General features: G+C 45.3%; 2 protein-coding genes and 1 long non-coding RNA gene across 11 annotated transcripts; 2 read left to right on the top strand and 1 right to left on the bottom strand.

The window, feature by feature from the left end:
* Positions 1-5,855: 5,855 nt before the first annotated feature.
* LOC141944871 (uncharacterized) lies at positions 5,856-8,161 on the bottom strand. Its single transcript, XR_012629349.1, has 2 exons — positions 8,070-8,161; positions 5,856-6,572 (listed from the first exon to the last, which is right to left on the bottom strand). It is a non-coding gene; the product is annotated as an uncharacterized LOC141944871 (long non-coding RNA).
* Positions 7,946-75,668, top strand: PARVB (parvin beta). 6 transcript variants are annotated; one of them, XM_074872155.1, is made up of 13 exons: positions 7,946-8,196; positions 33,137-33,226; positions 36,033-36,103; positions 45,783-45,885; positions 49,269-49,409; positions 50,294-50,409; positions 55,718-55,776; positions 57,480-57,499; positions 59,217-59,278; positions 61,644-61,712; positions 63,937-64,038; positions 66,802-66,874; positions 72,052-75,668. In XM_074872155.1, exons 1-13 carry the CDS (start codon positions 8,082-8,084, stop codon positions 72,126-72,128), a joined length of 1,098 nt encoding a protein of 365 aa, XP_074728256.1. In that variant the 5' UTR covers positions 7,946-8,081; the 3' UTR covers positions 72,129-75,668. The 6 variants fall into 6 exon arrangements, with proteins under 6 accessions (XP_074728256.1, XP_074728261.1, XP_074728258.1 ...); XM_074872160.1 differs by lacking the exon at positions 7,946-8,196 and adding an exon at positions 9,949-9,967; XM_074872157.1 differs by lacking the exon at positions 7,946-8,196 and adding an exon at positions 22,685-22,793.
* Positions 75,669-77,404: 1,736 nt separating this feature from the next.
* Positions 77,405-105,548, top strand: PARVG (parvin gamma). Of its 4 annotated transcripts, XM_074872149.1 has the most exons (13): positions 77,440-77,805; positions 84,183-84,284; positions 84,793-84,857; positions 87,807-87,909; positions 88,983-89,123; positions 89,535-89,650; positions 92,175-92,230; positions 93,128-93,150; positions 95,108-95,169; positions 95,283-95,351; positions 96,503-96,604; positions 100,319-100,391; positions 102,320-105,548. In XM_074872149.1, exons 2-13 carry the CDS (start codon positions 84,206-84,208, stop codon positions 102,397-102,399), a joined length of 969 nt encoding a protein of 322 aa, XP_074728250.1. In that variant the 5' UTR covers positions 77,440-77,805; positions 84,183-84,205; the 3' UTR covers positions 102,400-105,548. The 4 variants fall into 4 exon arrangements, with proteins under 4 accessions (XP_074728254.1, XP_074728252.1, XP_074728250.1 ...); XM_074872153.1 differs by lacking the exon at positions 88,983-89,123 and having other exon boundaries at positions 77,405-77,805; XM_074872151.1 differs by lacking the exons at positions 100,319-100,391; positions 102,320-105,548 and adding an exon at positions 98,949-100,290 and having other exon boundaries at positions 77,438-77,805.
* Positions 105,549-119,695: the final 14,147 nt, after the last annotated feature.

The following is a 119,695-nucleotide window of genomic DNA, read 5'->3' as shown; positions in this document are numbered from 1 at the left end:
GTTGGGATGACCAAGCGTGAGTATGGCTGGAGTGGAAATTAAGGGGAAACAGTTTTTCTCCATCATCAACTTCTGTGAGCAAATGAACCTGAAAAAATTCCGTTGTGCATCAAAAATGGTTTTATACAACCAACGGTTGTCAGTGAACCACAATGCTCTGATTTGAGTGTTTCACTGTTGTAAATCCCCTGTATTTAAATGCCCCCTACAATCTGAATTGCACACTGCAAAAATTAGTCAGCTGTCTAGCACAGTAAATACTGGAATTCAAAAATAACTTTGGAAGGTTCAGGGTCCTCAACTCTGAGGCAGTTTTGAGTGTTTTAACGCCCTCAGCGAAGCCGTTGATTGTGGTCTTGCAGACACAGCTTTTTGGAGCAGTTGCCAAAAGGGACGGCTCGGCACCTGATCACGTGCTGCTGCCTTGTTTGCCTCCGTGTGCTGACTTTAGGTGCTAATTTCACTTAAAAGTGACTTCCTGCTTTATCACTTGGCGTATATTCCAGTTTTTGTTAAGGTTGGGCTAATTCACTAGTTTAGTCCTAGCAACTTCATCTTTGAAGATAGTTACACTTTAATTTTTTTTTATATGTATCAATCCTGAGTTGTCATCCTAAGAGAATCTGAACTTGGAATCCACTTCCCCTGCATCTAAATTTATGTGGGGTTTTTTTTGTCATTAAGTGTTGGCAAATTTAAAATCATAATACAAAGACGACTCTGGGAGAGTAGATCAGAAATACAGAAGCTGTTTTACTCCTGAGTAGTTCTGCTCTGGTAAGAACCCCGGTTTGGCCATGCTGGTGCAGTGCCTGACTGCTGAGCACTGCCAGGGCTGCCATCAAATCTCGTTCCCAGCCAAGTCGGCGCTGAGACTCCGCTCTCCAGAGAGCGCGGTTTGAGCCCTTGCTGTAGCGCTGGTAGACATGATAGCTGTTGCTGTAAGACAGTAACTACATCTGTTTATGTCGATAACTCACTTTCCAAAATATGAAGGCTAGAAACTGGTCTGCCTAGTTTTGCAGAGCTCCACTTGACTAAACATCCTTCCCTTCTTAGAGACTTGCAGCAACAGGCTCACAGATGTTCAAAATAGAAAACTCTGTGATGACAGAAGTCGGGTCTACTTCAAATACCAAAATTCAATACAGAAAGACTTTTCCAGTGTGTATCTAACAGCTACTGTAGCAAATACATTTTCAGCAAAGCATTTCTGATTATTTTTTTTGTTGTTATGAGATAAAATATGACACTATGTTAAGAATGTCAACAGATGTTACTAGTTTTTCTCCAGCACTATCTACGTTTTGATATATAAAAATATTTTTAATGGGAATGTTTAGATACCAAAATACTGTTAGGATTTTTTCCAATGAGTTCAAAGTTTAGTTGGGTCCTTTTGATAAAATCAGATGTATTCTGTTGCCCGAAGAACTCTCTTTTTTGCGTGTGTGGTTTGTTGCTAAAGGCTGCTCAGGTGTAGCACTTTAATCTTATGTGGGAGAGCCCTCAGCGAGTATCAGTTGGCCATTTTAGAGGGTGTAACATCTTCCTGAGTTGTGCAGGCCGACAGAAACAGCCTCAACCTCAGTTTTCACACTAAGCAGCACCTGGCCCACTGAGGAGTTTTGAGAGATCTGTGATCTACCTGAGGAATAAGGGATGAATGGGGGCAACTGCTGGTGGCTGAAGAGGCCTTTCAGGCCCATCTGCTGCCGGAGCCCGCCGCACCACCCGTACGGCCCTGTCCTGTGAGAACACCTTGGAAAGGCTGTTGAAATAGCATCATTGAATGTATGTTTTATGACAGCAGTGCTAAATTGCTGTTGGCAACTGCAGGGCTCTTGGATGATTTTAACGTAATTGAGGTGAGACTTTATGCTGAGTGTATTCTGTGCGAGTCGGAGCAGTTGGCTTTCTTCTGTCAAGCGAAAAATGCAACCCAGTCTGCAGCTGATAGAGCTATTGTCTGTGTGGAATCGGTGGTCTTTTTAAAAGTCTTCCAGTTAGATAGAACAGGTAATAGAAATTATTGTGAGGTAAATCAGTAGCATCAGTTAAGTGGTACATTTCCACCTCAATATTAAATAAGTAATGTTATTAAAAACAACCAACAACCAAAACAAAATACCCCAAAACTCACATTTGCATTCATTTGGTAGACCAGGAAGAAAAACTATAACTTTCTTGTCTATAAGGTATTTATCATAGAAAAATCAGTAAAGGTGTTGCTATAGTAGAAGACAATACATAGTGGAGAACTATGAGAGACCATATAGTCAATGTCAGCATTACTTTGTGACACATCTACTTACATAATCTCTTGTAGTCTGAAATTTTGAATAGAGTGTAAAATATTGCAAAGCTACAGTAGAGAAAACAGAAAACCTCTATAAAAAAGGAGGTGAGCAATGTTAAAATAAGCAAACGTGAATTCAGACTTTGAATGTTCCGCTGAATATTAAAGCTAACAGTTCAGGGCTGAAATTAAAACCAGAATTCAAACTAGGTTTAGTCTTTCCAGTGTAATTCTCTATTTGTGAAAGACATGTTTATGCTCGGACAGATTTGTTAATGAATACACGCTCACAGGAGTCTCATCCCTGACAAGAGGTAGGGTGGGTACCAGAGGGGATCTTCTGGGATGTCACGTGCTGGTACCTCATCCGCTGTGAAAGGTGCAAATGAGTAATGAAGACAGAACGTGCACTTGGAACTGACGGCCCTTGAGCCCGTGCAGCAGCTGCCGGTCGCTTTGCAAGGCCATCAGCCAGTCAGGTTATTAAAGACTGACCCACCCTTGATGAGAAGCACCGATGGAAGCTCTTCATCTCCTGTTGAGAAGAGCCCGGTTTGTTTGAACCACTGTAATGGGACTCAGAATTACCTGAGGTTTTGGGTTGCATTTCCTGAAGTGTAATTTTACTTTCTTCTGCCACAGGCTCTCTCTTGTCTCAAACAACCTGGCCTCCTTTTACTTTGCAATAGGATGACGTACTTTTTCTACTTAACCTACAAATTTAAGCCTTTCTTTATAAATACATAGGATGTCAAAGTTGGAGGTGAATGGATCTCTCTGTTCGGTTTTATTTCAATTATTGAAAGATAACTTGCTTGTAAGTGGTTACATTTTGAGTGCTGCACATGAATCAGTGAAGTTTCATATGCTGTTTGGGCTGTGTGTATAGCTTGTGAACCAACTCGTGTGCCTTCTTGCTTGAAGTTTGTACTGACAGATTTTTCTGATGACAATTCATAAAAACATTCAGGTATGGGAACTGATTGATTTTTACTTTTTTTCCTCAGAGGTTGGGTAAAATGCTTTTTTCATGCTGCCTTAAAGCTAAATGTAACCTAAGACTTCAGTATGAATTTGCTGAAATGAAACATCCACTCTGCCAGTTCTGCTGCAGATCAACATTTCTGTGTGCTTTAGTGCTACTAGTGCTTGTCAGATGGATTCTGGTTATTTTTGAAGCGTTGGAGGTGAAGCTTGCATTTGTAAAGTGTCTCCTTTGCCTGTACTGGGAGAACGCAGTTGACTTCCTTGCTAATTTTGCAAAAATGTAACATAACCTTAAATGAAAAGGGCAGTTTAAGCAATGAATGTCTTTCGATGTACATCTTCAGCATAATTAAGGCTACTCCAGTTTTCATAATTAACTTGTTTTCCCCCTCCTGTTTTCCTGCAGTATTGATTATAACATTAACTTACAACGTGAGGGCTTTGTGCTGCACAGGGGTGAACGTGACCACCAGTGCTTGTGTTACTGCAAGTCTCGTAGGTCATGTAAGTTCTGCTCTCTGGAGATTTTGAAAGCGTTCCTCCCCAAAGCTGAAAGAGCTGTATTTGATGGAATTAAATTATTTAAGAAGCGATCCCAGTACTGGCGCTGCTGCTGTTAAATGCCGCACCACCGCCCTCGACTGGCAAACCGGGTGCTGGAGGAGCGTGGCTGCTGCTTTGGGGTACGAGACAGGACTGTGGCCGAGCTGCTACTGCGAGGGTTGAAATGTCCACTAGCAAAGTGTGTAACAGCTGAAGCGCAGCGATTTGAACGCAGCAGAATAGCTGAAGCTTTTGGAATGCTGATGTACTTCTTCCGCTAGCAAGAGCGCAGGGAAGAGCTCCCTCCTCCACAGAAAACCCACGTGAAACATTCATTGGGTATAGCCTGAAACCTCAAAACCATTTAAGTGAGATGCAGGTTTGTAACTGGTATCGATCCCAGCCTCAGCAACTTCTCACGTACAGTCTAAAAGCCTTTGCTATGGGGAACACGCTCTCGTTTCGGGAAACAGAATTTATAATTTATTTGTTCTTCCAAAGAAGCACTATCGATAAAAAATAATCATCATCATTGCCTTTATGAGCAAACACAAGACAGGCTTATCTTGCTGTGAGGTTTAAAGATCAAGTATTTGCAGGGAGGAGGTTATTTGACTAAAGCTGGGGCAGTGGGCTGTCTAATTAGTAACAAACTGCTCCATTTTAAGTTTTAGGCTTACTACACACTCCAAACTCAGCATAGCATAACGTTCACAGCTTTTTAAAGGCATTTATCTGTGAGTGAAGGCAAACATTTCTGTCACAAAGCAAAACCCGAGTGTCCTGGTGCAGCAGTAACCTTTAATGAAAATCTGAGCTGGTTAGGGAGGAGGTGAGCGCGAGATGATCCCAGTGCTCGGTACGTGGGAACACGGAGCCAGGAGATGCAGAACAAGACTCTGTGGTCCCTGCAACTTGCATCAGCTGCGTATTACGCATTCAGTGCAGACAGACCCTTAGGAAATCCTTTCTGTATGCTCTCTGCAGCAGAGATCACAGGATGCAATAAAACCAGATCAGAATTGAAAGCCACTGGCAGGTTTGGAACTTGCCAAGGAAACAGGAAGAGAAGTTGAGGTAATAACCAATGTCTTAAGCAGGATTTCCACTTATTGAAGTTGATTTCTGAAGTCAGAAGAAAAAAGATTTGGGGAAGGAATGAGAAAATAGATTTCGTTTAAGTTTCAGGATACCTTATTGACGAGTAGTTAAAGCAAGAAATTGTGCTTAAAAAAAAAAAATTAGACTGCAAATACAGGGCGTATTTACCTGGACACCAATTTAACACGAGCCCTTACAGATCTCTGGCATCATTTTCTGGCTGTGCGGCTCCTGAGCTTGACAGAGTGGTTCTTTTCACTCCGGGCAGTGCCGGAGAGCTGGAGAATGTGCAGAATGCACTGTGGACGCGAGGGTGCCAGGGTGTGCCTCGTCTGTATGTTCTTTATAATATTTCCCGCTGTTCTTTATGCAAACAAAATAGTGAAGTTTTATAATTGCTTCCGTGATAGATTCTGTGATCAATTAGTGACTGCACTTGTCGCACTCGGGTTTGGGCCAGATGTGAGGGACTGCCCTCATTCACCCTGGGGCTGGCTGTGTTCCCCGAACTTCTCAAGCGTAGCGTGGTTACAATTTTGTTTTTGCCTCGCTTGTTTTCAGAGAAGTCATCCTTTCTGCAGAGGGGCTTTGGAGAGGATTTCCCGAGGTTTCTGTCTGTCACCAATCCATTCTCCAGCTCAGTGTTCCCAGGGCTCCTGGACGGAGGAGCTGGGCTGGGCAGGATCACGGCTCAGCTGCGGGGCTGGTGGAGCAGGGCACGAGAAGAAACGTGGCTTGTAGGACCGGCCAGCGAGGGTGACCGTTACCTTAAAACCCACAGCACCTATTATTGTGTGAGACATTTAAATGATTTGCCACTGGCCTGTTGATTTGCAGAACACAACAGAAATGGAGCCTGTAAGGCAAAAACCTGTGGTTCAAATGCGGAAGGAAATCCTGTTAGAGAAACAGGTGAGCAGGGATTGTTCTCCTGAATCTTTCATTAGCTATTGCATTAAATATTGCTGTCAACAGGGAAAAGCAAAATATTTTTATACAAGAACTTACAGATTTTATACAAATATACAAATTTTAAAATGCAACATAGGTAAATTAGCAGCATCTCTGCCTTTAGAAACTGCTCCACGTTCTGCTAACAGCAGTTATGACAGAAATGCAAAATGCTCAGTCTCTTACACGTTCAGGCAAAATCAAACTGCATCCTGCGCTGTGTTCCTTTCTGGACAAAAAGCCACGTTCCAGTTCAAACACCCTCCTGTTTTGGGTTTGTATTCTGAGGGATCCTCCATGGCTGCCATCTCACTTAATGAAACGGCATTTTCATGAAGTGCCAAGTGTTGTGCAGCTTTGCTTTTCTTGCAGTTTAGGGCAGCCCTGCCATGTTTTGACTAGTACCATATTCTCAGCAGACTCGGTGGGAGAGTTTTTGGGTAGAGCGGGTCCCTTTGGCCTGGGACCGCAAGGATTGCTGGCTCTTGATTCGAGTTCCCTGCCGTGCCTCTCCTGAAAGGCGTAGTTCTTCTTAAAAAGCGTCTGAGCTTCCTGTATCCGCTGTTCTGGCACTGACGGCAGCGATACCCCTCCTGTTCTTTGGTAATGTCTTTATAATTGCAAAGCTGGATTAAAATGCGTCGGTCCAGTCTGGCACCCTCCTCTGAAAGCATCATCTTAAAAAAGGAAACTGTAATTTAAAAAAAGTTAGTGTTCACTCTTGAATTTGTGTTTATGGAGTCGGATCCCCAAAGAATTGCTGTCTACTTGAAATAAGTCATCATTCCATCGTATATCAGGCTGCTAATCCATGATAATCTTCAATTCGTGAGAGTCTGCACTGCCATTCCAAAGGGTCTTCCCAGCCCTAGTCACGTCTTCCCTCCCCTGCCCTTCTGCGGGCACTTGCCCTTGGGTGACTTTATGCTCTGTCACATCAGAAAACTGGGCAGGCTGACTTTGGTTTTGGTTTGTTGGGGGTTTTTTTGATTATTTGCCTAAATGCCTGTAGAAAAGCAACAAGCATCAGGAGGTGAGGGACGAGAGTGGGTCTTTGTGACAGAGGGGATTACCTTGGGTTAAATCTCACAAAACTACACACTCAGGAAAGTGCCTCTGCTCAGATGTGTTGTGTAGCGTTACTTCTGCATCAGGCCAAGCATGAAAATCTGTCCCGTGAGCTGGGGGTGCGGATCCTGCGCCAAGTCACATCGATTTGAATTAGGTTCTTTGTTGGGGTGAGGGCTGGTGACTGGCAACCGCTTGCAGGAGCATGGCCAAAGGCGTGTGCGTGGCTTTAGGTACCCCGTAGTCTCATTAAAATCAATGGGACCACTTCAGAGGCTTAAAGTTAAGGATGTGTGCCAGACTTCGCAGGATCAGAGCCTAACGCTATAAACTCTTCAGGATCTGTTTTTAATGCGTATTCCACAAAGCCCTTATCGTGCTCCCGGGTACTGTAAAATGATAAGTAATGAGCAATTCTCTCTGTGGGATCCGGGTTCCGCTGTTGGTGCGTGCGGACCCGACGCTTAGGGCGGTGCTGGGAGACCTGGGAGGTGCTGGTGCCCCCCTCGGAGGTGCCTGTGGGCCTCGGTACACGTGAACTTGGCAAACGCGGAGCCCCCCGGCCCCTTCTCCTCAGCCCCGCGGCGCGGGAGATGCCAAACCTGTCGGGCAGTGCCAGGAGAAGGTGTTTGGCTGCAAAATTAGGCGGCAAAGCTGAGTGCGGCCAGCTGGAAGCCGCTAAGCAGAGCCCTGACCAGGCTCATTACCTCAGCTTCGCCTGCCGCGCCGGGGCGGGGGGTTTGCGTTTCTGCGATGTGTTTTACCCACTTTTTCACGGCTCTCGTGGTCTGCCCCCCCCCCCCCCCCGCCCCGGTCCCTGCCGACACCCCCCGGCCAGGGTGCAGCCAAACAGGGCCCGGCTCGCCCGCCCCAGGCCGGAGGTTGCCCGCGGGCCGGGGGGCGGCCTCGGGCCCGGCGGGGGGGTGGCGGGGCGGCCCGCCCCCGCCTCCCGCGGACTTCCAGGCCGTGGCAGGGCGCTGTGGCCGCCGGCAGCGGCTCCCAGACCGCCCCTGCCCTCCCCGCGGCTCCGGCCCGCGCAGCCCCCCGCCTCCCGCCCGCCCCGCTCCCGGGCTTTGTTCGCTTCACCCCCCCCACCCCGCCGGGGACGCCCCCCCCTCACCCGGCCAAGCCGATGTCCGCCGCGCCCGTCCGCTCCCCGACGCTGCGGCCCCACAGGATGAAGAAAGACGAGTCGTTCCTGGGCAAGCTCGGCGGGACGCTGGCGAGGAAGAAGAAAGCCAAGGAAGGTGAGTTCGCCCGCGCGGAGGGGCGGAAGGCGAGCGCACCCGGCCGGGCTCGCGGCACCTCCGCGGTCCCGTTCTCCCCGCGGGGAGGCTGCGGTGGGGGCTGAACGCCGTGTGCCCGCTCCCCCGCCGCCCCCGGAGCGGGGCCTCAGCCCGCCGGGGGGGTCCCCGCGCCCGCCGCTTCCCGCCGCTTCGCTTCCCGCCGCTTCCCGCCACGCGCCGGCCCGGCCGCGCCTCAGGGCTCGGCCGCTCCCACCACCCCTCCCCGGCTCCCCGTTTTCAGCGTCCCCCCCCCCCCCCCCTTTTTCAGCGGGGAAAGGAACCCCCGAACCCGCTTTCTGCTGTAAAATAAACTTCTGGTGACTAAGGAGTCCGCGGGCGTCGTTTCCTCTAGCCTGAGAGTTGAAGAAGCCACGAGGGAACGATTTAAATCCACCCGTGTTTCCTTCCAGGCCGCTTCACGTTAGGATGGGCGCTTGGCCCACAGTGTTTTTCATAACCAAATATATTTGGCAAAACCACCCAGCCCTCGAGCACCAGGATGGGGACCCTTACACCCCAGTGTTGTCACCGCCGGCACCACGGGCAGGGAGGGGTTGGCCTCCCCCTTGGCTGTGGGGAGCCCGGAGGAGGCTGCGCCGAGATAGCGATGTCTACCCTCGCGCAACACAGCTTTATTGTTGTTGTTGTAGATAGGGAGGCGGCGGCGGGCTGCGAGGCTTGATAAAGGTGGTCCAGCCCTGTCTACACGAAGCGTGCCTTCCTCCCGAGCGCTGGCTCCTCGGGGGATGGCGTACTCCCTCCTCCTCAGCCTCCCCGACTGACCAAATACTGGCTTCTGCGGAGAAACTCTTCCTCCGTCTGATCCCCAGACTGCTGCCGCCTTCTAGCAGGAAATCTGAGTGTCCTTGCCTTATGTTTTGATGCAGTTTTGACTTTCTGTCTGGTTAAAACTGGCCTTAGTTTCGTTCTAGTGTCTGATGGGCGTCGGGTAGGGGCATAATTCGAGTTTAAGCCTCCTTTCAGATGGCTGTGGAGCGAGCACATGTTTTACCCATGTTGAGTCTACTAATTGCCAGCAACACTTAGAAGGCAGCTTTTTAATATTTAAAAATAAACTATTTGGCCTCAAAGCCTGGCTCAGGGAAATTGCTTCCCTTTCCTTCTGCTGGCTGTTTTGGTGTGGCTTACTGGTATTTCCTTTATTATCTATTCTGAATCAAGTTTCTCCGACGTGGTTCTGCTGAGGAGCAGCAGAAGTGGCCGTGCCTTCCTGATGATCTCATTTGCTTCTGAAGGAAGATGGTGGAGAAAACTCATCTCCAGCAGGGGATGTCAACCACACGCTCCAAAAGAGTGTATTTCATTCAAAGGTGGCTTCTAAGCTTAACCAGCTTGTCAGCGTCCCTTCTTAAACGAGAAATTTCTGTATCTCTAGGTGATGTTTTTGAGGCATCCGCTTCCAGCAGGGGCCACCCACCCGTTTTGCTGTTTGCCCGTTATTTTGCCTAGTGTCGTGGCTGCAGCCCCTCTTGGCGACAGAAGGGCCTGTTTAGGTTACTGCCCTCGGTCCATGGAGGGGAACTAGTTAAGCGTCATGGTCACGTTTCTGTCAGTGCGGTGGGGAGGAAGCTGGAACATGTGACAGAGCTTTTAGTTTGAGTATTCCTTCCAGTCTGAAAATGTGAAGGGAGAGAAGCCCGTCTGCAAGCTGGTGGGGCCACCCGTTGGGTACAACACACTGTGGTGCTGCAGGCGGCCGAGGCCCTTCATTGTAAGGGGCTTATTACCTTTTTACTGTTTTTACTTTCTTTGTGGGGTAGCTCTCAAGTGCAGGCTGTCTAGACCATGGCTGGGAAACTGGAGGGGGCCAAGGGCTAAGCAGTGATGTGGTGGTGGGCTGGGGTCTGCATCAGGGGTAGAGAGGCTGGTCCATGGCTTGTGGTAGGACCTGGGCAGCCCTAGGAGCAAATTTCAGGGCTAGAAACAAAATTTTTGTACACGAGTGTGAAGCAGAAGTAAATTGGAAGCTCATCCGGGTGGCGTTCCTTGAATGAGTTGTTAGACCATGCAGGAGCCCTGTGGCCAACTTTTCCTGTGTGCTTGGGAACCGCTCTGCCCTTGGGGGATTCCCTCCCTCCCTCCCCACAGGTGGTTTCTGGTGGGTTTCTCTGAGGGGACCAGCTGAGGTCAGAGTGATCTTCCCAGAGTAAATATTGCCCTCTCTGCCAAGACCCTCCACAATAGCAAATGGCAATGCTGGCTGCTGATTTGCCACAGCCCGAAGTCATTCTTGCCTCCACTGCCTCTAACAGCACCAAAAGCAAGCAAGCCGGAGGACTCTTTATACATCTTGCTTTCACTGCCTGTCTTTTGTATTGTAGCGTAAATACGGGCCTGCTATCGCCATCCCAGCTGTATTCACAGAATGACCTTTAACGTGGTCCGTGCAGAACTCTAATCCAGTCATGTTAAACCTTTCCGTCTTTGTGCACGACTTCTGAGCCACGCAGCTCAAAGATCCTTATAATGATACTGAAAAAGTTTTTGTTTATTACTTACGTGGTTTGCTTCTTTTAATCGTGAGTGGCAGCCGTGTCATAAATAACCACAATGTGTGGCTACCAACCCATAAGCAACTAAATTTAAATATGTTTTTGGCTAACTACTTGATAACATGCTGACATCTATTTTTAGAGGGGCTATATTGGGAGAGGAGGGTTCATCAGGCTTATCAAGGCGGCCCATGTAAGCTCATATCCTTGCTTTATGACAGGAGGATAAATAAGGTTCCTAGGTATGCTGGTGATAGTCACTGTGGCAGTATTCGAGGTATTTACTGTAGCACAGAAACAACTTTGCTGCTGCTTTTGCTTCAGCAGTACGGCGTGACACGGTGCTGTGTGAGTAGGTGCCAGGAGGTGAGGTGGGGTTAAGACCTCAGGTCAAATTTGTCGACGTTTTGAGTCAGATTCTATAGGTTGCTTAACTGAGGGAGCCTTTGAATTTCTGCTTTGAACCTCTGCTTTACACTATTGCACCTTATATTTACATTTCTGAGTTTTTATGGCTGAACTGACTTCTTAGGCGGCCCTGACTTAAAAGCAGCAGCAGCCACAGTTGTTCATGGGGAAGCTGGTTTTGCCCTGGTTTCCTATGGAAGGACAGGGCGGGTAATCTCAGTGTCTGTTTGGCTCCTCCCTTCCTCTTCCTTCCCAGGAATATTTTTAACCCATAGTTTGTCTAAAAATTCCCTGTGAGAAAATTAGTGGTCTTAAGGGTTATTAAATGACTGCAGGTTGTGTCCAAATGGGTCACCAATGAGCACAGAAAGACTGCAGTGGAGTCCCACAGCAGAAAAAACCCTTACACACTCCTAGAGAGCCCACGTGGGAGGGACAGGGCTGGAGAGAGGACCTGTCTGTTGGGAGAGCACTGCGTGGAGACACGTGTTCTTAATCTTACAGTCATGACACACATCCTTAGAAAAGCAGGATGTGTTAGTTCCAGTGTGCGTGCGACCACTTGGTTTTTACTTCCCCCTTCCTCCCTTAACCGTGTGGAAATCTGCAGAAATCTGTTTGCCTGATGTTAGCGTGACGTGGCTCTGTCTTGGTGTATCTCGGGCTTTTGAGATGTGCCACATCTGTAATGTGATTAATAAACTTATCACACCTGTTCAGGAGCTCCAAAATACGCTTTAAATACGTTAGGAAACTATTGGGGTGCTGGCAGGGCCCACGGCAGGGCACGGTTTGTGAGCTAGGTGATCCCTTCGCTTCTTTTCAGACCCTATAAAAGATACTGTTTCAGGCAGTGCTGTGTTTCATCTCCATCTGTAAAAGGAACTTAAATCTCTCCTTTCCTCTCGGTCAGAGTGATGTCTTTGTACTGAGATAAAGGGGATGGTTTGCTGCAAGCTTCGCTCCAAGCCTACTTGCAAAGCTTTGTTTTCTTTTCCTCATAACACACTGTATGAAAGATCTGGACAGCAGGTGTTTGGCTAAATAAACCTCCTGTTACTGTATCTGTGTGTGTGTGTATAGCCTATGTGGAGGAGTCACGAGAGAAATGCAACAGACTTAATTGCTGAGTGCTGTTTCCCAGTGACACAGTCCAGGGTGGGCACAGGGGTGAGGAAAACGCTCCAGAAAAGAGCAATTTATGGTGCCTGATGAAGTCAGTAGGAGAGGGGGAAAGGAGGAAAGGGATGACAGTGCTGCAGAGGGCAGGATTGCTGCAACAGCAGCTGGATCATGTGAAGGTTTTACGTGTGTTAAGGGAGGTTAAAGTATTGCTCTTGGGGCCTGTGGCTCAGCGTAACAGTGAGTGTGGCTGTGGAAAGTTTGCTGCTGCATTTACCTGTGGGCACACCAGTTTGGTAAATAGATTGGTGAGTGAGTATTTCACTAGATGGCAAGGGTTTTCTCCCAGAGGAAGGTGGGAGTTGTTGCCTCTGTTTTGCAGGAAGAAAAGGTGGAGGGTGAAGAAATGACTTGTTCCAGATCATCTGGCAAGCCCATGACAAAGCCAGGGAAAGAAACTTTTATCTCCTGAGTCGTCTCTGGTGGCATGATCCTTAGGCAAAGGTGTTGCACAATCTGCCTGATTCCCACAGCTCTACACATCCCAAAACCCACCTCCAAATTGTTCCGGGGAGACTGCTCGTACTGCCAGTCCACTTGGGCTTTCTGGAGGGAAGAACATGGGGAAATAAGCTCAACAGCAGGGTTAAATCAGAGGAAACAGCTTCTTTATCATTCTTTTGAAACTGATAGGGCTGCTCGTGCAGGTGATTGCTCTCTAGAGAGAAAAGAGGTTCAAAACCAGCTCTACTTCGTTGCCTTTGTATCGATGAGCACATCTGGAGTCTGTAAGGCGTTCCCGTGAACGCAACAGGATAGGAGAACGGCACTTGCTTGGAAAGTGGATCTCATCTTTCATTTGAATATGGTATACTGAAAAGAGTTAAAATCTTTTTTTAATGCTGTCTGTTATGCTGTCTCCAGAGGTGTATCTGTGTAAACAGACTGCACAAAATTGAACTTCTTTGCACATTTGCTTTAGCCACTGCCTAGTGGCTGCTTGGCACTCCTAACAAATGTCTTTAGCTTTAAAATGGTGCTGAAAGATGCCTGTTCAGTAGATCCTAAAAAGACGTAAAGCTGTAAGGCATCCTTAACGTAATTTTCATTCATGTTGCAGGTGTCACTCATAGTGGTGGTATTACTCGTGCCCAGGATTTGTCCTGGTCACAACCATTCCTGGCCATTGCAGGTTACGTTTCACGCTGGTGGTGCCCGTGTATCCTACTTTATGAACTGGTGCTGGCGGAGTGATCGCTCTGACCTCTCTGATGTGGAAAAACTGGGACTTTGGCATCACCTGGTCCCTAGAAAGCTCAGGATGGACGTGTGCTACTCATGTGGTGCCTGTACCCCAGCTTTTGTCCTGAGGCGTGTCCGCATTTCTGACTAGCGGTGAGGTGCCAGGGGACTTGCAGGGTGCTGGCTACTCTTGTGGTAATTCTCACCCAACAGGAAGCTTCATGAGCAGATCTGCCTCTCGCAGATCCTTGAGGTGCAATCTGAGATAAGCTTCAACTGGTTGCGTCCTGCTGTCTTCTGACCTGGTACTCCATGTATTTTTAAGGCTTTTCCTTTCAATAGACTGGTGTTGGAGCTCACCCCCATCTTAACCTACTCACCATGCTCGTGGTATGTGGCAGTGAGTTCTTAGTCAGATGGTGAGACAAATACAAAGAATGTAAGGTCTGATTCTGTGGCCCTGGTTCACACAAGTGCATTTGCTGCAGTCTGAGAGGATACTTGGCTGGGGAAGCGTGCTTGTGCATTGTAATGGGCTACTGCTGCTGAAATATCCAAGCAGAAGATGAGACAGGTGCTGGTTAGGCCAAATTACTTGCTGTTTAAGAGAGGAGTTTGCATATAATTATATTGAAGCTATATACCGTTCCAGATGTGTGTATATATCCATAGAAAGACTGTGCAGACCTATGCAAATTCAGGTTCAATTTATTATCCTTTCAACTACTCATTTAAACAGAGAGACCTAAATTTCCAGTTGGAACCTGCGTCGCCTCGTTGCTGGGTTTCTCCTGTGGGGCTCAGGTGTACCTCTGAGCGGGCCTGCTTTCAGTCTGGCTAGAGCAGTGCCAGTTTGGGGGCTGACACTGTCTTCTATTCTGGCAAAAGCTGTCCTGTGGATATAGTTTGCGTCAGTGTCTCAACCAAAATGAACTTTACATGCACATGAATCATCCTCTTAATAGTGTCATAAATCCCCTATTTTTCTCCTGTAGCCGCAGCTAGGCTAGGATGGTTCACACAACGCAGCTTTAGGCACAGCCTCTTGGTGAGACAATAGAGTTTTGAATTACAGCTGCAAGTTTTCTTCCAGACAGGATGCAGCAAGTTATACGTATAGCTCTTCAGCCGTGAGTTGAAGAAGGTGACTTGCTTTTATTTAAGAAAAACAGATATTTTAAAGTTGTTTTATTTTCAGAGTTGCAATCATTAAAATAAGATTCATTGTAAGAAGACTGTTATGTTTCATTGTAAAACCTTATCAAGGTGGTTATCAATGCTTCTGATTTTCCAAAACCAGATTTCAAATTTCTTAAAAATACTAACACAAGGATTTGGAAAGGGACCCTTTTCTCCTTAAAGTTTACCCTTATTTAAAAGCCATTGTTCAGTGATATCTGTTTTCATTTCTTCTAAAGGATTTACTAACACTTACATCCTGGAGAGACTGCGAGAAGCTGGCATCTGGCAGTCTGTTTAGAGGAGTGTGTGGGTGAGCCCTGTGAGACTTTGGTGTGTGGAGGGCTGCACGCGGACCTGGTGTGAGCAGGGGGAGCTGCAAAGTTCACGCCTTCACGCGAAGCCTTTGCAGATGCTTTCTGCTGGACAGTGTGAAGGGGCGATTCTTGGTCCCACTGGTGGATCTGTGCGGGGAGATCAGGCTGTGTTCTGCCCTGTGTTCTTATAAAGGCACTCATCATATTGACTTAAGTGCTTATGTTTTTAAGAGTTGTGATATTTTGATCTCTTTATTAATATAAATGCATCCTACTGATTTGCATGTCAGCAATACAGGAACCCAGAAGATTTAGTATAGTTATGTGTAACAGTGCTAAATGTCGTTTTACGTACTTCAAGAACTGTTACAGGCCAGCTGATCGGAAAACAGATGAAGCTGGTGGAGTTTTCCAATGCAGTGCTTTGAGCTTTGGAGCATGCTTTGATGTTAGGAGATTGGGAGATTAGCTGGCAAGCTCTTTCCATTGCAAAAGCATGTCAGAACAACTTGTTGCTAAGGGATCCAGGGTTATGTGGTCTGTGGCAAGACTGGTGCGAGGCAGAGACTGGCAGTAGCAGGAATTGGTGTTTCAGCAGTTACAGCTTTGCTGTGCAACTGGGAAGGAAATTTAGTGTGTGTTCCTTACGCATACAAGTGTCACGGACACAGCTGAGGAGATTCAAGTTTGTAAATGTGGAAGTGCCAGGTAGCTGGTACTTCCGAGCTGCCCATGAGGGATTTGGATGCCAAATTGCTGTTAGTTTTCAAAGGGAGCCGAGTGTACAAATCTCTTGGGCACCACTAAAAATCTTGGCCTACAAATACGCACCTGAGAGGTTGTCTGTGTCAGGTTTGGTGGGACATGAGGTCTCGGTGGGGACGTAGGACTGTACAGGGACACTGACTAGGAGGAGAATTCCTCCTAAGGAGGAGGAATTTTCTGCCTCACCTATAACATCGTCTGTTTGTGATCCCTGTTGCCCCTGCTGCTGCTGGTAATGCAGGAGGCTCTGTGTGTGCCTTCCTAACCCTGGAGTCTTGGTCCCTTTTCAGCACTTTCAGTCTGTCCGTGTTCTCACGCCGGCGGGGCAGGGTCTTCGCTGCAGCAGCAGGCTAAGGGCCAGCCCTCAAACTCCCCACAGTTGTTTCAGGAGACCTGGAGGCCAGCAGGAAAGAAGGAAGGGGAAGCCTTGTTTCACAAAGGCTTCTTCTTGTGCTGACCTCTGCTCATTATGGCAATCGTGACTTCAGCAGATCTCCAGGTTCTCTGAACTAACGGGATCTGGGTATTCTTCTGCAGAAGCCGGCTCCTTGAAAGTCAACCAGGTGACTGCAGGGAAAGGTCTGATCTGTGGCAGTGTCTGGACGTGACTGATGGCGCGGCCTCTGTTCTGGTCAGCTGCCGTGGTGTCCACATGCCTTACTCTGCACAGCCCTCTAACTGAGCTCTTCTACTTTGGTAGTTGCTTGTCCTCTGCCGCGTATGTCCTCTGCCTGCTCTGTGAAATGTGTTATATACGTGCAGCGTCACAGGTGAAGCTTAGGTTTTTTCCTTAGGGCACAGCAAAATTAACTGACGTGGTTGTCAGAGTTGTTTAGCTTGCAAAGTATGTGCGTCTGCGGCGCGTCTTCCCCGGGCTCTCGATGGCATCCATGGCCTGGCCCTTCCTTTACGTCAGGTGGGCTGTACCTGCCTCTGGTTGTTGTCCCAGGCTGCATCAGCATTTCTCGCCCTGGGCTGAGGGCTGGGGGTGGAGGGAAGCACGGCTCGAGGAGGGAGGTGGAAGGGACGGAGGGGCAGGGTGAGCAGCAGGAGAGCCCCGCTTTTCAGGGCCTCTTCCAGGCTGCCCTCAGGAGGAGCGCTGGGTCCTGGGGCCTCTGCTGCAGGCCAGGCTGCTCGTGGTGGTTCGTGCTGTCCCTGGCTGGGTGCGAGGGATCTAAACGAGCAGTTCTTGGTGGGTGACAGGGAGCTCTGCTTGTCTTTGGGGGTGGGCTGAGCACGGAGGGGAAGTGGGAACAGGAACCTCTGTGCTGCACAACTAATAGGTCAGTGGCCAAGCGATCTCTCCAGGGTGAGGCATATTCTGCTCAGGTATAGATTTCCTAATTTGTACTCTTCTGTTGGCCAAGTAGAAAGCTGCAACCCAAAATTCACTGTTGTGTATGTCTAGTTTAGCTGGAAAAATAATTATGGCTAACATATGTGGTTTCAGGATTTTGTAATTTGAATCCAGTTAAGTCTTGCTCTGAAAACCAGATGTGGAGAGAACATGCACACCTGGCAGCGTGTACTGGCCGAGAGCAGTGGCTCCGTACTCTTTGGGCCCTTAAATCACTGTCACTTCCTCAGAGGAACATATATCCACACAACGAATCTCCTCATTATAAATCCTGTACAGAGGATTTGTTTCCATGCCCCCGCTGCAGACCCCTCTCCAGAGCCCTTAGGCTGAGAGGAGAGGCTGCGGGATGGGATTCTGGTTTTGGCTTTGCTGGTTGTGGCGAGCGACAGGATCTTTGAGAATTCGGTTTTGCCTCTCAGTGATTGCTTCTCCAAGTTAAAAAGGGCTTCTTTATAATCCCCGAGACCTGTCTGGTGAGCAGATAAAAACTCTTATAAAATCTCTTTTCAATGTATGCTGCATTTTGGTCATAAAACAAGCCAGCTGTTCTGGCTCCTGGAATTTCAGTTCCTTCTTCAGTACCTCTTTTGTTACATGGCTGAACCATAATGAAATCCACTGAAAAAAGGAATAGTGTATTTTCCATTGTAGCTGCCATATGGCCTTATTGCTAATTTTTAATTAGCTGAGATGGTTGTATAGGCAATTTATTTGGAGTAAGGAAGGAGACTGAGGGCTGGATGAGGAGTGGAGCTATTCTGATGTCTATATAGAGGCACAGTGCCTTTTTTTACTGTCTTTAAATAGAAAAATGTGTAATCCTCAGAAAGTGTCTTTCCACTAGGTCTGTTTGGCAGATGTATGCATGTGTGTTATTAAACAGATGCAGACACTTCTGTCATTTTAAAATAGAATAGTGTTGCTTGCTCTCTGACTTGCCGAGTCCAGCAGATGGATTTAGAGGCTTTGTAAAACTCACAGGATTTTATTCAGAAACAGTAGAATGGGAGAAAGTACCAGGGCATCCAGGCTTGCACTTTCTGCTTAATATTCCTCGTCGGGAATAGGGTTATTAAATTGTCCCTTGAGATTACTGTTTGCCTTCTCCCCTGTGCATCGCTCCCAGTGTGTTACAGTGAATTGGTTCCACTGGAAAATGAGGCAGGCAGCAAGAATGCCAACACTAGAGATGTGTCTTGGATCTGCACTGAATTTGGTCTGACAGGGATCTTGACTCTCTGACTGGGTAATTAAGTAAGGGTGTGTAATGGAGCCCTATCACTGGGAAACTGGATTTTAATTGGGTGCAGGATGTCATGCTCCAAGTGGTCCTGCTGTGCCAGGAGCAAGCCAGATCTGCTGCCTGAACGGCAGATCTGATCCTGTCTGCCGCACAATCTGATGGGGTTTCCTTTGCATGTGAAGGGGAGAAGCTGTCGTGACTGACCTCATCTAATGTGGCAACAGTCCAGCTTCAAGCTGGACCTTGGCAGGTCCTTCCAAGCAACATCCCTCTGATTCCGTGGAGCTGGGTTTTTTGGGGGTCCCTCGTCAGGAAGAGAGACAGATGGTCATGGGAAGGGAAGAGGGACTGGCCACTCTCTGCTGTATGGTTGAAGGAGAAAGGTAGATATTTGTTTCCGTGACGTGTCTGGGATAACTGGGTGCTTGTGGGTTTTTCCTCTGACTGCTCACATAGATTCAGACTAATAGTTTCTCTCTCTGACACTTACGATGTGCTTAATTAGACAGCTGTCTTGAAAATGCCCACTTTTACTGCAGCTCTGCAGCTGTAGCTGCATTAACACAGTGAGGGGCCATAGTTTAAATCAGCACCCCGGATCCTCAGCATCATTTAGCTTCGTATCATTTAGTTTAAAAAAGTAAACTGTGGTGGCTGTTGCTCTGCTGACATCAGTAGTATGAGCAATAGGAAGGTTAGGGAGCTGTGCTTGACCAAGCTGTGACTCAGACATTTAAGGTGTTTGTTTATTTTATACTCTCCTTCCAACCGTGTATTTCTGATCCCTTAATTCCTGTCATTTACACATTAACAAACAGATCAAAGGTACCAATATTTACCAAGCTAGTTCAGCACCTGCTAAAAAGCTTTTCTCCCTCAGCTCTTCAACCAGCAGAGAACACATGTGGATTTTCTTTTCTGTGGACAAACTGGTAAAACAAATTGTAATTTTTAGTGAGTGACTTTTCTTCCCGTGAATGTCATTACATGCAGATGCCCAGAATCTTGGTGGAAGGCATCCCTGCTGGGTTCCCTCATTTGCTAAATCAATGTGCTGCTGATCCCGTGGTTGGTGAGAGGTTTCTCCAAGAACGCAAACACACTTTGAAACTGTCCGAACTGGGGAATTCTGCTTTTGTGCTGAATGCACGGGAGATGGGCACTGTTTTTCAGGGAGGCTAAGTAGTTTGGTGTGTCGCAGCACAGTCGGCCAGAGGATTCCGTGGAGCTGTAGTGGCAGTGTGAATGATTTCCCAGCAATTACATTGGAAGAGTGAAAACAGAGCAACTAATCCCCATGCGAGTAAAGGGGGAAAAGACCCTCATGGCTGCCTGTGGCACTGCCCCTGTGTTGTGTGATCTGTCTGTCTCGTGGTCTGTCCTGGGTTGTGTCCCGTTTAACCTCTTCATCAGTGACCTGGAGGAGGTGATGGGGTTGAAACAAAGAAATTGCCTCAACAGTAAAGTTTTTTTACTGTTAAGCAGGAATTCTTTATTAGCAGCGCTGAGGTCTCCCTGGGGATTCTCCACCTTAAGGGCTCCCAAGAATTAGCAAGGGACATCAGTTTCCATACGCACAAATCATACATATTCATTAGATTTCCTGGAAAGGGCTGTCTTATGATAATGAGTTCCCAGAATTCATTTACATAGTCCAAGCAGGCGTAGTGAAAATAGCGTGAGGGTCTTTGGTGGTCGAGGGAAGAAGTAAGCAGTCTTCCTCACGGTGGTCGCTAGCTGACCTTCTCTCCAGAGCAGGCGCTGTGCAGTGAAGTCCAGGCGCCTCCTTCCTAAATCAGCAGAATCACCCTCCCTATAACAGGGTCTCTGTGTCCTTTTGTTCGAGTCCCCCTTATCTTAGTTTGCCCATTCTAGGAGTTGCCCAAGCGCCCACTGAAGGCCTTGAGTCTGCTGTCGGTGATTTCTGTCGGGAGCCTAACAAGTGTTTTAATCTTTCCTAAACAGACAAAGGGACCTAAGGAAACAGTTGAGGAGTCCTTGAGAAACAAATGAAGTAAACCACAAGCAAAACTACTCACAGTTTAGTCTTAATAATTGTCAGAAATTCATTTGTTTGAGCCCTTTCATTCCCTTTCAGGGTGCACGCTCGTACAGTTCACTGATGATGCCAAACGGCGTGACCAGCTGATACACTTGAGGGCAGGGCTGCTGTTCAGGGAGACGTAGACAGGCAGGAGAAACGGGCTGAGAGGGACTTTCTGAAACCCAACAAGAACAAATGAAAAGTCCTGCACTCGGAAAAGAAGAGCCCCCTGCCATGAGCGGGGCTGGAGACAGCCTGCCTGGGGGGCAGCTGTGCTGGAAAGGCCCTGGGGGCCCTGGTGGGCCACGAGCTGACCCTGGGCCAGCAGTGTGCCGCTGCTGCGAAGGTCAACAGTATCCTGGGCCAGTGGATTGAGCAAAGTGACTATCCCCCTCTACTCAGCACTCCTTAGATCCCAGCTGATGCACTGCACCCAGTTTGGGGCTCCTCAGTACAGGGAAGACGTGGCCAAACTAGAGCACCTTCAGCAGTGGGCAACCCCTCTCTGTGAGGAGAGCTGAGGGAGCTGGGCTTGTCCAGCCTGTGGAAGAGACTGCTTCAGGGAGATCTTTCTGTCTGCTAGTACCTGCGAGGAGATCACTGAGAAGCTGGAGCCAGGTTCTTCACCGTTGTGCATAGCAGAGGAGACAGACAACGGGTATAAACCGAAACGAATGAGGTTCAGTCTGGACAAAGGGAGAAAGCTTTTCATGCTGGTGACTATGAAGCAGTGGGACAGGATGCCTAGGAGTTTGTGCAGCCTCTGTTCTTGGTGGTTTTAAAACATGACATGGTAAAGCCCTCAGCAACCTGGCTGGATCTCAGCTGACCCTGCTTTGAGGAGGAGGTTCAGCTAGAAACCTCCTGAGGTCCTTTCCACTCTGAATTATCCAGTGATCTTATGCGTCTCCCTGGCAGCTTAGGCCCTTCAAAGGCTGGAGTAGGGACATGTCTTAAACAGCATGAAGTCTGTGGATTAGTGATTTATGAGCATGTGAATACAAGGGTGTGCAGTGGAAGTCTGCTTCTCATCAGGGTCCTTTTACTGGTTTTGGACTGAGGTACTAGTAAGAGTACAATCTTTTTTGTCTTTTTGCCTGTCAAACCTTTCAGTGAGGAGGAAAGCACAGATTCCCCTGGGCTGCTGTGCTGGCTGCTTCTGTAGTGAGGGTGAGTTGGAGAGGCTGTGTAGTTAGAAAACTTTTGGGACTGAGCAGTAGCTGAGCTTGAAAGTCTTTAAGATATCTAGCCCCACTGAAACACCACCTTGTCCAGCTCATAGGACCTGCTATTGTCAGTGTGAAGGCTTTAAAAGAGACCACAGAAAGCTAGAACTGTAAACTGTGTAGAACTGGTGTGCTGACTAAGTAAACAAACAACAACAACTTCGGGTCTTTTTGATATTTGGTGAAATGTGACATTGGCTTGTGCTTTGGACTTGATTTGGTTTGATTCTTGGACTGGCTGTTGTTTCATGATTGCATTTTGTTATCCCTTGAGGGCTGCGTTTGGGAGACTGGACTGGACTCCACTCTTTCTACATGATCTTTAGCGTCTTCATTTGAACCTGGTGGTGTCTATTTGTTACTTAAATGTGGCAGAGTAAGCATCTGAATGCTTTTATGGCAGCTGCTGTCTTCACTGTACCTTCCCCTTGGACTGGCTTTTATCTGACCGTGGGCTCTGAGTTCCAGACTTTCTTTTACTGTGAGGTCTGTAGTGCTTATCACTGAAGTGTTTCTCTTGGCAGGCTCCTCTGGTGCTCAGAGCAACAACTAAAATAATTTTCCACATATGACTTGTCTGGAAACCATTGAGAAAATTTCTTTGTATTTTGCAGTGTCTGCTTCCATAGTGCCATTTTCAGTACTCTGCTCTACTGCCCTGGATGCGGGTAGGACACAGGAAAGGTAGAGCTGGGCCTGAGCAACCCTCGGTATTTTGTACTCTAAAAACTGTGTGTTGAGTGTTTAGGTTAAAGCTACTAGTCTGGAGCACTGCCTGTCCCTCCGTTGAACTGAAAACTAGCATTTACTAGCAAACCCTCAACATGTGTCTTGCAAATATAGTTGCTAAAAATGAGTGTTTTTCAGGGTTTTACTTGTCTTTCTGGGTGATATTTGGGCAATTCCAGTGATTAGGCATATGGACTTCTTGTGGTTTGCAGGGTCATTTATCTCAGCTTATTCTTCCTGTAGAATCATGTTGCACAAGCAAAAAAGTTGCTTTTTTTGAATTGCAAGTCATAGCTGTAGCCTCCCTTCCATCTGAGTGAGGTTTGTTTGTTGAGCTCTGTACTATCAGCTGGAGAAGACGGTGCCTTTCTGTTACTTCTTGTGCTCACCTGCCATCGCTGCCTTCAGAAGTGAGTCTGTTACTCTCTACTTCTCTTGACGTGTTCAGAAGAACAAACAACATCAAATGTTTTCATGTTTGCACAGGGGACTGCTTTTGGTGGTGGTTGTTAACCTCTTCGTGCCTTTGGGAAGGGGGGCAAAGGATATAGGGAAAGCAGGAAGCTGAATTGGGTAATGCTGCTTGGGCAGTTAACTAAGGGGGTTTCATTCGGGTACCAACAAATGAAGTGTCAAACCATGAGAGGGAGGTGGAAAGAAGTTGGGGAAGGATGGAAACCAGCTCGGTTGTAAAACGTGTTACTATGAGCCGCAGTAGAGACTTTTTCGATGCAGAGTGTTCTGCTTGATAAAGTTTGCACAGTTAGATTTGGATGTGGGATCAGAGACAGAGCTTGTAGAAGGCAGTAAACTGAAGTGCTGTTTTCTCCCAGATTTCTTTATGGTGCAGAAGACAAGAATTGAACGAATGGACTAGGCACCTCTATTCCAGAGTACGCTGTTAGCGCTGCTTCTGACAGCTTCTGCTCTCTCCCCTTAGTGATTTGCTTTGGCTGGACCCATCAGACACGGATACCTTAAGTAGTGAGTTGATTGTTGTTTCTGGAGTTGCTTTTTGGTTAAAAAAGTCTTGTTGGTGCTTGGCACCTTGCAGAAATCAACCTGCTTCGTTGGGGATCTCAGATGGAAATCCCAGACTGTGAACGTGCTGTTCCCTACCTGCTTGTGCCCATCTGCTTTGGTTGCAGGAGCACACGGAAGCCTTGGAGAGTACTAAGCACTATATGGTAAAATATGGTATTTCATGGAGAATTGATGGCAGTAAACTTAAAATGCCTTGTAGGTTCTCTACTGGGGGCGCATACAGGCCAGATGTCTCCTTCAGTCCTTTCCTCTTGATATCAGACTTTTTCTTTTCCTCTGTTCTCATCAGGCTAATTTGACTCCGCATCCTCCTTTCAGGTGGAAGTTGTCCTGGTGCTCATGAGTTATGCTTGGGAGAATGTAATCCTCCACCACTACTTCGGGGGAAGAAATGACCTTTTGAATGTTCTGATGGAATTGGTACTGGGGGGGCGCTGAGAAAGTACCCTTTCCCCATTTTCAAGTAGAACTTGTGTGCAGGGGGAGGAGCGTAGCTTTCCCTCGTTGCTTTTACTATCCTCTCAAGCTGCAGATACTGCCTGTGATGTTTGAGGCAGCAGCCTGGCTTTTCCCTGTCAAAAATCTCTGGGATTTAAGCAATCTGTTTACAAGTTCAGGGCAGAGCAAGCGCCAAAGGTATGGCCAGTTCATGTCCTGGAGTATAAAAGCTGTATAGTTTCGGTGTGTTAGTTCTTAGGATTGCTGGGGAAGGGGTAGATACTTTAGAGAGTATTTTATTTTTGCCTTAGAAATAAAATACATGCTTGAGGTCTTGGGACCCTCTCCTTACCCCAAACATTTTCCCATTTATTAACAAGGCCGTGCAAAAGCTCTTTCAAGAGGCAGGAAATGGGGGAGAAAAATCTCACGTCCATGAAATGAATGGATATACGCTGTTAAGTTGTGGGGTCCTGCTCTCAGCCAGGTGCTGGTTCCAGGCCTCAGAGAGCTGCTTAAAAATACACTTACACCTCTCCGGCATGAGGAAAGGTGATTTAAAAAATGTGCCATTTTCAAAACTGTGGGATTTCTGTTGTAAGGTCGATGCAGGGAGGCTGAAGCAGAGCTGGCTAGGTCAGTATCTACTGGGTGGCTTTTTCTATACTTGAAAACCTCACCTTTTTAGGTGTAACTTTATAAATACTTTAACTTTAAAACATCATTCTTTCCACACTCTTATTTCTGCTGGTTGGGGATTCTTTTTGTTTGGGTTGTTTGTTTGGTTTTTTTGGCCATCATTAGAGTTTGTGTGTCTATACCATGAAAATGAACTTTATATTTTTTTTCCTTTCTTATCTGGTTACTTTTCAGGCTTACTGCACACTATGTCCCCACTCTGTGCCTTAATGTGGCTTCTGCCACCACTAGTGCCAGCAGAAGGGAAGGGTGGGTGGCAGCTGGGGGTGGAGATGGTGTCTGGGGTGCCCCTTTGCTGACAGCATGATGAAGACAGCTACACAACTGTGACTTAAGGCAATAACGGAAGGAATGAGAAACAGGGATTTACAGCAAAATGACGAATCCCAAGTTTGACTTGTTTAGTTCCATAGCTCTCTGTATGCTTTGGCCAGTCTGCATCTTGCTGTTCTGCCTTGCAGAACCTATTTCAAAGGATTCCTAGTTAAGTATTTGTACTAAGTGGGTGTTAGACCTGTTTCATGAGCTGAACAGAAGGAGACCACAGCAGCTGGGGAGCCAAATGCTGACGTGAATTCTGGTCTGGTCCTTCGGTAGGTGTGAGGCTTGAATGGGAATGGTAGGACTGCTGGAAAGAAGAGCCCGATGTTAATAACAACGGCTCTGTGTCAGTACTGAGGGCTTACCTTGTTTTTTACCACTGTCTGTTTGTGCCCAGGCAGCCGTGGGGCAGCTCTGGCTCTGGGAGTTGCTACCAGAGGCAGATAAATACCGGAGGGGGGATCTGTTCGGTTATTCCCGCAGTGTGGGACAGTCAGTCCTGAGGTAGTCAGTCCTGCTTTGCTGGCTGTTGTGTTGTCCATGGCTGACACTGAGGAGAGGCTGCGCAGCGTGGCAGCGGCTGGCTGAGGACAGGACCCTCCTTCCTCCTCCTCGGCAGCCCCAGCGCAGTGTTCGCAGGGCCCTGCGGCCAGCGGGAGCAGAAAACTGGCTCAGTGCGCAGCAGCTCGCTTTTTGCAGGGTTCAGTTTTCTTGCTGAAGTAAAAGGGGCCACATAACTGGCTAAAGATCTGTGTGCTTAGTAATTACAGAGTCTCATTTTGTCTGGTTTGGTGCTCAGTCGCCAGTGCTGGTGAAGTTGAATGCCGCTGGTGGCCGCTGCGGTCTGTTCAGCGCTCTTCTCTCTCAAGTGGCTCCATCTCTGCCTGTTCCTATTCTGCCTCAGTGCAGCCTTCCTCTTCTCTTTTTCACACGTGCAGGGCTTGGCCAGGACAGCTGTACCCATCTTAATATTGCCTATCTCAACACAGGTGTCACCCATGGAAAAATGCAAATTCTTTTTTCACCCTCCCCCCACCCTCAACAACTCGATAGAAAAATAAGAATTGTCATGGGTGAAAATCTGAAAGCTGTATTTCACCCTCACAAGCAAAACAAAGCCGCAGCTTCTCATAAGCGTTTCCAACTGGCTGAAGAATTGAATACACTGCTACCCTGCTAGATGTGTGTTTTACCCCTGGCAAAAATAAGGGGGAGGTCTTTGTTCCGGCAGTCACAGAACAGGCGAGTTTAACACATCCATATGAGCAAGCATGGCCTGCTCTTTGCAACTAAACCAAAAGCATTATTACAGCCCTTTCCTAAAAGTTGCCTTTAGCTTTACTTTTCCCTTTTCGTCAGTCTTTCTGTTTCTTTCAGCAAAAGAGCCTGGCTGTTGAGTGCCTTGTCTGCCTGCTGAGGCATATAAATAATTTCCTTTATTACCACAGTTCTGCTTTGAATGCAGTCCCTTGATACAGTGCCTTTATGTGGATTTGATCAAGTCTTTGCCTTTGATCTGCCTGGGATTATTAATTCTCTATTATAATTAATGGAGGCTTTGTCTTTCTCCTGCAGTCTCTATCAAAAGATCTCAGAGCCTTTTGTAAATGTTAAGCAATTAGTAATGCAGTAGCAGACTGGTGAGTTGTGTCTGTGGTTTGTCTCTAGAAAAGAGACAAAGACCCTTAGTGTATCAGCATGCACAATGTTTGGGGCTGGTTTTGAAATCTTTCAGTACAACAGTTTTCCTTGGAAAATGCCAGTTTTTGTAAAACAATTTTTTTTTAAATGCTCCCAGAAGGCTTACACTTCTGAAGACAACTTTTCGTGAAGGCGTTTTAGGCATCGGGTGGAAATTCTGTGTGTGCAGGGCTGCGTGTGTTGGTCTGTGACAGGCAAACAGAGGAGCAGCTTAAGAGAGACACTGCAGGGTCTTTACTGAAACAAAGAAATTGCCTCAACCGTAAAGTTTTTTTACTGTTAAGCAGGAATTCTTTATTAGCAGTGCTGAGGTCTCCCTGGGGATTCTCCACCTTAAGGGCTCCCAAGAATTAGCAAGGGACATCAGTTTCCATACGCACAAATCATACATATTCATTAGATTTCCTGGAAAGGGGTATCTTATGATAATGAGTTCCCAGAATTCATTTACATAGTCCAAGCAGGCGTAGTGAAAATAGCGTGAGGGTCTTTGGTGGTCGAGGGAAGAAGTAAGCAGTCTTCCTCACGGTGGTCGCTAGCTGACCTTCTCTCCAGAGCAGGCGCTGTGCAGTGAAGTCCAGGCGCCTCCTTCCTAAATCAGCAGAATCACCCTCCCTATAACAGGGTCTCTGTGTCCTTTTGTTCGAGTCCCCCTTATCTTAGTTTGCCCATTCTAGGAGTTGCCCAAGTGCCCACTGAAGGCCTTGAGTCTGCTATTGGTGATTTACGTAGGGAGTGTTGTCTAATCTTGTCTAAACGGACGAAGAGGCCTGGGGAAACAGTTAAGGAGTCCTTGAGAAACAAACAAAGCAAAACACAAGCAAAGCTTTCAGACATCACAGTTTAGTCTTAATTGTCAGAAATTTATTTGTTTGAGCCCTTTCATTACCCACCAGGGACCTGTTGCCTTTTGGTCTGACACTTCCCGAGGGAAGCGGGAGCTCCAGCGGATGGTTGATCTTTTCTGCCAGGGTGGGCTGTTTCCTCAGGAGCTGTCCTGTGGCCACGTCTCACCTGAGATGTGAGTGAATGAGGGTCGTGTCACTGGTCTGAGTGGGTAGAAATAGTCTGGAATATGGACTTTTGATTTTGCATGCAATTATCTGAACTCTTAAGATATGAGTTGCAGGCAGGCGAGTCACAAAAGTGCAGCTGGTCGTGGTTTTGCCTCTGGGAAGAGCAAGGAAGCCGGGGAAGCAGCCAGACATCGGGCGCAGGAAGAGCTTCCGTGCAGTTCGTGTTACCTGGTCGTTGGACGTTTCCCGGCTGTGTGCTGCTCTGGGCGAAGAGGGTGACAAAGGTACTTGAACAAACCATCTGTAGTGGAGCCAAGGGTAACAAAGCAGTCTGATAGCTGCCAAAGTTCGGGTTTAATCGCGACATGGAAGTACCTGCTGTAAAAGTTGTGCTCGGGCAGCGCTGCGGAGCCAGCTCAGCGCCGGCGAACGCGAAGGAAAGCGCCGTACCCAGAAACCCGTGATCAGCGTCACAACAGCTGCTGCTTTCTGCAGGGTGGGATTCAGCCTTGCAGTCGGAAATAACTAGAGCTAAAATTAAGTAGCATTTACCATCTGTTTTTGTAAAAGGCAGAAGCTTGTGGTCGATTTTTTAATAACAAGGTGGTGAATGGTAAAGACTCAAGAGGTGAACTATGCAGTTGTTGATATCTTTTAAAATTACACTAAAATTATTAAGAGTGAAAGCAGAAAGGATCAAATTGTTGACATCAGCTTGCTCTTTCTTACAAAAAGGAGAAAGCGGGGACATCTTTTTATAGCGCTCCTGCTGACTTTAAAGGCCATTTCATGACTTGTGAGAAATCCTTGAGAGCTCTGGTGGCACTTCCAGCTTTCTGCAGCTAATTGCTCCTGTTCTGTGCAGCTTGCGTGTAATCCCATGCACCGAGACAGCCTGCCTGGCTTACAGATGTAGTGCTCTGGAGCATGTGTGTGTCCGATCCGCTCATTATATTAATTTGTTTGAAAGGCCAGCACAGCTTCCAGCGTGACTAAATCATGTTGACTGCTGACACTGCCAGGAGATTGTTAAAACACCGGAGGACTGCCAGGAACCCTTGCTGCTTTCCTGGGGACTGGTAGAGAGGTGACCTTTTATTCGTGAATTTAAATTTCTGATTTAGGGAAACATTCAAGGTTTTTGCTGAATGCCTTGGCCACTTGCCCGTCCCTTGTTACATTTGGACTTGGCTAGTGCTGGCTGATGGGGTACTGAAGTGGTTCAGAGGACTAGTGCTGCCTGTTAATTGAGGATCTGCTCGGAGAGGAGATATCCAGCTGGAAGGGAGGGAGGCTATAGCAGACATCTGGGAGAAATCATAACTCATTCTGCCAGACATCATCTTTCTGTGCCTGTAGTTACACCTGACTTGTCCTGAGTAAGTTCACAGCTGAATCATGTAGACCATCAGCAAGTTTTATGTTAAGGCTGTAACCGTTTAGCAGAGTCTGCGTTGTGGGTCAGGGTGGGGGCAAACTCTTTTTGTGGCCAGGAGAGCATTCCCTGGATGCTGGGGCTGCCCATACGAATTCTGCTGGCACGGCTGAGGCACACCTCTGGTGTGGTTTGGTGTGGTGTGGTGTGCTGGCAGGAGCAAACCAACCATCCCGGGCCAACAGATACAGGCAAAGTTCTGCTGGGAACCAGCCTGGACCAGGTGATGCTACTCCAGCCTGTACTCAATTTCCTACCCTTCCTGTCTTCCCCTACTGCAGGTTTCCTCTGACTGGTCTATGAAATTAAATGATCTGGCTTTAGAGAAAGGTGCTTTACACAGATCTCATTTAGAGAGCAAAGAACTATGCCAACACAACCCAGGAAGGTGTTTGCTGTGGGGAAGGGAAGGGGACAAGAAGAGGACCTGTGGATGGGCAGGTGGAGAGCAGGCAGGGAGCAGTAATTCCTCGTGTGGGACCTACCATGACTGGAACCTGTTGTGTAAGCGCAGCTCTGCTCTACCAGTAAAATACCCTCCTGCGTGGGTGACTCTGATGTAAGGAGCTGCTAGAAATCTTACAGCAAAGCCACTGTTGCTGATACAAAGTCGAGGAGGTTGGCGTTTGCCAATCAATTAATATCCATCATCTTTTACAGTACCTTTGGGTTTGGGAAGGCATGGGCTGAAAGCCAGCCTTTGTTGTAAATTTATCAGGTTCTTTTCAGAAATGTAGCTGTTGCTCCATCCTGACTATTATTTAAACTGTCTCCACTTGCTGCTTTGTGGATTCTCTGTTTTTTTTCCAGCGTTGTGGCGCAGTTTCCTTTTCCTGCTTCTGTTTCTTTGCCCAACAGTGATAAGTGAATACTGGGGGCAACAAGCAGGGAAAAAGTCCTCGGCGTTTTTTCAAGCGCAGCATGGAGTGCAGCAGGTGTTGGGAAAAGGTGTCCCTGTCCCTGGCGGGAGGGCTGGAATTAGATGATCTTTCCGGTCCCTTCCAACCCAACCCATTCTGTGATTCTGTGAAATTTGTGTTCCTGAGCGCAGTTGCTTCTCTGTGTCCTGGCTGTTGCTCTGTGAACCTGTGTGTTCCTGGGGCAAGCTGTCGTGGTGGGGAACGCAGCTGCGCTTTGGCCAGAGGGCGGAGGTGACCTTCTGTGGAAGCTCCTTGCAGAGGAAACACCATCTTTGAGGCGCTGCTCTCAGGCAGCCCGCAGCAGGCCTCGGCAGGCGCTTGGCTCCCTGCAGAAGCGGCAAGGACAGGGAGGAATTTCTGGCTGGGAGTCCATGGCCAAGCGCTGTGTCCTCCCTCCCCGCCCCCCCAGCAGCTGGGAGGCTATCTTAGGGCCTGCTCCAGTGTCACTGTGCCCGAATTAACACAGGTTTGGCAGCCCCGAGGTGGCAGCCCCGTACCCAGTTGCTGCCGCTCCTTCAGCGTTCAGCCGGCCCGTGCGGTTCGTCTGCGACCTGTCAGTGCTGCTGGGCCGGGATGGCAGCGCTCCTGTGTAAGAGGCGCAAAAAAGGAGGTAGGAAACGTGTCTGTAGCAAGAATCCCTTCCTAAGCTCTCTGCCTGGGGCCTGGGGACGGGCTCTCTAAGCAGGGCTCTCCCTGGGCTGCGGGCTTTGGGAGGCTTTCTGCTGCCCCAGCCGTGCTTGGCCGGTAGCGGTAGGAAGGGGCTTTGGTCCTGTGGGATCTGGCCCAGCCACCCTGGGTCTGAAGGCAAGTGTAAGGGTTTTATGTGGCTTTTTGTGTTGTGAGGGATGGGGGTGTAATACACAAATTCATATTAATGTTTTCTTTCAGTTTAGCAAAGTGCTCAGAAACAAGGTATTTTTGTTAGGAAGAGTGGGATCGTTTTTATATTAAAAAAAAAAAGAGCATGTGTATCATCTTAATTAAATTTCTGGGAATAAAACTAGTTTAGCTGCATTTAAAAGTATTCTGGCTTGACATGTATGCAGCATTTTGTTTATATATCATACACTGAAGACGGTACCATGTGTTCAGTACCCAGAGGAACTTGGCAGCACTCTCAGAGCGTTAGGAACAGCGATGCCCTGACCTTGTTGAACACTTGGCACTCCCAGAATGACAGCAATGCTGCGGTGATGGAGAGTTACATCCCGGAGCAAGGCTGGTACTTCCAAAAGGAGTCTGCTTTAAGTGGAATTGGGGCATTTATAATCCTAGCAGGGTTTTAAAAATCTTCCTTGTAATGTCCAGTTTCCCCAGGATTTTTCTTGTGCCTCCTGGTGGCTGTACCCCTCTTGGCATCCCAGCGCAGGAGCTGCCGGGTGAGGAGGCTCTAGCTGGGTGCAGATGCAGGCGGGGCAGGGTCAGGCAGGCTGTTAGAGCTGGCATGAGGTCTCTTCACTCCCTGGCTTTTGTTTGGAGAGTTTTCCAAGTGCATAAGAATGAGTGCAGAAAAGGGGTAATTGCGAGTTTCTTTACTAGTGACATTTATTCAGAAGGTTAAATCTCAGCCTGCAGACAGTGTATTCTGTTTGCTGTGTCAGTGCTGTTCTCTTCCCTTCCCGTTGCAGAAGGTCCACAACCCAGAACTGAGTTTACTGTTGGCAGCCCCCCCTTCCCCCAGGCTTTGTGCCGCCTTAGCTCTAAGCAGCTGCTCTATCATGGTTCATAAGCCATAAAGTCTCAAAATAGGAGACCGGTGTTGGTTGCTCGCAGAACATAAGAACAGCATTTCTTACGAAATTATGTCCAACGTCTTGGAACTGCAATTAAGAAATGTGGTGACTTGTTTTAAGCACCTGTTTCAAGTATCCATGGGAGAAGGTAGTGTCGTCTTCTTTCCTGTCCTCCTCTGGGGCAGCAGGATCTCTGTATTTCCCCCTTCCTTCAAGCAGGAAAAAGGCAAGTACTGATGTAGGGTTTTGTAACCTTTGCAGACTGCATGCAAATGATTAGCCTGTGGTTTGATTTTCCAGTGGGAAAGGGGAGTAGTGACTGTCCTTGAAGGAAGTGCTTGTTGGGATGCTGTGACTGTTAGTTAACCGTTTCTCCTTTTCCTTCCTCAGAAAAATTTGTCTAGCAGACCTTTTTTATTTTAAAGTCCTTGCTTTTCCCTGGAAAGACTATGGGACTTGGACCTCTCCCAGGTCCAAGGAGACTGTAGTACCACAAATGCTGCCACAAATTATCTTAGTCCGTGCTAACACAGAACTGTCACTGGATGGATGGGACTGTTACTGTGTCTTTGTTCTCCTCTCTCAAATGCATGTCTTTCAAATGCATGTATTTCAATAGCTTGGCTTATAATAAATAAAATCTGAGTTTAGGGGGAAATGTGCTTTGTAGAGTGTAAAAGTGTTAGAGCATTGCTAGTGCTTTTCTTTCTGTCGGGCTCTGTGAAGATAGTAAAGGATTATTCAATACTTGTCCTCAAGTTCAGTTCCTCCCATATGGCAGGACATAGGGAAGTATTTTAATATCCATTTTATTGATGAAGGGTACTTTACTGACTTTCCCAACTGAGAGTTGGAGGCTTAGGACAAGAGCTTGAAATCTCAGATTCCAGATTTGTGTTCACCAGGTCGTGCTACATCTATTTTTAGCCAGCAGCAATGCTAGAATTAAATACATTTTCATCTTTATTTGGTAGGTCTCCCCGGGCTTCTCTGCGACTTTTAATAAGGCCAGTAGCAGGCTGCAGTTCCTCGTGTTCTGCAGCTAGGAAAGGTGGTGATGAGTGGTGGTCGTGCTGTCAGAAAAGGAGCTTGATTTTACAGTTTTCTGTCTGCTCTAGATCTGGGCCATCCTGCAGACAAAGCTCACACCCCTTCCTTCTGGAGAAACAAGCACTCTGAGGTTGCTCTGACCACAGAATGGGGTTTCTTGCAAAATATTTTCAGCCAGTTGTGTGGTGGCTCAGTTTAATAAGAAGCTATAAAAGGATGTTACTTTGATTTTATTTTCCACTGCGGCTGCAGTTCTTAATTCCATAAACTGTGGGCCCATTTTGAAATGGATCTACCAGATGTTTTCTCTTACTCTGAATACCCTCTGCAACCCCTACATAGCTGGAAACTTTGCATTTATTACAGTCTTTTTTTCTGTTTTTTACCTCTATTCAGTGAGTGACCTCCAAGAAGAAGGTAAAAATGCTATCAACGCACCAATGAACCCAAGCACCGTGGACATCCATCCAGAAGACACACTATTAGGTAAAGTATTCACACTACAGACCTCCACTAAGTGATTGTTAATGAAGGTGGCCACTGTGACCCCCATATCCATTGCTTTACTGCTGAACGTAGATGGCTCAGTTGCAACTGAGAGAACTGTGCATGAGAATTGAGAGCTGTTGCATGTCACATGTAGACTAGAAATGAGGAGGGCTAAAATGGAATTTAAAGAGCAGTGCCCACTATGCAGATACACTTAAACTAGGTAGTTTATGGGAAAACGGACTTGTTCAGTGAATTGGCAGAGAACTTGAGTTTTTCTGTCATCATCCTGAAGGTAGAAAGTTGAGGTGTGCAAAGAATTAGATGGAAAATACTGCTTAAGATTTATTTCCGTTCCCTTAACCGATTGGCCGAGTGCATGACAGACATCCTTCTTTGGTAAGGGAGTGGTATCTTCTCTCTCTGTATACACAGAGGGGAACTGAAGTGCAAGAGGACCAGCCCACAGCAAGCCTGTAGCAGAAGCACGTGTCATGGTTCCTGTGGAACCCTTAGACTGCCTTGTCTCAACCTACACACTACGCTGCTGTTCACTGGTGGATGCCGTGTTCCTCCTCGGGTTCCTGCTGCCACTTTCCAAGTGACAGTACAGCAAAATGGGACCCGGTACTGAATGAACAGATGAGCATTTAGGCAGCTGAAAATAGTAATTAAATGTGATTAGGATAGAAGCATGTAAAACAAGCAATGCTTTGTAGAAAGAAGGTAAATATTCAAATTCCCGTTCTCTCCATTCCCTCCCCTCTCCGAGTCCCTACAAGAGCAACAGCGTAATGTGATAGCAAAAAGTATTTAAAACTTGTTGGAATAAAACACTTTTTTCTTTCCTGCCCATATGTTTCTTAATCTACAGAATTAGCTGAAGCAAGCTGTTACAGAGACAAATAATAAACCATAAATGAAAAACAAAACAGTGTTAGTCATTTAGATTTTTTGATTAGAAGAGCAGTAGGAAATGCAAAGTACTGTTCTTCTGAGACGTGGGCAAAGTGTTGATTGCTCTGTGAATATGTATGGACCAGGAGTGTCTCCAACAATTTCTCCTAGGTACCACTTGTGTAAGACTTGAGAAGGTGCAGGACCACTCCTGCAGGCCTGTCATGCAAAGCCATGACACTGGTGAGCCTTCAGCAAAGTTCTGTGGTGAATCGTGTACCATTATGGCTCAAATCTTGTTCAGGGTTTCAGTTAGCAGTGTTTTGGGTGTGTAGGGGGTGTCACTTCGTTACAACCAGACTGCCTGACTCATCCTAGGCGGTAATGAGGAAGAAAAGGAACACAGGGAAGAAAAAGCAGCAAAAGGATTCATGGTTTTTCATAGGTTTGTGGAAATTTGTCAAGTATGTTCAGATAGCAGGGTCTTATTTTTTCCATAAAGATGAGGGCCCCTGGGAAATACTGACCCCAAATGCCTGGGTGAGTAAGGTAACGAGTTTGCTGGTGTAGTGTCTTGTGCCTGGGATGTGCAAGTGTGGTGTTTCCACCCGAGAGCAGGGAAGGCTGGTGCTGCAAGAGGAACCCCCTCTCGGCTGGTCATTGTCGGGTTTTAACGGGTTCCCCTGGGCAGCGTGGCACTGCCTGACCAGTGATCATACCAAAACCCCTCCTTTGTTGTCATGCTGGAAGGAATTCAGAAATCAGTAGGGAAATGGGATTCCATACGGCCTGTCTAGACTCAGCTAAAGATAAATCCATGGTCACCCATGTGACACCGTCACCCATTGTTGCGTTTCTGTTGTGTAGTAGCCAGGGTTTGCTCTCTGCTGACAGGATCTGGGTCACAGCTACCACCTGGCTACTAAAGGAGCTAAAATGAAGGGTGCAGGGAGAGGTCAGCTACTTGAAAGCAAGCACCAGAGTTTAAAATAGGAGACTTGCTCAAGCTGCTTCCGAAATACCGGTATCCATATCTACGGCAGCATATAAACATGTGCGTGATGCGCGTGTCCATATGTGCTGTTGTGAAGATAATTCTGCCAAAGGTTGTTTGATTGTTAGCCTTACTGAGCTCAAGCTGATTTTGCTACCAGTATTTCCGTATCAAATTATCCCTTCTGAAAATTAATCTTTATATTCATGCCTCGTGGTTGTTCTGCTGGCCATTGGAGAGCATTTCTCCCATCTCTCCATCTCCCAGCAACAGAAGAAATAGAAGACTTTGCACCCGAGAAATCTATTTTATGTTCTTCCCCCACGCTCAAGTACAACTGATATAAATTGGGGTAATTTTCCTTCTCCAGCTTAACCAGAGGTCGAGGAGTTCATGCACGCAGCGCCACGTGTGTGACCAAGTTTCAGGGAACCAGAGAGCGGAGGCACAAACCGTCAGCCCAGGTCTCAGCAGCTGCACTGAGTGTAGCGCCGTAAGCTTGCTGTGCTCTTCAAGATGGTGTAATTTGGGACAGGTGTTTTCAAACAGAAATTAAATACAAATTGAGGAGAGGGAGAAAAGTAGTTGCACTTTTGGGTGTGTTAATATGCCCGACAGGGTAGAGAGGACGGTGATTTCCCTGAAGGATTCTGCATACAGCAAGGTTTGAGCTGGGGAAGGTCAGTGGAAACAACCTTATTTTAGGGAAGTTAGGGCTGCGTTATCTTTCTGTGTGTCTCTAGAAATGACTAACACTTTGACCCTTGGGTGTTCCCTTGCTAAGATGACAAGTAGGCACTGTCATTTCTTGATCAGCTGACAGGCCACTTCGTGATTAGGAATTGTTGCCAGTATTTCAGCAGTGTACATTTGAAGTGGATCTCACTGAACTTTCCCATTTTACTTGGACAGAGGAGAATGAGGAACGCACTATGATTGATCCTAACTCAAAAGAAGACCCCAAGTTCAAAGAACTGATAAAGGTAGGAAATCGCTATTTTGTCCTTCTTCAAATCTTTAACTAGCAAGCTGGAATCATTCACAAGCTGGTTACCAAGAACACAGTTGAGGAATAACAACTTGTTACTGAAGTGTATCTGTGAAAAGTGAGGTCATCAACAAGGTAAAGCTAAAAGCAACTGTCAGAGAAACAAGAAAAGGCTGGATGTCAAGGTGCTGGTGGTAGTTACGGAGTAAAGCTCCATTGTCCGTTTCCATCCGTGTGATTATCCCAGCGAGGATCAGTGCTTAGCTTGAATCTACCTGCAGTCGCTGCACGTAAACCTAGGAGCTTTGGGAAGCACCAGTCAGGTTTCAGGAGAAGGAGGAGTAGGGCTGAAGTGAGCAAAGGCATGGCAGGGAGCAGTGAGGAGACCTCTAGTGTTACAAGAAAGTTGGAACTGACATTCTTTGTGCCCTATATTCTGTTGGTTTTTTTTAAAGAAAAGTTCTCAGTTTACCTGTGTGCTGGGGTGGGGCTCAGATTGTCCTGAATCTGTGTTGTCACTGGAGACACCTGCCCGAGGTGTTGGTAACGGTGTTCCCAGCTGTGCTGGTGCGAAGTGGGGCTTCCTGCCTCAGCAGCGCTCATAGTTTCTGCCAGGTATGGTGGAGGATTTGATCCTGAAGGACTAGTGTTCAGGAGAGCCTTCGCTATGCGGTTAAGTCGTTGAGGTTAACGTAGTGAAAGCTTGAGCAGGAACAGAAGGGATGATGGTTCTGAACAAATGTGATCTCTTTCCAAAAAGAATTTCTACTTGTGTTACACTTCTCACTACACTTCCTCTTTATTATTTTCAAATTATATTTAGAAATTATTTTTGTTAGAAACAGCAATGCAGGTGTAGCTGGGCGAGTATGAAAACTCTGGATAGTGTATACCATCTCCAGATGGGGGACTGAGCTGTGGCGCGTTCCTGCCAGGAAACCTGTGCCCCTTGGCTGCACACATAAGCTTCACAGAGTGCCTCAGCAAACTGCTCACCCGGTACGTCACTAAAACAAGCCCAGTGATCTGTTATTGACATTGCAATAACTTGTTCAGGATTACAAACCCACATCAAACCGAGTTTAGCAAGGAGCTGTGCTCAAATTTCTTTGTTATTCTAATTCACCTGGAATACATTGTGGTTTTAAATTAAGTAAATTTGCACATTCTTTCTTTGTTAGTACCTAAATCCATTAATTCTCTCAAAAGGTGGAGAGGTCTTGCACCACTCTTTCAAAATGTCCTGTGGTTTCTTTGCTAGTGGAGCAGTGATAATATCGTGAATAATTCAGCTGAACCAGAGTCGTTGCAGTGAAGGAACCAGACGCGCTCTGTGATGCAGGAGACTTGATACTGAGATCAGAATTGCTTTTAAATTGGGAATTTTGCTGTTGAATTTAATACGAGTTTGTGAGTCTTCCCTGGATGTCATAGATCGGCAAGGTTATATTTTCCAGTTTGGAAACTGGAAAACCTTCAGGAGGAATGGAAATCAAGTCTAGAGCAGCACTCCAGAGCGTGTGTGAGTGCTTACAGTGCGCTGCAGCACCGGGCTCTGGTTCACCACGGCCGTTTACACCTGCGTGAAGAGAGGGTAACGTATTACCAGCTGAACTGGAGCAGCTGGTGCTGGGAACAGCATGTAACTGGAGACTGTTTCCTTGGGATCATTCTCAGGGGAGAGATGGGTCCTGTAGAGTGCCTACTTGAAAATGATGTAATTTAGGTAATTGCTAATCATTTGCATACCTCTCAGCAGTTGAGAGGTTTTATAGAGATTCAGCTGGAGAAATATTTAACACTACGTTGGTGTGAATCTGTAAGGCAGGGAGAGGTTGGAATTATGTTGAGAAACCCTATTTTGTGCCACAGAGTTTGGATAATGCAAAAAAACAAGAGCAGTTTCTTCCTTGGTTTCTGTTCTTCAGTGATTAATGGCATTTTCCAAGAGCCCGGGTGCTGTGCTAAGCAGCCAGCAGAAAAGCTGCCTGCTCCACAGAGCTTGAAATGAGAGATCTCCACGAACTAGCAAGGAGTGAGGAGTTGAATAGATGGAGGTTTTCATAGTTCGAAGTGGTTCTCTCTTTTCCCCTCAGAGAGGAATGTGTCAATAGCAGCAATAGAGCCTTCTGAAATTTGGCAGTAGGACTTAGTTTCGTTGGTGCCAGCCCAAATCTCTTTCAGCACCAGAGTTAGACACGCCAGTGGTTTGCCATCCTTGAGTTTGGGGGTTTCTGCTCTGCCAGGCACATGCAGTTGGGTAAATGGGGCTCAGTGCAGAGCAACAGCAGAGATGTGTGTTGCTGACACTGCTTCAATATCTCTTTGTCTCCACAAAATGTTGTTTTAATTTCTGCTAGCCTCATGCCATAGGAATTATATGCATAGTGGATTGATCAGTGGAAGCTTGTGTGAGCGTTTGGAAGAGCTTTTCACAGAGCCATTGTAACTCTGAAGAGGCATTGTGTAGCGTTGTGGTAACACAGACCAACAGAAAAAAAAAACCAACAAAAAGCCTCATTCCTCACTCTTACTAAAGCAAATATACAGTGAATCCCTTTGTTGAAGGCTGCTTAGCTGGGAATGGTAAAATGCCTGCTTTAAGTCCTCTCGCACATATGAAAACCATCAGGGACTAGAATTATGCCTCAAAGTGTTGTTTGTTATCATCATGGACTGTGTTCTAAAAATAGTTGGCCACAATTTGTCCATATGAAGTGTTCAACTAAGTTCCCTCTGTGGCCAGCAGCCTTTTTTTCCTCACTTTGTTTGCTCTGCCTGTAATCAAACACAGTTTGGGACATGGCCAAACAGACCTAAAGCTGAAAATTCAGATCAGGGAAAGGGAGATGAGTTACAATTTTATTTATATATATATGTGTAAATAATTTATTCACAAAATAATCTATTTCTGGTGTCTGAAATGTGTGAGCTTCTTTTACTCATTGCCTCATATGACTGACTTAAGCATTTGAACTATAAATTTGGTCTGTTTCGTGAATTTCTCCTTGTATACTTCAGAGTCAGGTTTCTAGACTGTATATTATTGTGAATCTGTTTAAAATTCAGTTTCCATTAATATATAAAGTTCCCTTAGTGGGTCCATTTCACTAATTGTAAAGAGTGTTTGGGGATTCTTCTAGCTCTCTTTTGAATACTTAAAAAAAAAAAAAATATATATAAAAAAAAGGCTGATCTATGTGTGCTTTCCTTGTTGTTCAGGTATGTTTCTTCGTGTTTGGATGTAAAGGTGGAACGAATCTTTCTTCCCCTTTCTGGTTCAGATGTGGCTGAAGGGTAAAAGTGTCAAAAGCTTTATTGCTGGTTGTCATCCTAAACAGAATTAGAGTTAATAGGCTGTAGGAATTGAGTCAGAGACTTTGAAAAGATATTTTAACGTTTCACATAAGAGGCAGACTTCGTAAGGTTTTTCTCATGTATTTTGGTAGGAAAAGTATGAAGAAGAGCTTCTACTAATTGAATCCAAAATTTTAGAACAGCAGCTTGCAAGATGAATTGGGTCCCGTCTGAAGGTGCCTTGCCTTGACGAGAGACAGAAGGTGATGGCTGCAAGATGCTTTCCCTCCCTGCAGAGGCTTCTGTAAGATTGGCTGATGCCTGCAACGACTTTTGGCCTTTAAAGCCTCACCTAAACTTAATACAGATCCAAACGCTGCTGCTCTAGTTCCTGCCTGAAATGAGTAAACATTCTCTTCGGTAGTAAATCATTCACTGTCCTAGAAATTGCTATCTTTTTCCATGTCTAATTTTATGGCTTTTTTAAATTCACTGTGGTGAAGAGAAAACCAAAATGAAGCCACTGTCCTTTTGGTCAGGTTTCACGTGTGACGGGATGAAACTGTGCTTCCGAAATGCTCCGTGGGCTGCTTTTGAAAACCAGAAGCCTTCTCTTTGTTTACAGGCTGCCAGTGCTTTGTGCTTAGTCAGTAGTTTCCAGGCCTGAATATGAATTTTTAGTATTAATTTTCATGCTCAACCCTGAAGCCAGTGAGGGTTGTATACCTTTGATCTCTTCCTATTTTTCCCAGAAGTCGGGGGTGAAAGGGTCATTGAAATCAGGGTTTTCTTTGCTGGTTTTGGTGACTGGGCTTCCTGTTTTCCCACTGTGCCAGATGTGTTCATGTGTTTTGTCTTGTTTTCCATTTTGCTCCTTACTGTATACTGGTGACTGTGGGGTTCTTATGCCCTTGAACTCTGCTGATTAACTCTGAATGTGCCAGCCTGCAGCACAAAAGTACTTCTGAGCTGGTGAAGTTTGAGGTAAAAACCCATTTTGCATGAACTGAAAAACCAAATCGGCCAGGCAGACTCATTTTTCCCTCTAGATTTCTAGCGCTCTTGTGTTTCAGCTGTCTGCCTCGTGGTGCATTTCAGTTTTCAGCCCAGTGTTTAGTAATGTAACATGGCTCATTTAACCAGGCATATGCATTTGTCCTAGAAATGATACAATAAATGGATTGTATTGGAATTTAAAGCACTGCTGGAAATTTTACAACTGTGAACGCATGTGTCTGAGCATCTGATGCAGTTCAGAAGTGTTTTATGTGAATAGGGATATGCATGAAAGGGCAGGCATGGCTTTGAGGATGTGGGGGTATTGTATTAAAGTTTTAATATCACACTGCTGATCCCAGATACTATAGAAGACTAGAGAAAAGCAGCTTTTTATGAAGGTATGACAAGTTAAGTGACCTAACAAACGCTTTCGTGTACCTGCATGCTGTTTTGGGAGTCTCCGAGCACTGGATGAGGTGATGTCTCAGGGGTATTGAAGGTCATTGGCTGCATGTGGGACCTTGGGGTGGCTTCAGCGGCCATTGGGGTGAGGCGAGGCACGGTGTAGGGCTGAGGCTGGGAGAACAGGCTTCGCAGTGAAGCACTTCCTCGGCCCTGCGGTGTTTCTCCTACACCCTACACTACTTAATGCAGCAAGTGTAGTCTGAGCTTAAAAGGTGGTATTGAACTGCAGAGGTGTGAGCTGCAGGCACAGAAATGTGAGACCAGATAGATTGAAGTTAAGTGTATTTTCAGGCACAGGAGAAGCTCCATGTCTGCACCTTCCATCTGCTTCCCACCAAGAGCTCTGTGCCCATATCAAGCCACGTAAATTCTCGGATGTTCAGGTTATTGAATATTGTCAGGTTATTGAATATTGTCTGCTTCTGTCCTTGCATGAAGGAGCAACTGAAAAGAACTGGAGAGCTGACTTTCCGTGAGCAGAGAGTCAGAAAGTATTTCTGCATGTTCGTCATTTCAGTAAGCAATATGGTTCTTTATTTCACTTGTAAAAGTTTTAAAAAAACCCTCTGTGCAGAAAGATTTTTCCAGGCTCCTAATTAAGGCACACTCAGGAAATCAAGAGGTGGGACAGCAGATTTTTGGAGTTTGTTTGTTTGGTTTTTAATTACAGCACTTGCCAGTCTTCAAGGGCTGTTAAAAAAAAACACTTGGATTTTTTTTTTCTTAAATATAAATTGCAAATTCTTTTTTTCTAGCAGAGCTGGAGTTGTAGTCTGAATACTAAAGAAGTTCTAATGTTCTTTTTGATATTTTTCTTTCATTCAGGTTGCAAACTATTAAAATAATAAAGTAACTATGGCTAGACCTTGTTTAATTTGTATCTCTTTTAGGTACTTTTTTTGCCAAAAGTTTTTCAGTGCTACATTTCCCTGAAACATTAAGTAGCACATAGTGTAAGTATTTCCCTTTTTTAACACCCTGTACCCAAAGCCACTTTGTGTTTCTGGTGTACCTACACTCTTGGAAATGGGATGTTGGCTCCTACATTAGAGGGTACTTCCACACTTTAATACCTTGGCATTTCCTAGATTCTGACTTCAATACCATTCAGCACAGGACAGACAAAATAAAATGTTTATTAATGGTTTCAAATAGTTCAGCCTCCTGAGTCTTCCTTTAACAGAGCTTCTGAGGACTTTTGGAGATCTGGCCTCTTCCTGTAGGGACTGTAAAGGAATCTGATTATCAAATGATAATTTCATCTGGATGTCAGTTAATTTTTGAAAATCTGCTCTGTAAATCTCATGGAAGACCTAAATCTTCTAAGGCTTTGGTTTCTGCAGTTGTTTTTCTGTTGATGTCTATGTGGATCGTTTTGGAACCGGGCAGTCACCTTATTGATGGGCTTCGAAAATCTCTTTCTAGATAATCTGGGATGAGAAAGTATCTTGTTATTTAGGACTCACTTTTCTGTCTCACTGGTGAACAGTTTTTGAGGTGAAAGTTGGTATATCTCTTCTCATTGCCTTCCAGCTGTGATAATCCTTTGGTAACTTGTCTAATGTGTCTCTCCAGCCCTTTACCATAAATGTTGTATCCCCTGAAAAAGATTGAAAGAGAAAAGGACCAGCTGATTGGAGTTTTCTCCCCAAATGGGATCATGGTTCCCCACCTGCAGAGCAAAGCTCTGCTGACTGTTTTATTGAGGCTGCGTCTTGCATTTAGCTTCTGCTGGCCCTAATCTCTGAGAAGCTAATATGGGTTGGGGTTTTCAAAGGAAATCTAAAGATTTGATGCCCTATGCCAGATGATAGCTGACCTGGTTTTATGGAAACCCTAGATTTAAATCTAGAGGAGGAGGACTGGGCAGGGAGAGTTTACCTGATCCAGAGGCTGCTGAAGAGCGTCCTGAGAACTGCTAGAGGGCAAAATGAAGAAAGAGCAATTGTCTTGTGAAAGGGCTCAAACAAATGAATTTCTGACAATTATTAAGGCTAAACTGTGATGTATGACAGCTTTGCTTGTGTTTTCCTTCATTTGTTTCTCAAGGACTCCTCAACTGTTTCCTTAGGTCCCTTTGTCTGTTTAGGAAAGATTAAAACACTTGTTAGGCTCCCGACAGAAATCACCGACAGCAGACTCAAGGCCTTCAGTGGGCGCTTGGGCAACTCCTAGAATGGGCAAACTAAGATAAGGGGGACTCGAACAAAAGGACACAGAGACCCTGTTATAGGGAGGGTGATTCTGCTGATTTAGGAAGGAGGCGCCTGGACTTCACTGCACAGCGCCTGCTCTGGAGAGAAGGTCAGCTAGCGACCACCGTGAGGAAGACTGCTTACTTCTTCCCTCGACCACCAAAGACCCTCACTCTCTTTTCACTACACCTGCTTGGACTATGTAAATGAATTCTGGGAACTCATTATCATAAGACAGCCCTTTCCAGGAAATCTAATGAATATGTATGATTTGTGCGTATGGAAACTGATGTCCCTTGCTAATTCTTGGGAGCCCTTAAGGTGGAGAATCCCCAGGGAGACCTCAGCACTGCTAATAAAGAATTCCTGCTTAACAGTAAAAAAACTTTACTGTTGAGGCAATTTCTTTGTTTCACTTGACATTTTCCTCTGCCCATATGTGAGATATATATATATATATATATATATACACACATATGTATATCAGGCTATGTGACACAGAAGCAGGATGGTTTCCAGGGCATGTTGGAGCACGTGTCAGGAGACAGGCTTCCCAGCACTGCTCCTGTGAGCCAGCCGAAGCAGGAGGGTGAGTGACTGTATCTGACTGTATCTGACTGTATCTGACTGTATCTGCCCGGGCAGGGTGCTGCAATGCCCCTTTCAGCCCAGACCCCTGGTGCTGGGGGTCGCCGGTGTGCCAGTGGCTAGGGCTGTCAATTCACTGGCAGCACGAGCCATGAAGGTGTTGCAGGAGGGAGATGTGAGGCAGGGGAAGGAGAGGGAGAAACTGTGTGACCCTCCCACCCAACAACGGCATTAGGTGTATGCGAGAGCGTGGACTGACTCGGCGAGGTGTGCTGGAACAAGGCAGGTAGCTGTGACTGCCCAGCGCAGGGAGCGGGAATAGCCCAAGGGAGAGCTGAGGGTGCTGCGAGGCCGCGGGGGAGCAGTGGGGCAGCACCGGGGCAGAGCACATCCCTCTGTGTCCACATCTCTCTTCAAACATCGCCCCACTCTTCCTTACCTGCTCTGGAGAAGATTGCTTCTGATACAAGTTGCTGCTGCTGACTAGTGAATAACTTACCAGAAAAGCTTCATTTTGAAAGAAAGGTCTTTAGAGGAGTCACTTTTATTATTGATATTTTTCACCCCCCTGGGCAGCTCAGAGGGCAGAAGTGATTTACATACATGAGCACTGATGCTGATCCTTGCTTTCCATGAATAGACTTGCTGCTGTATCACCCAGCTAAAATTTGTCATTTACCCTATTTTTAGAGCTGAGTTTCAGCCCTGCACATTTTCAGTGTGCTTTGGAAGTACTAAAGGTATAGATTAGAGGTACATGAAGCATTAGTATTTCATGTTTGGGTTGCCAGCTTCTTTGTGGACACTAAGCCTAGCAAAACTTATGTGAGGGTGGTAGATCCAGTGAACCTCAGTAGCCCGGCTGAATTACTTAAATGTCCTTGTGACCAACATATTCAAATGCTCGTGTTTCCTGGGAGTGCAAGGTGGGTGTTTTCCAGTGCAAGCCTGTCTATATTTTGTTTATTTGCTTTTGTTTCACAGTCTCATGTGTATTAAAGCCCTAAAACATTCTTAGCCATCATCACTGCTGAGAAGAGGCAGAAGTATGGGATCTAATCAGAAAGTGAATATAAAGAATCCACAATTTTATATGAAGCAGATTAAAAACTACAGCATTTTTAAATGAGTCTTATTGCTTTAGGTGGCTCTAGTTAATGCAATTTGCATGTTTATGATTGGCAGTACTCTTCTCCTCTTATAGAATCAAGGATTTAGCAGGATTTAACACTTGTGTCTCTTCCCACAGAACTGTTGTTATTTTTGTGAAAGTAATTTAATTTTCCAAATAATAAATTGGAGGAAGGCACTACTGCCAACTTCAAACAGTCAAGGCTGTTTTTCCTGTAACTGTTTGGAAACTATTATCTTTGGCACCTGGAAAACTTAACTCAGTTCTTTTCCCTTTTAAAGGTTCTTTATGTTCATTCCTCTATTGCAGGTGATTGAATGATTTTTATAGTTACAGTAGTCAGCATATGGGGACTATTATGTATGTTGTAGAGTGGTTATCAGGCCCATTTGACCAAAATTTTCATTCCTGACTTCTGTATTCTGCAATAGCTTAAGATAAAATGCCTTGTCTTGTTGCTAATGGCAGGGATCTACCTCGTGGGTCTGTTTAGCTCCTGTTAGTAGGAGCGTTCCCTTTCCCCTCTGAAGCTCTTCTTTCTGGCACACCACTCACATCTGTTCAGGGTAGAGATCGTGGTGGGAGCGTGGCACTGTTGTCATCCCTTGGCAGGTCTGCTCTTCACATAAAACAGGTAACACATGAGTTTCGGGACCTGAAGAACATAGATAGTAGCAAAGGTTATTGTTGCTGAGCTGCTAGTTGCTACTTGCTTTGGAATGGGTGCAATAAGGAGACATTTTAATGAGGAAAAATAGAGGGCACTAGAATTGCCATGCTGCAAGACCTGAATTAAAAACGATAGAGCAAAAGCATCTCTTTGTATGTTATTTCTCTGCATCTTGGAAATATGTTATAAAGTAACCATAAATATGTTATAAAATAAACCATAAATATGGCTACTCTTGCTCTGTTTTATATTCCTGATTGCTGCCTTGGATGGAAATAACATATTTCAGTGTTTTTTAGACATTTGTCTCCCTTTTCTGTACATCCAGGTTCTCATTGACTGGATTAATGATGTGCTGGTGGAGGAGAGAATCATTGTTAAACAGCTTGAAGAGGACCTTTATGATGGGCAGGTGCTGCAGAAGCTGCTGGGTGAGTTCACACTAGAGGAGGTGGCCCCAAAGACGGGAAGGGGCCCAAAGTTAATCTCTTCCAAAGCTGCAGGCAGCAGGCTGGTCTGTGCAGGATCTCACCAGGCATCGATAGCTCCAGCGTCAGCTTCTCCCATCTGTTCTCCTCGGGCCGTCAGCTGAGGGGCAGGAAGTCCAGGTGGTTCCTAGGTACCTGTGGACCAAGTAGAGTCCAGACAACTGAAATATGTGGCAGAAAAACGGTGAAGAGATTGGTGCTTACAGCAGGGGACCGAGCAGAAGCCATGTGGTCCAAAATTTTGTCTGTCTGGTTTGCTTCAGAAAGCTTACGGGCTGAGAGGTTTTTTAAGGTCCTGATAGAATTACTTTTAGGGGAAAAAAATGAGAAAAAGAGAACGCGTGGCAACAGGCACATACTCATAATGTGCGTTTATGTGTGAGTGATTCACGAAAGGATACACTCAGTTAAGCAACTGCAATTTTACAACCCCCTTACATTTTTGCAATGTCTGTGTTTATGTGGGAAACACAATGGAGAAAACCTGACGATGATGCAGTGATCTATGGGGGTGCTTTTAGCAAACAAAGAGGCTGGAAGCTTCAAGTGCCCTTGTAAATCCACAGTGTTTCTTGGAGACAGATAGTCTGCTCTCAGTTTACTTATGACGTGTTTTCAAGAGTGGGCTGGGGTGGGGGATGTACGTGTTGGAGTGGGGCAAGGGGACCTCGTGGGGCTAATTCCACTGGTGCTAACAGATGCTGCTTACTGCATTTGCTGCATCTGCCCCTTAAATAACAGGTCTGCAGCGTTTTGGTGAACAGTTGCAAGCTTTTAAAATTGGTTAACAACAATTAACTTTGTGTGCAATTAAAACTCCTCAAAAATTCCTTGAGGAATAGAACAGGAGTACTTTTAACGCTGCTTGGTTCGACTGCAGCTGGAACCCTCCCGACAGGGTGTAGAGTTAATTTTAGTTGGGGAGCATTTGTGTGAATCCAGTTGTACTTCTGAACACGCAGACGCTGCTGTTTCAGCAGGTGGTAGTGCATGTCACTGTAGCCATTTGTCACAGGTGTCACTGCTTTCTTACACTCCTGTTCCACCCTCAGGCCTGCAGAAAGTGCTTAGTTGCATGTACATACGTACGTATATAGGTATGGAGCTCAGTTGGGCTTAGTGTATCTTACAGGAGGGAGGGTGGGCATGTACATCCAGCAGCTTGAGAGTTGACTTGGACTGTTTTTTCCTCACTTTCTTCCTGTTGGGCCTCTGATTGGAGAGCAAATGCTTCTCCCCTGACCTGAAGCTATCACAGCTCAGCCCTAATCTTATGTTTTTCTTCAGTGGTGTGTTGGTTTCTTCAGCAAGGCTTTATATTACTGAATCTATTCATCTTGGTTTCTCCAGCAAGACATGTATTACTGAATCTATCCATCATCGTGCTGTCTCATTGATGCAAGAGGCAAAGCCTATGGTGCTTGTGGTGGTGCTCCTGATGCTCAAGGCCTCAGAATTAAGTCAGACCTCTGTTGTGCAAGTCTTCTCTTCTGGTGCCTGCAGGAAAGGCTGATAAATAATAAAGTAGGGTCATTAAACTTCAGGGTAGTTGCCATTCCTTGTCCGTGAGAGATGTTTCAAGAAGATCTGTCTTGGTAGGCAGACACAAAAAAAAAAAAGATGAAAGGCAACGGCTTGTCAGTGGGTTTATTTTGAAGAAGTTCAGAGTAAGAGATTAGCAAATGGCTATCTAACTAATGGAGGTGGAGCTCCTTGTTCAGTTGATTTCATCAAGGTACAGGCAGTGCCACTCAGCAAGGCTGGAGTGGCTTGGTACACGTGGTGTCAGGGTGAAAGGGAATACATTTCTGCTTGCTGACTGGCAGCTAACCTGGACTGAGAACAGATAGCAGCCATAATATATGACCAAAAAATGAACCTTGTATTATAATTTTTTAAAAAACATCAGAAATAATTTAATACAATATTTGCATGTTCTGGTAGTCAGTTTAAAAATGACTCAGAGACATCTTGGCCAAAGAACATTTTTCCCATTAAAATTATTCACATCTTGATAAAAATTTCCTTCTGTAGATTGATAGAAACAGTCAAAATGTTCAGACTATTTGTGAGCTGGTAGCCCGCAACTCTCTTCTGTTTGGTTTATTAAAGTACTTTTGTGTTTCTGTCACTTTAAAAAAAATAGGTATATGTATCTTCAGCTCGGTAAAATGTCCAGAAGAAACATACTCTTGAACTTGAGGGCAGAAATATTTCAGTTATTGGAATAATAGGTTTTGACAACTCTGAAATGTTTCTGAAAGAATCTTTAGAGTTGAAGCCCATCCCATTTTGTGAAAACAGTTTTGGTGAAGTGCTTTTTTGTTTGTTTTAAAGACTGGAATTGTATATATAATTGGAATATGTTCAACCAGTCCTGACCTCCCAGTCTCAGCAGCAGAGTGAGTTTGATCATTTTTTTCCCCAGGGTAGAGGGAGAAAAGAGATCAGCTGTTCCCATTGCTCTGGTGGCTGGAGGACTCTATCCCACATTCCTCAGCTCTCTTTCTTTTTTTTTTCTTCTTTAGAGAAATTCAGCTCCTGTGTCTTTGGCAAGGGCTAAAATGCAGAGGAAGAGAAGAATAATTTGTCTATGACTTTGGCAACAAATAGTTATATTACAGAAACAATTCAGATTTTACTAATGACATTTTACAAAATTTCCTGCATTAGTTCATTTTTAGAAGTAATCAGCCGTGATGTGACAGTGTCATCACAACACGACAAGGTTGTACCAATTTACTTCTTTAAATTAATTCCACTAAGCCAGTACAAACCTGTGGGTCATATGAAACTATGACTTCTGATGGTTCGAGGAGGCAAAATTTGCTTTAGGTTAAATTCATACCTTCAGCTAGCCTGAAGTAAAGCCTATCAAACTGAAGTAAATGTTCACACAACATTTCCTGTTTTTTGTCCGAAAGTTAACTTGTTATTAGAAAAGTCCATTAAAGCTGTGCAGCTTCCTTGTGTAGTGAAAGCCGTGTTGTGCCAAATGCTTTTCAGCAGTGAAAGAAGATGGGAGGTACAGTAAAAATTATTACTAAGTTGGTGCCTATCTGCAATTTGTTATATATTTTGGTACGTGATTGATGAGCATATTCTGCCAGACCATACCACTTTCCTATCCCAGGTTTTATTGGAATTGACACACTTTGATGAAAGGTTTGCTTTCAGCTATTTTGCTTTCTGAGGAAAATCATTGTCTTGGAAAATTTCTAGCAGAGTTGAGCTCTGCCCAGTGCTCTGTGCTTGTTATTCCCACCCAGGCCCTTGTTTAATCTGATTCTGCCTGTTCTTTTTGTTGTTCTTTTTTTCAAATACAGAAAAATTGGCTGACCGTAAACTGAACGTGGCAGAAGTGACGCAATCTGAAATTGGTCAGAAACAGAAGTTGCAGACAGTCCTGGAAGCTGTCCATGATTTACTCCGACCCCACGGCTGGACAATCAAGTGGAACGTTGACTGTAAGGACTCAGTTATGCTTTCTGTCTCGGCTTCACGGTCAAGGAGGGTATGATAATCGATAGGTCGGTCATATTCTTTGTGAAGCAATGTGGTTTTTACAATTATTTATTTATTTGTGTAGAGGGTGTTACACGTCCATGTATGGGTTGTAATTGATACCTTCGTCTGTGGCCTTTGTTTAAGGACAGATGTACATGGCTGTGGGGTAGTGGAAGTAATTTGTTCCCTTAAGGATCTGCTTTCATTAGAAAGTTTTTTGTTTTCTTCCTGAATTTGAATACCTGCAGATAAGAGAAATGCGTTCGTTGTTCAAGTAGTCGAAGGTGGTCTAATCCTTCAGGCCACCACAGTGAGAGCAGAAGGGTCCCGCATCCTGCTGGGGGGTGCAGCTGCCAATGGGCTAAGCAGAAAGTGCCCTCTGTTCAAGTGAAAAAGTGCCTGTTATCATCCAAAAGCAAGAATGGAATTTGAGAAGTCCCTTTGCCTAGGTAGTAGAGGGAGTTCAGCTCTTACAGCCAGGAAAGCTTATGTTAACACTTTGGAAGTCTGCTAAAAGCAGGATCCTCCAGCATTCTCCGGGACAGTGGAAGGCAAGTGATGGAGTGTGCCTGTCTTCATGGCCTGGGGAGGGAGCTGAAGTGTTAGCTGACTCCTAACTTAGGCACGTAACTTAAAGGGAGGGTTGAGTCTAGGCTTCGCTACCTGTAAAATTATATTGTTGGCCTTGTTAATTTAGGAAAAAGAGGAAGAAGGACAAAACCAGAAAGGACTGTTCACCAAAGGCATTTTTCAGTGTCTTTTCGCCTGCCTTTTTCCAGAGCTATTTCTTTCAAATAAGGCCTCAGTATTCCTTTATTTGCTTCATTTCCCTTGTTCCCTGCAGCAATCCATGGCAAGAATCTGATTTCCATTCTCCACCTTCTGGTAGCTTTGGCAATGCACTTCCGGGCTCCCATTCGACTGCCTGAACATGTGTCTGTACAAGTGGTAGTTGTACGGGTGAGTATGAACTCGTAAGAGAAACTGCTCAGAGCAGTCGTCATTTATCACGCTGATTGTGCAGTCTGGGCTGCTCCCAGCCATTGCCCCCTGATCTCTTGTCATTTAGAAAGTTCTTGTCCCAGTTTTTTAGTGAGTCCCAGTCTTGGAAATGCATTTCTGGTGTGCTTAAACCTCGTCCTGAGAACATCAGATCTTTAATATGTTTGGGACCACCATTTGCTGCTGCAGTATCAAGCCAAAAATGTGTGATGGGACTTTATATAAGAGAGAGTTGTGTCTGTAATTTCTGGCACTTTAGTAAATGGGTTTTGCCATGCTTTTTTTGTAGAGAAGCCATTGAAACACAAACAGCCCAGAAAGGAGTTTCAGCACATAGGATTGCCCTGGTCTGGGAAGCCTGTTACTGATGTTGTTTTTCCCCAGTGACTTATTATGCAGACTTAGTCGTGTTGTTTTCCTTGGCACACTAATAGGCTGTCATCATTTCTTTCACAGCCGTGTGTTTTTGTTAGCTTTCCTTAGATATGGAAATCTGACCTGAGGAACCCTGACTTCTCCCCTCCTGCCCTAGATATTGCTCTAGTTAGTCCTTTCTTTGCTTGGTGCTGATCGTTCCCTTTCACTCTGCAAAGACTCTACTTTTGGAGCGTATATGCTCTTGGTTTTTAGCTCGCCTGCTCTCTCAGCTGTAGCTCCTGTGGCAGTACAGTCTGTAGCATGGGAGCCCAGCTTTTCCCAGCAGCTGTGAAGCACCAGGCAGAGCTGTTCCAGCTGGCTCTGCTCACGCCCTGACTGTGTGCTGTGGTGCTCAGCGCTGGTGTAGCGAGGCAGGCTCAGCTGCTGGCAGCAGGCTGGGGAAGGGCTTTCTGTACGTGCCATTTACTGGTAGAGCTGTCAGGCTAGAAGAGGTTTCTTTTCAAGAATAAAGAAGATAAAGCGATCTCAGACTCTTTTGCAAACGTGGATCCCCTTGCAAGATGCGATTTCATGGTGGTTGATTAGGCAAGCCTCATTTTGCTTTACATTTAAATAATAGCATTTTCCAGGCTGTCTTTCCAGGGTGTGACGTAAATGGGTAATTGATGGATATGCCCTGGCTCACAATATATGTATGTATTATCTTTAAGAGCTGATTTTGAACTGCTTTCAGGCTGCTGTAGTTCTTTCATTTTAAGAACAGTGAGTTAGGTATAAAATAACATGAACGTAAATAGGAGACTGCTTTCTTTTAAAATTTCTTTTGACTGTCTCGGAAAGGTAAGGAGGAAAATGTAAATGTAAGGTGGTCAGCAGTCCTCTGACACCCTGATGCTAGAAACCTCCTTCTGCCCAGTACAGTGAAGTGTCTTCCGTAACTGTCAAAAAAACCCCCCTTAGGTAAGTAAAGCCTCCCTTTCCTAGTCCTTAGGTCAAGCTTCAGGACCCTCTGCCTCTGTGGCAGAGGGAAGGCTGTGGAGAAGGTGTTTTCACATCTTGTCCTGGTGGAGGGATGTAGAGAAGACCCCTACGGAGAGCGTCTGGTTCACCAGAGTCCCTGCATCTGAGACTAGACAGGGCTGAGGTGAAGACAGCGTGAGAGAAAGGCTGACAGAAACTAGGGAAAGAAAGAAAGAGAGAGAGGAAGAGCAACTCCATGTCCCCAGGGGAGTGCCGGAAGGTGTCAGAGCAATGGTACAACGAGAGTTAATTTAAGCTCGAGAGGCTGTAAACTCTTGCTCTCGGGCCTAGAGCCTGGAGTCCTGGAGGTGGTTATGGCAGCTGCTGGCTGTGAGCCTACCCCAGCTGCCCTGTGCAAGAAGAGGCTTGTTTCAGCCCCCCCGTCCCACTGCTAGGAAAAGCTTGCGACTCTTCAGCTTGGTTTATTTAAATGGAAAGGAAGGCACAGTATAAACTGAAGCATGTTCCTTCTGGAACAGTAACTTTTGCCTTATACTTTGGTAAATTGAATTTTTGTAGTTCAGCATCCAGTCTAAAAATACATGCTGGTTCAGTAACAGATCTCTTTAAGTGGATTTTATTTAGCCTTTGTTACACTAATGACAAACAGAAGAATGGTAATGAGGTTAATATTGTTCCTAATCCAAGTAAGAAAACTATTATTAAGAAGATTATTGTAATTATAATTATCAATTTATTGTGAAATGATCTCTTATTACAGATCCCAATAATGATTAGGGTTCTGTCAAACTAGATCATAATTAAGATGAGATGTTTTCTCTGAGAGGTTTTAGTTTAAATGCCTCTTCTTGCTTGAATATGCATTTAAGGGGATTAATCAACAATTTAAGCGACTTTGTGAGCTTTGCAGAGTTGACCCCACAGCAAGACAGCCTTGCAGGATGTTGTGGGAGTATTGTGCAAGAGCACACTCACACTGAGATTTTCAAAACTGGCTAAGTCTCACTTTCATGGGGACTTTGGCACTTAGTTGATCATTATCAACTTTGTGGAGCCGTCCTCACGCTGTGCAGATGCACGAGGTGGTTCTTGCCCAGAAGGGCTGTGTTCACACTACAAAAATCAAGAGTTGTACAGGTTTAGCAAGTTACTTCTTAGCCAAGTTGTGTGTATTTCCATAGCCCGTCCCAGAGCAGTGCAAATACCTTGTTAGCTTGTGTAAGTGGTGTAGGCTTTTTCTTCTCTAATTTTTAGTGTCCTGCTCCATAAAATGAGCTAATATTATGACAGCACTGTGCTACATGGAAAGTATTTATCAAGATCTTCACAGACTGGTGGTGATTCTGCCCTCCCCTTAAATTCTTCCCTTCCTTTGGCATCTTGAGGTGACAGACTGAGATTTCCCTAGGGTGCTGTATTTTTTTTAAAATCAAAAATAGTTAATTTAGCATCTGAGAAAGATCTGTAGCTGTATCTGTCAAACAATACACTATCCCTTTTTGGTCCTGCACTATATATTTTTCTCAGAAACCCACAAGCGTTTTGGAGGGGACTTGCTGCTTTACCTTCCCTGGAAGGAGGAACCTTTCCCTGTCTGTCTGTCAGTGTTACCGAGAACAACTACAAGACTAACCCAGCAGCAGAAAGCCACTTTTGTTTATATTATTTTATAATGGGCACCATGAGGTAGCCCCTCTCAAGAGTAGAGTTCCTGAAACCTAGTCACTCTCAAACCTTTTTGAAATAACCTCCAGAATTGGTTTTCTTGGTGGTTTTTGTGTGAAATAGAAAATTTTATAACCATGGCAAAATATGCCCAAGTTATACATGTGTCCTAGCAGAACAAGGGTTTAGGTGGGTCTTCTAGTTAAGATCTTGGTGATAGCTACCCTAGGTTCTGAGTTAAGAGTCTGAGATGATACATGCTTTAGTGCTGGTGTCACTCAGCACGTGCCTGTCGTTCCAGCCCTCCTCAGTGAGGGCAGGGAGGAGAGGAACTTTATGGTTTCAGTGTGTGCTTCCAGTGAGAGCTGAAAATGCTGAGGTTTTTCTTCTAGCTGACTCTACTGCCTGATACTTGAAACATAATCTTGCATGATGAAGAAATACCTTAATTCAGGAAAACAAAAATGCTCTGAGAAATAAGCATAAAATTTGTTCTTAAGGCTCACTGTGTTGGTTATTTTTCCAAGGCTCAGGAAGTGCCATCTTTTGCACTTAGCTTCCTTATTTCTAAAATTGCAGCATATCCCACCTTGGTGCTGCTGGGAGATCTGGGGTATTTTCACAGTAATTCCCTTGTAGTCTGAGCTGCAGATGGAAAGGTCAGAGGCAAGGCAGGCTGAAGAATAAATGTGTCTGGTGGCAGTGGTGCTAGGAGTCAAAGTTTTATCAAAGGATGACATTTGCTTTTGGATTGCAAGGCCAAGGGACCCAGGACTGCTGTGGGAACAGCATGCTCAGCTGCCTCGGGGGGAGCTCTGCAGAAATGTTGCCATTTCCACCTACTGGGCAGTCAGTGTTGGCACCCATTCCTCCTGCTCACTGGGCCTTCGGAGGCGTTATTCACTAGTCACCACTTACAGAGTTTTTGTTCACAGCTTATAGCATCTTCTCCCTGGGGTACGTGGTGCCTGGGAGGTCCAGAAACCCGTGTTAATAAAGCAGAGACGTGACGGGATGGAATAAAGACAACATTGGTTTTGTATGCAAGAAAACACTACCCTGTGCAGTGCTTCCTCATTCTGCCATCCGTGCTATCGTCAAGGTGTGTTTCACCAACCTCCTGGCACTGTCCCTGCAGCTTTATTAACCCTTCTGTAAGATATTCTGACAGACCTGATTCCTGGATGGCTGCTGAGATCTGAGCTCTTCGGGTCAGCTTCTGAAGAGTTGAGAAGGGAGGAGAGAAATTCCTCCATTCAGGCATAAGACTGTATCCCATGGTTTGGGAAGGGACCCGTAGAGGTGTTAAGAAAGTTTTTGACTCAGGTAAAAGCACTCCCAGCCTCCAAGAGGCATGTGCCATGTCTCCAAAACTCTGGAGAGGCTCAGAAACATTTGACCCCACCTGTGTCAGGGGGCCGTGTCTTAACAGAGCCGAGGAAGATGTTATAAAACTGTTTTGAAACTGAGTCTTGCTGCATGCTGACTCTCTGTTGGGTAGGAGACTCCTCATTTGTGCAGATAATTATCCCAAGGAAAGAAAACCCAGTAACAGGGAAATACCATTCGTGGTGAAATCAGTAGCTGGGCTTTTTACACTCCCCGCATTTCCTTGGTGGGGGTGTTCCTGAGACGCGTGTGGCTGGTGGCCTCAGTAACGTGCCTGCTCTAGCAGAGCCCCCCTCCTGCCCGGAGAGCTCTGCTGGCACACGGAGCCCTGGCCTGGGGGCAGCCAGCCCCGTTATTTCAGCCCCAGCCCTCTCGGGAGAGCCGGGCTGCCAACTGTGTCAAATCGGGGCTTGACACCGTGACATGAGCGAGTGCCCTTGCGGAACTGAAAACGGGGCTGACAAGCTCGCTCCAATTTGTGTTCCAGGCACGATGTTGACTCTGGTCTCAGGAGGAGAATTGTTAGTGAGTTTGCTGGCCACAAACATATATATATACATACACACACATATATATATACACACACACATACATACAAACACACACACACACACATATATATATATACACACACACATTTCCCAAACATCCATTTGGCTGTCAGCTGCTAAATGCCACTGTTCTGGGAGTAAGCCCTCCTGTGTCAGCTGTTTTCTACCCCTACAAAACTTAGCGAGCACACTTTATCCAGTTTTCTCCTGGGATTCCGGAAGATTCTAAAGGGTGCAGAGCCCCTCGAGAGCTTCTCCTTTACTAATTCTCTCTGGGTTTCTAACTCCACCTTCCTTTCCAGAAGCGCGAGGGCCTCCTTCAGACCACTCATGTCACAGAGGAGCTGACGACCACAACGGAGTAAGCCCAAAACTCTTCCACTTCGGCGCGTGTCTGTGGGGTGTGTGTGAGACCATTTACAAAGACGAAAGAGAGACTTAATCCTCCCCTCACCCCTGCTAAATTAACAAAATCCCTTAACGCGGTGCTTTTTTAACTGTGGACAAATAACTTGGTCTCTGGAAATATGTTACAAAGGGGAAAAGCATCTTCTTGACGTTCTTGTATTACAGAAGCTTTTAACTGAACAGCTCATCGGAAGTGACCTTTACGGGCCTTTTTTCCTTTTTCCCCTGCATTCTGGAGGTAGCCATATATAACTAATTTCTGCCCAGTGCTGTGGCCTCTCTCAAGGGAAGGGCCAATGTAGATATTTTGGGGAAGAATTAGTTCGACAAAAAGCAATTCTTTGAAATACCTCTCAAAACTGAAGCAATACCTTGTTAAAACTGTAAGGAGAGGTGACCTCTGTTTTCAATAGTACCTCAGGAGTAGAGCTCAGCAAAAACAAATTAAATAAATAAACCTCTTTCCTCTCTGCTTTTTGCAACGGATTACTTTGCTTTGTGTTTTTACAGTCCTTTTCATAAGGAGAAGGCTAGACGTGCACTTTGGCTGCAAATAAAAGCTGAGATTTTCCTTTGCGTGGCCTGAAGGCAACTCTTCTAAGAGGGGCTTACATGAGCCCTCCTTCAGTTTATCAGTGTGTTGGCTCCCCGTCGAGTTGGCTCAGCTTTCCATGGCTTTGAAGATAAATGAAGTACCATGTGGCTAGCTCAGCGGGGAAGATCTTTCAGATGGAAACACTCAAAAATGAGATCATAACATCTCTGTGTGGACGTTAAAGATCTCATCGTGTTTTTGTAGGACCAGAGCTCTGCCTTAGGTCTGTGGGCCAAAATTCCTCCCCTCACTCCTGTGCTCTGGGACAATGTAGTGAGCTCGTCCTCTCCGTCAGATGTGGTTTGTAAGATGTAATCGGCGCAGTGGGGTTTAGACATTTTTTAACAAGAAAGATGTTTACGGATTTGCGTGTGTGTTTATACATGTATTTTATTAAGTTATTTAATACTACACAATATAAAGAGATTTGCTGTTTAATGCGTGGCATACCCAGATACAAGTACAGCTATGGAAAATGCAACCATCAGCAGAATCCAGCATTCACTTGAACGCTTTCAAATTCCTCTGGGCAAATCAGGGCCTGATTCTCAGCTGATAAACATCTGCATATGTCTGGTGATGTCACTGGCTGTGTATATAACTCATCTGTGGCAGTTCTATTTACATAAGATCCAGATATGATGTATGTTTTCCTTCTTCAGAGAAGGCAGATTATAGTGAGATAGATAGCCTTGCTCCCTCTGAGCTGTGTGGTGGAGTGTCTGACGACTGCGTTTGTGGAAACTGTGCTCAGGAGTACGTTTGTTCATTCACTCTTCATCATAAAAATAGTTAAGCATAAGAAGTCCTCATCACGCCTAAAACCTAATTACACATTTCCGTTCATTTCAAATGGATCCCCGTGACAGGGCTGGTGCTCTGCTGGGGACATTCCTGCAGCAGGTTGGGTCTGGGCTGCGATACGCTCAGCCTCCTCGCTTGGTAGGAGTGGGTTAGCCCCCGGCATCGTGCAGGAAAAGGCCCGTTAAGACCATAGTCTTGTCTTTTCAATGTGATTATTCATGAACTAACCCAATATTTTTGAATGCTCTGACTTGCAGGATGATGATGGGAAGATTTGGTAAGTAACAAAGTTGACTCTGAAATTGTTTTTTTTATTTATGTCAGGCACAGAAATCTTGTCTGTTTTCCTTCAGCAGATCAAGGCGATGGATTGAGCAATTCTGTGGGGCTGGAATGTATTGTGGGGGCTGGTTTTGTTACTCCACACAGATGTGGAGTGTAATGGGTAGAACCAGATCACCCAGTATACTGCTTGTGCTCTTTAGACTGGTCTCTGTTGGTTTGTTTTCATTTGTAAGTAATGAATAGCAAAAATGCTGCACAGGGCAATATTTCCTAGTACTGTTGTTAGTGGCTTTCCAGTAAAAATCCTTGCAACCCCCAGCAATAAGAGTTACACCTTCTTCGTAAGGTGACCATTTAATCTTTATATAAATGAATACATGAAGCTTACTGAAGCAAAGGTGCATGGTACGAGGTCTAAGAAAGCTCTATTTATCTGTCCACTTTCAGCTCTCTCCAATTCCTTTGCATGGAGTATCCTACCTCCTCCTTCTTCACTAGATTTTAGAGTTTAGACCTTACCAACCGTAGATCTGGTCTTCTAAACAAAACCCTTTTTTTTTTGGTGTTGCTGCCAAGAGGCTTCTCTTTTTGCATTTAGTTTTGTTAGTGGCATGAAGTCACCACTTCTCACCAAAGAGATGTGGGCTCCTGTGAAGGACTCTGTGTGATGAAGAACAAGTTACTTAGTTTCTCTATTCCCCAGTTATAATAGGTGAATGCTACCATTCCCCCTCTTGCAGAGTATCTACATTAATAATTAATAAGGTACTCAGAAAATAAGTAATGTCAGGGGACTCTAGGGACTAAATAACATATCTTCAGATACCAAAGGAATTTGGATAATAAATATGTTTGTTTATTTAAAAATAGAAAGCTATTAAAATGTGTTCTGTAAAGAAAAATTATTTGAACTTGAAAAAACTGTTAAAAGCTACGTTGAAAATTTTTACAACTTAAAATCCACACATTTTTCCAGCATCTTTATGCCTTTTTTTAAAGAAGATAACTGCAATTGATTACTTTTCTAATTTTTTCTTGTTGTACCTGATGATGACAGTTGTTGTCAAGAAAACTCAGTGTTTGGAAAATTTCAGTCAGCCCAAATCTGCCACAATGTGAAATGTTGCACTAATACAGTCAATTTAGTAGATTTTAGGTTGGATTAGATATCATTATACAATGCTTTGAAGGTCTAAACGTAATTTAAATCTTCATACCGTATGTAAGCTTTGCTCTTCATACACTGCTGAGTCAGATTTCACTCGTGTTCAGTTTTAGGCTTTACTGAAGTCAGGGGTACTACCAGGAACTTTAAATTAACCAAATGAATCCCTGATTTTGACGCTGAGCCGTGGATGCAACCATAGCTGTGACTGTAGCTGTAGTGCACCAAAACCAGGGGGTGTTTCAGTGGCTCGTTGTTTAAGCTAGGATTGGGGCATAGTGAAAATTTGTGATCATGGTGATTTTTCTTCCACCTACATATTTTGTGTATGAATATGAATGACAGAAAAGGGAAATCGGTGAATGCCATGTTTATTGTCAGTTACCTCTCACATCCCCAGGGGAGTTTGCTCTGGCATTTAGTTAAACACCGAAGTAGGGTGATAACTTTTACCTTGACTCTCTTATGTGGCTTTCTGAGAAAGGTCTTTAAGCTTGGCTCTTGGAGGTGTATTGATTTATTTTCTTTTTTTCCCTAAAACCAGAGCGTGATGCCTTTGACACACTTTTTGATCATGCACCGGACAAACTCAGCGTAGTCAAGAAGGTAAAAACTAAAATTCAGGTTTTATTTTCTACATTTCTTTTTTTCTTATGCTTTTGGAAAGATGCCCAGAAAGATCTGGAAAATAGCAAAAAGGGATTCTGAAAGAGTGAAAAGGGTGTTTATCCCTGAGATCACTGTTTCAAAGCCAGGCAATACCTAGATTCATTGGCTTCGGTCAGGCTTGTCTCACTACTCTGGTGTCTCAGCCAAAGCTTTTCTACGTAGAGCTGCTTAGATTCAGAGTGACGCAGGTTAGAACAAGCTGCTCTGCAAAGTGTTCGCAGTGGCACAGCTCATCCCGACTGGACAGTCGTACAGACTGTGATATCCCAGGTGCTGTCCTCCAGCGAGGAGGGGCTGGGCTGCACGTGGGCTAACGAGCCACTGGCGGTGGTGGCCCCTTTGCTGGGCTCAGCAGCAGCCAGAGTTGCGCATGTGTCTTCAGCCTCGCTCTCCCCAGGAAGCACTTGCTGTTTGGTTTTCAGCTCGTTCCTGTACTAAAGAGGATCTTCCATGACTGGAAGATATTTTCCACAGTGCCCTGAAATGTGATTCACCCATAAATAATTTTCAGAATCCCAGCATCATCTCAGTTGGAAAAGCCCTTGAAGCTCCTCCAGTCCAACCATGAACCTCACCCTGACCGTTCCCAACTCCACCAGATCCCTCAGCGATGGGTCAACCCGACTCTTCAACCCCTCCAGGGATGGGGACTCCCCCCCTGCCCTGGGCAGCCCATTCCAACGCCCAACAACCCCTTCTGCAAAGAAATCCTTCCTAAGAGCCAGTCTGACCCTGCCCTGGCGCAGCTTGAGGCCATTCCCTCTTGTCCTGGCGCTGGTTCCTTGGCTCAAGAGACTCATCCCCCCTCTCTGCACCCTCCTTTGAGGGAGTTGTAGAGGGCCATGAGGTCTCCCCTCAGCCTCCTCTTCTCCAGACTAAACCCCCCCAGTTCCCTCAGCCGCTCCCCATCAGACCTGTGCTCCAGACCCTGCACCAGCTCCGTTGCCCTTCTCTGGACACGCTCGAGTCATTCAATGGCCTTTTTGGAGTGAGGGGCCCAAAACTGAACCCACTCATCGAGGGGCAGCCTCACCAGTGCCGAGCACAGGGGTCAGATCCCTTCCCTGTCCCTGCTGGCCACGCTAGTGCTGATACAAACCAGGATGCCATTGGCCTTCTTGGCCACCTGGGCACACTGCTGGCTCCTGTTCAGCCGCTGGCAGTCAGCACCCCCAGGTCCCTCTCTGACTGGCAAATATGTAAATAAATCTTACAGAAGAGTTGCTTTTGTCCCAGGACTTTTCTACTTACATTAATTCATATGGTCCTCTGGTCTCTCCTCCAAGGCTGAGCATCATCACAAAGCCCACCTCTCCAGACATATTCCTGACATGGCTCTTTGTGCTGGGCAGAGCAGAGGGTAAAGTAGCTGTTGAGCTCTGCAGCTGTGGTTAGTTTTAGAGAACACATAAGGACGGGACTCCGCATTGTCCCATCAGCTAGTTCCAGCCTGGCTGTTCAGCTGTTTGTAGAACAGTGACATGCAAAGATCAGTGTGTAATCTGCCCCTCGCTTCACATGAAACAGAGGATGAACACATTTAAAATACTGCTTGGAAGTCTCTGGAAGACTTCAGCTTTCCAGTCTGAAACATCTTCTACAAGAGTGTTTTTAAAGTTGATAGAGAATAAATGAGATCTATCCATGTGCTAAAGGCGTTAACACCCAGCTCTGTCCCTTGTGGAGGTGATGTGAGCAGGCTGGCACATCTCTGGGCCTCAGTACCTGAGCACGTACCTGGCTCACAGTAGCAGGATCTTACATCTCCGTGTCCTGCGGGAACAGAAATGCCAGCCTGGGGTTACATCCTGGCTGGGATTTGCTGGTTGCTACGCACACGTCCTCCAGGAGCAGAGGTGTGTGGAGCACTTCTCTCCGCAGTCTTAGCTCCGTGCTGCTGATGCCTTGCTCCCAGGCCATGGGTCTTCTCCAGGAACCTGAAGAGATCAGCGTGGACACTAAATGCACCTACTGCTTGCTTCATTTTCACAAAGAACCCACAAAACAACCAATGTCATCGCAGCGTTTTCCCCCGACGCTCAAGTGTGTTTTATGTGCTGGGAAAAGGAGCTAGTAAGCTGGATGTAATAGCACCATCTGGTGACTTCTGGCGTATGGTGCAACAAAAATAGCTATACCGCTGAGTTGTCTGCAGTTTTATGTACTTACTTATGCAAAAGCAGATAGCACACATGCATATTTATTAATCTTTAAAAAATGTCTTGAAAGATTATGTTAACCTTTTCACACAGGCGCTGACTGTAGTATCTAACATCGCTGGTTCTGGTGTTTTCTTTTGTAGTCTCTGATCACCTTTGTGAACAAACACTTGAACAAACTGAATTTGGAAGTAACCGAGTTAGAAACCCAGGTAGGAGACTTTGTCTTTTTATATGTGATCTGTGTGAATTCCAAACCTAGGCCCTCGCTCCATAACGCCTTGTTACGGAACTGTTTATCTTTGGGCATGTTAATTTGTGGGCTCAGGGCTCTGGTTTTTAAGTAACAGTGACATTCACTGATGCTTGCTGCCTTTGCTCATGTTTGCACACACTTCATATTGCTGTTGATTTGTATTCTAAGGTGAAATTCTTGGATTTTTAGTAGGGCCATATTAATGAGTGTAGAATGTGGCCGGATTTGAGGGCGTCCTGTCTCGGGGGTTGAAGCAGAGGGCTGCAAAGCTGTAGTTAGGGGTGGGTGGTGGCTTGTGTCTTTTCTAGCCCTGGGGATCTGTGATGAACTGGTGTAAGCTCTTAACAGCTGCCTGTGGCTGCGGAGCAGTGAGGGCTGCGCTGTGCTGCAGCACAGAGCTATCAGCGCCACCTTTGATCACATCAAAGTGGGGTTGGGAACAATTCTGCTGTTGCAGCAAAGGCCTCCCTGTCCTCCTCTATCTTGTGAGCACACGCACGGTGCTCGCTTCCCAGCAGTGGGGATTAACGACTGGGAGCTCCTGTGCTGCGGTGGCTCAACTGCCGGCAGTACCCAGGTCGGTTTGTTTAAAGCTGCCGAGGCGACTGTCAGCCACCACCGCCTGCTCTGAGGGGTTCTCTGTACTGCAGAACTGGGCACCCAATATGCTTGGAAACCTGAACTGAGAATTTCAGTGTCAGTGCGGTAGCTCTCACTTTACAGATAAAATTAAGCACTTCTCAGGCATGAGCTTGGCTAAGCAGAAGCAGATATTCTTTCCAGAGTTCACTGAACTGTGGAGAGATGGTTATCTTATTGTCCAGGGGAAAAAAGTAAGCATGACATCTAGAGAATTATACCAGGAGTATGGGTAATTGGTTTGAGCCTGGCTTAGTTTAATACCAGTCATTCACTGATATTTTATAGCTTTGCTGAAATAAATGGGTGACTGATCTGATCTGTCACAAGAAATTGTTGCTTAATGCCTGGAGAGTACCCAACAATTTACTTCTAAAAAGGTTAGAGGATGTCACATAGCCACGTCAGGATCACAAGTGAGAAATCTGTTAGAAATATATAACATTACCCCCACTTAGCCAGTAAGTAATTAACCTATCTGGTAGGAATACTGAATAGTACTGCTGAAAGTATTTAGTATATTATTTAATATTTACTGAAACTGTAAACAATATATTTTGACTTGGAAAAAAAAATATTTCATGAAGTTAAAACTTCCTACCTGTGTCAGGGGAGACTTAATTTCAAGTTCTGATTCAGGGCAGAGATTTGAATGTCCAACACACAGAACTTAAAGAGGGATTGTGGTTGAAATGACCAGGTACTGTAATAGGACTGGGAGCATATAATGTGCAAACACGTTTCCCAGGAAATCTTTTTTTTTTTTTTTTCAAATCGAAAAAGCTTTGTTAAATACTATAGTGAAGTTGGCAAGATTCCTCAAGCAAATAAAATGAATGTGAGGAAAAGCAAGAACATACTCTAACCTCACCCCAAAGTGTTTAGTAGTCTAGTTAAGTAAGTAAGGAGCTGGAGATAGAGAAGATCTTGTTTTCAGTCCCTGCCTATTCAGACCAAATACTCTGCACAACTAAGGAGTACAAATTGTAGATAAGTCCCAGGTGAATTGCTTTTAATTTCTTCTGCTTAGAGCTGTTTACTGCATGTAAGTAATTTAAATAGTCATTTGCACATAATCTTGCATGGGTTAATACCATAGCAATAGCTGATTGGCTTCCTTGTTTTGCTCAGGAAATAGGAATAGGGGGAGTAATGCTACCAGATGCAGGGAGAAAGCCTTGTATCCTGTGCTTTTTTTTTTTTTTTTAAGAGAACTGACAAGAATGCAGCTATATCAACAGGCTCTTAAGGAAGGCCTGGTTTAGCTTGCTCAGCTGCACTGGTGATTGCAAGGGTAGAGGGGAGTCCCGGGAGCAGAGGGAACCAAGCCCCAACTGCTTGTTGCACTTGCTGTCAGTTCCTTGCCCTGCCTGAAAGAGCAGTCTGTGACTCCTGAGCCATCTTACACCTCTGTGCTAGCAAACAGCCCTGGTAGAAATCAAAGAACATGATTTGGGCCGAGCATTCTTTGTTCTGCTTGTTTGTGAATGCTTATTTGAAAACATGCTCTCACCTAGAAGGTCATCGGTATTTCCATTCAGTTTGCAGATGGTGTTTACTTGGTTTTGCTCATGGGTCTCCTTGAAGACTATTTTGTTCCACTTCACAACTTCTACTTAACACCTGAAAGTTTTGATCAAAAGGTGGGTAGAAACTCCAGGTTCTTCTGTTTTGCTACCACATGATATTCTCCAGTCTTTGTGTCCTTTCTCTTTGTGTGCAGTAAATCAGAACCTGGTATATTCTTCTCTTCAGGAGCTTGTAGCAAAGATGCACTGGCTGTGACACTTGACAGTTAATACCACTAAAAGTTGCTTGTGAAATGAATGGGTAAATTCCCCATAGGTAAGGAGGAAAGGTATTCTGTTACTAGCATCAAATGTCACATAAAGCTCATGAATATCCGGAATGAATAAATCGGTAATAAGTGCTTTGTACTGCGTAGTGTTTTGCATAATCAAAGTGATTTTTTAAATTGTAGTACTGCCTGACGGGGTTTTGTGTGCAGGGATTGTGCCTTACTGTGCTAAGACAGCAGAGCTGATGCCTGGCCTTGCCCAGTATGTACCATGTAAATAGGCAAGAAAGGCGAAAGGTGAGAGATGGGAAGCTCTGCTTTAGCTGCATCCTGCACCCTGGCATTGACACGGAGACAGAGGTTCTTCTCAAGGTCACTTGAGGAATGGCATCCCTAAAAACTGCCCCCTAATCTCATTATTATCAGTTGCCTAATACCCATTAGCTCTTTTTCTGTAGTTTAATGTTCTGACAAACCAAGTGAATAAATATCATTACTTGATATGTAAATGAGAAGAGGTGGTACCCAGGCCACGATCTTGATCTGGGGTTAGAAACTGTATGTTGAGTGCTCACAGGTAACATGTGCTGGAGCTGATCTAAAGCCGGGATGGATGCCCTGATCCTGCCAGGGAGGGAGCACACAAATTGCCCGTCTGAAGTCAATTGTGAGCACAGACATCTGGGTCTGTGTCCAGTTCCTGCAGGAACGTTGCTGAGTTTAACTTTTGAGAGAATGTGCTAGCTTGTCTTTTTTGGATATTTCTTTCTGTTCAGTAAGGAGGAAATGACTTGCTACCTTTCAGACAAAACAAGCTTTGAGGAAGAAGAGTGGATTCTTTGCAGTCTTAGATTGTCTTACTCATGATCAGGGTATTAGAGATGGAAGGAGAGGAAATAAGTGACTTGCTCTTAGCCCCACACTTGCCCCACTCTCCTGTGTCCTTCCTAGTGTTAATGGTGAGACGAGTGCTTAACACATACTCCCTGAAGGCAGGAAAGCAGGCTCTGGTAAGAGGGGCTTCTTTAGGTGTTGGGTTTGTGGATAGGATGGGGATTAGTTCATTTTGAGTGTTGTATACTGCACAGGAACTTGATGGAGCAGTGGGAAATGGTTATCTATTACGTCTCCTACAAGCTCTCCTTTATAGCTTTCTCTTGCTTTCTTATCCTAGCATCCTGAACTTTTGCCCTTGTAGAGATGCAGAATGCTGAGTTGTAGCCAGCACCTGTTCAGTTGTGATTTTGTTGTTAACAGTTCAAATTCGTAAAGATTGTCCAATATTCCTGAAGTAATGTTGAAGTTTTGTGTGGAGACTCTGCCTTGAGGAAAGGGGATTTGTAAATCAAAGAAGGAGAAGTAGACTCTGTATTTTTGGGAAAGGAAAATATATTTTCACTGTGAAAGTGATTGGTTTCGTTACAATGAATGAGGAGGAACTATAGCTGGAAAAAAAAAAAAAAAAGAGATATATAAAGTCCCGAGTAATAAGTGCCAGTGAAAGGGGCCTTTCTTCCTTGTTGTAGGGGAGCTTTGTACACGTTACTCCCTGATTTTCAAGATGAGTAGCTTTAATTAAATCTCTCTCCCTTGCTATGTATCTCCAGAACTGTCGTTTGCAGTAACAAAAATACACAGAATTCATAATCCAAATTGCCTTGCTTAAATTTCAGTAAGTGTGGACGAGGAAGCTGCTATGCAGATCTCTCTAAACCATAGCTCTCGCTCCTCAAAGGAGAGATTAAAAGAAGACACCCCCTTCCTTGCAGTTTTCCTTTGTCCATTTTCTTTCCTCTGGCTTTATGTTCACGTAGGATCCCCGGTGGCTTGGTCAGGAAGCTCTTTCTGTGCAATTGTGCCTAGCTTGTTTTGCGTGTTCACTGCACACTCTGTCTAGGAACTGTCACCACCGCGCATTTTTGGAAGCATTTGCTTCATTAGAGAAACTTAATTTGACTTTTATCTTTGTTTTCAAGTAGAGGAAGCCAGAGCGCCACAAGACTAAGGGGCTGGCACAAGGTCATGCAACAAGCAGCCTGGCTCCTTGGTGATAGGATGTTGATGTTGCTGGAAATGCAGCTGATAATAATGAAGAAAAGACTAATGTTGTTCGAAAATAATTCCGCTTAGTGTCCTTATTTCTTCTTTCTTACACACCCGTATGTATTTTCTAATCTCTGTTCAGTTACGTACTTCTGTTACGTCCCTTGTTGCCTGGGTGATGAGTGATCACTTGCCTCGTAGTTGGAAATAATTGATCTTGGGTGCAGGCAGGAAGGATGCAGCCAAATGCAGCTCTCTGGCCTCTGCCACAGAGACTGAGATCAGGGCTTTGTGGGGTTTCCTGCTTCGTGTGGTACCCAGTCACATTTTTATGCTTGAAATTGGGAAATCTTACATTACTTCCTTTGTATCAAAAAGTGAATATTTGCCCTACAGTAATACAAGCTTGCATTTCTTAGTCTGCCATACGTACTTTCTGCCATGCTTAAACATGTAAATGTCTAATATTGATTTAAATAGAATTATCATTGTCTATGTCAAGTATAGAACAATTTAAACATTTCATTAAAGGTTTCTAATGCCTATATAACTTTGCCTCTTTCAGGTCCATAATGTTTCCTTTGCTTTTGAGTTGATGCAAGATGGAGGACTGAAGAAACCAAAAGCTCGCCCTGAAGGTATGGACATGCCGTGTAGCTTAACCTGTGTACAAAGACGTAACAGCAGGTGCGTTTCAAGCGCAGCTCCATCCGCAGGCGGTAGCAGTAGTGCCGCAACGCGCAGCTGTAAACGTGCCCCCAGACAGTTTCCCAGAGGATTTGTTGTCTGTGTCTGGTGTGTATCCTTACCTGTGGTTCTTCTCTGAGGTGTACAAGTCCAGCTTTAGTGAATGATCCAAGAGCAGTTCAGTACTCTATTATCAATTCAGTTGGTATTCTCAATAACAATCCGAGCAGGGAGCTTTTCGTGGTCTAATTCTCACAATTCTCACAGTTAGCGCTAGTCTGGACTCTTGTGATCAGATCTCAGTGACAGATAACTGAAAGGTTTTTGATTTTTTTAGGAGAAGCAGTAGCAAACTCTCTTCTTGATTTATGTTGACTTGGGAGTCAGAACTGTAAAGTGTATAAACTTTTTCCTTTAAAGTCTCTGAACCTTGAAATTAATTAATTATGAGGGCTGCATTGTGGCTTGCACTAGGGATAAAAAGAGGAATTAAAACTTTATGACTGCTAAATGAGCAATTTTAATTCCTGGTGTTGCAAACCACATATGTGGTAGAGGCTTCTGCAGAACAAAGAAAAATGAGGAGCCCCCGAGAAATGTTGAGTCTGACTTAAAATGAGACAAAGTGGTGATAGTAAATAGGTTAACGGGTAGTGGAGCTGGTTATAGTGGGGAAAAAAGGCAAAAGACAATACTAAATACAGATGTATCCTGTCAGTGCTCTTCTTTTAAATTTGGGGATGAAAAGTGGTCCTAAAGAATTCGGTGAAACAAGACACTAACTTGGGGAAGTAAAGGAGTGTTCTGGGTATGGGAGCTGGGTCAGTGCGTATATGAGGAGGACAAGGAAACTGGAAAAATATGAATGCACAATCAGGAATGGCAATTTTTTGAGTGGAAGGGCTAAAGAGATTGCATTAGACGACTAGGTAAACTAGATAAGCCTGTTTTGAGAGACAGAAAATGTTAAAAACCTAGGAGAAGACTTCTCCATTGAAAGCTTGTCCTTTCTTTGGTTTTCTTTTCATCAGTTGATCTAACAGAGGCGATTACCTTCCCATAAGCTATCTTATATCCTTACACTACCATGAGTGGTAGAACATTATAGCAGATCTTTTGTTTGCTCTGGACAAGGTGTGTACCTTCAGTAAGCAGCAGAATATGTTTAAGTGTTTCACTGATTGAAAATTCAATTATTAATGGAGGTTAGAGAGCCAGATTAGCTCACAGAACATTCCTTTTCGCTGCTGCAGGATGTATGGTCTCTTGTGTGTATTCCTTCCTCTTCTGCATGTGTACCCCTTCCCCACAGCAGTAGTTCACAGCTGTCAGAGTGTTCTTGTGAGGTGGCTGTGTGGCTGGAATCGCCTGTAAAACTGACTGTTGCTCTTGAAAAGCTGCCCCTGTGGAGAGGACAGTAACATCTTGGGCTTTGCTTGTCACTGTAGTTTCATCGAATGCTCTGTAGGATCTTGACAGTCGGTACAGCCATGTAATATGTGTTTCTTAGAACAAGAATTCATTTTGTCACAGACTCTGATGCTCTGCAGAAAGTTTTGTGTGTGGTATACTCTGTTAATGCCATACTCATCTATTGTTCGTTCCCAAATAGGCTGGAAAACCTGTTAGGTGAATCCATGTCCTTCAGCATGAATTGGGTAGCAAATGCCTCTTGAATTAGTTGTATGTTTTTCATGTAAAACGTTTTCTAGAGCAGAACATCACCATTTTAATTTCTATAGCCCATGCTTTCTGCAGTGCTTGCAAGAAAGAGGTCTCGTCTAATGTTTCGGTGTGTCTTTGTGCGGGTGATAAACAAAAATAGGAGCATACAGGACAGCTCCTCTTCTCTGTTCTCTCAGCCCGATTGATTGATTGAGCCAGCAGCAGAACTTGATGCTGAGTTACTGCAGCAAGAGTTTGTTGTACTGGATTAATTTATTAGCCTCTAACAGGGTTGTTATGGAGCATGAAAGTTTTAAATTAATGGAATATTTTAAACTATTTTGATGATTTATGACCACTTTCAGTTAACTTTTTGTTAGTTGTGGTTGATAATGTAACGACTGTGTGTGCTTCATCTTAAAATAAGAAATGGGAGTCTGGGAATATTCTCATTCCTGGGAATGCCTGTTAGACACTGATCAATAAGGAACGCTGTAATCGCCCACACAGGGAGGATGCATCTCACACTGCCATACTCCTTAAGGCAGCAAACGAAGGCATAACAAGGTCTGAAAGTTAGGAAAATGTCAAACTAAAATTACAGTATAACTTTTGCAACAGTGAAGGTAATTAACCATCGGTCTGAATTGTCAAGGGATGGAGGTGGAATTTCCACCACTGGAAGATGGAAAAAGGAAAAAAAGAAAAACATGCAATGTTAAGCTTTTATTTTAATTCAGCCACAGATTGGTTCATAAGCTTAATACCAGATTTCCAAGGTAAAGTTCTCTAAGGACTGTGTTGTACGCGAGATCAGACTGTGTGACCACAATAGTTCCTTCTGACCCTCAATTTGCATGTCATTACACTGCCAAATAAGAGCTGGGTCCATTCCTCCTTTTAGTGATGAGGCCTCCCCTATCTCTCGCACCCCCGGGTAGTCACCGGGGTGATCAGCAGCAGGTTCCTAGCTCAAACTGCTGCCAGAGGTTAGGAGGACTCAGCCTTAAAGGCCTCCACAAGGGCGGGTGGTCACTCCTGCCCGCGCGGTGCTGCCGGTCTGGGCCCCCCCAGCCCCTGCTCCTGCTCTTCCCTGGTGCCCTTCGCTCTTCCTCTGGCACTTCGCTGCCTCTTAACTCCCAGCTCCTCCCTCCCTGGGCCGTGCCCTGGTTTCCTGGCTGTGCTTCTGGCTTCCAGCGATGCTTCTGCTCTCCCCTCCAGATTTCTGTTTCTCTCCAGGGGCACCTTGATCCTGGTTCAGAGCACGGACAGTTCCTACCTCTGAACTGATGTCAGCCGGAGGCAGGAACTGCACCCTGCAAGCCTTGATCACACCGTTTCACGCCGTGTCAGTTGAGATGGAGCTTACGGTGGCTCAGGGAAAAACCCATCCTGCTTTCAGTGGGCAGGTGAAAACGGGTGGCATGGGGCAGGGAAAACCCTTCGGGAGGAATGGGGCAAATACACACGACAAATCTCTGACCACTGCAGAGCTGACTCTTTGGGCCGGGGTTTTTCTGGCTTTTTCATAGTGCCAGCAATATTTTGGTTAATTGTTTAGCAAACAAAAGTGACTTCCAGCATCAATGAGTCAAATCTGCTGGTAGTTGTCTCTCTTCCAGATATTTGCCTTGATTTCCCAGCTCTGGAAATGCAGGGCTGTTGCAAAGTGTTGTTTCCCATGGCGAAATTTGCCTTTTAAATCCGTCTCTGAGGGAACCGGGTCTTGGTACAGAGGAATCAGTGCTGATGGTGGCTGTTACCTTACTGAGAATGCTGTGGTGGTAAGAAACTTTCTGAGACCTGGAAAAATTAGAAATGTGCTTCATAGATCAGTTATGCAGGTGAGAGATCTCTTTGGTCAGGGTGTATTACTTTACAGCAGTTAGGATCTTTCCTGTTTTGGGGGCAGGACAAGATTCTTTTGCAAATGCAAAATACAATCATAAATGAAATATGTAAAATAATACAGGAAAAAGGTTAGAAAGAAAAGGTGGAGAGGTTGCTGAAAATACCAAATGAAGTGTGGGGGGTAGAGTGTTACCCAGTGTGGAGTGGGAGGGAAGGGTGGAGAGGTCGGGGCAAGGATTCTTCAAAACACGAAGTAGGTGTTTCCCCTGGACCTCACATTAACTGTACTTAGTCTGTTAACTGTTTGCTGTCTTCCTAGTTCTTTAAATGAGGTTTTAATTATCTGTTCTTCTTTACTTCTGCTTCCATATGTATTGTTTATTGTATTTTTTGCTTCCTCCTCCTCCTTTCTTACATATTATATCCAACCTTTCTTTCCATGTCTTCCGCCTTCTCCGTGCTATACCTCTGCTCGCAGTCCCTGGATTACATGTCTGTGTGTCCTGGTTTCGGCTGGGATAAAGTTAATGTCCTTCCTAGTAGCTGGCACAGTGCTGCGTTTTGGATTTAGCATGAGAACAACGTTGCTGACACGCCGATGTTTTAGCTGTTGCTGAGCAGGGCTCACACTAAGCCAAGGACTTTCCGGCTTCTCGTGCTGCCCTGCCAGCGAGCGGGCTGGGGGGGCACAAGAAGCTGGGAGGGGCACGGCCAGGACAGCTGATCCCAACTGGCCAAAGGGCTAGTCCAGACTGTAGGACATTGTCCTGGACACAGCAACCGGGGAGGAGTTGGCTGGGGGCAGATCACTGCTCAGGACAGGCTGGGCATCGGTCAGCGGGTGGTGAGCAGCTGCATTGTGCATCACTTGCTTTCTGTATTCTTTTATCATTATTATTTTCTCTTCCATTGCTGTCCTATTAAACTGTCTTTATCTCAACCCACGAGGTTTACTCTTCCCCCCGCCCCCAGTTCTCTTCCCCATCCCACTGGGCAGGGGGAGGAGCGAGCAGAACACTGCCTGGTGCTTAGTTGCCAGCTGGGGTTAAACCACAACATTGTGGTATTTCCTGGCATTTTATTCTAGTACTAGGTTGGGAGGTGCTAGCAGAAAAGCATTTTGGTGCAAACCGTTCCTGACCTGTTCCCTGGGCTAGCGTAGGAAGAAGGGATATTAAGTGGTAGAAAGCTTTGAGTCTGCTTTGTTCATTCGTGGACTGCATCATTGCAGAGCTGTGGATGTGTGAGGTTCAGTATCTCATATGATGCGTGTGGCTGCTCGTGTGCTGCTTCTGTGGCCAGTGAAGTCATTGGTAGGATTTCCCAAAGCCTTTGTCCCAGCTCTCAAACAGAAGTAGACTTTCTCTGTAACCAATTTTAGATGAGGGAAGGGAATTATCTTCCCTCATTTCCCACAGAAGTTAGCTGTGCCTGTATTATCGTGAAGGTGTTCTGAAATGCATCCTAAGGGACATCTAAAAAGCTTGACTTGGGGAGATCCGAACTCTGGGGTTTTTTGTTGCCCATCCCACCAGCTCAGGACTTTTGTTCCTTTGAGGAGAAATGAGGGAGAGCAAAAAGGAAATTAAGGATTTTTCCTTTTCTTCCACAGATGTTGTCAACTTGGATCTGAAGTCTACCCTCAGGGTTCTATACAACCTGTTCACAAAGTACAAGAACGTTGAATGATCCTGGAAGCTGCTGAAGTCTTCATCCTTCCAACCTCCTTAGGCAGAAATTACAATAAACACACCCTCTGCACACTCCCGTTGTGCCTTATGCTATACTTCATGCATTCTTTCCACAGCTGGTGTGGCCTGTCTGTAGGTGTTTGTATGACAATCCCACTAAAAATTATGCATGTGTATTCTCTAGGTCACTTGAAAATGTGTAGATATTTCACATGTTTACCAGAAGATACTCTTTGATCTGTTGTTTGTTATGATCAACAAATGCTCCTTTGATAAAGGAAATACACCACTAACTACTAGAATAAGCAGGGAAGACGTGAGACCTTCCTCGTGGCTGGACACTCTTGATTCTGCAGTAGACTTTCTTTTGCGTATTCCTTGGTTGCAACTGGCATTTGATGATTTTTCAGACTTAAGTGTTAGCAATAGAAAATCAGCATTGAAGTTTATTTAGAAGCTGAGCCTTTTCTGTTAAATAAGGTTTTGTATGTTCTGTTGGGTGGGTGGGGCTGAGGGGAATGACAGGCACTGTCTGAAGCTAATGGCAAAAGCTTCAGTTTTTGTGTTAACCTCATGCTACTCAGTGTTATTTCCATTCCGTATTTACACAGAGTAAGTCTTGCAGTGGGATGACCAGCTAATCTTTTGACATCTATTTTTTATTTCATCTCCTTTCTAGGAGAAATTTGGTTGCTAGAGCCCCCATCATCCGTTAAGCACGCAGCTTCAGTTGGGTCAGTCAGGAGCTGGTCAGATAGGCTCAGGCTGGATTAATGCATCTTGCCCCCAGCCCTTTCTGAAAGAAGCAGGGGAGATAACGAGCTGGGCAGTTTGAAGGCTGACTCTTCATTCCACATAGCTGAGCTAAAGGGTCACGTTCATTCCTGTTGGACTTACTGGCAGCTCTACAGTTCTGGGGGTCAGGCTTTTGTAAACAGTTCTATCTATTGCCTTTCCTAAGGAGTAAAACTGAATTCCTGCATAAATAAGAGCCTGCCTGTACTTATGGGTTGCACTGGGCCATGCAAGACGTGGGGTAGACACAGTGCAGGCAAACGGGAAGCTCCTCAGTGATCCGTTACGCTTCAAATAATGTTATCGAGTTGCCCTGTGCCATCCCCAGAAATACTCTGCTAGGCTCTGGCCCAGTCCTCTCGACTTCCAAGCTGTTGTGGATTTTAGAGGGCATCTGTTTAACAAAAGGATTGCTAGATTTATCCGGTAGACTCGAGTTACCTCAGAGTACTTAACAGGTCTCACCCGCAGCCTGTTCCTGGTGGGGCTGTGCTAGGAGCAGCAGGGTGTACAAGAAGGCAGTGCTGGAGCAGGAGCTGTCAGCAGATTTTTGAGGAGAGCTGTGCGAAGGAAATGGGATTGTAATTTCCAGAGTAAATGATTTGTGGCATATGCATAGGATAGCATTCCTTTCCTTGGAGTGCACGGGGGAGAGATTTGACTACCGCTTTTGTGTGTCACAGCAGCAACTTCTCTTTTGTGGGTAGACCTAATTTTGTGGGAAATGTTAAGCAGAGTGCCCCAAAAAGGGAGCAGGTAGCATTGCTCTGCTCCACGGGCTCACTCGAGTCCTGTTGTAAGTAGGCATCTTCCTGGCCTAAAACTGGATTTCTTACACCAAACGTTATTTACCCTTCTGAGTTCAAGAGGAAATGTGCTATTTGAATGGGATAATTTTACAATCGGGATTTTCTCCTTCCCTCCTTAAACATTTTTTAATCCCAGAGGGAAAGAAATGGGCTTCTGCTTCTTTGTTTTATATTTTTGGGTTCTGAGTTCTAATATGTGAATTATTTGGGTCACCTCCCCTCACACCTCCAAAATAAAGATGGAAGTAAGTTGCCCTTTCTTTCCATCAGAAATTCAGATCCTATCTACTCTGTAAGGTTCTGTGGGGAATCACTGCTTGCCTGTCTTTTAGGGAGCTGACCTCTCGCTGTTTATACGAGCATAGAACAATTGGACTTGAATTGCTGATGGGGTCACTAGACTCTACCACGATGCTAGCAATTATTGCAAAGGAGACTTGCAGAGGCACCGAGGCCTGGAGGGTCAGCTCTCCCGGCGAGTCAATGAAATTGGTCTCACTTTCATGCTGTGAAATAGGGCTATTGTGAGGCTGGAAGGTGATTGCACTGAAAGGTCTCTCGGATTAACGCAGTGTTATTTGTGGGAAACAAGTCTGTTAAAGAGCTGTCATTCTGCCCACCTCCCTTCAGGTGATGTGGAAGTGCCAATGCTGTTTATATTCTCTGAGTTGCTGGGAGAGACCTCCAGAGCATCTAGTTTTTGAAATCACATGCAATATTAATGTCAGAAGCAGACAGGAAATAACAAGAGAAGATTGATAAGAGCAGTTTGGCTTTGGGAGGGGGAACGGCTGTTTCTGAGATGGGATTGTACAGCTGGCACCGTCATGGCATGTGAGCAGATGTGAACATACCAGCAGATTTTAGGAGAGTCTCTGCTTTGTTCAATTACGTGTTTCTGGTCACTCTGCAGAACCTGAGTCCCTCCTGTGCAACCTGAGGGCAAGGGTCCCTTTCAGCATTCCTTCCGTTAATGTCCCTGGCAGTCAGGATCGCAGCCTTGACGCCCTGAACAGGTTGGGGGCAGGTGTCATACCCTGTTTTGTTACGTTTTTAAGTCTGTGGGTAAATGTTGCCCAGGGAAAACACATTTTTCCTTCCTTGGCGCCTTGCTGTCTAGCCAGGTCGCTCCTCCTGTAGACGCTGTATTTATTGTTAACTGGGTTGGGAGCGGGGTGGGTTTAAACGAACTGGAGCTTCACCCCAATCAGTCCAGTTTCCAGAAAGAGCAGTAGGTAAAGCTGCTCTAAATACCTGCTTTTGCCATGCCTTTCTCTTACATATGCATCATACTTACTTCTTTTCCTCTCGAAAAGATAAGTTAATGCTACAAATGAACTCTTTGTGTTACTGGAGTTGCCGATACGTTCCCTGGGTGCCAGGGGGGTAGATCTGAATCCTTGGAGTTCATCTGGGATGCTGAACGCTCTGCAGCATGAATGCTTCCACATCTGTGAGTACTTCATGAAAGTCTGTCTTTTCCAGGCCATATAGCTTGCCTTTTAGGTGCATCTGCTTGACATACTCAGTTCCAGTGAGCTGTATTACCACAGAAAAAGCCCAGATACTCCTCATCTGCATCCTGTTTTTCAAGATGAAAAACCAACAGTGGCAGATTTTTTAAAATCAGTTAAACCTTATAGGATTTCTTACCCCTCTTCCCCACACCCCAGTGCTTTCAGTATTAATGTATTTTTAAGAGTCTTTTCTACTGTTTTTAACAGTGTTTACTCTGGATTTCTAACAACTAAAAACCAGCCTTGCAGATAAAATTCTGGACTTGTCATATGCTGGAGACATCCAGCTTTGTGACAGGAGTTGTGTACTGTAAGCAAGTTACAATGCAATGCTATGTGTGCTAAAAACCACAGCAGGAGTGTTATGCATGGTTTGTGACCGTTGTACTATTTATTCAAATAAATAAATAATGATCACTTGGTTTTCTACATCCTTTTTTTTTTTGTTTCCCTAAATGAACAAGCCTGTGGGAAGAACTTTTGAAAGGTGAGCTTCAGCCCTCGTCTTCATCGCGGGTCCTAGAGGGATGCTGGTCTGTGCAGAGCCTGCAAAGCAGAGAGCTCGGCTTTCTGGCCCTGGTACAGGCGGCGAGGTTGTATGGGCAGACACAAGTGGGCTCTTCTGGAGGTTTCATCAGCTGCTTTGGGTTTTTTTAAAAAATATTTTTAACTATTACTCAGCTACTGGATCAAGTTGTTCACCTTTTTCCTTCCACAAGAGAAAAGGGACTGGATTACACTGTCTGATCCCGTTAGAAGACTTAGGGCGCAGCTCTTCCGCAGAGGCACGGGAGGGAAGCCTGGTGTGCTGAAGCCAGTCCTCTGTGTGTCTGCGGAGCAGCTGGGGAGCCAGAAACCCAAGTGAGTCTGGAGTGACGTTGAAAATGCCTGTCTGCTTCCCTTTGCTCTGGTATGGAGAGAGCAGAGGGGGGCTCTCTAATGAAGCAAGGCCGTGGGGAGGAGCAGGAAAATGCATTATTAGAACTTGTTATTGGCGGGCGTGCTGCTGATTCCTTGAATTGTTCTGCAGTGGCTGTTTTTATGTGAAGGCCAGGTGGGGGGGGTGGGGTGTATGAGGGATGCTGTGGGAATGTACAGAAAGACTCGGGGCAGGGAGATAGGCATGAAATCAAATGCAACTCTGATACAGAATTTACTAGTGTTCTACAGAAGACTGGCTACTTCACGCACTGGTGACAACATCAGTTTTTGGAGGAAAAAAGATGCTTGTCCATCACGTGTGTTTCAGAGTTGTTCTTTTAGCACTGACATGCTGCTTTGTGAAGGAGGCTTTCAAGAGAAGTCCTTTGAGTTGCCAGTTGAAGTAGGGATAGACCTTGTAATTACAGATGGATTTCCCAAAGTTTAATTCTTCCTATTCCCTCTGCCTGCTGGTATGAAACTGGATTTGTTCCAAGTTCCCAGTAGCATCTCCAACTATATCTTTCTTTTGTTTTTTCACTTACCACATTTCTAGGCCGTGGCATGCACTTCTGCAGAGGTAAGAAGGTACTCTAGGTCTTTGCTAATTTGGTGTATTGCTGGGCTTGTTACCTGCTTAGAAAATACAGTTAAGTTTGCCCTTTGATTAAGGGTTTTGGGTTAAGTTCTCAGTTACTGAGAATTCATGGCAGCTGGTTTTCAACCCGCTTGCCTTTATCCCATTTAGCTCATGCTCATCCCTTCCTGTCTATGGCTTGGAGCAAAACCTAGGAGTCAGTCCCTTAACAGTGTTAAACCAGAGCAGCTGAATTAGGGTGGCTGCCTGCTGCCTCAGCCGGGGATTTCATGGACTGCAGAGCTGCTTGTGCTTGCCAGGAGAGGTAACGAATGTAACTGGGACCTGAAGGAAATGTCCAGGGAAAGTGGTTGCTGCAGGGAGCTTTCCCTCTTCAATCAGTGATGGAAAAGGGAAGGAAGAGCGGCAGCACTGCCGAGGGGAGATAACTCTTGTCTCGGAGGAACGTTTTGGGCCCTGGTGTGGCTAACTAGCTGTCTAAGGACGAATGAGTTCATCTCCTTCTGCCTGGCTTTTTCCTTCTACCAGCTAGGTAGAGTAGTGCTGATCTGTTTTATAAAATGCTCAGAGGACCGTGAGGAAAAGATGTAACGTAGCATGATGATTTTGTCTGTTGTTGTCTGGTTTATTATTACATGCAAAGAAAAAGTGCCCTGTGAGTCGCCCCAGACGTGCAGCAGTGCCATGGAAGAGGGATTGCGTCTTTCTAAGACCTTCTGGTATTTCAGGAGTTGCAGGGTTGCATGTTTCCTGCATTTGTATTTCTGTTTATTTTAGTCTCCAGCAGGGACCAAGCACATAGACGCTTCAGTTCCGGACACGACCGTGGTTTCGTTTTGAAGAGCAGTCAGCACTGCGCCGCACAACTTCCCTCTCTGCGTCTCCGCGTGCCCCGCGCGGGAGGCGGCAGCTTTGGCTCTCCGGGAGCGGGGTGCTCCGAGCCCGGGGGTCAGGCCCCTCTCCCCATCAATGTCATCACGCCTGCTCTGAGGAGATCTTGGAAGAGCTGCTGCAGAATTACAGAAGGAGAGAATAGTAAGTTTGGGAAATGGGACTCTTTTGGGTGCTTTTTAAAATTTATTTTGTTTTAAACTGTAAGACTTTCTCTGTCCATGTGGATTGTTCTTGCTGAGATGACATCTATTCTGATGCTAATGAGCAAAAATGGCTCTTGAAAGGTCTGGTACTAAACAAAGAAGTAAAAGTAAGTTTTAAACCAGGCATTTTTTTCTTATTTATTTTTTAATTCTGGTTTTCTGAAAGCAGAAATATTACTATTAACATTAACATTCCTACTTAGTTTTTGTTCCCTCCTTTGTTTGATCTATTCACACAACTAGGAAATGCGTTTGAGCTAATGTGGAGTAGGGCTTTTGTCTTTCCAAACAGGAAATAAACCAGTTGAAACAATTTGGTAACGTCGGTAAGCGCGTTGTGTTTATTCTACAGCTAGTTTGTATGCCAGAAACCCCTGGTAGCTCATTAATGCTTTATAGAGTTTATCAGGGAACTTGATGTACTATAGTGCTTTATAATATATATCCGGGAGCCAGACTGTGCGAAGACTCGTGGAAGAAAATTGAGCTGATCTGATCCAACTAGAGAATGAGTTGTTTTATTGGTGGTTGTGGCACTGCAACGTTGTGCAATAGCCTAGCTCTTGGCTTAAGAAAAATTCACTTGTTGTCTGCCTCAGCAGGTGGCACAGGAGAAATAAAACACCTCTTGACTTTAAAACAGACAAGCCTGTACATCTGTCACCTTCTCAGAGAATGAAGGGCCAAATTATGCCATTTCATTTGAATAGTCAATAATTAAACCTCAATTTTATTTAAAAATGTCATAATGGAGTGCCTCTGCGATCAGGATTCAAGCAGTTGACTCCTACAATGATCTCTTCTCCAAGTACTGATAAATAACGTGTGCAGGAGGATGGAGGCTGGAAAAAAGAGCGTGTCAGTCACAGCCCTGCATTTGAGTTTGAGCGATGGGCTGCACAGCCTGGCTGCAGCCAACATGGAAGCGCGCATGCGAGAACCAGGTCTTCCTTCCTATTTCTCATTAAACAGCCAACCCCAAGAAGGTGTCCAAACCCAGCCATGGTTCGTTTGATGTTGTTGTTATTTTTGAAAGGCTGCTGCCTAGGACCAAGCCTCATAGAAATGCAGCTTGCCACATGAAGGGCTGCTCGCGAATGCTAATTACTAGTAATAAGCAATGAGTCTATTAAATGCTAAGGAACTGCAGTTTTCAGGCTCTGTAGTGGCTGTGGGAAATCAATATCGATAAATGGGAGGTGAAACACGTGGGGGGAAAAGCAATAACTAGCTCTACAGACAAATGATGGGCTCTGAGTGGTGTGTTGCTATTTAGGAATAAAATCGTGGGGATGTAATAGATAGTTCCATTAAACTGTCAGCTCAGCACTCAGCGGTGATCCAAAAAAGCAAACAGAATTAGGAATCAGGAGAGGAACAGAGAACAACACCGTGAACGCAGTGGTGTGCCTTTCTAAATCTGGGCAGTCTGGTTCCCAGTGCTTCCAAAAGGTGTGGTGGTGCTGGAGAGTTCAGGAAAAGGGTGACCAGGACGATCAGAGGTGCTACAGAGCGGTTTGGTGGCTCAGCTGCAGGCTGTGCTTCCTCAGTTTTGGGAAGAGATGACTGTTGAGGGTGTAGGATAGTGGTAATGCAGTGGTAACGTGGAGTAGTAATGCAGTGATGTGAAGAAGGTGACTCGGTTGGTCTCCTTGTGCTCTGCGTGGTGAGGAGCCTTGAGGGGGGTTGGCAGGTCAGAGCAAGCGACCGGATCCGGTGCCCCACGCCAGGTAGAGCCACGGTCGTCAGCCCCTCGCTGCGGAGTGGTGGCAGATGGGTGTGTTCGAGGGGTGAATGGGAGCTTCATGGGAAGTAAATGTGCCTAAAATTAACCCTAATAAACCCTAAAATTACCAGGACCCAGTTTTAATTTAGGAAGGCTGAGCTACAGGCTGTTGAAGTGTTTTAGGGAAGTATCTGTTTATGGTTGCTCTGTTTATATATATATATATATATATATATATATATTTTTTTTTTTTTTCCCCCTAAGCTTCTGCTTTTGGGCGCTGTAAGGGACTAGATATTAGGTAAGCTAGTCTTACCCAGTATAGCAATTTTAACACTCTTGAGTAGGAAACACAGGACTGAGGCCTTAGAGGATATTGACTTACACTATTGCAAATTCTTAATTTCAGGCCTTTCCTTAAAGACTTCCAAATTTTAAAGAGTGGCTTCTGAAGTTTGTGTTCCTTAGCCAGAGACCGAGGATGCGCAGGCAGGACACATCACTTTGATGTGTAAATAGTCAGAGGAAGTAAGAGATACACAAGCTGAGTATTGCAGCCAAACCCAGTGTAAGTTGTGGTTTACACAGACGATTGCAGAAGACTTATGAGCAGGACTTCTGAGGCATAACAGCTGTCAGAAACCTAATTTAAGAGTAAGTTGTCCGTAGGTTGCTCTGTATTAATTAACTTTTCTCTCCTGGTTCATTTCATCTGGGCAGTCTTATCTCAGATAGTTCAGTTGTTCCTCAGGCACTGAATGACTCAATTTCTTGTATCTTATTTTACCAAACACCTTTTCCGAGACAGCATTCAGTTCTGCAGCCACCATAATGAAACTAATTCTCTCATGACCCTTCTCCCTAGTGGCTTGCTGGAAATTTTGTACCTCATTTGTTTTACCAGACTGATGTGCAGAAGCATCCAATTGCTGTCTTCTACCACTACTCTTGGCTCAGCAAAGTCTGTGTTAAAATGCATGTTCATAATGCGCTTTGACCGGAGACTTTAATAAACATGAGAGTGAGCCTGCAGAGCAGCACCACACTGTTTGGCCTGTAAAGCTGACGAGGAGAGAAATGTCGCTTTGGAGATCTTCTGCGGGCAGCGTGCGACAGCATTTGCAGCAGCCGCCTTTGTCCACTGTGCTTGGAGCTCTGCGTCCTCACAGCGTCCCGCTTCGGGCACCTGCGGTCGCGGCTGAGGCTGCCTTTGCTGACAGAATGAAGGTGGTACCTGAAGGATGCAAGCCAGGCCTAGACCCTTGTTTAAATGCTCTGGATTGCTCTTTAAAGGTGCCATGTCCACTTACCACGTAGGTAAGACAGGGCTCCTGACATGGGCATCTTGGGTGGACAGGAGTCCTCTCCTGAACCCCTCACACAGGGCATCTCACTTTCTGTTAAAGAACAAAGAGTCACGCTCACCTCTCCTACAGTGGCCCTGCAGCACTGAACTTCAGAGACAAGGTGTTACCGAAAATCCGGCCTCAAAAGAACCCCCTAAGACTTAGTTTGAAGTTTGAGAATGCAGGTGTTCTGTACGGCGGTGCTGCATGCACGGGGGATCACTCCACCTGACGTGCATGCCGAAAGACAAAGGCACACTTAGTATATACAATACAAGAAATGAATATTCATGTAATTTCCAAGAAGCACACACCTATTTCCAGAGAATCGAATCCATGTGTTAATACATTGTGCAAGTACTAAAATCTGGGGAAGGGTCTCTGAGAGGGGGTTTTTGGTGGTCTGTGGTGGTCCCTAGTGGTGGTTGAAGAGGTGTCTCTTAGGGTCCTTCCCATGAACTCTGAGATTTTTTCATATAAGGCCTCGTCTTGGCTCATTGCTCTGTCTGTAAAGTTTCTCAGCTTTCTTATCTTTGGCGGCCACAGGTGTCTGTTGGTTTCTCTGCCCTCCCCAGGATGCAGCCATCACAGTGGCAAAAATTATGTCCTTGGGTGCATTCTCACCTGTGGCCCCTTACAGCAGTTAGCACCAACTGCTTGCAGGCATCGACGGGAGAGCATTCCCTGTCCACAAGCAGGCAGCACTCCCAACTGGAGAGCAGAGCAGCAGTCCGTCCCACTGGGTACCCTGCATCCAGCAGTGGGTGGGATCTGATGATTCAAAGGAGTATAAAAAGTCTTCCTGGTCATCATATTGTTGTCTCCTCTGCTCTGGCTTTCATAGATTTTAGGACTGTTGGAAAAGATGAGATCTCTTACTCGTGCTGCCGTGACACAAACCATATGCTGCCATGGTTGCCCAGGGCTCAGAGCTCTGATCCTCCCGTCGTTCCCTTCACCTCTGCAGACAACCATTTATTCATATAGTTGCCGTATATAACTCTGATTTCTTGCACTGAAATCAACATACCTATTTCTTGTATGGCTGGATGACAGGGCCCAAATATGGTGGTGAATGGAGTTAAATCCAATTGGTGGCTGGTCACGAGTGGTGTCCCCCAGGGCTCGGTGTTGGGGCCACTCCTGTTTAACATCTTTATTGATGATCTAGATGAGGGGATTGAGTGCACCCTCAGTAAGTTTGCAGATGGCACCAAGTTGGGTGGGAGTGTTGATCTGCTCGAGGGCAGAAAGGCTCTACTGAGGGGTCTGGACAGGCTGGATCCATGGGCCAAGGCCAACTGGGTGAGGTTCAACAAGGCTGAGTGCCGGGTCCTGCGCTTGGGTCACAGCAACCCCGTGCACCGCCACAGGCCTGGGGAAGAGCGGCTGGAAAGGTGCCTGGTGGGAAAGGACCTGGGAGTGAATATGAGCCAGCAGCGTGCCCAGGTGGCCAAGAAGGCCAATGGCATCCTGGCTTGTATCAGCACTAGCGTGGCCAGCACGGACAGGGAAGGGATCTTACCCCTGGACTCGGCACTGGTGAGGCCGCCCCTCGATGACTGGGTTCAGTTTTGGGCCCCTCACTGCAAGAAAGACATCGAGGTGCTGAAGTACATCCAAAGGAGACGCAACGAAGCTGGTCAAGGGTCTAGAGAACAAGTCGTATGAGGAGCAGCTGAGGGAACTGGGGCTGTTTAGTCTGGAAAAGAAAAGGCTCAGGGGAGACATTATCACTCTCTACAACTACCTGAAAGGAGGTTGTAGCAAGGTGGCTGTTGGTCCCTTCTCCCAAGTAACAAGTGATAAGGCAAGAGGAAATGGCCTCAAGTTGCACCGGGGGAGGTTTAGATGGGATATTAGGACAGATTTCTTCACCAAAAGGGTTGTCAAGTGTTGGAACAGCTGCCCAGGGAAGTGGTTGGGTCACCATCCCTGGAGGTATTTCAAAGACGTGTAGACGTGGCTCTTAGGGACATGGTGTAGTGGTGGACTTGGCAGTGTGAGGTTTGCAGTTGGACTTGATCATCTTAAAGGTGTTCCCAACCTAAAGGATTCTGTGATTCTGTAGTAACAGTTTGTAAAATAGACTACTCAAATTCCACTATCTGTAAGTTTTTACTGAGTTTTGGTCTTTGCCAAGCTAAAGCATCCTAGGTTTTTTTTTTAGGCTTGTGGACCTGACTGAAAAACATGAAAAACGTGAGCATTAAGATTGCAAAAGCAAGCACTAAAAACTGAACATTTCCTACCATGTAAGCTGCCTGTAGAGCCTGGCTCTATCTTTTGTGCTTTCCGTGTAGGCAGCGTGACACAGCCTTACGTACCCGTGGTTAAAAAATCAGACTCCTCTCCGCTTGCCCTGTGGTTTGAGTCACGGTGTCTAGAAGAGTGTGAGATCTCAGTGCCAGCCCCTTATTCGCAGATGGCTGCTGGTGACAGAGACGGGCTTGAGCTGGCTGTTTGGTAGGACGGCACGTGTAGATGGTTACGCGGCCCCTCCACCCAGCTCCAACAACCCCGTTCCTTTCTCTGACTTCTTCTGTCCTCCCCACACAACTCCCAGCTGGTTTGGAAAACCTTGCCCATAGTTTTGTGTGTGTTGACAAGGTATTTTCACCACTGTATTGTGTGTTGTCATCCGAGGACATCTGGGCTGGGAAGGAAAGTCGTTCTCCAAGCTGTGTTTAAAATAAAAGAAACCTTTGAGAAGGCTGCCAACTTAATCTAACATGAAGATGGGATTGTCTACCCAGAAACACGTCATTGTTTCCCCACAGCTATACCAGCTGGTCTAATAAAGGAAACTGCTTATAATTCTAAGCCTGTCTCATTAATTTAGCTATTGTATTCTTGATTTAATGCTCCTTAAGTATTGGTCATTTTTATAGCAGATATCCATTGATACCTAGGAACTGAAAGCTTTTCATTTCAGTTGAAATAGGATTTTACTAATCTAATTCAGATGAAACAGAACTAGATGGAAATAAGGCATGTTTTAGTACTTCGGGGCTTTTTTCCTATATTTTGATGATTAACAGAAAAAAGGAAAGTTCTTCTTAACTTCTTTTTCTTTACACACATTTAAATACATTTGCTGATTTTTTTTTTAAAAGCAATCCACCTGTCACGAAACAGTAACTGAAAAAAAAACCCTTCAGTTTGTTTGTTTTCTTCTAAGCACTAATTTTGGTCATTACATGCCTTTACTCATGTTCCTTTTCCCCCCATGTTTTTTACCAGTTTACCAGGAGTGAGAAAAGACAATGGAGCCAGACTTTTTAAATGCATTTACACAGCCTGCTGCACTTAATCAATTGCTAGCTGAGAATGTCATCGCTCAAGGTATGGACTTTATCAACCGGGACAGAAAAAGGGCCAAAGAATGACCTGAGGAACCAAGCAGAAAATGGGCAGTACAAATTAACTGTCTATTTTTCAGCAGCGATCCCATGGTTTTATCAGCAGTGAGTAAGCTCTGTGTGTGCAGGCTGGCTGCTGACTCTCTAGGGGCAGATCATGAAGAAGCAACACAAATTCTAGGTGGTTCTTCAACTAGAATTTAAATTTCACACATAAGGATCTGACCAAGGTTGTTCTCCCCTTTCCAGAATTGTCCATCTAGGTCTTACTGATTTGAATTACACTGAAGCATAATTTCCAACAGCAGTCTTAATAGTCTGATAGACCGTTGTCTTGCTCATAAGGAATCAGTTAAAATAAAAAATGACAGTGTTCCTACATATGGCAATTGGTGATATTGTGTAATATTAAACTAATAGCAGATTTTACAGCAAGCTTGCATTAGTCATATCTGATAATTGTAATGGATCTTGTTTGCTTCCTTTCATAGGTGAGAAGAAGAAACTTATAAAACCGACCTCAAGCAACAATCCCAAATTGGAAGAATTAAAACTGGTACCATGTCTTTCATTATATTGTTTAACCCTCTCCTCAAGTTGTTTTCGCTTATTGTGTTCATGCTCAGCCCTGTAAATTCCCCACCCCTTTGGCCTCAGCCCCCCCCTCTCTGTGGAGGGGGACGAGCTCTGCTTTTGGCACTTGGGCTCCACACAACTAAACCAGAGCCTAAGCTTAAGCACGGGGCCAGGATGGCTGGAGGGGTACACGGCCAAGCTGCAGATGCCTTCATCACCCAAGAGTGGCCACTGCTGTGTGTAAAGTGGAGCGTAGATTTAAAAACTGAGTTTCTTCTTATAGGATACCTCTTGTAACTTGGGACGTGTGGAGGAGCCACACCACAGGTACCCAGTTGCTACTTCATTGTAATGCTACAGCATTGAGAACCCAGCTGGAACAAAAAAGCAAACTCATGTCGGGATGTGCTGTGACTAAAGAGGGGTGTTCAGATGTGTGCAGCGTTGCTGCCCCGATCCCGTGATAACAAGTTTTGGGATTGCTGGGGTGATTTGGCAGCCTTCTGTCAAGTGGCAGCTGGCTGAGCTGCGATGCAGCCCCACGGGGGTGGCGCAGGGCAGAGGGAGAAGGGACGGAGGGTGTGCGAGTCACCAAGAATTCAGGAGAAAAGCTTTCAGGTGGTTGTATGGGACAGTGTCTGCTTGAGGTAACTGGGAAAGATGAATCTTGTGGCACGGGAAAGTACTTTATTTCTGAGTAATTTTGAAAATCTCCCCTGTGCATTCAGTCACCGTGTTTCTCTAATGGCACAGCCCAGGGGAAGGCGAGCATACTGAAATTTCCTGTAAGAAAAGTGGCACGTCTCTTATGAGAGCAGCACTTCTCGCATGACAGAGGTACTGAAATTGTTATAAATATTACCAAAACCAGCTTAGGCTGTGTGCTGGTGTGTGTATTATATAGCATTCATAAATCCATAAATATGTGCATTTCTATATTACATTTTCTTAAACCTTCATGCACATTTGATCAAAAAGATTTAATTTCTGTGTCAGGCTTTCACAATGTTTTTATACAAAAGAGAAAATCTGAAAGGTGGTGCTGCAAAACGCAATTATGTTGTCTGCAGAGACACTGAATTTGTTCTTCCCAGACTGCCAAGAATGAAGAGCTTTCCTCAGTTTATGAAGATTTCTGTGAGCTTCAGTGCTTAATCCATTTCCCATTAGAGACTCCTGAAACAATGTTCTTCACTGTCTAATTTCTTTTCTTTGGATGATGGGGAGGTGGAAATTGGATCCCAAAGGAGGCCACTGATCACCTTCTTAATCTAAAGAGCTCATGGCTCCTCTGGAGGAGAGATTGGGATGGAGAGGGGGACAGGGAGGTATCTTCAAGGGAAGCAAAGAAACTCACTCGGGAGAGAGACTCTGTTCCACTGCATTTTCATTTTGAGGTGGCTTTGGGGAGCTGAGGAATGTGAAATGGCTCGCTGTAGTTGCTATAAATTTCGAACTGCATGTAAAATAGAGGATGGTTACATCTGGAAGTCAGGAGCAGACTTCTCCTTTCCCTATTTACTCATTTTTAGAGAGATTGTTCTGCTCTGCAGCTGAGTGGGGCCCCAGCAACTGGCCTGAAAGCAGAGTTGTGTGAGCTGCAGGCTGAGGATGCGGCTGTTGAGAGCCCAGACAGCGAAGACGGGATCTCATAGCTCTGGACTCAGCAGTGCTTTCTGCTCTTCCAACCTCCCCTGGGCTGTACGACTGTGTTTGGGGCACCGCTCTATTCCTCACACACCTAAAGCATCGCCGGGTCTTAACCTGCAAGCGTTAGCTGAGGAGCACAGCTTTCTGCCCTAGAGAAGGATTTTTACTTCGTAGCTGAGGAAGTACATTACAGACATTGACAGATTCTCAGCTCAGGCAGCTGCTGGCACCAGGCATTTTTGTTTCTCGTGCGGTTTCAAGCATCGTGGAGATATTTTTTTTATTATTTAAACTGCTTTTTACATTTTAGCTAATGTTGGCTAACTCACAGGGATCTGGTATGAATTTTCTCCTCTGTTTACAGCGAGTGAGGAGGATATTATCCACACAACAAACTCCAGACACTCACTTGTAGCAATAACAGCAATACAAGCGATACCCATCCCTCTTCTGAGAGGTTCTTGTTAACAGCCACCTGGGGCTACTGCTCTTCAGTTCTGCTTCAGCAGGTCTTCTTCCCTTGCTGTCAACATACGTGGATAAAACAGACGTTTGGGCAAGTGCTGAGGAGCTCTTCTGGCCTCCTGTGCAGGAGCCCACTGCTGAAGGAGGTGGCTGCAGGGCCAAGGCTTGTCACTGGGGATGTGGTTCCTTCGCAGCTGTAGCCAGCCCTTGGCTTCCTGAGCAGCTTCCCCTTGCAAAGGCAGGAAGGATATTGGAACGGGCCATGGGAGGACTGCTGCGTGAGAAAGCAAAATAGACGGAACACTTTTTTTTTTCCCCAGAAAAAAAGGTATTTGGAGACAGGGTAGTACGAAATTGCAGAAACAAGAAGAAAGCAAAAATAGGAGGGGAAAGGGAGGAGTGCTAGTAATGTGGATGGCTACAAGAAACAAGCAACAGAATGAGTGAAGCCCCTTTTCTTACAAACGTTTGTATGACAGTTGGATTTGTGTGAATTCTGTGATGTCTAATGAAGGCAGGGGTTGGGAAGGGCACTCTGTAGCCTTTTCCCTGATGGAAGTGGGAATAGGGTCTGTCTCTTTCTAAAAAATTCATAACTTGTGAGATATTGTGTCTCTCTTGAAAATTAGGGAGAACTAACTGCTACTTAACTTCCCTTTAAAAAACCACCAAAAAGCACAAAGGAAGTGGAGGCTGAGAGCAAACTGGTTTGTGAGATAAAGCACTGAAGAGAAAGGTGAAACACAACATAGCACTGAGTGCTCTGCTGTCTAAACAAGAATATAATTGCCAGCTGCTTTGTTTTCCTCCGCAGTTACTGATTGACTGGATTAACACAACGCTGAAGGAGGAACACATAGTAGTTAGAAGTCTGGAAGAAGATCTGTATGATGGGCTGGTACTTCATCATCTCTTGGGTAAGCTGCTGCTTTGAGTTTAGCTTGCAAACACATCACAGAGGAAGTTCCAGATGAGACTAAACCTGAGGAACCGCAGTAGCAGTGATCTGCTGGCGCCTCGCCTCTCGCTAGCGGAGAAAGCACTGCCCTGTGAGCTGTCCCTGATAGCTGCAATGCTGAACAAATGCCTGATCATCTGCTATTGGTTTTATCCAATTATTTTTCTTCTAAGAAAGTCTTTTTACCTGCTAATTAACGTAATAAAAAAGTTAACTTTGAAGTGTGAAATTACAGTGCCTCTGAAGGGGAGGAGGGCTTCATAAGCCAGGAGCACAAAGGTGACTTGTGATGCTACCAGAAACATTGGATGGAATAAGGACTATAATTTATATGTTTCCCTGCATTAAAAAAAAAAAAAAAAAAAAAAAAAAAAGACTTCTTAGTCTAAGGCACTGGGCTGGAACTGGAACTGATGAAAATCTGAGAGGCTCTCTGCACTACGAGGTGCTTGTATAAAGATGTGGCCTATTGGAACAGCCTGTTGCTCTATTTCTATTTTTCCATCTCTCCTGTCCCCACTTCATTTTTCCTTTCCCTTTCACGCTCTTTGGGCCTGTCTTTTACATCCTATCTCCTTTTCACCGAGGCTGAGGGCAGCAGCATGAACAGGATTGGCTTATTTTCAGAGTTTGCTTGCCTGAGCAATGAGCTGGGCTTTTTCTGTAGATGTGAGTTGATGTTGCCTTTGTACACTATCTGCAGGAAGGATCCACTTGTTGGATTCCTGCAGCTTCCCCTAGAAAAGGAGGGATGTGGAGCGCTAGGGCTGGGGGATGATGCTGCAAGGAGCGACTTGAGTCACTCTTCTGCAGAGCTTCACTGATTTTACTGAGGCTTTCAGAGCACGTAGGAGTTTAACAAGGCATACAGCTGTGGGACGTGGGTCTGTGAAAGCTATTAAGCGGTATCGAACATTTAAAACAAGACTCTGTGTGCTTTGCTGTCATTTTATGTTTCTGATTTATTTTTATTTTTTTCCTATGGTGGTGTTAAAATACATCCTTCTCCTTCCTATGGACTTTCTGTCAAAGAAAACCTAGGATCTATCAAGCTGGATGTTGACAAGATCGCATTAACAGAAAAAAAACAGCGACAGAAACTCTCTGTGATTCTGGAAGCTGTGGCTAAGTGTTTGCAACTGGAGGAAAGTCAGCTGAAATGGAGTGTGGAATGTAGGTGCAGAAGTGAAATCGGAGAAGATTATCCATCACAGGGCTCCCTCTGTTGTAAGGCTGCTGTGAGGCAAAGGGGTACCACAACAGTAATTAAATAACCTGTTTTCAATTACGAGTTGAATCAGAAGTGAGACAGGAATATCTGACCCTGCCTGGGTCGTGCATCCTCTAAGCGTATGGCTTGTGGACCACTTGACAGCCCTCAGCATCTGTGTGTATGTCTCACAAAAAGGACTTTTAAGATGTATTATTGCTGAATTGTGATATTATATAAACCCCAGTCTGATGTCCCACCTGTGCTCTGGCCATCCATCACTTTGGGTTCCTCTGCACAGGGAGAGTTTATGGTATTAGAGTGAGGTTTACTTGTTTTGCACACTAAACGTTTTCTTTCTTTACACGGAATAGCTATCTTTACAAAGGACTTACTGAGCACACTGCATCTTCTGGTTGCAATAGCAAAGCACTTCAAACCCAGCCTGGCCATGCCTCCAAATGTTCAAGTGGAAACAGTCACCATTGAGGTAATTATAGTTTCAATATTTGCTACAGTAGATTCTAGAGACCTTTCACAAAATGAATTTGCTTAGAATTAGGGAGGAATGTGCATGCAGCTGTGAAAGAGATTCTTGTATTTTCTGTGAACTGTGCCTTTAATTTCTGAGTTTGCTGGACTAGATTATCATTTTGTTCTCAGTTCAGGTACTGTATCTTTCAAAGGGTAGAAACACTATGCTGTTTTCTCTCCTTGATCAAAAAAGGAACGGTCCAAACTGAAAACAGCTGTTGATCTCTGTAAAGAAGAAAAAAAAGAAATTCTGCTGTTACTGTCTCTTAAGTGTTCTAAAATAGAAGCCTGCACTTGCAAATCATGACACTGGTTTAATGCTGAGGATTTATTTCTTTAGGGGAAGGGATTTTTTGCTCCCCTTCCACTGGGGTCACATTTTGGTATTTTTCTCTACAAGCCGAGATCTACAGGCTTTCTTCCTCTAATTTGTTTCTTAAGGTCAACTCTGGGACTTCAGGAGGACATCAGATATCCCACAATTTGGTATATAAGTCCAAAAATTAACACCACTGTGTTACAGTTTTAACAGAGGGTTTGCAATTCACAGAATCACAGAATCATCTTGGTTGGAAAAGACCTTGAAGGTCACTTGATGGGGACTCCCCCCCTGCCCTGGGCAGCCCATTCCAACGCCCAACAACCCCTTCTGCAAAGAAATCCTTCCTAAGAGCCAGTCTGACCCTGCCCTGGCACAGCTTGAGGCCATTCCCTCTTGTCCTGGCACTGGTTCCTTGGCTCCAGAGACTCATCCCCCCTCTCTGCACCCTCCTTTCAGGGAGTTGTAGAGGGCCATGAGGTCTCCCCTCAGCCTCCTCTTCTCCAGACTAAACCCCCCCAGTTCCCTCAGCCGCTCCCCATCAGACCTGTGCTCCAGACCCTGCACCAGCTCCGTTGCCCTTCTCTGGACACGCTCGAGTCATTCAATGGCCTTTTTGGAGTGAGGGGCCCAAAACTGAACCCACTCATCGAGGGGCGGCCTCAGCAGTGCCGAGTCCAGGGGTCAGATCCCTTCCCTGTCCCTGCTGGCCATGCTAGTGCTGATACAAGCCAGGAAACAAATTCCGTGGTGTTGGCAGCCCAGCACAGGGTCTGTATGGGGTGACCTAGTGCTCTTCCCTCTTTGGGAGGATCATAACTGGCACTGAAGCTAAGCGTGCCCTTGAGCTACGTGTGTCACTTTAAGTGGTTTAAACATGTCCTGGAGGGGCAGCTTCTTCTGGGGCTTGGTTCTACAAAGGTAGCTGTTGTGGGCCCGTCCCAGCCGAGCGCTTCAGCAGAGGAGAGGTCTCTCTGGTATCTGATGGGTGTCCAGATGGTGCACTGCTGCCCGTCCTCCTCTCGTGTGGCTCTGACCAGAGACAACCCAGACTCTGAGGAAAGCAGCCCCCCATCGAGTGCTGTAGGGAGCTGCCGGTGCCTCGGCTGCACAGAAGTTGGGGGGGATCATCTGTGAAACCACAGCATGGGAGAGGGCTGTTAACCCTGAGAGGGTGGGGACTGGCAATGGAGATGAGAATGACGGTGTGGTAGTGAGCTGGGTCCCCGTGGCAGAAATCAGCACCCCTGATGGGAACGGTGAGCGTTAGGCCAGAAGTGAGGAAAGCCCAGGAAGGCTGAGCTCAGAGGAGGGGTCGAGGGCGGGAAGGGGGAAATGTTGAGGAAGCCCAGAGAAGGCCTGGCCTTTCTGTGACATGTGTGCCTGTGCCCTGGTGGGGCTGGGTGTGGAGCTGACCCAAAAGAGTTGGCTCTATGTAAATGGGGGGTGTTTTTCACCGCCTAAAAGGGGAGAGCGGCAAACCCCAAAGGCTTTTCTGTGATAAGAGATGTTTGTCAGGTGCCTGAATAAAGCAGCAGGCATGCCCATCCTCTCCTGTCTCTCCAGGCTGTCAGTTGGATTGAAGCACTGTTTTTTGATGTTTTGTGGAGTACTAAGAATTATATAGAGGAACAAAGATACAAGGACATAAGCAAAGATCCCAGGTGGCTTCAGAAACAGTAAGAATTGCCAACCTAAATCTAAGCAACCCACCAAAGCTAACTCCTCTGCAGGGGGCAGTCAGTGGGTGGCAGGCCATGGCGTGAGTTTATTCGAAGGCAGAGGTGGCCACCTCCAGTGCTGTTAAAACTGGAGAATCCCTCATGCAGGGAGGTGCGCCGGGGAGCTGTCGCCTGCCCAGAGCAGCTTGACGCGTTCATCAAGTCTCCATGTGAACACGCCAACCTCTGAACTTCGCTGGCTGAGGGACCACCTCCTCTGGCTTCCTCTGCTGGGGAAGTCAGTAACTGCTGCTTGAAGAGTGAAGAGAGCAGAAGGGAACAGCAGCCTCTCAAAGTACCTGTGCTAATTGTACTGGATTTCTTGTATAAATGCCCTCTGGTAATCATTTAAGGCAGCAAACAGGTCATGAAAGCCTCGTTAATACTTACGGATTTTTTTTGTGTAACAAAACCAAAAATATTTATGGTCTTTTCAACAGAACACCTCCAGAGGATTAAAGACAGCAAATGCAGTGGAATATATCACAGAAAACAAGTAAGAGGGGATAGATCTGGTTTTTACACTGTCAATCATAAATGAAATATTGTGGGTGTCTTCCCCCTTGGAAAAAATAGCTGGGATCATGATGATGACAAAAAGCGTAAACCCAGGCATGCATATGCATGTGAACTGTTTCTCTGATCTATTTCCTTTTTTTTCCCCTTTTCAGATTCGGTATTATGGTATAATACCCTTCTTTACTCTTTATATAAACTTCTCTAAAATAATGTGTATGACTGTTTCTGAGGCTTAGTGTTTGCCATTGCCATGGAATATAATAACAAATGTAATAATAAAAATAAAGCACTGTAAATTTATTTGTCCCAGACTAAACTGGAAATTTTCTAAAGCCATAGTGGTTTAAATCTACTTTTAATTTATTGCTATTGTGTCATTAAATAAAGAGAAAGGAGGCAGTTTTTTTCTTATTTTACTGTGGAAGAAAGGTTTGAGCTTGCCAAGTTTGTGAGGTACTGTCAGTATTAAAGGAGTTAAGTAGTAGGATACCATTTATATACTGAGAAAATACGGACATCGTTCCAAGAATTAGAAACAGATTTCCCTACTATTGTCTTTTATATGCTAGAACATCTTCAAACTCTAATATCATGAGCAGCTTATTGGAAGAGGATATTATGGATTGTGCTTATAAAATAAATGTTCATTGGTCTGTGGGCCAGTTAAAATCTCATACACTTCCAAGAGCCTGTACAGATATACAGCGTGCTCAAACATGTCTGTTGGGAAGTTGCTCTGACATAAAGTTGATGGTGCTTTGTACTGTATCTCCTGCTTTACAAGGGAGCTGATGGCCCCACTAAGTTTTGCTGGTGAATAAGATTAGTTCTGCTGCACGCTTTTTCTAATTCTTGCTTTTTATTACACTTTCAGAGAGAATTTAGAAGCACAGCCAAGTAAGTACTGGTATTGCCACGTTCAGTGTTTCACCATTACGGCTATTATAGACCACATTCTGATCCATTTTTAGCTCATGGTCCAGTCAGTGTGCTCTCACTGGAGTTCTTGGAGATTCATGGATTCCTGGTAGTGTTTTTCTCCAGATGTCTTCTGTTAATGCGTGTTCCTAGCAACATAAGTAGTTTGGAAGTTGGGTGGTCGCTTTGCCTGTGGACCACGGCCAACAGATGGGACGTGAGACAAGAGATGAAACAGTGGGTTGATGGCCCAACAGAGAAGACCTGGTTGGGGGCAAAGTATGTCTTGGATTGACACATTGACCTCGTTCACTGTTGGAACTATTTATGAGCATAATGGCTTGAGAATTGTGCTTCTTGTTGCTACCAGTTTCAATGCAGTTTGCAGATGAGATTTTGAAATCTGCTCCTGCTTGATTATGGATGGCAGCTCAGTGCAACCCAACATCCCCAGAGGTTTTACCCGTAGGGCTTTGGAGGGCTGTGAAACACTTGAGGTGAAAACTGTCCAGATGCACAGGGCCTGCAGAAGGTCTGGGCACTGCTCAGGCTTCCGTGTGAGCTGCTCCTCCTTGCTGCAGAGGAGCATGTTGCACCCCCCGTGAATCAAGGCAACCGTTTTAATTCTCTGCTGTGCTCTTTGTGTTAGCGTTTTCATCCTTTGCAGAGGTGCAAACTATATTATTTAATATGTATTTATCCATTATTCCACCGAGTGGTCTCTAGTGTGGGCTGAAATCCTGAAAAAAAATCCCTGTAATTAGGTGTTTCTTCCAGTGGGTTGATTCTGCTGCGAAGAGGAATCTGCAATTCCCTCTTCAGAATACTCTCTATTTTTGACACAGCTTGCTTAACAAAGGAGAAATCCCAAAGCGTGGCTCCAGAAGAGGGCTCTCTAGTTTGCAAGACTGTTGCAGGTTTCAGACCGTTGCTCAGGGATTTGTTTGAGGGATTCACCTATTCCCTGACACTGCTCCTGCAGCAACCCCCTCACAGGGAGAGCAGAGAAACCTGCGGAAACCTTTTCGCAGCAGAGGCTTCTCTGTCTGGATTTTTTTTGCAGCAGAGGCTTCTGTGTCTCCTCTGTCTTTTGGAAGGAATCTTCTTTAAGCAAAGCTGCCTTTGCTTTCCTGCGCCGTAGAAACTGGTTCTCTGTTTTGTTATGCTGCCAGAGTGCCCCTGATTTTTAAGGGCCTTTCAAATGCTTTGTTCATGCTTGAACCAGAGCAGTCTTGTGGCCAGGTTACCGTGAGGAGACGTGTCCTGCTCTCGCTAAACCTGCGCAGAGAATGGGGGCAAGGGTGGGTGTTCACGGGGACTTCGATGAATCTCATTTCCCTGGAGATCTTTAAACTGGGGCTGGTTCTCTGGGGCAGCGCTGCTGGCACCGGCTCGGCGCCTGCCTTTAAACTGGGTGGCAGCACTGGTCATTTTTGAGGTCTGTGAATTTTCAGAGGAAGGCCAGTGTCTCCAAAACCAATATCTGGTTTGGGGGTTTTTGAAGGAAAGGGGCTGTTTTTCTGCACATTTGATGCCACTGACATTTCTGTTGGGGAAGAGCAGTAAAACGTGTAGTTCTTCTTCTCTGCTTACAATTATTTTTTCCCAGAGGTTCAGGGTTAAAAAAACATAACTGAAAAGAGATAAACTGTGGAGATGGGAAACTTAGCCATTGCTCAGAGTGGTGGCAGCACAAATCTTGAGAACCTCTGCAGGCAAAAATTGCAGAGCTGAATGAAGTAAATTGTTTTCTCTGATGTAGTCAGGCTGAGGGGAAGCCCGTCACCCTGGTCTGATAAATACAAAAGCAGGACTTTTTTCCCCATCTCCCTATGACTTTTTTTCCTCCTTGGCTTATAAGGTGTGAACACCTTTCTCCTTCTTTTAAACCTCTGATCTGACAGTTATTCCAAATAATACAAATGTTTTGATACAGAAGATGATGCCTTTGATGAATTATTTAGCCGTGCTCCAGATAAGCTGGATGCTGTGAAAAAGGTAATTTACTTTTTTAATAGACATCAAAATTTGTAAGGTAAGGCATAATTCCTGACTTCACAGAACAAGGTTCTCTTTTCTTCCACCCTCTCCTCCCCTTCTGTTTTCCTCAGGTGTTTTTGCAATTTGTCAACCAGCACGTTGGAAAATTAGGATTAAACGTGAAAAACGTCGAATCTGAGGTAACCTGCTCTAAGCTGCATGTTAACCGTGTTTTGTTGGCCATTTGAGTGTTTCCTCTCACCATTAGGATTCCTCCTTTTTGTTGTAGTAATTTGAAACTTGGCAATGTAACAATTATTTCTAGCTTCAGGTTAAGATATCAGGCTTCAGTCTCTGAAGTTTCTGCAGGAATAAGTAATGAAAAAATAGTGCTTTGTATTGAATGCTGCCCTTGTAATGCTACAGGGAGTAATTTTCAGAGTCTGCCCCACTGCTATGGATACTCTTTCTGTCAGGGTGGAAATAAGGGTGTTCTGGCATTCAAAGCCAAGCTGATTGCTGGTGCTTAGTGATTTTTAATGCCAGATTTGCTTCACGGTAGGAAGGCCTGATTTTCATTACATTTCAAAGTCCCATCCTCTGAACGTTGAGCTTCTTGGAAGTCCATGAAGTTGCAGGAGGAGTGCTCATTAGGCACCGTGGGATCCCCTCCCTGGGCACTGGTGAAGAAAGGCACAACCGTCCCTCCGCTGTCCTCCTCGTGCCCCTGTCTGCAGCTGGCGTGGGGCCGGGGAGCTGTAGCATCCTCCCTATGCCCCTCCGGGGGGCGATGGCAAAGGACCTCGGGGATGTCCCTCATGGCTTTGTCATTCCCCACTTCTGCAGGCACTCACGCAGGGAGAGCTCAGCCCCCAGCGCTTGCTTCGCTCCAGGCATTCCAAACCTCCATGCAGACACAGCGCCGGCGGTTTGTGCCGCGCGGATGAAAAGCGGAGCCGTGCGCTGGTGCTCTTCTGGGTTTTCCTGGTGGGCAACTGTCAGAAAGGAAGTTTTGCAAGTGTTTTGTCATCAATCTCAGGCACTAGGCACAATTTTCTTTTATTTATAGTTGCGTGTTTGTCGCTTGTGGTTGCCTGAAGTCTCTTCGTATCTGGAATAGTTTGTTTTACTGACTGTCCTTTTACAAGGTTGTATTTGCACTGATACGAACTTGGAAGCCTTATGTAACTAAATACGAAGTTCACTGTGGAAGAGGTTGAGGGAGCTGAGTCATTAGGCTGCCTGCTTGCCAGAGTAGCATTTAAATTCCTTTATCGCTAGAATGGCATTTATCAGAGTAATTTACTAAAAGCCAACAGAATAAATAATACGCAAATCATTCTTCATCCAGTTTGCAGATGGAGTTATCTTACTTCTGTTAATTGGACAACTGGAGGGTTACTTTCTGAATTTAAGGGATTTCTTCCTGACTCCAGCCAGCACCATGGAGATGGTAGGTTGTTATTTAATTACTAGAGCTCGAGGCTTCAAGCATCTCGTGTGTTTAATGCTCCCGTATGTCGGGGAAGAGCTCTGCCTCTAGCTTTAGCGGCTGCTGCGTGTGAAGTCATGTGCATGCACAGGGTTTGCAGGACAGTGGTTTGAGAGAGCACAAGGGCAGGCACTCAGTGCTGTTAAAATAACCTGGAGCAGGTTGGTGTCTTTTTCAAAATTCATTATTATCTCGTGGGAGGCAAGCTATTGGTACCTGCATTTATTTGGCAATGCTTCTGAAGCCTTCCAGTGACATCAGAGGCTCTGTGACAGGGAACTGGTATGCTCTCTCCTACAAGTCTGTCCTGCAAACAACATTTTTAAGTGGATGACGCCTCCTGCATAGCAGAACTGGATCCCTATATGTGTCCTTATGCTGTCCTAAAAATATACCTTAATCAAGGCATGACCAGAACATTTTGAAGGCCCCTCTGTGCTTAGGAAGCTCATGAGAATTTACATCTTTTCCTCCCCCAAGGCTGTAACCTACCCAGCCAGACTTGCTTGACACCTTTTTTAACCTCTACCAGGCAGATTTCATCAGTGCTTTAAAAGAAAAAGGTGGCATCAGCCAGAAGGTAGTGCATGATGGGCTGCCAGTGTAAGTGCCTCCTCCACAGGTGTAGGATGTTGATATATTTTGAGATATTTGAGATATTTTCAAATTCTCTCTGGTGGGTAGGGATTTTTCACTTGGGTCACTGAATAGCTCTGAAAATCTTGAAACCGTAGCTGTTTTTCCTGGGTTATATTCAGTTAGATTTCTGAAGGTGAAACGTGTCAGATCCTTTTTGCTTGAGAGCTGCCTGAGAAGGGAATCTCTCCTCTGGCGTGGTTTGCGTTACAGCTTCCCCACACAGACGAGGCTCTTGGCTGATTCCTGACCTCACCACAGTTAGTCTCCCTGGGCAATATTTATTTGTAATGAAAATTCTCAGAGGTCCCGTATTCATTAATAATACTCCTGGGGAGGTTTTCATCAAAACATTTAAAAGCATGGTTGTCTGAGACCTAGGTTCAAATTTTGTCGAAAATTCATTGCTGTCAGTTGATGTCTGTTTAAGGTATTAGGAAAATTCAATTTTTTTTTAAATCTAAGATGATTCAGAACAGCAAATGTATTTTGAAGGGTTTAAGCAAACAAAATCAATGCATTTCCTTGCAGTTGTTTTTCTTCCCTTTCTCCTCCTCCACTCAGTTTTCAAAATTGTTTGCTCCGGTTCATTGACTTGGAAATAAATTTTTATCATTTCCATCAACTTTATTCAGAGGAAGTCAGTGAATTTTCTTTTCTTTTCTTGAAATTACATGGATAACATTTTTCTTTTTGGATCAGCCCTGTTCAAGCCTCACAGATCTTTCTCAAGAATCACGATACCCCTACACTTCAGGTACAAGTCAGAGCTCAGACTTCCTAGTTCTTACCCTGCATGTGCTGGTCACTGGCCTCAGAGAAGAACGTGACATGGTTGGGTACCGGTTCATTAAAATCTCTACGTCCTAGTAATTTCATTTTAGCAAAGTTACTTCCAAGTACTGGGCTTATTGTTGAACAATTTGCCAGAGTGGTATTTACCGTTTGTTTCTCCTCTGGTGTTCATTACACGATGAAAAGCGGGATGACAATACAACTAAAAATACTGAGCGACCACAGTTCAACTGTCATTTGCACATAAAATACGTCTTTCAGTTCCCCTGTGCTTTCTAACTCCCTGTCATTTTAGACGTTAATTGGTACGGTAAAGTATGAAAATGTAACCTTTGCTGAGATTTAAAACACGTCATTTGTGTTATAAAAATGGTGACAACCGCAGGCACTGTTGTGATGGGAGCGGTGCATCAGCTTCATTCAAGCTGAAAGCTGGTGGTTCAGAGCTGGTACGTGCGCCTCGGGAGACGCGGAGCGGGAAACGGGGGGAAGCAGTGATGCTGAGGAGGACACAGAAACGAGAAATAGGGAGGGCAGGAGCCCCTGCTAGAGGGCCACGAGGCGCGAGGAAAGCAGCAGCAGAGATTTGGGAGGCGACCCACCTACAGGTGCAAGAAGACGACACTGCGCGTGGGCAGGTTTGTGGCAGGTTTATTACCAAAAAATGAGGTTTACAAGTAACTGTAAAGAAAGTCCAGCTCTGGGTGCTCATGTGTGTAGGAGGGTGTGTATTCTGACATGAAGAATATAATCTCAAAATAGGTCAGGCTGAAATCAGGGGTGAACTTTGTGCAGTCAGGAGATGAAGAAGGTGATGAAGGAGGGCCCCTGTGCTTATCAAAACTGTGTGAACTTGGTACTTTTGCCAAAACAGGCCCAGAGCTGAAATACCCCAAATGTCCTGACCTCTGCCCGCTTGTAAATCCTGGAGAACTCTCCGGCTCTTTTGAGTCTGGAAGCGCAGCTGGATGAAACAACTTACTTTTCTATGTTGCCCCTCTCTGGTAATTATCAGTATTTCTGTCTGAAGATTTATTTTGAAATCTGCATGTTATTGTTCCTTGCACATCTCATCTGCATTACAGAGAGGGAAATGTGTCCCTTTTACCTATGCTGGCTCATTATGGAAACGTTTGATTTATTCATTCTTGATCAGAAAATTGTGTAGCTCTGTATGAGCTTAAGCTCCCCTGTCTGCTGGCTCTAGGAGGAAGAAAAGAAGCCCAAATCCAAACTGTCAGTCTCAGTTACTTGTAAATCAGAGAAACAGGTAAAACATAAATCTATTGCTTCACTTCAGAGCACACAGTTTCTGCTTGGCTTATGCGTGGGGGGACCCCTGTGCTTATTGTCAGGAGAAAACAGGGAACAGCACAGCAGCAGTTACTGATGTGCCTCCCAAAGGATAAATTCCTCGGTAGCCTCAGGATTGTATGAAGAGACAACTTGAAGTTCGTTCAGGTCTTATTACTTCATTAGAGGAAGGGAGCTGTCTAATTACCAGCCAAGTAAACAACTGCCCTTAAGCTGGAAGAAGCTAGTAATGGGATGTTATATACTTTAAAAAAATCATTTATGACTACTGCATATGTGTGCAATGTTGCTTTTATGTGGGAAATGGAGAGAAAAACAACTGAGGGAAAATCAGAAAAAAACCCCAGCCTTCATTCATAGACGTGTGCTTAATTTCTCATGAGTAATATTGATATCATCACTACTGTTACTGTGTGTAGACATCTTTATATGTTAAAGCATAAACTTCCAGCTCACAAATATAGCTGATCAGAAGATTTCCAAACTTTGTAATCCTGAATCAAGCACAGAGAACATTTTCCTCATCTATTTTTTGTTTGTTCCAAATGTGGTAAACATATGGGCATGGTTTAAAAAAAAAAAGAAAAATTTCTGTGCATCTGTTAGGTGCAGTTAGGAATCTAGCCTGTCTTCCCTGTGGAAGTATCCATTAACACAAGACTTTCACATGCAAGGTCTATTTTTAAATAAATGAATTCTTCTGCCCACCTCATGGGATACGTTTTGCTGGAGATGGATTTTACATCTGATTTGATATGATAATTGGTAGAAATTCTGAAGAGCACTCCATCAAAACTAAGGAGATGAATATGAGTACATATTTATGAATCAGTATCTTCAGCTACTAGAGAAATACTTTTTTAAACCTCCTGGCCACTGCACTGTCAGGTGAAAAATATTTCCTGTTCTATTGATCTCTCTCATCAACAGCTTCACAACGTTAACCTTGCATTGGACTTGCTGACAGATGGAGGTCTTCTGAATTTTTCTGTGAACTCTGAAGGTGAGTCATGACACACAAACTTGTCTGGAGTAGAATTGCTAATATCCTGGCTTAGTGAAAGTTAGGGTAATTGAAATAGCAGGTTCTGCAGAGGGACCCTGACACATTTCATTTAATGGCTGCCCCATAGCTCCTCATTCAGAATGAATAACAATAAAGCTGAAAATTGGTTTGAACAATCTTTATTTCTATACTAAAAATGTTTGGATTTCTATACTAAAAATGTTGGGTTGTTATAAGTTTAGTAACTTTACACTAAACTTAAACTGTTTAATAAGTCGGTATTTGTTAAAGATTTAAAACAGTGGCAGCTCCTAGGGAAATTACAGCAGCTAAGCTAGAGGGAAAGCTATTTTCCTATCTCATAAAAAGTTTTAGTGCATTAAAAACAAGCCTGTTTCATGTGGGAATACACCTTGCAGAATATGTCATGAAAATGAGAAACACTGACTGCTCTATTCCAACCCAGAAGAGCTGGGGGGTCAGTCTCCTGAATGCCCAATACGTAGGTTTTGAGTTGCTGTTCTGCCTAGTTCAGACCTGGGAGATGAATGTTGGTCTCCTACATCCAAGTGAATGCTTTCATCTCTGAGTTAATGTACATTCCTGTAGCTCTCTCTTGCCTCACCACCAAAAAAAAAAAAAAGTTTCCTTTGGATGAGTCCGATTTTCCAATTAAAAAAGTGCTTCACAGAAACATTTTTGACCAGCCCCGGGTGGGGTGAGTGATGCGGCTGCGTTAATGGACGGTGCTGTGACTGCTTAGCCTGACCCCTTGCGAAGTGCAGGGCACGTCACCTCACCCTGTCAAAAGCTTGTTGTGGAATAAGGAAATCAAATCTTTATTAAAAATAGAAAGCATTATCTCTTCCCCTGCTGGTTATCCATGAGCAAGTGGGTGCATGTGTTTAGTACGTGGCATCGTGGAGAGGGAACGATACAATTTAGGACTTTGTTTTTTTCTTTTGTTTTCTTTTTCCACTAAAGCTTTGGTGATGTTGGCAGTTTGCGTGACGGGCATGCACAGTGCAGGCTCTTTGCCATCCTGCGTGGAGCTAGGCGTTTGGAAAGCTATTTATGTTAACTTTGAGAAGAGTAATCTGTGTGAGCTCAGGTCTCCGTGCTGAGATCCACCTTTTGTATGAAAGGAGTTAAACCCAAGCTTGCTTTCCTTCCCTCTGGCTGTTCTGCACTGCCTCAAATACAGAGTTGATCACTATAAGAAATACTGGTGCCAACATCTGCAGGTCCTTTAGCTTCACTGGGAAAATCCTCAGCGAGTGATTGAAGTTAATATGATTTAGGGATACTTATTACAGCTGCACTATTTAGACTGGTCAAGGATCTCATTGACTAGTGTTTCACTGTTAGTCTTTCTCCTGGTGATTTACAGCACTGTAAGAAGAACAGTAAACCCTCTAAGTCAGTTAGCCTCTTCCATTGCAATTATTAAGTACAAGAGCAGTTTGTTTAGCCAAGAACACAGAACCTGAAAACTAAATGAAAACAAGAAAACAGCCAACAGCAGACAAATGCTGGAAACATTACAACCCAAAAAATAAAGTGTCAGGTAATTCCCAACGTGATTCCTGCTGTAGAAGAATCATAAAAGAATAAAGCTGTAAAGTCTTATTAAATTATCTACTCTGTTCTCTGCTAGTGAAGAATTATTTCTTACTATGCATTATTTATCCTGTCTTCCAGCAAGATAGTGCAGTGAAGGTCCCTTTTCCTTAAGTTAATTTAATAAATAAATAATTTGCTAGCTCTGTAATTCCTGTGTTGCTTCTCGGTTACAATTAGGTTGTCTAAGTTCACATTATAACTGGGAAAAGGTGGAAGATTGTCTTTGGCAGTTGCAGTCTCTTTCTATTCCAGGGATTGCTAATACTTCCCGTCTGGTTTTGCTGTTTCTTGTGTATCCACAGACATTGTGAATGGAGATATGAAGGCTACGATGCGGATTCTGTACAGCTTGTATTCCAAATACAAGACCAAAGAAACATGAAGAGCAAGGCTAAGAGCTTGGGCTTTTTTTTTTTTTGCTTTTTTTTTCCCCCCCCTAGTGTGTCATGGTCTGATTTCTGGATTCCCAGCTCTGTTTGCCCCTCTTTGTGTGCGTGCCCTTGTGTGGGACACTTGCTGCACTAGCACAGGACATGCAAATGTGTGTTCCTGCCAGGTGTCACATACACTGTCTGCATAGCTGTAAGCACCTGTGTGCCCAGGGCCAGTGTGCTGGGTAATTCTGTGGCTGTGGCTCTTGCTCCAGCCCTGTCTCTTGTTCTCTCTGAGCCCCCCTAATGCTGCGGAGACGTGCAACATGTGTTTATTATGGACTGTGGATTCTTTGCTTCTGGAGATGAATTTTCAGAATACCAGAATCATCTCAGTTGGAAAAGCCCTTGAAGATTCTCCAGTCCAACCATGAACCTCTCAACTCCACCAGATCCCTCAGCGCTGGGTCAACCCGACTCTTCAACCCCTCCAGAGATGGGGACTCCCCCCCTGCCCTGGGCAGCCCATTCCAACACCCAACAACCCCTTCTGCAAAGAAATACTTCCTAAGAGCCAGTCTGACCCTGCCCTGGTGCAGCTTGAGGCCATTCCCTCTTGTCCTGGTGCTGGTTCCTTGGCTCGAGAGACTCATCCCCCCTCTCTGCACCCTCCTTTCAGGGAGTTGTAGAGGGCCATGAGGTCTCCCCTCAGCCTCCTCTTCTCCAGACTAAACCCCCCCAGTTCCCTCAGCTGCTCCCCATCAGACCTGTGCTCCAGACCCTGCACCAAGGGGAAGGGAAGCTGTTATTGCCACCTCCCCACTTCCCTGCTTCTGATTCACTCTGGAAACTAGAGGGGTGAAGGACCCACCATGGCATCTCTGGGCAGATTGCAGACACGCTTGAAACTCAACTTCAAAACCTTCTTTAGAGAGGTGGCCAGCCGTTGTCACACAAGAGGATGTGGGTTGAGCACCAAATGAATAGGTAGCTGAAAGGAAATATGAACTTATCAAGCGTTTGGTAAAAGTTTTGCCATTTGACTGCTTGAATATGGAAAAGGGACCCAGAATAACGTGCTGGCCTGAGACTGTGCAGTACCAGGGGCTCCCACACAGTGGTGGGAAGTTGCCCCTATTTCCTTGCTAAGCTCACACCAGAATGTGGCCAGCTCCAGCCTGTTGCAGCACTAACAGAACATCTGACGAGTGGGAATGCTGATCCCTGTGTGGGGCAGGTTGTAGGAGTGGCTAACACGACTGTGCTTTCTCTTGGGTTAGAGGTGGGCAGATGTGGGCTTCCCCTGCGGCTGGGAGAAGTAGAGGCTGTCACGGGTGGGAGTAGTGAAACTCTCAGCTTCCCCCTCTTCTGACAGGATACTCATGCTGCAGGGACTCTCAGGCTCCTCTGAGACTCTCTCAGCTGAATTTGTCCAGCGACCATCCCCAGGCATCCCGGCAGCTCTCTCTGGATGCAGCATGGGTAACCGCAATGGATGTTAGCTCTTGCCTTCAGTCCACCTCAGGAGTTTGAAATCAGAACTCCTTCAAAACCTCCATCTACTCCCTTGACCTTAAAATTATGACACATTTGTGTTGCATAAAGCTTGAGATCTAATTAAAAAAAAAAAAAAGATGTTTTGATATTATTTTGGCTTCCATCTAAACTGATTTAATTTCCTGCCGTCAGTGACTCTGACATTTGATCTCCGATCTCTGTGTTAAGGGGAAACCAAAGCTCGCCTAGTGCGAGTGCTGACATTTACAGATGAGAATTTGTTGTGTCTAATTCTGGATCACAGGGCCTAAGAGGGATCCTCAGATAGCAGTGCTGATAAGTCTTCCAGTCATGCCTTTGAAACCGGTAATACTGCACAGCTGCTGGAGGAGAGAGTTCCACAAACTCCCTGAGCCTCATCCTTTTTGCACCAAGAATTACCCTGTTATGTTTTTACAGAGGAAAATCCAACATGTGGTGCCAATGAGCTGCAAGAAGATCATCTTGCTTCCCTCGCAGTTGTTAGCTGTGTGTGCTGTTTTGAAGGATTTAAGTAAAGAATAGTTGTTTTTTCATGTGCAAGTCTCCATAGGTATCTTGCTTTATTCCTTAAGAGGCTTCAAACAATCAACTGGGAGACCTGAGAAGTTTGTTCTTGCTTCACAGACCCCTGCTGCCGTTGCTGTCACACGGCAAGTGGATTGTAGAATGAATCCTTACGGAGCAGATAAAACCAGGGTGTGGCTTGTGGAGAGCAGAGGCGAGGGGCAGGAGGGTGTTTGGTGGTGAGACGGTGGCAGCGTCGCCTTTTCCGTGGGGAAGCCAACCCGAAATCTTCCTTGGCGACCAGAAGTCATTTCCAGTGCGTGACCTGATGCGTGACCTGGAGGCTCTGAAAAAGTCAGTGGTGGGGGGCGGTTGGCTGGTGCTGCCCTGGTTAGATGGTTATTACGTGCTGCTCAAGGAAACAGTTGGATTTTCCTCTGCGTGTTCTGAGTTTTGTGGTCGACTCCTCTGGTGTAAGTAAATCCAGTGCTTGTACTGATGCAGATTCCTGGCAGGGGAAGTCTAGTTCTTGATATTTAATAAAAGAAGGGGTCATATTCCCTTCCCAACACCAGCTTGCCTAAACCTGTTATGAACAAGTCGTTCTTCTGAAAACATACAGGGGAAAAAAATGACAGCTAATGTGCTTGAATCAAAAATATAGCGAGACCAAAAATGAATGTTTTAATCTGGTTTTTATGCTTCAAGCCAATTTATAACACACTTAATGTCTCTGAACACTCTGATAAAGAGCCTGTGTTTGATTCCTAAAACATGCTACGGAATTTTACTAATCCATCATACAGGCACCCACTCCATAAATTGGTGTAGAATATACAAGTGCACTGTTTACATTTGAGATGTAGTCACAGACTTGGCATAGTTTTAATAATAAATATAAAGTGACAGAGCTAAAAAGAATATTCCAACAGTATGAAACTGGGGAAAAAAGAAATCTGTATTACCATTCTCAGATGTTACTTTCTCCTTACATCAAGATAACCTGTTTCCCTTTTCTCTTACAAGTGTCAGCTAATGAAAAGTAAAGCTGCTTACTGGTTAAGCTGGCAAATTAACTATGATATTTGGAATAAACTAATCTGTCTGTGCGAGCCTGTTCATTGAGACATAATTAAGTTTACAATTTTCATGTTTAAATCCTAGACAGTAAGCCTTTTGTGATGGGGAAGCGTGGTGGGCTATTAAGGTGGTGTGGGGTTTGTATTAAGCCCCGTAGCTGGGTGTGCAGGTTTAGCTGCGACGACTGTTCAGTTTGCCAGTGGAGTCGTTGACTGACTGTGTCATACTCTGTTTCCAAGGATGAAAATGCAGGCTGTTTATCTTTTAACAACCCGGTAAATGATCCAAGAATTTCTGAGCCAGAGAAGAGCCCTACAGGAGTTTCTGTTGTTATCCTTATCTTGAAGATAAGTGTCATGGTGGCTTTGTGGCAAGGCAACGGCTGGGATGTGGAACAGATCTGAAGTGTTTCTAGCTCCTGCTTGCTATCAGCTTTCTGTTGTCCCGTCTTTCTGAAATATGCACCTTTGTAAATATAAAGATGTCTTTCCAGAGGTGGAGTGGCAAGGGTCTGTGGAGGGAAGCGCAGGTGGAAGGGGCAGAGTTACCGTGATGACTTTAAGGGAAGCCACGGATGCATGAAAGTTTTCTTGAATGGGAACAAGGGGCTGAGACAGGTTCTGTCTGTAAAGCCTGGGAAAGCAAACTGGAGATCTGTCCCTGCTGTCAAAACCCCTGCTCCTCCTCAGGAGCTACCTCCTGTAGCATTATGTGACCATGTTTTTCACTCCCTCGTGTGGCTACAGCCCTCCAGCCTCTCTGGGAACAGGGCACTTAGTGAAATTCCTGATGGAAAACGCTGGCAGCCCCCAAATGTGCTTGATGGGTGGAAGCAGCACCTCTACTCCTCTGTGGTGATGCCTGTTCTCAGTGTCCGTCCTTTTCTTTCTGCTCATTTTTTCCCTTCTCTTATTCTTTTCCTGTGGTTTCTATTGTGTTGCTTCTTGCAGGGAGACGTCTCCATGGTTGCTTCCAAAAGTCTCTTTGGTAATTAGGCTTTCAAACCATGAAAGCAGCTAATTCAAATTCTTCCTCTCCATGAGCTCAAAGAGTGCATGTGTGTTTGTGTCTTTGTGAAGGGATCTTGCTGTTCTTTTACAGGCTGCTAAAATTTCCCCAAAGAATAAAAGCCATTGTCAGGTTTTACACAAGTGGGTTTTCTTTCTAGTCAATTAATACTATAGTAAAGGATAGATGAAAGTATTACTCCGGAGGAAACAAAATAGTGTGTGTGAGCCCTTCTGCTTGCTGTGGAGACGGATGGGTTTTCTGCGCTATTCAAAATTTTCTAGGATCATGGCAAGGTGAGCAGAACACAAAGAGTAAGATATGGAGAGATGAGTTTTGAGAGTAGAGAGAATGAGCAGTGCTGTAGACTGGAACATCCCTGTTGCCCCATCTTCTCCATCAGCCAGCTTACTTTCTAGAACTTAAAAATGAAAACAAAGCCCACAACAAACCACCTCTATTTCTTTGGCATTTTGACTTGAACAAAGTGTATCAGAGCACCTTTGCCATTGACTTTTCCCCTTAGCACCTCCAGATTTCTAAGCCTTTTCCCCCATGTCATTCCATTACAACTGGAGTCCCCTAAGCCATTCTGCTCCAGCCGCTGGCTAAAATTTAAGTTTCTAAGGATTTTATCTATTTATGCCCTTTCTTGGGCTGTACTTAATGAATTTCACACACCTTGGTAAGAAGCCAATAAAATAATAGGAAATAACAGGTAAATATTAGAGGAGAAGAGAGCAGCTTGGTCAAAAACCAATTAATTTTTATCTGTAGAACAGTGGCTGGATGCTTGGATGGGAACTATCTAAATTTGGGTCCTAAACATGAGACACTGAGGAACTGCAGTTCAGGTGCTCCCTGCTGGCCCCCAGGTGCCCGTCAGGCTTTAGCTCCTGTGGAGAGCTGGAGGCTGCGCTGGGCTCGTCCCCATGCGTCGGCACCTCGTGTTCCATGGCACTTGGGTGGTTCAGTTTCTTTTGGGAAGAGGAGCCTGACTGCAGAGTTGTGCCCGTGAGGGTAAGTGGAAAGTTGAAATATATGAACTGAAATGCCTATGGTGTAATGAAAACATGTTCTTTTTCCATCTTTTTTCATCTTTTCCCTACTTAACTCCCCCCCCCCCTTTTTTTTTTTCTTTCTAAAGCACTGTTTTCCCATTGGGGAAATATTTTATTTTAATGAAAAAATGTCAACCATCACATTCAATCATCACTTTCATGCCAGGGCAGTCTGCGTCTCAGGATCCTGAACTGCAAAACGTACTTTCAGTGAAATGTCCAGGGGGGTGATGAGGGCCAGTTAGTTTCTGGGCTTGGATGTCTTTCAGGACCACCTGTCACATAATCGAGTTGCCAGCCCCAGGCCAGAGAACATAATAAATATTTTAAAGTCTGTAAGCACAGTGCTAGTCAGGCTTTTAGGGACCAAAAGCCAAGAAAAATAAAATGTATAGAGTCAAAAAGCCACAAGTTTTAAAGTAGTTCTTAGCATGGATGTTTTTAGTAGAAATACTATTACAAGCAATATTGCGTGACCTTAAATGCATCTAACAAACACACTTTTGTTATGTGATAGGAAAGAGCTTAGAGAGTTTGGTCCACATTAAGTTATGATACTGTCATGGTAATAGAAAGAAGTCTTAGTGGAATCAGATCTATGTATTTTGTCAGGTTATTCTCCAGACACGCCAACTAAAATTATGCAAAAAATGAATCAACCTCAATTTACAGCCTCCTCCCAGCACCAGACCCTTCAATGTGCTCTTCCCCCTGCGTATTTCAGTACTCTGGCGTTCCGACTCCTTGCCCCTCAGCGTTCCTCCCTCTTGTGCCCCCATCGTGCTGCCGGCTCAGGTGATCAAAGAGCCCCCGTTGCGCAGAGCCGGCTCCTTCCCCACTCCCTGCTCGGTGCTGCCAGGGTGTCACTGGGAAAGTATCTTCTAGAGGAGTCCTATTTGCAATGCAAAAAAGCTGTGAAAAAAATCTGGAAACACCAGCTGGCTGCTGTGTATAAGAATTTAAAATGTTTCTCAGTGGTATGCAAGAAGAATTCCTTTGTCCCTCCTCCAACATAAAAAAGAAATTGAAGATAGAAGATGGTGTTTTGACTGGCCCGGTATCTTAGGGATGCAGAAGTACATCCAGATCACAGGAACGAACTAATTTGCCATCTCCATTTTACCTTTTGGTGCAAGGCAGCTAGGATATGTGTGTGTGTCTGTAGTCTTCCTGGATGTGTTCCCTTTTTGGCAGGAAAATGTTGAACAGGGAGGTTTTGAAAATTACTGAATGTTTGAGAACTCCAGCAGATCAGGCTCCTCTGACGCAGTCGTTGTACACTGGGAGTTTTCGTGGTTGCGCGAGGGATTTCTGGATGCTGCTCTCCCAGTTGGCACTGGTGGGAATGTCCCCTCCGCTGTGTTGTCATGTGTCACCTCTCCTGGGTGTGCCCGGTTTGCAGTCTGCAAGTGGAATTAGGTACGTGTAGGACGTACAGGTTTTGTGTGAGAAACACTGTCACGATGACGGCCTTCATCCATAACAGTGACGGAAGGCTGGGCAGCTCCTAAGGTGAAGCTTGGAGGTTGTTTTGGGGACAATAACAGCACAGACAAATGGAATACAGCTCTCACAGCAAGACTCTTCCAAATTAGTGTATCTTAGGTAAGAGGAATTTAAGTAATTTCTACCTGCAAATACCTGTAAAGATTGCATCCCGGTAGTGTTAGGGAACTTGAAGAGCCACAGGTTTGATCTCGGTGCTTTCTTAGTCCCTAAAGTTACTCCTGAGATCTCCAGCAAGATATGATTTGAAAAGACTTTTTGTTCTCCTGGTGGTGTAGAGTCTGTCTGGAAGGGCAATGAAGTCTACAGGGAAAGGGATTTTCTGGGATCTTGGACATGAAGCCAAAAGGGCAAGAGCTGTTGACAGACTTTCTTCTAGGGGATCCCCACTGTAGAAATGTTGACTCTGGCTCGCTGCTAAGTTTAGAAACCATGTAAAACATGTACCATGCACTTTATACAGAGCAGATGGCACAACAGGCTTTACTGGTTGCCGTGTGTCAAATAACAGATTGTCTAGAAAAGTTTGCTTGCTTTTGGCAGACAATTTAATTCAGCTCATAGCGTGTTACTGAAGTTCACTGCGCATCTCTGTGAAAGTAGGCAGCTAGCACATTTTATGTCATCTGCTATACCAAAAGTTTCTTAAATAATAAAAAAAATGTTAGAAGTTGTGTCCCTACTTGTTCCCCTGAGCGGAGGTGGGGAAAGGAGTCTCGAGTGTGTAAGTAGAAAAAGCAGTCTGAAATCCATGAAATTGATTCATATTCCAAAGCCACAATCTCCTTCCAGTTGGTACAAAATCATATTTTAATTCTCTTTTTAATATACTTTTTGAAATAATTCCTCCCTTTATTTTGGAATGGGAGAAAATCTCAGAATTTGTTGAAAAAACATACAGTTTCTACAGACTTTTAACATCTACACGGGATAGTCTATTAGGTTTGGTACCAGCTATGATCAGACAGATTCAATAAACCAGAGTATTGTTTAATCTTAACAGTAAGAACCGAGCATACACAAACAGGGAGGTTAAAGTACTAATAAAGATACCTGTGAACAGCTGGATCGTATTAAGCGTGATCGTATTGTGACGGGATCCTAGGAAGGACTAGCTTAGCTCTCTCTATGTCATTGCATTTTTTTTCTCTTCTCTGAAACAGTTTCTCAAACACATCGTAGTGTCATCCAGGCAAAGGTACTTAGTTGAGCTGGTTGTCACCTGGGCTGGGCTGGTATGCTCAGCAGGGAGGTCAAGGCTTTACATCCAAGTGACTTGCTCTTGCAGTGCTCTTCTAGTTTTGTCAGATGGGTGACAATCTGAAACTGCTGTCAAGTTACTTGCTATTAAGCTGAGCTAATATATTGAGCATCCCAAAGATCAGGTCACGGGATGGCGTTTACAGGTGATATCTGAGGAGCTTAAAGTCCTGCAGACTGTGGTTGTATGTGATTCCAAGGGGTGGTAATGTCTTTAAATTGGACTTTTTCTTTAGAAAATATCATATCTGTAACTGTGAATCACTACGCATGTTTCACATTTCTTTCCCTTGTTGCACATCTTGCATGTGAAATCCATTTGCCAAGGTGTATCTTCTGTGAACCCATCTGTGCCAAACTCGGAGGATAAGAGTCAGTTACTAAGTTCTTCACTGTGAGCCCTAAGGACTTGTATTTTTTCTCCTGCAGACCACTAGTCAGCCCAGTCACCACCTTGGCCAGAGTGGTGGCCAGCACTGTGTCAGATGTGTGACTTGTCTGTAGGTGCAAGGTAAGACTTGTGTTGGGAAGGACAAGGGTGGGAGAAGGAGGAGGTGTGCTGGCGTCCTCCCTCGACGCAATTCCTACAGGCCTCCGAGTTTTTCAAGACACAGACGACAGCAGGTTCCCTCCCCGCAAATCCAGCCTGCTGACAGACGACGCTGTTGCCAGCTGGCATGGTTTTATTATGACTTTGTTATTAATCATGATTTGCCAGTTTTCTCTTGCTCAGCCTGACTGCCATTTCTTGTTATCACCAGTGGAGCTGCCAGTGCCCACAGTGGGGCGAGGGAACTACCATTTTCTGTACCTCTTTGCCACAGTCATTGCCATCTCTTAGGGTTTCCAGGGAGAGTGGAACCTGCCCGGAGTCTACAGCTCTGTGGGTGAGGGGAGGTGATCAGCATCTCTGTGAAGAAATGACCCGTGAGGAGCAGCAAAGACCCCGTGACAGACGCGAGTCATGGCAGGGCAATGAGGGAAGTGGACTTGAGGGCTGCAAGACGTTGCAGGGGAATGTGTTACCTGGAGGAGGAGAGTGAGGGGGCACAGGTAGCCTGGAGGAGGAAGAAACTTGCTGGGACTGAAGGGGGAAGCTGGAAGGTGCACAGGGAAGATTCATATCTTCTCAGCAGCGTCCCAAGATGGTGACTGAAAGAGGACACAGTAATAAAGGCAAGAAACCTGCCCATACCTCGACCCAGCGGGTGTTTAGGAACCTTCAAGTTTGGGTCCCTTAGAGCAAAGGGCTGAGCGACCAGCCCTTTGCAGACAGAGCACAGTCTGCTTTAGTGTCAGTTTGTGCCAGCTACTGAGGGCCTAAACTTGTCCTGCTTCTGCTGGTGCAGAGCGTGAGGAAGGTTGTCTCAGACCTGAGTCTTTGCTGGGCCCTGTCGTGCTCCTAACGACACGATGGAGGGCAGGCAGTGCTTCCACAAGACGTGTTTTAATGGATTGGTAATCAAGCATATCAAAGTCCATTAGCAAACAACCTCGCTGAGCATACTGGAAAATTCTTTTTTCTCTGTTTTCTCACTGCCTTCCTCCTTAGGAGTTTATTCCTACAGAAACGGGGTATGAAAAGCTGCCAGCGCCTAACAGCGGAGTACACAGGCAGCTTGGCACAGGAGTAAGTGACCGCAGAGCACTGAGAGCAGAAGAGAATAAGGTCTCTCCTCTGCGAGGAGAGGTGACGCCCTGCTGGGGCAGCGGTGCCTTCCCTCCTTCCCCCTCCACCCAGAGGAAGCATTGACACTGTCCAAAATTTCTGCTTTCTGTGTCCCGTGGATGGTTTCTTTTTTTTTTTTTTTTTTTTTCCAAGACGCCCACCATTGACTTAACTGTGAATTCGGTGGGAGTTCAGCCAAATTAGAGCATTTCGGAAAATCCTTTTCAAAATATGTAGTCTGCCGTTGGTGGGGATGTTGCCTGGCCGCCTTCCAGAGCAGCTCCCAGGCCAGGCGGGATCGTCGCTGAGTGCTTCTGCGAGTGGCAGACTGCACCCGGGGGACGCGGGTGGCTGCGGGTGGGCACGGGGTGCTGACCCAATGCGGGGAGAGCTGCCGCCACGCGTGGTGGAGGTGATCCCACCTCCTGCTCGCAACTTGCCTCTGGAACAAAATCTATTATAAACTTGGTGGCTCTAGAAAATCCATTTGTTGCTGGCCTGGAGCCAGTCCAATCAAGAAACGCTCCTTTGCATTCCTAGTAGCAGCATGAAATGTTCACTTCAATTTTGCTCATAAGCTATTTTTGATTAACTGCAGACATTTGTGCTGATTTTTCAGTGGCAGCTTCCTCGCGTCCTTAGCCATATTTGCATGTAGCAAAGGGTATTTGAGCACGAACAAGGATATTTCCCCATTACTTTCTGATATCTTGGATTTCCTCTCATCCAAGCGCAGAAGCAAATCCTGATTAGTGGTTTAAGAATTAATTGTCTATCAGGGAGGTGAAGCAAACAGTTTATGGAAATCCTGCTCACGTTATCTTTTGGAAATGGCTGTGGACAGCCAGTGCTTCCCAAGGAAGAGGGTTGGTTTTTAACTGGTTGATAATCAAACATGGCAAAATCCATCAGCGAGTAGCCTGGCTTAGCGTCCTGGAAAATTACCTAATAGCTGGAGGTGTGCTCCTCTCCGAAATGGTTCCTTCTGTGATACGACAGCTCTAGTAATCCAATTGCTACGTGTTTAATTTCATATTTATCCTTCTGCGACGATGTGTTTTAGCGTCTGCTTTGACTTGCTGTCCTCTTAATGAGGATTTTTTTTTTTTTTTAATAAAAGAAGGTGCTTTGCACGCCAGATTGATTTCCCACCAAGGAAAGCCAGTGTTTCTGGACGAGGCGATCCTCGCGCTGTGGTGGTGGGGAGCTGCCCTGTGCTGCGAGTGGCTACGGCTGGCGGTGGGCTCTGCGGGGAAGCGGGGGCTCCTGCGGGGGGGAAGGTGGCTCTGGGGTGATGCTGGTGCTGTTGGGGTCCCTGTGGGCCCAGCTGTGGGCAGGGCGAGAGCAGCTGGAGAGGTGCGAGCAGGGTCAGCGTGTCCCTTGGGCACCGTGCTTCCCAAATCCTGACTCGGTTTCGGCTGGGGTGGCCCGATGTGGCTCCCTGACTCAGGAACCGATTAACGGGGGTGACTGGGGGGGACGGGTGGAGGCAGGCGTGGGGAGCTGCCCTCCCACCCCCGTTCCCTGACCAGCCGCCTCCCTGAGCTGCCGTCGTCGTCTTCCTCGTGTGAGCGGGAAGCGCGTTCGTGGAGGCAGGCAATTAACGTTGTTGGGTCTGCTTTTTTTTTTTTAATTCTGGCTTTTCCAAAAGCCTCTGCCGTCGGCACACAAGCTCCACAACCAGCGGCCGCCCCGGCTTGGCCAGGATGGAGGCATCTGCTCTAAAGCCATCCGTGTGTCCCCGGAGCAGAGAGAATGTGAAGCCATTTCAGGCCGTAACCAGCTCTCCAGGACAGAGCCGCCGCGGGTCTGCGCGTAGAGAACCAGCCTGGGGAGTTCCTCTGGGCGGGACGTGAGTTTTCCTGGTACATGGGATGAGGGAGGGACATCCACCAGCTCGGGAATCTTGATGGGAGCGCACAGAATCAGGTCAAATAACTTATTTTTTAGATTTTCTTTTAAAGTTCTGTTATTTTTCATTTCCAAGTGCTCTTTCATTGGTTATCTGTGGTGTCTGACACTGTGTATGGAGGGTGTGTGTATGTGCACTCATCTGGCTTTCTGCATGCTAAATTCTGTATAAAACTCCATTTCAAGGTGCCTAAATGAGCGTCATGACTAAATTGTCAACAATCCAGTAAATAACAGATTTCAGTAATCGTTTTCTGATATGTGACTTGAGAATCTGAACAAACACATGCTAAATTAAGGAACTTCCCTTGAGGATGGGGGAGAGATACCAAGTTTACCATGAAGATTATATTTAGTTGCAAATCCACATCTCTCTATGATTACAAGTCAAGGCAGAGATACCCTTTTTATTTGCAAAGAAAAAGAAAAAAAGTATTGGTGTAGAACACTATCTGTAACAGAGTTGCTTTCCTGTGACTCTATTAGACACTTGGAGGAGCTATATTTGGGTAAAATCTCCTCCTGCCCTTCAGCGATGAGATGCTTTGTGCACTGGCACATGAGAGATCAGGAATCTTTCAAACCAGTGGTCGCATGTGAAAACAACCCCCTGCAAACGAGAGATGAAGACAGTCCAACTATATGTAATAAAGACAGACACGGAAAGCTCTGCAACCTGCTGAGATAAATGTTTTCAAGGCTGGGAAATTCATAAGGCTGGAAATACTGTGAAGTCTAAGTGAGACAACTGAGAGCAGTTACTCTATGAAGATTATTTTTTTTAAGTCACACTTCCAGCCTCTCTTCTGGTTTCCAGTTTCCAGTATATGAGGTTTATTCTGATAATTATCACGAGGAGAGCCATTGTGATAGTGATACCTTTGCATTCCCTTGAAAAAAAAAAGCCAAAGAAAAGCTTTTATAGTGGTGATTGACTTTTATTTTTTTTCAGTAAAATTCTTCAGTGATTGCATCAAGCGGGTTGGGGCAAGTGAGAGCAAATCTCAGATAATGGGCCTAGAAAAATAATAGCATTAGCAACTTGCTCCCAGTAATTCCTAATAGAAATATCCAGGCTTATCTGCTTTCAAAGGATACTTCACTGGCTTGCTATTAAAAAGGGTGTGGAGGGGACAAAAGCTGTTAACCTTTCTTTCCCACTCGGTGTCTAATGCCATTATAAAGTTATTTCTGTGTGGTTTTTCCCCCTTTTTCTGATTTTTCTCCCCCTTTAAGCTTTGCACCTAATTCTAGACCCTGTCAATAAATACACTAAGATGCAGAATCTGGCTACAGATTTTTTATTTTGACTGGCTTTGTCTTGTCCGTCCCTCTCTGGTGCTATGGGGGGCTGGGGGCAGGGGAAGAAAGAGACGTGGGGGTGCAAAAAGAGGGATCTCTGACATTGCTGCTGTCATCCTGAACTTCTCCCAGAGCTTTTGTGGGACTGAAGAGAGGCACCTTGCCTCCTTTGTGCCTCTGCCAGTATTTTAGAGGGAGAACTGTCCCTCCCTCAGAGCTGTTTTAACCCCAGGTGCTGTGGTGCTGCTAAAACAAGGGTTTCTGTTCCTCTGATTTCATCCTGGCTCTCTCTTAGCTTATTTTTGCTTGGGGGAGATGGACTTGGTAAATGAAACGGCTTTATAGATAATCTGAAGGTAGTTAATCATCAAAAAATCATGCAAGAGAATGGTTAAGACAGACAACAGCAGCTTTGTAGCTCGCAGCTTTGCTAAGGCAGTCTTTACAGATGAAAGGCTGAAGTTTTGTGTCTTGCCGGTACGGAGCAGCTATGATTTAAAACACTGAAACAAAACACCATGGTTTAGCACTCACGTGGGGAGTGAAGTAACAAAGAAATATTCTATAATTCAAGGAGAGTGGCAGTGAGGGCTTAGTTTTTTGTAGTCCAACGGCCCAGCTTGATACGCTCTGTACGAGGTTGTTGTGGGTGCTAGGTTTAGTCTCAGCATGATAATTCAAACTTCCCAGGGTTGGAAACTACTGTAGGTGCTGTAAGTGCTCAAACATGATGAGAAGATGTGAAAGGACTTCCTGAGAATTCCTGCCTTTATTTTTTAGGTGACAATCCTCTGGTAATGCTACGTAAAATAGCGTGGTGGAAGGATGTAGTTGCGTTGGTGTCCATATTGGGCAGAAGGTCCAGTTGTACGAGGAGCGGCTGAGGGAACTGGGGTTGTTTAGTCTAGAGAAGAGGAGGCTGAGGGGAGACCTCATGGCCCTCTACAACTCCCTGGAAGTAGGTTGCAGAGAGGGGGGATGAGTCTCTTTAACCAAGTAACAAGCGATAGGACAAGAGGTAATGGCCTGAAGTTGCACCAGGGAAGGTTTAGACTGGATATTAGGAAACATTTCTTTACAGAACGGTAGTTAGGCGTTGGAATGGGCTGCCCAGGGAGGTGGTGGAGTCCCCATCCCTGGAGGGGTTGAAGAGTTGGGTTGACATAGTGCTTAGGGATCTGGTGTAGTTGGGAACTGTCAGTGTTAGGTCAATGGTTGGAACTGGATGATCTTCAAGGTCTTTTCCAACCTAAACAATTCTGTGATTCTGTGATTCTGTCTCAGGTGCTTGAGTTTAGCCCCGGAGCTGTGCATACACCGGCCTTTGCAAGAACACAGCAACCAAAGTTGTGCCTGTCTGGTGTGAATCCCCCAAGCGAATTCACGCCGGGCTCTGGCACTGCTTACGGGGCGCGAGGAACGGGACAACCTACAGCTTCAGCTGAGAGTCTCCTCCCAGGTGCGTTACACGGCTGGTCTCTACCGGCGGGTTGTGTGTTGGTACCAACTCTGTAAAAGGCCCAGGATTTTGCTACCTATCAATTTGTGCCTTGGGTCAGCAACAGCTGGTCTGACTAGAATTGGCCTTTTTTAGACTTATCCCCAGTTTTAGCGCAGGAATATGTGGTGGTGTTATTATTTTTCCACAAATATCTTTATTCCTCAGACTGCTGGAAGATGCTCTGCAAGTTTTCTTCCCTAAATCTGAGAGAGAAGATTCAGATGGAAGAGATTTGCACTTTAATACCCAGAAAGGACAGAAGCACTTGTAACTTATTGGAGTTATTACCTTATTTAAAGACTCCTAAAGGTATTCACTGCCTTGAGGTGGACCCTGTTTTCAGTAGTTCTATCCAGTAACCAACTATTTAGTTAAAAATGAATTTAACCGTGTTAGCCAGCTGTTGCCAAAGCACAACATCTTTTTCTGGCGTGGTTCACATCCTACAGGAATATTTCCACGGCATTAAATTAATGGGGTGTCTGAGCACCCTTCCTGACTTCTTTGCCATGAGGTCAAAATGATGTCAGCACTGATATCCCTTTCTTCTGCAAAACTGGAATCAAGTAAAATGGGCAAAGACACCTTGTCATGAGGGAGTCTTTTTGAGAAGGAAACGCATATTCAGTTTCCCTCCTTTACCCCAGTCCTGACCACACACAGATATGGGGGCCAGGCCTGACGTTTCATGGGCTGCGCCAGAGGCCTTGCTTATTGCTACTGATCTCTTTCTGGTAGCACACAGATCACAGCATTGCCCCGCAGAATAAAAACCCTACAAGAGATGGATCAACAGGGGATTAATGTTTCATGACAGGAAAGTGCCAGAGTCTCTCTGCAAAGGAAAGAAGGAGATGTACAAACTTCAACCCCAACAGAAGCAGCCTAGCACACGCTGACCTAGCAGCCCTCTTCCTCTGTGCCTGTGCATTTTTTTCAAGCTGGCCAAAGTCTTAAACATCTGCCTGTGTCTCTTAGCAAGTGGCGGTGAGTAATGTTTTATGCAGCAAGCTTCAGAGGATGGCTAGCCACAAGGTGATTTATCATTGGAATTTGTATAGCCATGCTTGTTTACGCATAAAAAGAAAAGCCAACGTATCTGGAACTGGTCATACACATATATCTTTCTAACGGAGCACATCTCGTAATTACGCTGGAAAATTGTGTCTGATTCAGAAAAATGAGTGCTCTGCCAGAGGTCTGGTACACAAGTGGATGTGGTGAAGCAAAAGGATGCTGTCATGCTAATACTTCAGAAAAACAGGAAGCGTGAACCCAAAGTGCACCTTTTATGGTCAATAGCTGGTAGTAAGGAATATTTCCATTTTATAGCAGGGGTGTGGAAAGGAAAGATATTCTTATGTTTATGGGCGGATATTAAATGGTTTATTTGGCTTCTTTTTAGGCTGTAACTTGCTTCTTTTGCCCTCCTGCTGCAAATTGCTTTCTAGATCAGTTGATGCTAGAACTATAAAAGCCAAAAGAATGAAGCCATAAGCTGGTTTAATTGAGCATAGTAAACTAAACTGCTACATCACAAATAAATAAACTAGCTATAAATCATTGGAAAAGAAAAAAAAACCTGCTTACAGGTAGTATTACAGAAATGTGACTGGTTTTAATGAAAGGCTTCTGAAGGAAAACTTACTTTGAAATGCTGTCTTTGCCTATTAAAAGAAAATTCATGTAAAATCATGCAAAATAGCTTTATTTTTACCTTTGCTCACTTGTCTCCTTCCTCCCCTTTTTTTCCCCCCGCTCCTCCACTTTCTTTCCCTGGAGACAAATAAGAAACCCTCCCCTCACTGCCTGTTCCCTTCACAACCCAGGTGTTCAATAAAGGGAACTGAAGTTTTTCATTTGCAACCCCATCTCCACCATGAAAGGAGGAGGTCTAAAGAAATAAAATATTCCTTTTTAAGGTGCTCTTAAACTTGTGGTTAAAAAATTATCTAAAGGGCATTTTTGTGGGGAAAATAAAGATTTCTGGGCCAGTTCCAGTAGCAAAAGAACAATGTGGAGGGGGCACATTTGATTTCTCAGCATCTCTGAAGGGACTTGGCAGCTGACAAGTGTTGAGGGGGAGCAGAAACGTCAGTGATGGCTGGTGATGCCTGAGGAAGGGGCTGAGATGCTGCTGCTCCTGGAAGAAATGATGCAGACAGCCAGCAAACACATAGTTTTCTTTGCTGAAGCAAAAAAATAGGAGAGAGAAAGAGGGCTGTAGCTCCAAGGTGACAAGAGCAAGGGTCTTGTCTGGCTGCACATGTCTGAACTGAGCGGTCCAGCACGGTGGAGCGTGGCATTGCAGAACAAGGTGTCAAAACAGGGAAGGAGGCAGAGGCTTAGGTGAAGGGGGGTTTCTTGTTTCTGCTAGACTTTCAGGCTTTTGCAGCTCTGCAATATCAAAACCTAGTACTCTGGAAGAGAAGGGTGTTAGGAGAAGGACAGGCAGGAAGAATGTGGCTTGCTTGTGACTGTTCTTCATTAAAAAGCAGAAGCTTCTGGTGAAAAACAGCTGTGTGGTGGAGACACCAACTTCCTTTACACTGCATGTGTGTGAAGGGCAGGCCCTGCAGTAACACAGGGAGTGCAGAAGAGCCAGGTAGTACCTGGAGTCCTGATTGTCCCTCGTGTGTGTCCACAGTCCCCAGATTGACCGTTTGGTGTTGGTGCTTGGGCAGTGCTGGGGCACTTGTTCTGAGCCTCCCCCGCAGCCTGGAAGGTGAGCTGCTCTCTAGATGGATTAATGCTTTTGAAAGACTATAGTTTGTAGTGCCTGTGAGTGTTCCTCTTTATTTCCTTACTCTGATATCGGAGGCATAAGAGCTAACTGCACCATGCAGCAAACTAGGGCCACCTCAGCTGCACCAGTGTCACCCCCCATGACCGTGGGGAAGCTGACTGCTGGTACTGCTGTGTAGCCTGGAGTGGAAACAAGTGGGCAGGAACACGAGAGATGACCT

The sequence above is a fragment of the Strix uralensis genome, chromosome 5, assembly GCF_047716275.1.
Source record: "Strix uralensis isolate ZFMK-TIS-50842 chromosome 5, bStrUra1, whole genome shotgun sequence".
NCBI classification, from domain to species: Eukaryota; Metazoa; Chordata; class Aves; order Strigiformes; family Strigidae; genus Strix; species Strix uralensis.
Note: the sequence above shows the minus strand (reverse complement) of the source record. Positions and strands in the feature narration are given on the sequence as shown.

Coding starts and splice junctions, on each gene's coding strand:
- PARVB (XM_074872155.1), top strand. CDS start 8,082: ATGTCCGCCGCGCCCGTCCGCTCCCCGACGCTGCGGCCCCACAGGATG. Junction 55,777..57,479: donor GAGCTGACGACCACAACGGA/GTAAGCCCAAAA, acceptor TCTGACTTGCAG/GATGATGATGGGAAGATTTG. Junction 66,875..72,051: donor ACCAAAAGCTCGCCCTGAAG/GTATGGACATGC, acceptor TTTCTTCCACAG/ATGTTGTCAACTTGGATCTG.
- PARVG (XM_074872149.1), top strand. CDS start 84,206: ATGGAGCCAGACTTTTTAAATGCATTTACACAGCCTGCTGCACTTAAT. Junction 84,858..87,806: donor AATTGGAAGAATTAAAACTG/GTACCATGTCTT, acceptor TTTCCTCCGCAG/TTACTGATTGACTGGATTAA. Junction 95,170..95,282: donor AGCTGGATGCTGTGAAAAAG/GTAATTTACTTT, acceptor TGTTTTCCTCAG/GTGTTTTTGCAATTTGTCAA.